The 144,179-nt window shown below is 43.8% G+C and overlaps 4 protein-coding genes and 2 pseudogenes across 7 annotated transcripts in view; 1 reads left to right on the forward strand and 5 right to left on the reverse strand.

Annotated features, from left to right (window-relative positions):
* Positions 1–1,208: 1,208 nt before the first annotated feature.
* On the reverse strand, positions 1,209–43,550 carry Cbfb (core-binding factor subunit beta). Of its 2 annotated transcripts, none has more exons than XM_021170664.2 (6): positions 43,246–43,550; positions 42,911–42,997; positions 36,224–36,340; positions 19,827–19,943; positions 15,716–15,811; positions 1,209–3,290 (listed from the first exon to the last, which is right to left on the reverse strand). In XM_021170664.2, the coding sequence occupies exons 1-6, from the start codon at positions 43,321–43,323 to the stop codon at positions 3,222–3,224; spliced, it is 564 nt and encodes a 187-aa protein (XP_021026323.1). In that variant the 5' UTR covers positions 43,324–43,550; the 3' UTR covers positions 1,209–3,221. The 2 variants fall into 2 exon arrangements, with proteins under 2 accessions (XP_021026323.1, XP_021026324.1); XM_021170665.2 differs by having other exon boundaries at positions 15,685–15,811.
* On the reverse strand, positions 16,946–19,815 carry LOC110300480 (small ribosomal subunit protein uS8 pseudogene; annotated as a pseudogene).
* Positions 43,551–54,310: 10,760 nt separating the features above from the next.
* LOC115031819 (small nucleolar RNA SNORA17) lies at positions 54,311–54,449 on the forward strand (annotated as a pseudogene).
* Positions 54,450–67,568: 13,119 nt separating this feature from the next.
* Positions 67,569–85,420, reverse strand: Ces4a (carboxylesterase 4A). Its single transcript, XM_021170645.2, has 14 exons — positions 85,342–85,420; positions 79,023–79,224; positions 75,138–75,279; positions 74,707–74,840; positions 74,289–74,442; positions 72,198–72,302; positions 72,011–72,115; positions 71,829–71,867; positions 71,023–71,163; positions 70,523–70,603; positions 69,991–70,147; positions 69,042–69,170; positions 68,795–68,867; positions 67,569–67,874 (listed from the first exon to the last, which is right to left on the reverse strand). The coding sequence occupies exons 1-14, from the start codon at positions 85,418–85,420 to the stop codon at positions 67,724–67,726; spliced, it is 1,692 nt and encodes a 563-aa protein (XP_021026304.1). The 3' UTR covers positions 67,569–67,723.
* Positions 85,421–104,153: 18,733 nt separating this feature from the next.
* On the reverse strand, positions 104,154–114,371 carry LOC110306229 (carboxylesterase 3B-like). The gene is given in 14 exon segments (XM_085843646.1): positions 104,154–104,660; positions 104,754–104,832; positions 104,964–105,113; positions 106,053–106,200; positions 106,937–107,017; positions 108,751–108,779; positions 108,782–108,887; positions 108,983–109,075; positions 110,580–110,684; positions 110,795–110,948; positions 112,024–112,157; positions 112,318–112,456; positions 112,564–112,768; positions 114,275–114,371. Coding segments are annotated over 14 exon segments (1,710 nt in total). The 5' UTR covers positions 114,366–114,371; the 3' UTR covers positions 104,154–104,464.
* A 24,835-nt stretch (positions 114,372–139,206) lies between these two features.
* Positions 139,207–144,179, reverse strand: part of LOC147002348 (carboxylesterase 3B-like) — a 10,519-nt gene continuing 5,546 nt past the window's right edge. For all 3 annotated transcript variants that reach the window (XM_085843648.1, XM_085843647.1, XM_085843649.1), the window contains 6 exons: positions 144,103–144,179; positions 141,955–142,035; positions 141,080–141,227; positions 140,008–140,157; positions 139,804–139,882; positions 139,207–139,710 (listed from right to left, as the gene is read on the reverse strand). The exon at positions 144,103–144,179 is cut by the window's right edge and continues 64 nt beyond it. In XM_085843648.1, coding sequence (XP_085699774.1) covers positions 139,515–139,710; positions 139,804–139,882; positions 140,008–140,157; positions 141,080–141,227; positions 141,955–142,035; positions 144,103–144,179 — 731 coding nt within the window. In that variant the 3' untranslated portion in view covers positions 139,207–139,514. The remainder of the gene's footprint in view (positions 139,711–139,803; positions 139,883–140,007; positions 140,158–141,079; positions 141,228–141,954; positions 142,036–144,102) is intronic.

A 144,179-nucleotide genomic window follows, 5' to 3' on the forward strand; every position in this document is an offset into this window, starting at 1 on the left:
TCATTATGTAGTTTAGGATGGTCTTAAATTCATAATCATCCTGCTTTGGTCTTCCTGATACTGGTTCTAAATCCTAATGGTGTCAATTTAGTATATAAGGTGTTTTTGTTATTTGTATAAAATCTGTTAGTGAGCAAGCAGATTTGTAAATCTGTTTATTATAAACCAAACTTATGGAGTGCTTCTAAAGTAATTTTCTGATGTAGATCCCTGTTCTAGGAATGTTGGGTTTAATACCCACATAATAATTATATTATTTCTAAAAATAGCCTGGAAGGATATGTTAGAAATTTTCCCCGAGGTCACTGTTTTAAGGTCATACCTTAGAAAATGGATAAACCCGAGACTGTTGTTGCCTGGGGGTGGATGGGGGAGGGGCTTTCTCTAGATCTGGTCTCTATGGTATAAATCCATGGTGATCCTCCTGTCTCAGCCGCCTAAGAACTGGGTTACAGATGTGACTCTAAGTTTTTGTCTTAAAATTTTATTTCTTGTATGTATGGGTGTTGTGTGCATGCATGTCTGGGTGCCACATTTGTACCTGAGCCCAAGGAGGCTATATGTGGGCTTTAGATTCCTTGGAACTGGAGTTATATATAGAGTCGCCATGTAGGTGCTGGGAATTAAACCAGGACCTCTGGAAGAGTAGTCAGTACCCTTAACCACTGAGCCATCTCTCCAGTCTCCCTGTCCCCACTTTCACAGTCTATACTTACAAAACCTTTATAAGTTTTTGTTTTTTAACAATAATTTGTGCATGTGTACTATGTTCACAGAGGCCAGAAAGAGGCGCTGGATTCCTGGGTCCTGAGGTGAGTGTGAGCCGACTATTTTGGGTGCTGGGAATCATACTCCTGTTCCTACTATAACCTTCAGCAATAACTAAAGCTCTGAACTTCAGAGTCATCTCTCTAGCCTATTTTGGTTATTGAGAACAGCCCAGGATGGGCTTGAACTCACCAAGAATGACCTTGAACTCTCAATCCTCCTGCCCCTACTTCCCACGTCCACACTCAACTTCAATCAGACTTTTTGAAAACCACATCATATAATGGGAAGTTATTGATTTAAAGGAGTTAGAAGATATGACCACTAGATGGCACTGTTGTTGCTGTCCTTAAAAAAAAAAAAACTGTTATAAAGGATCAAAGACTTGAGGCTAGTAAGACAGAAATAATCACATATCAATAAAGAGTCATGACTTTGTTTTCAGTACACAGAATTTTAATGTGAAAGTAAATAAAACATACAAATATACAGTAAAGCTAATGGCAAAGCAATCTGGAAGCTTAAGGCAAGTTTTAATGGAGATGAATTTTTAAAAAAATGATGCAATGATGTCATTTTAAATACAGATTATGAAAAATATGAAATTGCATCAATAACTTAATTTTCAAAGCCTGCACTACCGAAGAAAAGGAGTTTATGATCTTAACGCCAGCATTAAGACAGACAGAAGCAGTGCAGAACTAGTAAGAAACATTCACTATTTACAGAGGGATGGCCACATTAACACCATGTGATCTGATTGACTGCTGGACTGGAAGCTCTTGGCGAGAAGCAACAGAGAAAATGTACCACCGAGATGTTATTTTAAAAAAGGAAAGGATCCCTTTAAAAAGGTAACTCCCGAGAGGCATCAGGGCACTGAGAGTGTAAACATGTGAGCTGTACAACACCAAATACCAACCAAATTCATTCATAGTGCTCAGTAATACAAGGTCAGCATCATCTTCTGTAATACATTATTGTTTATAGTAATTCAAACACAATCCTTATCATGCACGACTTCAAATATATAACAAATATTTTTATTTTGAGATACAGGGTACTTGTTTATGAATTATAAGACCTATATACAATGAAAGACACACTTCCACAATCAAGTATCTTTATATGTTTTTTAAATGCAATGACCTTATTCAGACTTTTCTGAATTGACCATGTCAGTTTTTAAAATTTTCTAAAATAATGCCATTTTATGATAAAATACATTTTTGCAAAAATTCAGAAATGTAGTAACATTTAATGAATACGACCACGACAAGTATTGTAAGCATGTGCCAATGACTTAGCACTTTTTTCCAGTTTTATATTTAAAAAATTGCAATTTGACACTAAGCCTGTTTTAAAAATATTGTTACATTGATTCATCTCAAAAGACACTATTAATAGTCCTTTTGTAAAATACCATCATATACCTGTGAATGTTTTGCCCAGAATCAATGGGAGAAACGCATCTTCTGTGCAGATGCACACTTTCTAAGACTCATCTTCATCACCCAACTTTGTTTCTACAAAAGCATGCAATACAAAATACAAAAGACACATGAAAGCAGCTATCTTAAACATTATTTTAACACAATTTACCTGTGTAGCTGATTTATCACTGCCTCCAGTTTAATATGCTGTTACATACAACAAGTTCCAGTATCCTTTTTCTGACTGACTAAAAAAAAAATCCCTGAATAAAACAGAAGCCAGTCTGTGGCTTCTTTGGGCATTTCTGTAGAGCATTCTCACCTGTGAAGAGCATCTCTACCCAAACTCATGATTACAAGATATAACTTGAAACAAGGTCTAAGACAAAATTTAATACTACTGTGAATTTTTGTCTAAAGGGGATAGGGTGATTATCAGCATTTGAAAGGATACCGTGGCTTTAACAACTGTAAACGTCTGTTTTAGGAGGCTGTGGCAGACAGCTCTATTCTAGGCTTATAGCTGGAAAAAAATAACTGCAAACACATCTTCATTTGTAAAATGGTGCAGAATACAAAAACACGAAATGATGTAGAGAAAACAAACAAAAACCAAGAACCCTTATCTAAGGAGGAAAGCTGTATAACCAACTCGTCTGAAAGTATAAAAGAATGTTAAGCAACCCTGATACAAATTTTAATTTCTTATCTTGTTTCTAAATGACATGAGCTTTTAAGTTAAAATGAAGAAAGTAGATACTTTCGATCCAACTAAAATAATGCCAACAAGATAAGCTTGCATAGAAAAAAATCTCAAATTATTACTGGCTACATATTTTAAAAATCAGAAATGCAGGCATTATAGTGCAAAACCGTGGCAGTGGGTGACGTCTTCACTGCCTCAGGCCATGAAACCGACTGCAGTCCCTCCAGTTGTCACAGTTTCTGGTCGCCCAATGAGTTATTTATACCAACTAGAAGCAGTGTGTGTAGAGATGGGGCACATAAGCTGTGCTCCACTTAACGAAGTTTGAGATCATCACCGCCACCTAAGTTAGAACCAGGACTAGGGTCTTGCTGTCTTCTTGCCTGCAATGACAAAAATCGAAAAAGTCATGAATGAGGTTTGAAAACTTAAATGACAGATATACAAGATATTAAGACACAGTGTCATACAAAAAATGTTCATAACCAAAAACTTTTCAACCAATATTTTAACAGGCAAGACATACAACTATATATGATATTTTGTAATACTCAATAGTAATCATTTCATATTCAAAAGGATATTATGCACACATACTACAGATAAAAGAAAACTCTATCGCTTTATTTTTAGAACTAGAACTGTTTTCTTTCTTTCTTTTTTTTTTGGTTTTTCGAGACAGGGTTTCTCTGTGTAGTCTTGGCTGTCCTGGAACTCACTCTGTAGACCAGGCTGGCCTCGAACTCAGAAATCTGCCTGCCTCTGCCTCCCAAGTGCTGGGATTAAAGGCGTGTGCCACCACGCCCAGAACTGTTTTCTTGTTTTGTTTTAGATTTACTTATTTGATGTATATGAGTACACTGTATTGTCTTCAGACACACCAGAAGAGGGCATCACATCCCATTACAGACGGTTGTGAGCCACCATGTGGTTGCTGGGAACAGAACTCAGGACCTCTGGAATAGCAGTCAGTGCTCTTAACCACTAAGCCATCTTTTCAGCCTAGAATTAGAGGTTTCACTTTACTACATCAATGATCAATCATCTTAGAAGCAAACTTTTTCTTTTCGTAGTAGCTCACATTTACTTAAGCAACAATTATATGCTAGGCATTGTCTTCATGTACTCTCCATGAATGAACATAGCATAGGTTCCAACATCTTAAAAAGGTACTATTTTTTATTTTCCATTTTATAAAGAAATTGAATGGCTGGGCTGATGGTACATGCCTTTAATCTTAGCAGTCAGAAAAGGCAAGGGCATCTTTGTAGGTTCAAGGCCAGCCTGGTCTACAGAGTGTTTTTGAGAACAGCCATGGCTGTTACACAGAGAAACCCTTTCTTAAAAAACAAAACAAAAAGGAATTGAGTCACAGAAATATTAATATGTATTATCTACTAATTAGCTGAAAAATATGACAATAAATTTAATCTTTGCTCAATGAATTTTAACTAGAAAGCTCAAGAAATGAAATCCAAAGTTGGGCAGTTGTAGCATACACCTTTAATTACAGCATTTGGGAGGCAGAAGTAGGCAGATCTCTAAGTTGAAGGCTAGCCTGGCCTAAAGAGCATGTTCCTGGACAGCCAAAGATTAAAGAGAAACACTGTCTTGAAAAACCAAAAAAAAAAAAAAAAAAAAGAAAGGAATTAAATCCAGAATATTAGTTTTATAATTTAAAATAGTACACACCTTTAAGTATCTTTTTAAACAGTACTTAACAATTAAGTAAAAGTAATTACAAACACTGAGCATTTCAAGGTTGACTGAAGAATGCATACCCTATTTAAATTACCACTTAATAGCTAACATCTATCAAGTAAAATATCATGTATGGCAATGTAAAAAATATATAATATTTTGGTCCATGCACAACTTTAAAAGTTGTGCATGACTTATTTTTTATTATATTTAATAGTGTGTGTATTGTACATGCAGGAGCCTATGGAAGCCAGAAGCGGGAGTCAGATCCCCTGAAGACAGAGATAAGGATGGTTGTGAGCTGCCTGACTGGGTGTTAGGTTCTGAACACAATCATCTGGAAGAGCAGTGAGCACTGCAGTTGGGTAATCAGGCTTGGCGGAAAGTTCCTTTAGTCACTGAGGTCTTGTATTAGCCCCCACATGCAACACTTTCTTTTGATCTCTTGTACAAATATTAATGTATTTTACAGTTTCTTCAGTCCTTCCAAATGTTGGCTAAGTACAAACATCTATTTGTATCTAGAACCTGGTTCCTGCAACACACGTTTTTCATTTTTAGAAAACGGCAACTTCATTTTGCCAGCTGTTTAGGAAGAAAACCTTGGGTCACCGTTAACTGTTCTTTCCCCATACCAATAACAAATTCTGATGGCTCATCTTGAAAGATATCCTTAATTTGACCATCTCCACTCCCGCTATCATTTTCTCTCCAGATCAAGCCACAACCATGTTCAGCTTCCGCGTTCTTCTTAGCTGACATGTTACACGCCAGCAGTTAAGTGACTTCAATTTCCTCTATGATTTGTTTAGCTAAATTTCTGGAATCATGCTACTAAAGCATCAATTAATTTTTCTATTGTCTATGTAAATTTTTGAAGCACATTTAACAAAGAGATCTTACTAATTACTTAGCTGACCATAATGACACACAGAATGAGATTCTAGCACCAGCAGGGCTGAAGCATGGAGATCAAGAGAATTAAGGCCAATAACCTGAGCAAAATCTTGTTTCAAAAACAGATCTTAGAACATTCCCGACCTTCCTGCCTTAGGGTCAAATTTTATCTTTTATCTTTTTAGTACTAGGCATCACAGCCAGGGCCCTGTGCACACTAAGAATGCGTTCTACAAACAAGGCACAACCAGTAGTACCAAGGCTAGGTTTACAGCCAGCCCTAAGACTGGCTTTGGTTAGACCATGCAGAGCTGTGTTATCAATTAAGAACATTATGTCATTTGTACAACTGCCTGATGTAATGGCACTCTAGAAGCAGAGACAGGCAGATCTTAAGAGTCTGAGGGCCAGTCTGACTACACAGAAGGTCTGGGTCAGCTAGGAGACCCTGTGCCCAAATAACCAAAAATTAAAAAACAACTCAAAAGCCAAATAAACACAACAACAGGATAGCTTGCCTTAGTTAATTCTGAACAAAATAAAATTCATCTAGCAGATGGATTTTGTCAGGAGACCTCTTAGCACTCCGTTTAACATAACCTTTTCAGTTAGAATACTCATAGTAACGTTATGGTATAGAGCCAGCTGAGATAAAAAGGTATGGGTGCCCATGCACCAGAAAATCTATTTACGTTCCACACAGTCACTGCCAAGTGTGCTGTAAAGACCAGTCAGTTCTGCAGAAGCAGAGACTGTGATACAGGCATCCGGTTTCAGTCAGTGAAGGTCAGAAAGGGGCTGAGCAATCAAGAAACACTAAAGAAAATCAATCCCAATTATATATTTATAAATCACTAACCTACCAATACAATACTTTGTGACTAGTATTGCCTTTGTCTTTGATAAGTTATTTTCAAATTTTATTCATGATAATGAAACAATTTCCAATAGGTGAGTCACCAAGAGCTGGAGTTCTCTGTACTAGTCCTGGTTGTGTTGAAGCAGCCAAGGGACACTTGTCTACAGCATTGTATATTTTGATAGAAAGAATGGAAAACAAAGAAAAGGAACCTTGCTGTTTACTTGTGTTGTGAATTTCAGCCACTCCCTGTCAGCAATGAAAGGTAGGACCAAAAGAAAGAAGTCAGACCACAGAAGAGTGGGAGCTCTGAGAGATGGAAGGAAGACGGACAGGCTGTCTGAAGGAGACACACAAACAGCCTGTGACAGCTTCTACAAATACAACTTTCTTTGACAAGCTATGCTATCTATTTTAGCTCTTTTTTTTTTAAACATAGGGCCTGACTGTATAGATCTGGTAGCCTCAAACTCACAGAGATCCACATCTCTGTAAAATTTGGCGATTTCTGACGTAGGTTGGATGGTTTAGAGGAAGTTTCCTGGATAGTAAGCCACACGCATGCATAACGGCAAAGAAATTCTTTCTGAACTCACTCTAAACATCAAGGTCATAATTTGTTTTTAAAAATTAATCTAGACAACTCATTACAGACCATGTATTATCTGTTCTGCTTCTCCTATGTTTATTACAATGTCATTCAGAAATAGAGCAAACCCAGTTTCCAGGACGTCATCACAAGATGAATATAAGAGTGACAAAGCAGTTACTAGCCAGGACTTGGAAAAATAGCCAAGAGCAGGGCTAGCTGAATAGACCAAAGGTGTTGGTTGATTGCTGTTCTTTTATTAAACAAAAGAAAACAGATGTGGATAACTCCATGGAGAAATGCTTTAGTCATGAAAAGAGCTGAGTATGTACACGTAGACAGATATGGTCTCCTCATACTTTATATTTGGTACTCGGCTACAAGTTAATATTGAAGAGGTCTGGCTTCACTCTCACTATATAGCAGGTAAGACTGCAACATGGAGGGGTTAGTGATGCCTACACACACAGGGCAGTAAGTCTAGAAAAACCTAAGTGACAACATCCCTAGCCAATGCTATTTCTTCCTATTGCTAAGGCTCAGAGATATAAAACCTAAGTTTTAAGTTCTGAGTTGATGCATTTCCCCTGTAGCTCATTAAAAAAGGTTAAAGCTGGGTCAGAGATGGCTCAGTGGGGAAAGGCACTTGTTGACAAGCCTGAATTCAGCCCTTAGGACTTACACGGTGCAAACAGGGAACCAATTGCTGCAAGTCATCCTCTGACCACCATATCACACACTTACACTCATACATACACTCACACATGCACACTCACACTCTCCCTCCCTCTCTCTCTCTCTCTCTCTCTCTCTCTCTCTCTCTCTCTCTCTCTCTCTCTCTCTCTCTCACACACACACACACACACACACACACACACACACACACGCACACACGCACACTCTCACACGCATGCGCACACTCACACTCTCACACACACACTCACACATGCACACTCACACTCTCTCTCACACACAGACACAGATGATGGTTTGTTTTCTTACAAAAAATACAAAGTTAAATGTGCTGAAAATAAAAATACTGAGGAGTTTAAGATAAACAGAGGCCAAGTTATCTATCCATCTATCTATTTATTTATTTAGGTCTTTCGAGACAGGGTTTCTCTGTGTATCCCTGACCATCCTGGAACTCACTCTGTAGACCAGGATGACCTTGAACTCAGAAATCAGCCTGCCTCTGCCTCCGGAGTGCTGGGATTAAAGGCGTGCGCCACCACTGCCCGGCCCGAATTATTACTTTTGCTTGGACCATACAGTCTCTAAAAATATGCATATCAAGTCTAAAACTCACATAATGCTTGTTTGTTTTATTTCCAAGTGGTTTCTAATCTAAATCTTCTGAATATTCTGAATATTCAGTAATTACTAATTACTGAATAATTACTGAATTAATTATTCATTCTGTGCTATCAAAAGTAACTACTTACTAAAACTTCATAATCCAGCCAGAGAGAAGCATTTTGTAGACAGTGCTAGGGAACATTTGTTGTAGTGCCTTGTGGTCAATTAATTTGCCAACAGTACTTTATTAGCTTAGGTCAAGAGGACAATTCAACTAAAGGCAGTCTCTAGCAACACAGTACATGAACTGCTACTAGACAGACAAGAGAGGCACTTTCCACCAAAACACTTTCCAGGCACTCAGCAAGCCTAGGAAACTGCTGCCTTTGTAGTCAGCAGAACCAGGCAAAATTCAACTTTTTTGGTTGCTTGGAAACTGTCTTATCACTACCACCAAAAAGCCAAAATCTAAAATGTTCTGGCAACATATCTTTGTGTTTCAGTCTAAAATTAGAATAAGCCCACTTACCTAGCATAACAGATACATTGTAAGTCTCACACTTCATCCCATTTAGCCTCCATGAAAAAGCACAAGTTAGTGAGACTCCAGGAGAACAAACAACGTTTGAATTGCCAGAGAAACAGCAGTAAGAGAAAGAGCTAGCATTAAAACAAGGGGTCAGTTATATACTGTGGCAGTCTGAATGACAACTGTCCCCACAGGGTACTGTCTGTATATTCAAGGGAATACTTGGTCTCCAGCTGATAACAGGGAGGATTAGGAGGCGTGACCTTGCTGGAGAAAGTATGTCAGGAGGAGCAGGCTTTAAAAGACTCCCGCCATTCTGAATTGGCTCTCTCTGCTTCCTACTTCTTAACCAACATGAGAACCCTGAGATCCTGCAGCTATGCCTTTGTTCTATCTGACTCTCCTAAAACTTCTAAAACCCTAAGGCCAAGGAAACATTTTCTCTTGTAAGTTGCTTAACGTTATATCACACTATAGCAGAATATGTTAATCCTACCTATCAAAGGTCCCCAAGTAATCTACTTAATGTTATATCACACTATAGCAGAATATGTTAATCCTACCTATCAAAGGTCCCCAAGTAATCTACTGCCGAGTCATCCGCTGAGTCCCTGAAAACCCTGCGGGAACACCAGAGGGAGATCAATAATTTCTATTGCTTTGACTTTTCTCTACTTTATATATTGGGGCACAATACAAAATTTAAAGGGTTTTGCTGCCTTAAAAAGTAGCCTATTTACCACAGGATGTAGTGGCATATGCCTGTAAGACCAGCATTTGGGAGGCTAAAGTGGGAGGATCAGATGTTTGAGACCAGCTTAGGCAACATAGTGTTACTCCCTCAGCAAAACAAATCAAAACAAAGACAGCTAATCTGCCATTACATACAGAGCACAAATGAAAGAATCCTCTGTTCATTGTTCTGTGGTACACCAAGGACAAGTTTTCTATTTCTTAAAACAAAACCCAAAACATTTATTTTTTGTTTTGTCTGCGTGTCTACACACATACATGCATGCTGGTTCCTGGGAAGGCTAGGTGGTACCAGATATCCTGCAGCTGGAGTTACCTATGGTTGTGAGTGCTCGGACACACAAAGTAGCTACAGAAAATCAAACAAACTCTAGTCCTCTCTAAGAGCAATGAGCCCCTTATATAGAATTTTCTTTCATTCCTAAATAAAGAACAGATGCGTGTTGATACCAAACCCATAAAGTACTAAGGATATACAGTCAAAGATAAGCCCTCCATTTAGAAATTTTTTAAAATTTAAAATTACATGTATCTCTGTATGAGTTTGTGCACATTAGTGCCGGTGTCCAGGAAGGTCAGAGGCACCAGACCACAATGGCTCTGGAGGTAGAAGGTAGTTGACATGAGCAGCTTACATGGGTACTGACAATCAACTCTGTAAAAACAGCATTCTTAATTGCTGAGCCATCTCTTTTCAGCCCCCTATGGCTTATTTACATGTATGTGTGAGTTTGTGAATGTATGTGCAGGTTCCCATGAAAGCCAGAAAAACATGTCAGATACCCTGGATCTGAAGGTTGCTGGGAACCCAGTTTGGGTGCTTTCCAAGAGCAGTCTGTACTCTTAATTGCTGAACCATCCCCTACAGCCCCAATAGCTCTTCATTTTGCCACCCATCCCTCATATCTGATTTCTACTAGTTTCCAGTTTCAGTTAACTAGTAAGAGAACTATCCATATTCAAACAAACATATTCATCTTAAAAATACTTATAAGATATTACACATAAGTTTATATCTCATTTTTGAGGGGGGCGTTTCGGGACAGGGTTTCTCTGTATAGCCCTGGCTGTCCTGGAACTCACTCTGTAGACCAGGCTGTCCTGGAACTCAGAAATCTGCCTGCCTCTGCCTCCCAAGTGTTGGGATTAAAGGCATGTGCCACCATGCCCGTCTATATCTCATTTTTATTTTAAGATTATTTAACAATATCTCATTAAGGTTACTAAAATGTGTATTATTTTTTTAGAATAGGAAGTACTTTAAAATATTTTTAGAAAAAAGTTTATCATTTGCCATATCAATTAAAAGGTAGAAAAAATACTGTACTACTGAAAGCCTCTTCCTGAAAAGACAGAAAAAAGAAATGTTAAATCTTACTGTGAGTGATGGGAAAACAATCTCAACATTTTAGAGATGGCAAGATGGAAGCATGCGCATAGAGCCTTATACAAGGAACTTCATATTAAGACAACAGAGACAAACTGAAAAGCCTTAGGACACCAAGCACTTGAAGTTCTGCTTCCCTCAAATACAGCACTAACTTTAGATACATATTAAATGCTCATGAGTAGTGTCGATGCAACTTTAGTATAGCAAGGCTAGAGAGTTCAGGTTATTCAAGCAGTGGTGGACATCCCTATGCTTCAGTGCTGCCAAAAATCTTAAGCTTCCAAAAATCATTACCCAGTGCCACCCACGAACGAGTTACCACTGTTCCCTGGCTCTCATTTCCAGTCAGGCATCAGGACCACCCACTAGAACCAATATTATTCTTTTCTGCCTCAGCCCTTTCTATTCCAGGGAAAATGATTTCTAACGTCCCCTGACAGATTTTATTTTTCAGCTTAATCCTCTCTACTTCCTACTGCTAAACTATATTTGTGCAGACGCCCTGTTTCAAAAACTCTGGCATAATTTCTTGCTCTTTCGTCTGCCAGCAGACTGTTAGAAAGGGAGCATGTCAGTTATCCTGGGGGTTTTGTTTTACGGGAATTAGAGGAAGCTTAAATCCCAACGATATTTGATTGTGTGTCTGTCCTTGTGTATTTCGAGACAGGGCTTCACTACATAGCCCTGGATGGCCTGGAACTTGCTATGCAGATTAAGCTGGCCTCTCCTCCTCTGCTCCAGAATGGGTAACCATACCCAGACCCAAAAAAGTTTAAATTATAGGGAGGAAATGTTTTCTTCCACTGCTGCTTTTTAAAAAGAGGTAAAGAGCAAGAAAGCAAACTTTTAGGAAGTACTCATAGGTAAGACAGGAATATAATGGAGAAGGGCAAAAAAAATATATATATACACAAAACATAAGACACACAGACCACAAAGCCCTCTTCAGTTGCCAGTGTGAACTCTGGAGACAGATTCCAGCCCAGAGCTTTTAGATGACAGCTCTTTAAAAGAACTAATATTTCAAATTATTGATATAAATGACTAGAGCAGTCATTCTTAAAGTTCCTAAATGCTGTAACCTTTTAATACAGTTCCTCATGCTGTGCTGACCCCCAGCCATGGAATTTTTCTTGTTGCTACTTCATAACTATAATTTTCTACTGTTATGAATTATAATGTAAATCTATGATATGCAGGATATCTGTTATGAGACCTTCTGTGAAAGGGTTGTTCAACCCTCAAAGGGGTTGTGACCCACAGGTTGAGAACTGCTGGACTAGAGGCTCTTAAATCATTGATGAAAATTCAACTGTTTTTTCTATCTTCTAGGTCTTAATGCTTTAGTGCCCAATACACTTTAGAGAACTAAAAGGATGCTCTACTAGCCAGACAATTCAATTAGCTGGAGCCAGCAGCAGGCAGAGCTTTTAGCACTAAGGAAGCACTTTTGAGCTATTAGTTCTGCTGGCACTCATGGGCTGAGCACTGTATTAAGTGCTTTCTAAGTGTTTCTCATTCAATTCTCACAATTTCTTTCTGTGATAAAACTGGGGTCTCAGAGACTGGGAAGTGACTGAACAGGAATGTGGACTGAGCCTGACTACAAAGCCCAGGCTCTCAACTGCAGATCTGCTAATGGAATACCTATCTGAATGACACATTACTTGGCACTTCTGTCAACAGGTTTTATTTTTGCTTACAACCATCAAAAAAAAAAAAAAAATCAAAATATGTTCAAGCGACAACACTGTAAACTAAAAAGAGTACCTAAGTATTTATTAAAATAGACAATCTGTGCTGGGCACAGTGACACACATTTAATCCCAGCACTAGGAGATTCTCTGGCAAGAGTCTGGGCCAGCCAGGGCTACACAGTCAGACCTGTCACAAACACTTTCTCTCGAACCCAAGATATATATGAACATTTCCTAAGTTCTATTAGTTCTCGGTTATGTCTTCAAGTATATTGCATGTACTGCACAAAGACTGACCACACGCTCGGGCTTACCAAGCTCCATCCATTCGTCGTTCATTCCTTTGCACAGAAACGCCTTCCCCCATCTGTCCACCCGACAAGCACACTTTTCTTTTGAATCTCTCCAAGTGTACTCTGTGGCGTGCCTAAGGAGAGCTGGCTTATCACATGCTCCGCCGAAGTGCCTTTACATAAGGTAAGCGACACTGCAGTTGCCTGTTTTTACATCCACTTTCTGTCAAGTCTGAAAGGTGTGCACACCTTTAGTCAATTAATACAAATCAACAAAGTTAGGTATTTTTATTAAAATCTTTGCAGAAGCCAGGAGTGGTGGTGTACTTTTTAAATTCTAGCACTCGGGAGGCAGAGGCAGGTGAATTTCTTTGGAATTTGAGGCTAGCTTGGTTTACAAAGTGATTTCTAGGATAGCCAGGGCTACAGAGAGAAACCCAGTCTCAAAGCAAAGCACAGCACAGCACAGCACAGCACAGCACAGCACAGCACAGCACAGCACAGCACAGCACAACACCTCTAGCTCTCAGACAGGACTGTTTTTTGGGAGATGTTCATTTACCAAGTAAACACAATGCAGAAACACTATGGTAGATAACTCAGGGGACACAGAGAATAAGGTCTTCTTCATTTTATGGGATCTCAAGGAAGGGATGGGCAGATATATTTACAGCCCTTTCAACATACAGCTCCATAAATGCTTACACAGAACTAAGAGGTAGCTGGGAGCACGTACAGGCTGGAGTCAGAGGAGCAATAGCCCAGCTCTGGTTCTGCTATACAGAGTTCCCGAGGAGCTTGTGCTAGATGACACCTTGTCTCAAAAACAAACAAAGCCCCAAAGCAAACAAACCACAGACAGAAAAAGCAAGGGTGAGAGGGGCAGGAGGAAGGAAAGTGGTCCAAGTCAGGAGGAGAGGCAGAGGGAAAATCAGAGAGGAAGAAATTAAGTGCTGTGGAAATTCCAAAGCAGAAGATGGTCAAGACTTGAGAAGGGCTTGATGTAAGCTAAGGTGCAGCCTGCCTGATGAATGGGGACAAAAGTACACTGCACAGAGTACAACAGGTAAAATGATAAGAAATATAAGACATAAGATCTGGAAAAGCTTCCCACACAAACTGCACTGTGGGTTCTGGGAACTGAATTCAGGTCCTCTGCCAGAACAGCCAGTGTTCTTAAAGGCTAAGCTGTCTCTTTCATTCCTTCCCACCCTGCAAAGCCAGTCAAATTTGGTAATGGGAGCGGTGTACAACATTAGGGACATGAATATCAGCACTGACAACCCATTACCATTGGATCGGCGTTACTGGCTTTTTTAAAGTTGGTGTTTCCTGAGCTGTGGGTACAGAAGAATGAAGGAACAGGCCTGAGCTTAAGTTCTCGCCAGGAAGAGTCAGTGGGGAGAAAAGGTAGGCAGAGGGAGACAGAATTCGTATTCCCAAGAATATATTTAATTTAAAAATAGTTAAATATTAACTTTTCAACTAAGTCCATTTAAATTAAGAAACAATTTTATACATAAAGACTAAACACAGGTACTGCAACCATACAGGAAGAGAAGGAAGTAGTTATTATACAAACTGAGATAATGATTTTTTTTTTAAATTTTATTTATTATTATATGTAAGTACACGATAGCTGTCTTCAGACACACCAGAAGAGGGCATCATATCTCATTATGGATGGTTGTGAGCCACCATGTGGTTGCTGGGATTCGAACTCAGGACCTTCAGAAGAGCAGTCAGTGCTCTTAACCGCTGAGCCATCTCACCAGCCCAATGATTACTTTTGAGTAGAATAAGGTTATAATCATACATGCATACAAAGGGGATTGGTGTGATATCAAGGTTTTATTTTGTTATCTTGAAAGTAGTTAAATAATCCTGTTAAACTCCATTCTTGGGGTATTTGAAAATAATAAGCTGTCCTCTCAACTCAAGAGTTACACAAATGATGAAGACTATTCTGTTTCATTCCCAGTGATATTCATGTGATAAAGTAGCTATGTACCCTTCCTCAGGCCAGGGTTAAATGCCTAGCACTGTGAGAAAAGTGCTAAGCAAAGAAACCTACCTTTGTAACTTTCAACATCAAACTTTCATAAAAAAGTAGAAAATAGTACTTGCCTTTAAGGATTTTTTTTTTTTTTTTTTTTTTTTTTTGGTTTTTCGAGACAGGGTTTCTCTGTATAGCCCTGGCTGTCCTGGAACTCACTTTGTAGACCAGGCTGGCCTCGAACTCAGAAATCCGCCTGCCTCTGCCTCCCGAGTGCTGGGATTAAAGGCGTGCGCCACCACGCCCGGCGTAGGATTTTTTTTTTTTTGTAATGTTTTATATTACTGGTTGTAAGCCTTGCCTTTAATGCTGAGCCATCTTTCAGCATTTTAGCAATGTTTTACATGTTTTGATCATGCTCTATATTAACAAGAGACACATTTTATATGTAGGCGTGTGATGGCTCACACCTGTATCCTAGTACTTAGAAATCGGAGGTAGCAAGAGGCGGAACAAAGATATTTCAATCAATGAATTAGAAGAAAAATATACCTTGTTTTATATATATAGTATGACTTTCTTTGTGAAGACCAATAAATGAGAAATCCATATGCAACCTTTAAATTAGAATAATTACATTTTATAGACAATTGCATAAAATTAATTCAAGCAAGAATATACAATATTAAAAAATAAAAGACAAAGTTAAAACAATTAAAAACATTATGCACAAACATCAAAAACACAGCCTGAGAGTTTGGGGAAAGTACTAACCAGTTACTGCCAGCAGCTGTGAAACTCTCACCTCCATTTCCTCCCGGTGAGACCTGTCTCTATCCTCAAATTCTCGAGTTCTTCTTCGAGCCTCTTCAAAGGCCTGTTGTGCTAATGCATCTTCCTGCTGTCAGGGTACATGAAATAATTATTTTGATTTATGTAAAAAAAAAATTAAATTTGGGGATTTTTTGGAAAGAATCCAACCGAAGAGTAATTCTTAAAATATCAGTATTAATCAATCCCCTCCATCCTGCACTAATTTCAGAGGGACTTTTATTTTGGAGTGAGGGTCTCATTATAGCCTTGGCTGGTCTGAAACATAATCCTCCTGCCTTAGCTTCTCCAGCACTGGAATTACCGACGACATGTGCCTCCACATTCTAACAGGAATCTGAACCATCTTTGTAACCCTCCTTACCTCTGTAAACTAAATCAGCACACTACCTATTTGCTGCTTATATTTTTGGAATCTTCATTTCTATAAACACTTCTCTAATTTGGAACCCAAAGAGCTGTAAACTAGATTATTGTAATTCTCCCAAACACTGCTCCTGTTCCATTCTGTTCTGGCACCTCAGTGCTCCCCCTGCGATCCGTGTGTGTATATCTAAAGCACAATGTGATCATAATGACTCCTAACCTTAAATGCTCCTGCACTGTTACTCTCTTCAGCATAAAATGTTCAAGCTTTGCCAATCATGTATAACTTAGTATGCACTTATATTTTTGATGATTTGCAGAAACTAAAAGATCCAGAATACCCTCCCCCTAAAAAGAAAAAAAAAAAAAAAAAAGCAGTCATCAATATTCACTTCCCTACAACAGTACAAAAGTTGGCAGTGTAACTCACTTCTGCCAATGAGGTAACAGCAGAAGACACTTAATGGAGGCTGGTGAGATGGCTCAGTGGGTAAAAGCATCATTGAGTGCTCTTCTGAAGGTCTGGAAATCCAATCCCAGCAACCACATGGTGGCTCACAACCACCCGAAATGAGACCTGACACCATCTTCTGGTGTGTCTGAAGACAGCTACAGCGTACTTATGTATAATAATAAATAAATCTTTGGGCCTGAGCGAGCAGGGACTGGGCGAGCGGGACCGACTGGAGCAAGCAGAGGTCCTAAAATTCAATTCCCAACAACCACATGAAGGCTCACAACCACCTGTACAGCTACAGTGTACTCACACACATAAAAATAAATGAATAAATCTTAAAAAAAAAAAAAAGACACCTAATGAGGTTTTCAAGAAGGCTATGTAAGAAGAGATTTCACTATTCTTTCTTGGGAACTGATACAGAGAGTTAGCAGCCATCTAGCAAATAGGACAGAGCCGCAGGCTAGAGGCAGCAGGAAGATGAAAAAACCCAGGCCTCTGATACTGTAATAAATGTTATACCAGGTCTGACTATGCTAGCTATCTTACTATGTGCAGTCAATTAAGTTAACAAGACTAACGCTTATGTTTTCACACTCTGTAGAGGCTTTTTATTTACCCCCAGAGTTTTCACATCTCTAGAAAAAGAACAACAACATTTCCCCTTCTGTGTGTCTTCCTCTAGCTTCTTCATGGTCCATGACTCCAGCTGAAGTCGTCAGTACACTGGAGCCAGTGACAGGTGGGAGCAGATTGTTCTGCTGTTTTCTGGGTCTTTGAGTTGCACATTAAATCTAGGGCGGATCACTTTACACTTGTTCAACCAGCCTGTGAAGTTCACCATGATTTCCCCAGCTTGGTTGTCATCAATGACATCATATTCTGCAATGTAACCTCACTTCATCATCACAGTTAGGAACTGAATCTTGACTTAAGAGCATGGTCTGAAGACCTGGTGCCTGCCTCTTTTCTCAGCATTGTTGATGCTTTTGAGAGCACCTTCCAGGACTTTCATGTGTCCCATGGTGAGGGCAGGGAAAGATGGTAGAAAAACATTTTCAGTGCCTGTAACCCTAAAGGTATGACCAAATTCCTATTCTTGGGACTGGAGATGGAGCTTAGTGGTAAAGCATTTCCCTAGCACACACAAGGCCCCGGGTCCAATCTCCAGCACCTAGGAATAGAAAAGCACATTCTTTTTCCTTTCCTAATTTTTTTGGGGGTGGGGCGATATTTTGCCTACATGTGTGTCTGTGTGCTACTTGTGTGTCTGCAGCTTGTAGAGGCAAAAGACATGGTTGGAGTTCCCTGGTATAGGAATTCTCAGTTGTGAGTTGCTACATGGGTGCTGAGAATTGAACCTCAGCTCTCTAGAAAAGCAGCCAGTCCTCTTAACTGCCGAGCCATCTCTCCAGCCTCCAAAACACATTCTTATGATATACTTACTAGTGATAGGACCAAGGCAAGATAATTTTTATAAGCCTCAGTAAATGTATTTAAAATACAGGTATAATAATATTTCATACCTCTGTTAAAACTATACAAGACAATACACAAAAATGCTTAAGGCAGTATTTATTAAGTACTATTATAAGCACTTACAGACATATAAAAGTCATACACATAACTAAACCTAACTACTCCATCTACAATACTTTCAGAATATCCTACACAGGCCTGAGCTACCTAGAAACAAATGCTGTCTGTTCCTAAGGTCACTCTAGTTCTAGTTAATTATCAACTGGGGCTAGGATAACAAGGCATCTATCTGTTCTGCACATTTATTTCTTTTTTCTCAAAAATTATTACATTTAGTGTGTGTGCATACATTTGTGCACATATTGTGTGCACACACTGCAGCTGAGATGTAGAGGTTAGAGAACAACCTAAGACAGGTCATCAGGCCTGGTGACAAGTGTTTTTATACCATGCCATCTTACTGGCTTTTATCACTTTTTCATTTATTTCACAAATATTTACTCAGCTTTATTATGGGCAAGCCATTGTGCTTGGTGCCATTAATACAGCATGAGACAATATTGTTTTTTACCATATAGCTGCTGGGGTCAGTGGCAAATAAACCTAATTAAATCCACATCAATTTATCAACTGTGACTGTGTACAACAAGAATTATGAGGATACAATGAGAGTCCACAGGAGCTGTGACCTGATTCCCTAAGAAAGCTATTGAGACACGGTGTACTCTCGAAATGAGCATAAACTCTCCCCATGAAATGACTGAAAAGTATTACTAGTTGATGCAGGAAAAATGAGGTAGGAAGACTTGGTAATTCTCGATTTCCTAGTTCCAATTTCTGGTGACGTGTGTATGGTAAACAGAATTCTTACTCTCCGAAAACAATTGTTTCTCTCCTTCTTCCCATATTGTACTGATAAATCAATAAAATTACTGAAAAGATATTGGAAATTACTGAAAAGATATCCCCACCAGACAGACACAGGCAATCCAATGATTAACCAGTGTTATTTCCATTGAAGCCAAGACTCCCAACACCAGGACTGGAATGTAGCTCTCAACACTGTCAAGATCATTCATTGTACAGCATACACCTTATGTCAGCTGGCTCTGTGTCAACTTGACACAACAAGCTAAAATTATCACAGAGAAATTAAGAAATGCCTCCATGGGATGAGGTTGTAGGCAAGCTTTTAGGGCATTTTCCTACTTGATGATGGTAGTGGAGATGGGTCCTTTCCTTCCCAAGTTTTGGTCATGGTGCTTCATCAGAGCAAAACTAATCCTGCTACTACTCTTTACTCTTTCAAAATATTTTAAAGGGCTGGAGAGATGGCTCAGCAGTTAAGAGCACTGGTTGCCTTCCAGAGGACCTGGGTTCAATTCCTAGCACCCACATGGAAACTCACACCTGTCTGTAACCCAAGTTCCAGGATTTCTGACACCCTCAGACTTACATGCAGGCACAACACCAATAGACTTAAAATAAAAATAAATTTTGAAAGGTGGTAGTGAGGAGGGTGTTCACTACATTTTGTTTATTATTTTATTGGTGTATACATGTGTATGGGTGCGCACCAGTTACACAGCATGTGTATGGAGATCAGAGGAGTTGGCTCTCTCTACCTTGTGGATCCTGGGAATCAATCTCAGGCCCTCAGGGGACTTTTACCTGTTAAATCATCTCACGAGCCCTATACATACTACTCTAAAGATGAGTTAAAGTCGTTCCCCAAAGCCAAGTTTAGGGACTATATTCCCAGCAAAGACTGAAATCACCCTACCTGGGCTCGCTCCTCATCAAACTCCAGGCAACCCATACCATCCAATCTGTGGAGATCAATCCAGCCCTTCCATATAACACACACTCCATTCAGAATCATGGGAGCCTTCAAGTATACCTAAAAAACAGGAAAAAGACTGGTGAGAACCAGTAAAAAACAGACACGAAGTTTTCCTTAGGATATATATAAACATATGTGTGTGTGTGTGTGTGTGTGTAACTTTTATTCTCCTGTTACAATTGCTGTCTCGAGGCTTACTGCCTGCCTGTTAACTAGGCTAGTCCTAGAAGCTTCTAGCCTGAGTACAGTCTTACCTAAAGCTAGAATGTTTCCAGCCTGAGATTTGCTGCTGAGTAATCTCACCTATTCGCAGATATTTCTGATCTCTGGCTGGCTAGTTCAACTTAGCTCTTCCTGCTCAAACTCCTCTTCAAGCTGACTGATTCAAACTGGTTTCTCTCAGCTTCTCCTGAATTGCTCTCCTTGACTTCATACTAACTTTTCGCAGTATGTTCTGACCTTCTGGCTCCTGTCTTCATCTGTGTCTAGCTTGTTTTCTCTCTATAACATGTCTCTCTGTAATTGTCCTGGCAAAACTGTCCTCTTTTTTTTCTCTCTGCATTACTCAAGTAGCTTCCCTTTCCTCTCTTCTCATGAGAGTTGGGCAAATCCTATTCTGTCAAATCTTTCTCTTTTGTTACTCTGCCACTCAACTAGACATCACTTTCAAACATGGGTGTTTCCTTCTACAAACTAACTTTACCTTCATAGTTTGGGGTTAAAAGTAAGGAATGTGCTAAGAAATGAGCAACACCACAACTAAAAACATGCCCCCCCCCCCCCCCGTAAATAACACAATCTGGGGTTACCGCATGATCAAATATCTTGCAACATCATATGGATTTTTTCTCCTAAATGTACATTTGCTCACCAAAAGAGGGCACTGTATTCTATAGGACTACAGTTATAGACAGTTGTATGTTGGAGAAATATCCAAAAGGAACACTATGGGATACTGTAACATCTTACGTCACTGAAAAATGTAAATGATGTAATACACGTTTTGCTGTAAGTTTAAAAAGGTTATCAATAAACTTTATTTCAAATTTACTGAGTTAAAAAATATCTATCCTATAGACCTTTAGCACTATCAGAAAATATCAACATCTTCACACACGGAGGTGACCTGAACTATTACAGCTTTATAGTGTCTTCTCCAAAGATAACCAATACAGTCACCAAGTTTTCAATAAATAAATGACAGCAGAGCAAGTACTTTAGTAGAATTTCCAAACCGAGGCTTCCAATCACAGTAATTCTCAATTAGCTGATTTTGCTCAATAAGGATTTAAATGTAAAGAATGGTTGTCAAGACAGATACTGTATGACATAGAGATGAATCAAGAGAGGAATTTATCATAGTTCCTACAATCTTCTCTGCCCTAATGTCAAATTGTTACAGATTTCAGGATGGCTCTGAACTCAGAATCATTCTACTTCCACTTTAAATGCTGAGATTACATTTTAGAGTCACCATACCCACCAGGCTTGGTGGCACAAGTCTTTAGTCACAGCACTTGGGAGGCAAAAGCAGGTGGATCTACTTGAGTTTCAGGCCTGGGGCTACAAAGAGATGCCCTGTCTTGAAAAACAACAATAACAACCAAAACAAAAGCCAAACAAGACAAAGTAGTTAAGGAGGAAGAAGGGAATGGGAAAATGATGTGATTATAATTTCGAAGTTTAAATAATTGTTATAAAAACAGTAATTAATTAAAGTCTGTTTGTCTCTCTGTCTCTGTCTTTCTTTTTTTTTTTTTTTTTTTGGTTTTTCGGGACAGGGTTTCTCTGTTTAGCCCTGGCTGTCCTGGCACTCACTTTGTAGACCAGGCTGGCCTCGAACTCAGAAATCCGCCTGCCTCTGCCTCCCAAGTGCTGGGATTAAAGGCGTGCGCCACCAAGCCCGGCCTGTCTCTGTCTTTCTTTATCAGAACATCATGTAGCCCAGGCTGGTCTTGACCTGATCATCTTCCTGTAACTAACATCTCAAGTACTGGGATTGTAGGCTTGTGTCCACCATACCTGGCTACTTAATCTTTTTTTCTTTATATCTTCTCTACCTCACTTATTACAAAATAAAAATCAGCATAAATTTAAATCATTCACTACCTTAAGTAAGATTTAAAAGATAGAGTGGAACTCCAATGAATTTTCAAAGCTCCAAGTAGTCAAACACATGTTCATAAGTGGGATTTTCCTCTGTGCACACAGCACATGTTGTCCCCCAGCGAATCTAGTGCGTCACGAGCTAAAGCTGGCACTGTTGTTACTTATATGACAGAAAAATAGCAGGAAAGTTTCTCATCTTAAGAGAAAAGTTGGAAGCATACTGTTTTCCTTTACTCAAATTTAGCAGTTTCTTGAGCAAGGTTTTGGATTTTTGTTTTCAGAGATACTTAATAAAAACTGTCAGTTTATAAACAATAGAAAAGTGACTCCCCAAGTACTGGTGAAATAATCTACACGTTTTGTTTTTATGTTGCACATGTACAGTTTTCTCCTTATGCTAAAAACAACTTCTTTTAAAAATAAAAGTTCAATAAACTATGTTGCACCAATTTCTACTCTAAAAACGTAAGGTTTTATTTCTCTTCCTATTGGAACAGGGGAAACTGTCTACAGTTATAGTTACAACAGTCTGACCACATTTCCTTTTGTTCTGATAAGTGCTCATTTCTTTCCACATTATAAATTCACTATTATTTATTTATTCTTTTTTGAGACACAGGTTGGCCACTAACTCGCTATATAGCGGAGTGTCCTTGAATTCCTTCTGCTTTCATCTTCTGGGTGCTGGCAACCACATCTACACACCACCAAGTCCAGCCACATTTACTCCATCAGTATGCACTTTCAGTCAAGTGACAATGCTCCCTCCTGTGCAACATCCCAGAGGAACGTAAGATCAACGTCCCTCTATGCTTTATATCAAAGGCCTTGACTTACGGTATCTTCAGTGAAGACTTCGATCCTTACAGTGCATGATAGAGAGTGCAACATTTTACTACCAAAGCCTCCCTTATGCTAAATCCTGATACAAATCATGGCTAACTCTTCTCATAGAATAGCTGAGAAAAAGTCAACTTCATGCTTCTTTTAAGCCACATTTGTGTTCTTCGCAAATGGTTTATGTTTTTTAAAATTACAGATTCTATAATTTTTTTAGCTTATTCATATTAACATCCAGTCAAAAATATTTTTTAAAGTTCATCTTTTACTTCTTTATATTTCTTTCATGAAAAGGAGACCACTACTAATATGTTTTGGGAAATTTCTAAATGGCTTTAGAAAATGGATACATTCATTATGAAGAATAATGTCTGAACTTCTAATTTAAAATAACATTTAATGATCCTGTGGCGATTTATTTAATGTTCACACTGAAATAAACAGTTTTATGTATAATCTTCAAAGTAAATGTTTGGTGCTTTTATATACTCATGAATAGCAGCAGGCCTCAAAGTCTAAAGAAAATATACTGCTGTCTCTTAACAGCTGGTATTTTGTAATGTTAATTCAATAATGTCATTTAAACACAAAGAAATTATTTCACTGAAAATGATGCCTTATTTCAGTCTTTGAAAAGAAACGTTATTTATTGTATTTCCCAAAATGAAGCTCAATTGTCCAGGAAAAAATGTTATAGAAAACGGACTCCACAAAGCCTTAAAAACTGGTATAAAGATGCAGGCAATCACAGGATGCAACAAAACAGCTTCTCTTTCTAAGAGTTAAATACTACAGAATGAGACCTCACAGGTTCAAAACTGATTATAGCCTCATTTTTAAAAAAGTAAAATGTGGTTTAACAAAAAAATTTTCTTTTCGAGACAGGGTTTCTCTGTGTAGCCCGGGCTGTCCTGGAACTCACTTTGTAGACCAGGCTGACCTTGAACTCAGAAATCTGCCTGCCTCTGCCTCCCAAGTGCTAGGATTAAGGGCATGCACCACCACTGCCTGACTGTGGTTTAGCAAATTTAACTCAAGAGCTAAACAACAATATTTTTGATGTCATGTTTAACTCAAATTACATAAATTACTTTATTTTCAATGTATAGCTTCAAATTCCCCATCATTCAAACCAGGAAAGATGTTAAATAAAAACATGCTTGTATCATCCAACTATATTACTAATATGAGGGTGTATTATCTGGTCATAGAAAGGAATGAATGCTGGACTATGATGGCACATGCCTCTAGCTCCAGCACTTACTTAGAAGGCCAGAGTGGAAGGACCAGTACAAACAAACCCTATCATCACAGACACCAGCAAAACAGAAACTCAGACAATAAAATCAAGTACCATGTCCATAACACAGATGAACCCAATATTACACTAAGTGAAATAAGCCATAAAAGGTCAAAATTATTAAACTACTCATAACAGACAAATCTAGAGGGAAAAAATATGAGATTTCAATTTTTTAAGAGATCTAGACTAATATAATAAATACGGTGACCACTAACACTATGGGCTCAAATCTGGAAGAAGGAAGAAAGATTCCTTGAGGAATAAATAGGAAATGGGGGCCAATGAAGAACTCTTGATAAAGTTCAGCTTTTCACTCTGGACAGAAGAAAACAACACAGAGCAGACAATGAATAGCAAGCTAAGCAGATGAAAACACATTGTTATCATAGGTTCAAGTTCCCCTTTGCTGGGTATATTATGCAGCTCAATGTTACAGGACTTTAGGTCCCTCAAGGTTTTAGTACTACTTTTATTTATATTAACAAAGTTTTTGTCATAAATACACTGCCTTTAATCTTTTTCAGACAAGGTCTAACTATACAGGCCTAACAGGCCTGGTACTACTTGCTAGTGGCCAGGCTAACCTCAAAATCAAGTTTCCTGTCTCAGCCTCTGGAGTGCAGGGACTCCAGGTCTACTACCATACCTAGATAAGAGATTCATTTTATTTTACTGAGACAGGGTCTCACATGTAGCTCTGGCTGGCCTGGGACTTGTAAATAGATCAGCTGGCTTCAAACTCCGAGATCTACCTGCCTCTGTCTTCTAAATTTAGGGATTAGCTTTCAGAAAACCCAGAAGAAGGTTTGAATTTATATAGATACATTTCAGTAAGGAGTGATTCAATAAGTGAGTATTTACTTGTGAATCCACAGAAGACTGTTCCCTAAAGAACATTATTGCTGTCATTAGATTCTCAAAGGGGCATGCAAAGCAAAACAGCATTCAATATGGTGGTAAAAACTGCTAATCCTCCCTTCATAGGCAAGAGTCCCAGATCTTTGTAGTGCAGAACATAAGATGGTGTAAGTACTGTTTCGTTCAGTAAATGGGCAGAGAGGAGAGAACAGGGAAGGGGGGAGGGGCGGAGAGAGAATTGATTTTGTTACTGGGGATCAAACCTAAAGCTTTGTGTGCACTAGTATGACCACAGAGTAAGATCTTAACCTCAAACTTCTTTTAACTGCACCCCCCTTTTCAACAGCTAGTAAACTTGGATCCTGAAATTTAGGTGTCAGAAGAAAAGTATGAGGAGACCTGATCAACTTCTCATTTATTAGCTTGTACAATATTTCCTTCTTTGAGGGTCTTGAGGCTGCTTGTTCTAAGAATAAGCAATTTGGACACAGCAGTGACACCTTCAGGTCAGCTGTCTGTCACCTACTATGCCAATCCCATTTTAGGAAAGAGCAGTTTCTAGCTACAATCCCAAAAGGCAGGTTGGATGGGTTTTGTTTGATGGGTTTGTCACCGTTAAAAGGGAAGTATGTTGCAAACTGCTAAATGGTCTTGGTTAGGGAGGAAATAAGGTATAGGAGGTTAGCGTCAGGGATTTCTTATGTAGGGAGAGAAGGAATAAAAGGGGAGAGAAAGGATGAAAAGAAAAAAAAGGGGATATAGGAATGATAAGAAAAAAAGGTAGATTATTGAATCTAATTCTAGACCAAAGAATATTAACAAATCAAGTATTTTACTTTCAGTACAGACTGTATATTGATACAGTTTATTATAGTTTTATAAAAGTAACAGAATAAAAGGATAGATTACTTAATCTACATCTAAGCTGAAGAACATTAACAAGCCAAATAATCCACATTTGGTATGGACTTTGTATATATTGATACAGATTAATGTTATATTGCTATAACATACTTTGTATATATGTTTCAATTCTTATTTAAGGCATTGTACCTATGTGTTTTTAAAAATGCAATGTTAAGGGCTGGTGAGATGGCTCAGTGGGTAAGAGCACCTGACTGCTCTTCCAAAGGTCCAGAGTTCAAATCCCAGCAACCACATGGTGGCTTGCAACCACCCGAAATGAGATCTGACGCCCTCTTCTGGTGTGTCTGAAGACAGCTACAGTGTACTTACATATAATAAATAAATCTTTTAAAAAAATGCAATGTTAAATTCTAGTCCTTTTGAAGGCTGCTATCATAAAACTGTTTAGGATAATTAAGTAGTTCAAGTTAGTAGCCAGTCAGTCAAACTCATGGTCATTTTAGATACTAGTTTAGTTACAGAAACGTTTCCTAGGTTAAACAGACAGTAAATAGCTATAAATAAAGAATGTTTGCCTATTCAGATATACTATAGTCTTCAAAAACCTCAGATTGACAAAATATGGATTTAAAATGTTTTATTAATAAAAGGATTTTTTTGATAGTGAGACATGTCTAGTTCTTAGGTAGCTGAGGTGAAGCAAACTCAAAGTAGAGAAGCTGTGACTGAAAGAATTCCCACACTGAGTTATTCCAAAGGTAATTTTGTGATAAGGCAAGCAGAATAATTGTAGATTTAAACATACCCAACGCACATCAGTATTGAGTCACAAATCAATACGTACAGAAATCAACCTCAAAGCTATTGACAAAAGCAAGCAGACTTCATTCTTTAAAAAGAAAAAAAAAAGATAATCTTTTAATTGGAAAGAGTATCTCATTTCTCTATAATAAACTGATAAACTGGGAGGGATTGGTGGCACACATCTTTAATCCTAACACTCGGGAAGGAGAGCCAGCCTGGTCTACAGTGAGTTCCAAGAGTCAGGACTACCAAGAAACATTTTTAAAAAAAAAAAACCAAACCAAACCAACAAACAGTTAGCATTCAGAATGTTTCCGAGTCTCATCTATAAACTGAAATAGCAGGGAAACATTGAGAGAGTGATTATTATCACTATTACCCCTTACGTCTCTGAATATTTAAAAAATTTAAAAATTAAGTATATGGGTGTTTTGCCTACATGTATGTCTGTGTACCACATGTCTTTCCCGGTATCCTAAGGCCAGCAAAGCACAGAGCACATCCACTGGATCTGCTGGAACTGGAGTTATGGATGGTTCTGAATTGCCCTGGGTGCTGGGGACTGAACCAGAGTCCTTTGGAATAGTTGCTGGTACTCTTAACCACTAAGTCATTTCTCCAGGGCCCCAGAATAAATATTTAAATCCTTATTAATAAAACAAGAGAAAAAGCTCTTAGTTTCCTTGTACTAATCACTCCTACACTAAGTACTTTTCAGTTGTTATTGAGACAGGGTCTTGCTATGTAGCTAAGTCCAGCTTAAACGCCCCTGTCATAGTTTCCTAAATGCTGGGATTATAAGTGTGTGCCGGGCTGGTGAGATGGCTCAGTGGGTAAGAGCACCCGACTGCTCTTCCGAAGGTCCAGAGTTCAAATCCCAGCAACCACATGGTGGCTCACAACCATCCGCAACGAGATCTGGTGCCCTCTTCTGGAATGTCTGAAGACAGCTACAGTGTACTTACATATAATAAATAAATAAATCTTTAAAAAAAAAAAAAAAAATAAGTGTGTGCCACCTATAATGCCTGGCCTTCAAATTTTTTTCACTTAGCACCAGAGTCCTCACATTTTATTTATTTATTTATTTATTTATTTATTTATTTATTTATTTTTTTGGTTTTTTTCGAGACAGGGTTTCTCTGTATAGCCCTGGCTGTCCTGGCACTCACTTTGTAGACCAGGCTGGCCTCGAACTCAGAAATCCGCCTGCCTCTGCCTCCCGAGTGCTGGGATTAAAGGCGTGCGCCACCACGCCCGGCTGAGTCCTCACATTTTAAAATCAATGAAAATATCTTCTTTAGTAAAAAATTGAGAGATCAAAGTAAGTAAAATGTGTGAAACAGAGACCATCACAGAAACTCTGCTTACACACACATTTCCACCAATGCTCTACATGGCAGGTTTTTTCTAAGGCAAAGAGCTAGCTCCCCACCCCACCCCCACCCAGACAATGAACAGTTGTTCTATCCACAAACTAATGAATCATCAGACAAGCTAGCTGTAATGCTAGACTGGCCAAAAGCACCCAGGAAAACAAGATTCCACTGATGAAATATGTACCATGCTGCCCAGCTGCAATCATTTCTGTAGACTGTTAACAGATTCCTTTACAAGACTTTTCTGATTCATGTTCCTTTAGCCACATGGTCCTTTCTGTTCCTAAGTGCACAGTCAGCCACTGTCAGATAATCACTACAGTCATTCATCCACATTCTCAAACAACTGGGTTGCACACGTAGGAGAAAGCATGTTTCTTATAGTGGTCTAATGCAAGATATAAACCTACTTCATATAGTGCAAGTGACAAACCATACAATAGAAAACATTTCTGAAATTTGTATGTCCATACATTTAAACACATATTCAGTAATATTAGTAAGCTGCTAGGAACAGTGGCAAAAAAATGTAATCCTAACACCTGAACTAAAGTAGGGAGGTGGAGTTTGAGATCAGCCTGACGTATATAGTAAGAACCTATCTCAACAAAGAAAAAGAATTGTATGTTAACTGACCTCTGATTTCTGTTAGAAATCATAAGAGCTGGGCACAGCGGCTCACACCTGAAATCCCAGCACTTGGGAGAAGCTCAGGAAGGTCACCCCGTCCTTCTTGGCTCGTTCAATGCCAGCCTGGGCTACTACATAAGACTGAGTTTTCAAACAAACCAACCAACCAACCAACCAACCACCCCCACACACCTACCTCTGCCACCAGCAACATGAGATCTGTACATTTTTCCACATAATAAAAATTGTACTAACATGTCACTAATATGCTTTCTATACACTTTTTACCTGATTTCACTGTATTTTCTCTAAGCCTGTCATGCTTCTGAGTTAGAACTCGGAAAAGTGGCAGCATGACAGTGCTGCTGCCTGAGAGCCCATGAATATCTGCAACAGAGCCCGAGATTCATCCAGCTTATCCTCTAAGAACGCCATCTGAAAATGACAGGCCTTTTCCTCACTCATCTAAAAACACTCCTGGCTGGTTCCTTCTGTGAGCCATTAGTACATATTTATGCTCTAGTCATACCCATATTGTGAGATATACATAGTTTTTAAGTTAAAAATATCAGTGTAAGTTGAAATCTGGTAAGATGGCTCACTGGTGAGAGCAACTGCTGCCAAACCAGGCAAAATCTGAGTGCAATCCCTAGAACCCTCATGGTGGAAGAAAGAGAACCTATGCCCACAAGCTGCCTACACAAAGATACAGACAGACACACACACACTGTTATAAATTAAGAAGGAAAGAAGGAAAATAAGAGGCAATATATCTTTGGACAGAGGAGCCTACTCAAAAATTAATTCTTTATCCATTAGATAAAATTATTTTGTTATTTTATCTTCTTATAAGTTATGGCTAAGCATGGTCAAGCCGACAATCCCAGCACGTGAAAGGCTAAGGTAAAAGATCAGAAATACCTTATGACAAGCATGGTGCCTTTAGTCCTAGCATTTGGGAGGCAGAGACATGCAGATTTCTCTAAGCTGGAAGCCAGCTTGCTCTACACAGTGAGACCCAGTCTCAAAAAAGGTAGGTAGCTGGGTGTGGTGGCACATGCCTTTAATGCCAGCACTTGGGAGGCAGAGGCAGGCGGATCTCTGAGTTCGAGGCCAGCCTGGTCTACAAAGTGAGTTTCAGGACAGCCAAGGCTACACTGAGAAACCCTGTCTCAAAAAAAAAAAAAAAAAAAAAGGAAAAAGGTAGGTAAACCATACTAAGCCATAAGATTACTGTTTTAGAGAAGAGTCTCTCTCTTCCTGAGTCCACAGTACAGAACAGAATAGTCAACATCCACGGGGTGGGGTGGGGTAGAGGGAAGGATGGTTTAATGAACAGCAAAACAATAAAGTGCAATTTTTGAAATCGGTTTTCATACTTGTTAGACTAACTGGACCATACAATTACCATATATAGTCATTAAATCAAAATCCCAATGAAGCTTTATAAAACACAGATTATATAGGGGAGGAGGGGGGCGTTGTGACCACTCAAGACTACTAATTATGGTCAACTAAAATCATCTGTATTCATCTGAAATAAAATATAAATGGAAATAAGACCTAAGAGGGAAGAGCAAAGAAATTAAGCTAAGTTTATAAAATTTCGATTTAGGAATGGTTTAAGTTCTGATAAGCTGCCTTTTCCTAGCTGTCATGTGACAGCTAAGTTACAAGGAAGCAGTTTAAAGGATGAAAAAACATCGTGGTTACAAAGGTTCATAACACATAGGATGGACTACTTGGGAAAGATGACCTGTTCCAGTAGCACTGTATGCCTACCTGAAATGAACTTACCCAAGTCATCCAAATCACTAACTATGATTCAGTTACAATTTACCCTACAAAACCATCTAAGAGCCTAATTTTGGAGAGGAGTTTGCAATTGAAGATGCATTTTCAGGGCTGAGCATACTGGCACACGCCTATACTCCATATACTGGAGGTAGAAGCAAAACAAACCACAGTAGCCTGTGCTACAAGAAGACTAGTCTCAAAACAATTCAAATTTCAAAATATATTTTTCATATATTCTGATACTTCATGTAATCTTTACATGAGGAACATTCTGCTTACCGCAAACGGGTAAGCTGTGATCAGCTTTGACTCTGCCTTTCCACTATGCTGTATTTTAAACCTTTCCTGAAAGACTCTTAAGAGCCAAGGTAAGGGCTGGGAACATATTCAGTGGCTGAGTTCTGAGTTCTGAGTGACCATGCAAGGCCCTGGGTTCCATGTCCAGTTCTATCTAAAGCACACAAAACAACAACGTGCCGAATACAATCAGTTCAACTAGACAACTGGTTCAACTGTTCATGGGGCTGGAGAGATGGCTCAGAGGTTAAGAGAACTGGCTGTTCTTCTTCCAGAGGACCAGGTTCTATCTCCAGCACCCATGTGACAGACAGTTCGTAATCCTCTATACTCTAGTTCTTGGGAATCCAATGTCCTCTTCTGGCCTCTTCTGTGGGCACCAGGTACGTATACTTACAAACAGGCAAAACACCAATATACTTAATTTTTCTTTAAGTTTCAAAGCCAGTCTGACTCATAGATCCTGTCCTCCCAAAAGTTTCAAGTACTTCAAAACAAAAATATATAATACTATGCTCTAACTTGATCTCACACAAGTACCTATTTATAGGTAACAGTCACTAACAGCCCTTCCTTATTAAAGACACTTGGTGTGAAAATTTTTTTATAAAATGAAAACAAAAGCTCCTAAGTTTGAGGGGAAAACCTGGAGTGGTGGGGTGTGTTTGAACCTAGGGCTTACAGTGCTAGACAAGAGCTCTATAACAGATCTACATTTCCAGGCCTCTTTGTGCCTTTTATTTTGAGACAGTCTCCAGGCTATCCTTGAACGCATTCTACAGGTCAGGAAGGTCTTGAACTTTTAATCCTATTTGGCTTCCTGAGAAACTGGGATTATAGACCTGTGTCAATTGGCCTAGGTAAAAATACTCCTGTTATCACAAAAGCCAAGAATGAATAAAGGGGGCTATTTTCTGAAGCATTTCCTTAAATCACAAAACTACCCTTTTAAATAAAAGAATTATTTGTTTTTTCTTTACTAACATTGTAAGCTGTTCTTAATTCACTAAATTTAAGAATTAGTATTGTGGGCTGGTGAGATGGCTCAGTGGGTAAGAGCACCCAACTGCTCTTCCGAAGGTCTGGAGTTCAAATCCCAGCAACCACATGGTGGCTCACAACCATCCTTAATGAGATCTGACTCCCTATTCTGGAGTGTCTGAGGATAGCTACAATGTACTTACATATAATAAATAAATAAATAAATCTAAAAAAAAAAAAAAAAGAATTAGTATTGTGGCTGGGCTCCAACGTGGCCAATGATCCCATCATCCTGGTATTCATCCCCAAGTGTAACAATCCCCTTCTCTGTTGAATGTGGCCTGGACTTAGTGACCAGCTGCTTAACCGAATGAGACACAAATGACTAGAGAAGTGGTCATAAAAAGCATGGTGACTTCATTCATTTTCTCTGCATAGAGAGGCACACATGTCTAGAAACAGAAGTCCTACGAGCTTAGTTCCAAGTCTATCCTTTGGTTCTAGACAAGTCTTCAGATTGTCCAGCCTTATCTGACAGTTTGACTGTAACCTCAAGAGAGACCTTGACCCAGAACCACACAGCTACAACAACCCCAGACTTGCGTAAAGGAGCATGAGAAAATTTCTTGGCATGGCTGAAACATTATTTTAACCATAAAGGCATTCATATGCACACAAATGTTTGTTAAAGTGAAAATTAGGCCATTAATCTAGGAGCATTTTATTATATTTAAACAACATTTCAATAATACTGACCTTTTTCCAAGGTCACTGAACTCTTGAGATAAACAGATGAAGGGGCACTTTAAAAAGGAGTCTGCTAAGCTCTGGGTAGGCAGTAAGGAAACAGAAGCTATAAAAACAAGCAACCATCACAAATCCACATGTCCTGAATTGAGCAAACCTGCTTCTTACTCCATCCACAAAGCCTTTCCTATCTCATGATGGCACCCATATTTCCAGTTGTTCTAGCCAAAGAGGTGGAGTCGTTCTTAGCACTCTCTTTCCCACCCACTGCATCCAATCCATAAACAAATCCAGATGGTTTTATTTCAGAACACATTCACCTCTCACTACACCTCTACTGCCTTGCCAAGATTACTTCAATAGCCAAACTGGTTCCCCTACTTCACTCTGGCCCTCACAGTCTTATTATCAACCTAGAATGCTGAGTGAACCTGTCAAAACCTAACACAGACCATATCATTCACCTGCGAAGAACCCTAAAACCACTCTCCATTTCATTCAGAATATAGGTCCACGCCAAGCCTGGTGTAAGGGCTCACATACTTTACCCAGGACACTAGAGGCCGATGGAAGACTATCAGACGTTCCAGACCAGACTCAACTCTACAGCAAAGTCAAGGTCAGTCTGACCTATGTGAGACCCTGACTTTAAAAATTAAAATTAAAAAATAACAGTAAACAAACAAAACAAAAACAAAAAAACAGCACCTTTGGGCAGATGAGACAGCTCAGTGGGCAAAAACACTTGCTGCCAAGCCTGATAACCCAATTCAATTCCCAGGACTGACACACAGAACAGATTCCTAAAAGGTGTCCTCTGGCCACATGTATATACTCACATGAATATACACAAATAAAAATTAATTAAAAAAATCTGTCATCCAGTCTGTAGTGATGTACACCTTTAATCCCAGCACTTGGAAGGCAGAGGAAGGAGGATTTCTGAGCTCAAGGTCAGCCTGGTCTACAGAGTGAGTTCCAGGACAGCCTGGTCTACAGAGAAATTGTCTCAAAAAACAAACCAGCTCCTTGTTTTATTTCCCTTCCCTTACTACTCCCATCCTAGGCTAATCTAGCCATACAGACTATCTGCTGTTTATATACTATATAGTGCACGTTCTCACTCTGGGTCCTTTACAGTGGTAAAGGACCTTTCTCCTTATCTAGAACATTCCCCCCTAGATGTCTACATGGCACATCATTTCTTAATCTTTTCTAGGGTTTGTCCAAATAACAGCTTCTCTCCCAACACCACCTATTTAAAATCGCAAATATTCCTAGTCACTTTTCCATCAAGAGAAACAGAAGTTTGGGAGGTAACTCGGTTAAAGCAATGGGATTTACACCATCACAAATCCAGCACTTGGATTTCAGCACTTGGGTGGTATAGGCAGGAGGATCAGGAGTTCAAACAAGGTGAAAAAATATGAGATGATACTCATTTCACATCTGATAAAAAGACTTAACATTGGCAAATAGCATTTTGGAAAAGTTCTAATTATTTTTTGGTAGTTAATCCTAAGCCTGTGGAGACAGAAAGTCTAATGATAATAAAAACAAAGCATAAAAAGGGAGAAAGGAAATACTTGATCCCATAGTCTGAATGCCATGGATGAGAAAACCTAGTCTTAGTAAACCAGAGTACTTTATTTCAGCAGCACACAGCAATATGTTAGGATGGTGTTTGTTTGTTTTCTGTATTTTTTGTTGGCAAAACTATATATGAAAGATCTGTCATCTATATGTAAAAACAATTTATCATATAAAAGACCCTGATTTTGGCTAGCATTACCACATTCTTGGATACAGCCCCACTTGTTTATGTGCAGTATTTAGCTCTCTAGACACTACAACTACAGAGGTGAATAGCTGCAACAAGAGAGCAAGCCTGCAAAACTGAAAATACTTACCATCTGTCTCTCTCTTAGAAAAACAAACTTCTAAATCCAGTATTAATAAGACATAAATTTCCTGATATCGTACATCAGTTTTATCATTTGCTACTAAAATTTAAACAGATTATGAATATTAATTTTCATTTTCCAATTAAACAAGTTTATACAAGAAAGTAAATTATGTAACTATTACTCATTTTTTAAACAAATCCTGCAGTCTTTCCCCTTTCAATCTAAAGATTAGCTGGTTACCCATAAAAGATAACATCACAGAACTAAACAAAATCCTTCACTGTACTTTAAACAGATAAAAATCTTTTAATTAGTATATATATGTTGCTTTTTTGTTTTTGTTTTTTTTTTTAAGAATTATTTTATTATTTGTATGTGATAAGGGTACAGATGTCTTAACTCCAAAGAACAACTTTTTTGGGTCCCAGATGTCTATTTTTGTTTTTAGGCAGGGTCTCCCTCCTGTTGTTTCTGAGACTGAGATATTTACTCTACTGTCTTCTGGTAGATCCTCTGGGCTCCAACTCCCACCTTGTGGTAGGAATGCTGAAGCTGTGGTAACAGCTACAGTTCTGAACTTTTTGTAAGAATTCTGGGGATCAACTCAGGTCAAGGCTGCCAGGCACACACTCTTACCTGCTGAGTCACCTCACCAACATTGTTTTGTTTTGAGGTAGGGTCTCACTGTAGCCCAGGCTGACTTGGAACTCACTAAGTCCAGGAGCTGACCCCAAACTAAACAGGCAAAATCTGTCATTCCACAGGCAAATAACTCAAAAGTTTATGCTACTCATAATGACACTTCGAAAAATCATTTAGCATGTTTCTAGAAACAGGAATGGTAACATACTACAAGCCCAGTGGGAAGACACACACCTGTAACCCTATTAGTTCAAGGTGGAGTCAGGAGGAATAAGAGTTCTAGGTTGGCTACAGCTACAAGAGATCATGTCTCAAGCCAAAAACACCCCAGAAAACAAACAAACAAAACCTCCCAAAACACCAACCAAAAAACAAACAAAACTATTCTACAAAGGAAACAGAAATACTGAGTATAAATTGGATACAAAAGTTCTTCAAATTTTTTCCATTAAATCAACTCCTGAACTTTAAAAAAAAAGTTTTATTCTTTAAAGTTTTATAGATTTAGATCATATATACTCTCCCTGACTCCTTGATCAAAGATCAACCAATCTAAAATACTATTAAATTTTTATCAATACACAGATTTTTAATAGCTATCAGTATAAATATTCCCATCTATATTTTCATAATTCCAACTTCTAACATAAAAATTATAAGGCATATTTACTTTAATTTCCAGAAACTTTTCTAAAATAGAAAATATTTTAAAGAGATTTCTTATTTTTCTAAAAATCAAATCTGCTACATTAACAAAATAGTTATCTATACTTTGTTTCTAAATACAGAAATGTAAAAAACAAAACAAAACAAAAAAACAAACATAGTCATGTCAGGTCCCATCATCCCCCCCCCACCCCCCACCAAATTTCACAGGCCTATAGTAACATTTTAGTAGACACAAAAATTTTTTGTTAACTTTTAAGGAAATTAATATTTAATAGTAAACGTAGAATATTACCTTTCTATAAGAACTTCCCATAGTAACTATTATATCTATGAAATTAGGAATCAAATGTTATAAGTTATTAAAATCATTTTACATTCTTTTATCGTGAAGACAAATCTGACCGTATGTCTGGGTGGTCAGACTAATAATCTCCTTATTAAACGCAAGTACTCAGACAATAATAAAACAATCAACAATACTTGAAATTGCAAACAGATGTTTCCTACCTTGCCTGCTTCTCTCTCTAAGTCGACATATTCCCGGCTAGGTGTTTGTCGCTGTTCTCCCTGCCAGCTGGCCGGAAAAAACTGGAGAGACAGATTGGTTCCTGTAGCCACAAAAGCCTTTTAGAAAAATCAATACAAACAGGATCAGAAGCAGGACATTACATAAATTATGCAGGCAGTCATTTATTTTTACATCAGTTTATGTCTTAAGCCAGGCAGCACCAAGAATACTTAAAAGTAAAAAACATGCACTCATCATTTTTCTTAAGTATTAAGTTACAAACATCTGATTCCACTTTAAGGACATTTGCCATTGGCTGCTTAAATATAAAATCAGACATGGAATCAATACTTTATTTCAGGTCATTTTTTTGCTGACGTTAGAAACTCAAATTGCTTGTGTCTAACCAGAACCTCTATCCTTGCATTTAAACTTTATTTTCAAATGTGAAAATCACTCATGGTTTTGAATTTAAAGCATAATATAAAGTTGTATATATGAGATTATTTTTTTCTTGAGCTTTTGACTCAAGAAAATGTAACCATGTGTGGTATGTTTAAAAAAAAGTGCAGTATTTAAATATAATTTTTTAAGCATGAGCTCCAAAGCCCATAAAAATGTACTAGGAGGCCAGGTGTAATATCTTCGACTCTAGCAGTACTCTGGAGAGAGGCAGGTGGACTGCTATAAATTCGAGGCCAGCCTGGTTTATATAGTGAGTTCCAAGACAGCTAGAACAAAAAATGAGAGCCTGTCTGAAAAAAAAAAAAAAAAAAATTAGATGGCATAGCTCAAATCACAGAACAATCTAAAACGGCCTAAAAGTGCCACAGTGTCATATTATAGTCTCTGAGCAACTTAACTCTTACTTCCTTACATACAAACAAACAAAAAACAGAAACACCATTATTCCTCGTTCCAAGAGAGCTTTACAAAGAAGTAAGTAAAAGCTGTATTTCTTTTTTTTTTTTTTTAAGATTTATTTATTTATATATGTTGAGTACACTGTCACTGTCGCTGTCTTCAGACACACCAGAAGAGGGCATTAGATTCCATTACAGATGGTTGTGAGCCACCATGTGGTTGTTGGGAATTGAACTCAGGATCTCTGGAAAAGCAGACAGTGCTCTTGGGCTGAGCCATCTCTTCAGCCCAGAAGCTATATTTCAAAACAAAACAAAACAAAACAAACCCAAAACAAAACCCCCAAAACAAAAACCATAGTGGCACATGCCTTTAATCTCAGCACTTGGGAGGCAGAAGCAGGCAGATTTCTCTGAGTTTGAGGCCAACCTGGTCTACACGATGAGTTCCAGGATAGCCAGAGATACACTGTGAGACCTTCTTGAAACTGAAACAAAAACAAAACAAAACAAAACAAAACAAAACAAAACAAAACAAAAAAAACCCCACAATACACTTCAGGGGCTGGAGAGATGGCTCAGCTCTCTAGCACATTGTCTACTCTCCCAGAGGATCTAAGTTCAATTCTAAACTTTCTTGTGGAGGTTCACAATCATTTGTAACTTCAGTTCTGGAGGGTCCAACGCCCTCTTCTGGCCTCTGTGGCCATTATATATAATGTTTTAAAGTCATCTAGGTGTGAATTCCTCTTTGCTGGAACCAGTTTTATCTTGCTAATTAAACTTTGAAGCATCAGTTCTTTAGAAACATAATATTCATTGGAAAGCAATGAATCAGGGGATTTGCTCAATGTCAGTAGATGATACATTTATCCTTAGTTCCCTCCACCCCCCAGGATTAACAACTTCAAAGACGGTGGCCTCACTATACAGCCCAAACTGGCCTTGAGTTAATCCTTTTTTCTCTACAGCTCCTACTTCTATTACTGGTACTGTACGTATATTTCATCAGCCCAACTGCTCAATCTCTTAACTGGGTAAGTTTTACCCATTAAAAGCCCCACCAGTACAAGTTCAAACGAAAAGCATTCACAAGTTCAAGTTCATCCTTGGCTACATCTTAAGTTTAAAACCAGCCTGGGATACATGAAATCCCGCCTAACCCCATCCTTCCCGCTAAATGAAAACCATTATTGTAGAAGGAAATCTGCCTATGTTGTATGACTTAAGGTATACCTCAGCTTCCTTATTTTACCACTCATAACTGTGTGCTGAATAATATAAGGGAAACAATCCTCCCCCTACAGAATGCCCTTAACTTGGTATGAAGCCATGTTCAAATTCAAGGCAGTCCTCCTGTCTTGAGTACCCACGTCCTGTGATTACAAGCATGAGCTGTCTAGCATGCTAACTAAGGTTTGTCTTTGGAGACCATATCTGGCTATTTTGCCCAGGCTTTCTTCAAATTCCAGGGCCTAAGTAATCTTTTTCACTCAGCTTCTCCAGGACTGAGACTACGGGCTACAGGCACAAAGCCTATCCACACAACCCAAGAGAAACTCCTGAGAGCTAGCCTTCCATAATGGCACAGAGTTTAGCAGGTTAAATCCAGTCCGGGGAAGAAAAGTGACAAAAACTGATAAGCAAGTAAGTACTGCAATCCCATCTTTTTCTTTTCTTCTTTCCTCCTCCCCTCCACCCCCCACAGAGTCTTACTATTGAAGGCCTGGATAGCCTGAAACTCACCAGAGACCAGACTAGCCTGAAATTCATATTGATCTGCCTGTCTCCTGAGATCTAGGATCAAAGAGGTTCGCCACCTGATGTTTTATTCCATTAAAAGATAGGATCTTTTAAAAGGAATAACACATATAAAAGAGTTGGGAAAACTCTGAGAACAGTAAAATGGTATACTTTGTTTCAGAACCCCCATACTTCTTACCATTCAAATTTCATGATTAAAAGTATATATTAGCGGGCTGGAGAGATGGCTCAGTGGTTAAGAGCACTGACTGCTCTTTCGAAGGTCCTGAGTTCAAATCCCAGCAACCACATGGTGGCTCACAACCACCATGAGATTTGATGCCCTTTTCTGGTGTGTCGGAAGTCTTTGGGCCTGAGTAAGCAGGGCCTGGAGTGAGCAGAGGTCCTGAGTTCAACTCCCAACAACCACATGATGACTCGAAACCATCTGTACAGTTTCAGTGACTCATATACATAAAATAAATAAATCTTTTTTTAAAAAATGTATATATTAGTGAGAAAATGAAAAAGTTTAAAAAAAAAAAGGGCTGGAGATATAGAGAGATGGCTCAGTGGTTAAGAGCACTGACTGCTCTTCCAGAGATCCTCTCTGTAAGTTTTCTTTGGAGAAAAGGGTAGGCATGACCTCAACTACTGGCTGTAGCAGCCCTAGCCCAGATGATCCTATATTTAAATGTGAAGAAAAAGAATCAGTTCAAGGCCACCCTCAGCATACATGCTGAATTAATTTAAGACCAACCTGGGCTACTTGAGAACTTGCCTACTGCCCCTGTTCCTAAATCCACCAAAAATAAATGAAATAAATAGAGATAACAAAATCCTGGCTAGTCAGAGGCATGAAGAGCTACATGGTAGTGATCCACTAAAAAGCAAAGACAGGAAGATCTCTGTTTCATTTGAGGACAGCCTGGTCTACAGAGCTAGTTCCAGGACTACCAGAGAAACCCTGTCTCGGGGGGGAAAAACAAAAACAAACAAAAAAAATCCGTAGGGTTCACTTCAGTACTGGGGTGCTCGGGAGAACAGGTAAAAATTAATTAAAAGGTGAAAATCAAAGAGAAGGAAATGTGAAATTCCTTCCCAAGTACAAATAGTTAAAACTACACAGCAAAGGGCCAATGATTAAGGTAAAGGTTCTTATAGCCAAGCCTGATAACATAAATCCAAACCCTGGGACCCACATGGTGAAAGAAAGAAAGAAAGAAAGAAAGAAAGAAAGAAAGAAAGAAAGAAAGAAAGAAAGAAAGAAAGAAAGAAAGAAAGAAAGAAAAAAGAACAAAAGGTGACCAACCCCACACCTATTCACCATGGCATACACTCTGCCCCCTCCACTAAATCAAAAAAATGTTTAAAAAGGAAAAAAAACTTAAAAAAGACAACACCTGTTGTGGAGCTAGTCCCAGTGGATACATCTATTAGCCATTCCTGCACCTAAGACTTGGGGAGCACTGAGGAAGAGAATGATGCTGAGGGCCAGAGCATCAGGGAATTCTGCTATGAGACTGTGTTTCCTAGTAATGTCAGAAGCCATACTCACAAAGCCTCATGACTGTCTAACGGGAACTAAAGGAGGATGACACTGGACACTCTGGCATCAAAGTGGCTGGGGACAAGCCCACGAGGACTCAACCCTACACAAAAAACCAAGGCAACCAAGGGAAGCTGGGAGTGGGAGAGGTGGTCTAGCTAGGGAAGAGCACACCGATGGGCTGTCCTGTGCCAGATGGCAAGTCTTGAAAACATACATAAAAGCAACAGTATATGGACGGAACACGTCACATTTAGAAACATATATGCATATACATATCAGAACACAATGAAAGAAGAGACTGAATTTGAAGGCGAGTGAAGGGCATGTGGGAAAGCCTTCAGGGGAGAAAGGAAAGGGAGAAATGTAATATTATAATCTCACAAAAGACTCCGAGTATGGAATGAAAACATGTTCTTTTTAAGTTAAAAAATAAATTATTCAACAAAATAAGAGCTGTAACCAGGCATGGAGGCTCACACCTGTAACCTCAGCACACAGGAGACTGAGACAGGAGGACGGCTGTGCAGACAAGGCTAGCCTGAGCTATAATGTCATGTTTTCAAGAAATAAAAAAATGAGACGTATTTCCAAGCCAGCTTCGGAAAAGAAAAATAAGGAAAAGGGAGACAAGGCTTGGAGAGATGGCTCAATGGGTGAGGATGCTTGCTGACAGACTGACAGCTTCAATCCCTGGAATCTACATGGTAAGAGGGAACTGCTGTCTGACCACCATGTGCGCCCTGGCACACGTGCACACCCAAATACTAGACAGATTACCTAGAACCTTTTCTCAAAGAAAAACGGAAAAATACAATTTGTAGGATGGAATATTTAGATGAGAGCCTCGGATGTCTAATTCATTCTCAAAGGAAATTTATGACAAATACAGCAAGCTGTAACACTGTTGTGTCACAACAACATTAAAATACAGCTGTTGAGACACACTGTGTCCTATGCCCAGTCTGTAATGCATGCACCAAACTCTGACAGGACACATAAACAAATGTGCCACTGCATTTAAGAAAGAAAGTCAACTCAGCCTGAGCATACAGCAAGTTATTTTACTTTATCTTATCTTCTATACTTAACATTAGTGACATCCAGGAAACCCTTTACCGAGCATCCCACCCACCCACCTTTTGCTACATAACGCAGGCCAAGGACGCCATCATCACTGAAGGGTGCTCTGCTACTGCTTAGGGCCAAAACTAAAAAGCATTTCTTACGTTTTTTTGTTTTTTGTTTTGAATCTCGTAACTAGAAACCAGGTATGGGTTGAAAGTGGTAGGCTCTATTTTATGAAACACCTGAATGATTAAATATTCAATAGCTCTTGCTATATTTAATTATAGTGTTACCTCACTAGCAATTCAACTCCAACAGCCTTCATTTTAAATATTAAATCATCTTTAAAAATAAATCTGGTTTCAGTGACAAAAAAGTTGAGTTCATTGTTATACGAACTACATCTCAATTTAAAAAAAAAAGCGACATTCACCAACAGCCTTATACTGTTAACCTGTATTCAAATCGTACCTTTATTTAAAGTTTGGGCTAAGGCAATGGGCCTGTCACTTGAGCAAATATTAGGATTTTATTACACAGTGCTTCAGTTTAAAACAAAACAAAATAAAAACCACCCAACCAAAAAAATCTCTTTCCTACAGTTTCTTCTTTTCGTTGCTTCCTAACCAACACCTCTGAGGAGAATAACGAAGAGGCAAGAGAGGAGGAACTAGATCACTTCGATATTTTTCAACCCAGGACTTGCCAAGTCCATAGCAGTCTTCAAATATAAAACAGGAACCTCTAGATGAACTATGGGATTTGTCTGTGTAGCACCAGGCAATTCTTTAGCAACTCCAATACTCAGACAGGCACATCGAGGTTAGAAAAAGGAAAATATAGATTTCTTTCGGATTCTTAACATTTTAAGAAAAGAAAATTGTTCATCGACTGGGGCCCTTTCTCTCTCTCTCCTATTAGGACGACAGATAAGTGGAATAGATTTACTCTCGGCTGTACTGGGAGATAGCTTCTCATATAGATTTACCAATCTCGCTTCTCAGAAACAAGCCTATCGCTGATCCCCCTCCAATGATTCTTTACACGTAGGGCTGTATCCTTCCTACAAGCACCCCGAAGTCTGGCGGAGGTCACAGCCTAGGCGACAACCTCCGCCAGGCTCCGGTTGGAGCTCCGCTCGGATTGCCGAGCCGGCACTAGGACACGCAAACCATCCCACGAACCGAACCATCGTGGCGGGCCAAGAAGGCGGGTCCGCCGGAGGGCCGAGCAGAGCCGCCCCGCCAGCATCTGCCTCTTTCTTGCTTTTCGAATCCGGACTAAGGAAGTGAGCCTGCGCCCCCGGCTCAGTTCCGGGAGCCGCAGCGTCCGCGGCGCCGTCCGGAACACGCCCGGGGCCGCGCGCAACAAGTGACTGGCGCGCGCCTGGGTCCCCGCGGCCTCCCCGCGCGCACCGGGGGTGGGGTGGGGTGGGGGTGGGGGGTCCCTCCCCGGCGACTTACGATCTCCGAGCGACCGTCGCGGCAGGCGTTCTGGAAGCGTGTCTGGCGCTCCTCGTGGGGCCGGTCCCTGAAGCCCGTGTACTTAATCTGCAAGGCAGAGAGACGGCCCCGAAATCAGGAGTCAAATCCGCGGCGGCACCCGCCGGCCCGCCCGCTCCCCGCGGCTCTGATAAGGGCAAGCAGAGCCTGTGGGCGGACTGCTTGCCGGGGCGAGATTCCCCCTCGGCCGGCGCGCCGTCCCGGGGGCTTCCCGGCAACCGAGCCGCTCAAACTTTTCTCCTCCCCGGGCCCACTCGGGGCGCGCCGAGGCCTCCGCGCCTCCCCAACCGCCTCACCTCGCACTCGCGGCTCAGCTTCCTGAAGAACTCCTCGTTCTCGAACTTGCTCCTCTGGTCCGGGACGACGCGCGGCATCTTCCCGCCCTCAGGCCGCGCCGGCCGGCCGCGCTCCCCAGGCTCGCGCGGGCACCCGCTGGCGGGCTCCGGTGCTGACCGCCTTGACCGCCCACCCGCAGCACCCGGACTCCCGCTTCTCTTTGTTTCAGGAGCCCGCCCGCGTGGCCTCCCGCTCCAGGGAGGCTGAGGTGCGGCCGTGCGCTTGGAGCCCAACCCACGCTACCGCCGCCCGCCTCAGCCGTTGCCGGCCGCCCTCCCTCCCGCCCGCCCGCGCAGACACAGCTTCCAGCCTCCCCCGGCTGCGGCCGCCACTTCCTCTCGCCGCCCTCCTCGCTCTCCCGCCCCGCGCCGGCCCCACCCCTCCTCCTCCTCCTCCTCCTTCTCCTCGCGCGCCCGCCCGCCTCAAACTCTAGCAAACAAGACGCACCATTCACAACTCCACGACCCACACCGCGCATGCGCCACCCACCCGCTTGCGGGGCCGCTGGGTTGCAGTGAAACCCTGCTCCTTCCGCAGCACTGTCTCCTTCCCCTCGCCTGTCCGCGGGCTTCTCTGCGAACAACCCGCCCAGAAGGGATCCGCCCCTCTCTTAGCAACTAGAAGCGGCCCCGCAGACCTTTTTTTTGGCCCTTTGTGAGCGATCTGGAACTTCTTGGCTCCCCAGCCAGCCACGCAGAGTAACCCCCAAAAGGGCTACTTGAATTCAAGGAAACCTAAGTCTTAGAGGACTTTGCATACTCCACACCGATAGGGAGGGATGTGGACTGTGCACTGAAAGGTGGAAGTAGGCATCTAACCAAATCATGGTGGAAGAAAGGTGGTGGCTGTTGAAACGGGGTTGGCCTTAGGATTCCGTGTAGCTCTGCCTGCAGACAAGGTTTAGACAAGTACCAGACCAGTAAGTCTCAGATTAGTAATTTCCAAAATGCACACTCATAAGTTCATGGCGTTAGTAGGAGAGTGTTTATGTAGATCTAGCACATCATTTAAAGGAAAACTATCTTAATTATATGTAACCCGTTGCCAGTCCATATTTTTACCCAAATGTGCAATCAAATAAGAAAAAAAAAAAAAATTCAAGATCTGCAAGTTCTAGAGAACTTGCCAGAGCAGAAGAAAGTCTGACTCGGGGTTTGCAGCAGAGCTTGAGCTAAAGCTGACCCTCAATAAACTCTGATCCTTAAAAATCGCAGTTTGTTAAAAGTTCAGTTCAAGGATGGCAGGTAAGTGCCAACTCTTGGCAGCAGCTGGCCAGATGCTAAGGATTGTGACAAGATACTTATAAGTCACTGGAATCAGTTCTGAGGTCAGTTGTTAATGCCTGCTTGAATACAGATTTTGGCAGAATTTCACCGCCAGTCCAGCCCAATCTCATTTATTAGATAGGGACCTAAACGTGGGTAAGGAACTGTCCTAGTTTGCCATAGACAGCTCTCATTTTTAGCAATGACCTCCCCTGCCCCCCGCCCCCCCCCAGCCCTCGGAAGCTGCTCAGTCCCTAACAAACTAGGAGGGTTAATCATCTTAACTGAAGTCTGGAGAGTTGATTACCCAAAATTAAAGGTTTGTTGGTGAGAGTGGTGTGTGTGTCTGTGTGTGTGTGTAAGCTTACCACTCCAGAGGGTTAGAATCCCTGACGGTGGGGCATGGTGACACAGGCAGGAAACTGAGGGCTCACATCTTTAATCAGAAAGCAGAATAAGATTTAGGAATGCCAGTGGCTTTGAAACCTCAAAGATGGCCCTGGGGACACATTTCCTTCAGCAAGGCCACACCTCAACAGTGCCATCACTGGGGATTAAGTATTCTAACATCTGAGCCTATGGGAAGGCCAGTTCTCACTCAAACCACCACAGTCTAGGCCATGTAGTTCAAACCCAGGGATTCACCTCATCAAGCGCTATACCACTGAGCTGCAGTCCCAGCCTTCATGGTCAAGGGGTTTTAGCAGTGAAATTTGTAAGCAGCACGTACTTACAGTGCCAGCGACTTTGACCACCGAGGTGGGAAGATTTCTTGAGCAGAGGACCTGTGCCAAAAAAGAGAAACAGAAAAGGAGGAAGGAGGTCATTAGGTTGATGGTTTTAAAAGACATACTCCTTCCATTAGCAAATATGGAATTATCTCCTTCTTGGGGCAGGCACCCTCCATCCCACCCCAAGCCTCTAGAGCAGATAAAGGTGCATGAGTAGATATCAACAACTTCTACTGATGGATCTTCAGCTATTTTACAATCTTTTCACTTATTATTCATTCATTTATTTATCTATTATTTTTGGTTTTTTGAGACAGGGCTTCTCTGTGTAATGCTAGCTGTCCTGGAATTTACTCTGTCCACCAGGCTGGCCTGGAACTCAGGGACCCACCTGCCTCTGCCTCCCAAGTGCTGGGACTAAAGGTGTGTACCACCACTGCATGGCTTCATTTATTTATTTATTTTTAATGTTTGTGTATATGTGTGCCTGTGCACACACACACACACAGGTATAGTGTTTGTATGCAGGCACACATGCAGTGGCTTGTATGTAGAGTCCAGAGGACAACTTTGTGGAGTCAGTTGTCTCTTGCCACCTTTACTCGGGTCCCAGGAATTGAACTCAGGTCATCAGGCTCTCACACAGCAAGCTCTCTTTAGCTTGCTCAGCTCTCTTGCCAGCCCTGCTCAGACCTGTTTCAATTTCAAGGGACAGAAACCCTATTTCAACAAACTTAAAACTGAAAGAGGTCACCTATTTCAAATAAACAAACCAAAGACAGGCACAAATGAACATCACCCAGACTGTAAGAACTCACTTCTGTTTTCTCCTTTCCCTTCACTCTTAATTCTCAAAGGCTCTCTTAGCCACCTAATCTGTTTCCTGGCAAACGCTAGCATCAGCCATTCTTCAGCTTCTTGAAAATTATTACGGGAAGGACTTTGATTGCTCGTCCTAGGTTCACATAGCTTCTCTTCTGTAAAATGTCCAGACAGACATACTGATATAATCTACCAGTTTACATTATCTCACCATCCATCAGGGGTTTAAGGCCTGTGATCCACAGCATCAGAGGCAGTTTGATGAACTGAGAGAGAAAAGCCTTTTTCCCCCAGAGAGGGAGTGAATGAAAATGTGGTGTGGGCCCACTGAGTGGTCTGTATCAACTCTCTCTGGCAAAAGATACAATTTTTTGTTTATATATTTATTGTTTTCTGTGTGCTAATTGTTTCTCATGTTGGAAATAAAAATTGAAGCTGGGAAGGATGACCCAGTCCTGTAATGCTAGACTGGTACTCGGAGACTGAGGCAAGAGAATGTCACATCTCAGACCAGCTTGGGCTGCTACACAGGGAGACCGTCCAACAACAACAACAACAACAACAACAACAACAACTCAATCAAATGAACAACAACAAAAAAAAAGAAAGAAAGAAAAATCAATCATTATTGTCCCCTAAGAGGAAAAATAGTCTCAAGAACAAGGGATCTAGAGGTAGATGGGGTTAGTTCAGGGGAACACAGAGCAGAGTATCCTGTCAGCTGAACGGGGGTGGGGAGCAGCATCCTCAGGGAAATAAATGGCAAAATCTGCCCAGCAAACAGAGAATGAGTGCAGCCTTTGGCAACTCCAGGGCACAGGGTAACCCACACTCACCATGGTCTGGCATCTGAGCAGCCTGGCCAGGAAAAGAAACAAGCTGTTGGCTGTAGGGGCTCTCCTCAGTTGACCTCAGCTGACCTCGGTATGCCTTTTTGATTTTGATTTTGGTTTGTTTATTTGTCTTTTTTGCTTATTTTCAAAAATGGGATTTAAAAAAATTATAAAGGAAATTTTCATCCAGATGAGGTACTTTTGGGCCTGCACTCCTGGCAGTCTGGTTGAGTATGGATTGATTCAGACTCTGCCCTGTGAAGTTTACTCAGATTCAGATCTAGAAGGTCTGAAGATAGGTCTTTGTGCTGCTCAGATATACCCTTCCCATCGCTTGTCCCAGACACTCATAATTCCTTTGGAGCCTTGTTACCTGGAACCTTTGTGTCCTAAGCATCCAACTAGCTTAGGGACTCCCCTCGTCTCCCCACCTTTCTGTCTGAGTAGTCACCTGGGACCCTGAGTCCGATCTCCAGTAGATGAACAGAAAGTATTCACTGGAGATCCTGGGGAGATGGCTCAGTCAGCAGAGTGCTTGACACTAAAGCATGAAGACCTGTGCTAGATCCCTAGATCCTACCGTTTGTTTGTTTGTTTGTTTGTTTGTTTGTTTGTTTGTTTTTCGAGACAGGGTTTCTCTGTATAGCCCTGGCTGTCTGGCTGTCCTGGAACTCACTTTGTAGACCAGGCTGGCCTCAGAAATCCACCTGCCTCTGCCTCCCGAGTGCTGGGACTGAAGGCGTGCGCCACCATGCCCAGCTGTTTTTTTGTTTTTAAAGTAAGGCCTGGTGGCTCATGCTTAACACTGGGGAGGCAGAGACAGGAGAATCCCTGGGACTTGCTGGCCAGCCAGAATGCTTAAATTGAGAAGTTCTAGCTTCAATGAAAGATCCAAAGAGTAAGGTAGAGAACAACTAAAGAAGACACTGATTACAACCTCCGGCCCACCAACACACACACACACACACACACACACACACACACACACACACACACACACACAACGCTCACGCATACCCTCACACACAATGCACACACAAAGAACAGGACTCAATAATCCTGGCAGGAGTTGATAAGCTTTCATTGTCTAGCCCAATTATGAAACTCTGGCCTGAGTGTTTTAACGCCCTCCCCTCAATTCATTCAGGCAGGCGTTTTTTCTAAGCCAAGTCTTCTGTGCCTGTCAGGCAGATAAGGAAATCAGAAAGTGAAAAGGCAAATAAGGTGAATTACAAGACCCTGGCTCACTGGGTTATGAGCACCAACTATATCATTTCCATTTATTTCACAGGCCCGGCAAGTCCGATGTTATTGGATCTGTCTTACAGATGAGGAAGCTGAGGCTCAGTGGGGCGGAGTGATCCCACGATTGTGTGAGTTTGTGTTTTGAGACAGTTTCTCTCTGTTGTCCAGACTGTCCCTAAGTTTTCGACCCTTTTGCTTCAGCCTCCCAAGTGCTTAGAATTGCAGGTATGAGTCACCATACTTAGAAGGAGTATTGCATGTGTCACACACACCACACACACACACACACACACACACACACACACACACACACCACACACACACCACTGGTGTTGGGTCCACACTTAGGGTCTTGTACTTGCTAGGCAAGCACTCTACCACTAAGCTAAACCTCCCATTTCAAGATTATTGTAACCATCCTTTCCTGCTGGTGGAGATGCCAAAAAGTCCTGCCTGTATCTCTTACTGAGTTGTAAACTCACACAGAGCCGTAGTTGGATCTCTCCTATGGAGTACCCACCATGTCCTGAGGGCTCATTACTGTTGAATAAGGAGTCCTATTGTAGGTCTTCGTAGGAGGGTACAACATTTGCCTTTGAGAGTTACTCATCCCTGACCCTGAACCCAGCTGCTTGTCCTTCTCTGTCATAGAAAGTCAAGGTCTAGCAGGCTTGCCTCCCCAAGGCCAGCAGGAAGGATGGCTTTATCTAGGTCTGGTATCAGAGCTACCCACATCTGACTTTCCAGGTCTCTCTGAACCTTTAGTCTTCTTCTTTCCTGAGGAAACCGTTTCCCTTCAGATACTGGGGAAATACTGGACCATCTTGAAGCAGAAATGGGATCTGAGCCACAAATGAATCTTGAGGGGAAGGAAGAAAAATTGGTAGCTGGCACCATGCCTCAAGCCCTGGCTCCACTCAGCTTCTGGGTTTTAGAAGGAGATGGGCCAATATCCAGGACAAATGTGTCCTCTGCCTGAGCAAGGCAGTTTCCTGGGCCTCTAACTTTTTTTCCTCCTTCTTCTTCTTTCTGATGTAGAACTCACAACCCATAAAGTTCACCTCTGGGCCCTACAGAATCTCTCTTTTGTCCCAGAGGTGTCCTCCCCCTTTCTGCTTTTCTGTTATCCTCCCCCACCGGCGCAGCCCAGCCATAGGGAAAGGAAAGAGGAGCAGACTTACCCAGAATAGCATTTCTTCAGTGTTGGGATCAATAAACCCTTTTGCTTAAAAGGAACCAGATGATTTCATCCTTGTAATTACAAGGTTGACGTTTGCAAATCTTGCCCAGGCTCCAAATGAGCCTCTTTGTCATAGGCGGTGGAGGGGTTTGTCTGGGTGCCTGAGGATGGAGCAGGAGCCTGATGTGGTGGGAAGAGGTCCTGGCTGGGGTCAAGAGACCTGGCTGACCTTATGGAGCCTCACTAATGTTCGCCTCCCCCTCCCTCACACTAACTTCTGGCAAGTGATGGGAAACAGACCAGACAGGAGGCGAGGGAATATCAGCCGTGAACTTGAACCGCACCATTCTCCTGCTTAAGACCCCTCCCCCAAGTCTCCTGGCTTTGCTTTTTTTTTTTTTTTTCTTTTTCCTGGCAGAAAGACAAAGGCCTTTAGCATAGCATTCCAAACCCTAGACAATCTTTCCTTTCCTTTCCTTTCCAACTCCCATCTCTCATTTCTCCCCATGGCACCCTGCAATCCATACTAGGCTGCTCATGTTTCCCACATGCCTCTGGCATGACTTTCTCCCCCTTCTCTGCAGGGAAAGCTCACCCTTCTTTAAATATAAGTTTCGGGGCCTCTGTTGCCCACAGGGTGACTGAGCATCTCCTCCCAACCCTTCTCCTCTTCCTCTTCTTCTTCTCTTTCTCCTTCTGCTCTTCTTCCTCCTCCTCTACCACTAGCTCCTCTTCCTCCTCCTCTTCTCCCTCCTCCTCCTCCTCCTCCTCGTTTGTTTTTGGTTGCACTTTATTTTGGGCACGTGAGGAGCATGCTTGCTGTGGTATGAAGATGTGTGGAGGTCAGATGACAACTTGTGGATCTCAGGGATGAAACTCCGGTTGCTAGACTCAGAGGCAAGTGCCTTTTACCCAGTGAGCCGTCTCTCTGGCCCCATGCTTATTGTTTTTGTTTTTATGTTTTGCAGTGCTGGAGACGGAACACAGGGCCTTGTGCATGCCAGGCAGTCACTCTCATAAGGCACATCCCTAGCCATACCATCCCTTCACAGCAGCACTCCTGACCCCGTAAGAATCTGGCTACCTGCTAATTTATATTTATTCTACTACTGGACAGAAATAGGTCTTTTAAAGAAATTATTTTAAAATGCACATTAAAAAGAAAGGAATTAGGAATTACAGGAAAATAAGAGTGTACTGTCAACTGAAAAGCAATCATGGTTACAGACCCAGATACTCCAAAGACTGCAGTGGGGAGGTTGCTTGAACTTAACCCCACAAGTTCAAGGCCAGTCTGGGCAACCACTCTGAGACCCCCGTCTCAAAACCACCACCACCAAAAATAGCCCAAGAAACCAGCACCACACTAACAACAGACACTGCTAATATTCCATTAGTGTATTTCCCTTGGCCCTCCATTCACAAGCTTTTCTACAGAGCTCTGACACTTGGCCTGTCCCATCCACATACATAGATCTGACGTTCTAGATGTGCAATTTTGAGGGGTATCACTGTAAACCTATGGTACAAGCATTTTCCGATGATATCACTTAATATTCTTTTTTCTTCTTTTTTTCAAGACAGAGCTTCTCTGTGTAGCCCTGGCTGTCCTGGAACTCATTTTGTAGACCAGTCTGGCCTCGAACTCAGAAATCTGCCTGCCTCTGCCTCCTGAGTGCTGGGATTAACGACATCTTCTTGATCCACTGTTCCAAGCTCTAATAAGCTTGTTGGACATTTAGGTCGTTTCCTGTTATTCATTGTTACAGATAAGGATGCTAAGAAGCTTGTGATGCATAGACATTTTCTTAAAAGTTCTGGGTAGTGTTCTTAGTGCCAGTCTTCAGAAGTAGAATTACGAGGACTGGGGGCTGGAGAGATGGCTCAGTGGTTAAGAGCACTGACTGCTCTTCCAGAGGTCCTGAGTTCAAATTCCAGCAACCACATGGTGGCTCACAACCATCCGTAATGAGAGCTGATGCCCTCTTCTGGGGTGTCTGAAGACAGCTACAGTGTACATACATATAATAAATAAATAAATAAATCTTTTTAAAAAAAAGCTATGAGGACCAAAGATATAGACACTGCAAATTTCCTGATACATATTTCGTTGCTAAATTTCTCTGTGACATTGCCCCTTCCTCTTCTTTGTCCCGCCCCCTTCAGATGAGAACCCACTATGGCTGGACAGGCATGGTGGCAAAGCCTTTAATTCCAACACTTGGGAGGGAGAGGGAGAGAGAGGAAGGTAGGAAGCAGAAGCAGAGGCAGTAGGATCTCTGTGAGTTGGAGGCTAGCCTGGTCTTCCAGGCCAGCCAGTGCTAAATAGTGAGACCCTGTCTCAAGAACAAACAAACTAGCAATCTTTTTGTTGTTGTTGTTGTTATTTGTTTGTTTTTCGAAACAGGGTTTCTCTATGCAGCCCTGGCTATCCTGGAACCCACTCTGTAGACCAGGCTGGCTTCAAACTCAGAAATCCACCTGCCTCTGCTTCCCGAGTGCTGGGATTAAAGGCATGTGCCACCACACCTGGCACAAACTAGCAATCTTACAAACAACAAAGTAGCTCAGGCTATCCTCAAACTCATGGTCCCCATGCTTTGTCATCCTGAGTACTAGGTGACAGGTGTGTGCCACCATGTCCTTTACCTCCTGTCTCTTTCTGAGTCTCAAAATCTATTCCCTTCCCTGTGTCCTCAGACACAGGAAATGCCAACCAAGAATAAACCAAGGCCTGCAACTAGAGATCAATGGATCAATAAAGGAGGTTGAATAATTTAACACTCACTCCTGGCTCGTTATTGACTCTGAGATCCAAACCCACCCTTTTCTGCCTCCTCTTCTTTTATGTGTCTGATGATGGCATCCTGACACTTTGTCCTCTTCTTGGATTCTTTCCCAAGTTTCCCAACCACACCAATCAGGCAGGCATGGTTCCCATCATACTGTAATATTGTCTTATAAATAGAAAGGAATACCAAGCCACAGCCTCCCCCCACCCACCCCCAGCAGCCTGACATCCTCCTTGGAACACAAAGAAGAATAATTACCAAAGCAGACACCAGTTGTCTTCCTCAACTGTGTAGCCAAGGAGTTGAGCTCTGGTCTGTTCTAACTTGGCTCGTGTCTTGTCTAGTTAGCCTCTCTTCCCTTTACTAGCCAGACACATCCATCCTCTTCCTCAGTAGATGCTCTAGGTCCACCTTATGTACCCTTCTGTCCCAGGAGATCTCCCAGTATGCCCTATACACATTGAGTCTGTCATGCAAGCAGCTCCCTCCACAGCAAACAAGGACTTATTCTCAAGAAAGCTTCATGGAGTGCAGCTGTTCTCAATCTGTGGGTGGTAACCCCTTGGGCAAAACTCGATCTCTAAAAATAGTCACATTACGATTCCTAACAGTAACAAAAGTACAGTTAGGAAGTAGCAACAAAAACAATGTTATGGTCAGGGGTCATCACAACATGAGGAACTGTATTAAAGGGTCACAGCATTAGGAAGGTTGAGAAACACCCATGTAGTGCCAACTCTCAGACTTCACCCAAGGGTTGTCTACATTAGACTCTTTCCAAGAGACTGAGGGGAAGCCACCTTACAAATACACCTCAAGACCCTTATAATGGGGTTAAGGTTGTAGTCTGCAGCAGAACATTTTCTGAACATGGAGGCCCTGGGTTTGATTTCTGGTACTGTAAAAAAAATTCTTGTTTTTAAAATTATTATTATTAATTTATTTGATTTTTTTTTTTGAGACAGGGTTTCTTGAGGTAGCCCTGGTTGTATTGGAACTAACTCTATAGACCAGACTGGCTTTGAACTCAGAGATTCTCCTGCCTCTGCCTCCCAAGTGCTGGGATGAAAGGCGTGCACCTCTACTCCTGTCTCTTGTTTTCTTTTTTAAAAAATTTAAGGACTGTCTTGGAGGTTGGGTCTGGCAACATATTCCTGTAATCCCAGTGCTCAGGAGGTGGAGGGTTTGAACCCAGCCTGAGATCCAGGAGACTGTCTCAAAATTTAAGTTCGATTTAAAAAATGCTTTGGAAGAGACAGCCATTTGGGAATAACAAAGGTTGTCTGGTCTGAGCTGAGATGCTACCTAGTGAAGTATAGGCGTTCTCAAACGCCTTCCAGGTAAAGAGGGAAGGGCTTAATTACTAGCTTGCTTTGCAGCTCATGAGATTAAGAACATAAAAACCGAGTCATGCAAAAGGCACCATAGCCAGGTAGACCCCAGAGAGATCAAGAGGATGAAAGAGTCTAGAAGCTGAAGAAATTCAGTTTCTTAATTCTCTTCTCTTCTCTTCTCTTCTCTTCTCTTCTCTTCTCTTCTCTTCTCTTCTCTTCTCTTCTCTTCTCTTCTCTTCTCTTCTCTTCTCTTCTCTCCTCTCCTCTCCTCTCCTCTCCTCTCCTCTCCTCTCCTCTCCTCTCCTCTCCTCTCCTTCTCCTTCTCCTTCTCTCTCTCTCTCCCTTTTTTTGCTGGTGAGGGGGATGGGGTCTTATGTACCCAGGGATCCTAGGCTGACCTTGAAATCAATAAGTAGCCAAGATGACCTTGAAATCCTGATCCTTCTGTCTCTACCTCCCAAGAGCTGGGATTAAAGATGTGTGTCACCCTGCCTAGTTTACTCAGAGCTGAGATCTGAACCTGGGCTTTCTGGAATGCTAGGCAACCTCTCTACCAATTAAACTACATCCTTTTAATTTGTTGAGGAGTAACCCTATTCAGAGCGTTTTATTTATCACAGGACTTACTAGTCAGTTTCTTCACTTATACATTGACAACAGACGCATCTACTTCTATCTACAAGGTCTGTTTTGTTTGCAGACTTAAAGTAGTGCTGATACAGCTTAGTGGTAGAACATTTTCCTAGTATACGTGAGGTGATACATTTAATCTCCAGCACTGAAAGAAGAAATCACAAAACTGGCTTATACGGAAAGAAGTGGTCCTGCCCCTAGAGGTGTTGCGGATGTGGTTGTCTGTCACGTATGCATCAGTAGGTGGCAGAGAGGAGGGAGGGTATGTCTTTGCTAACGGTTCTGACCTGAATCATTCTGAACATCTGAATGACTAATAGCCTAACATTCTTTGAAAAAAAAAATGTGATTCCAAGACAACCACCAAACCAGCTCCATGGGGCCTGGGTGGGAAGCTAGACCAAGATGACCAGCATGCAGGCCTAGTGGGGTAGACCATGCCAGAGATGACCCCTGCCGGACACCATAATAGACAAGCAGGGCGTAGCACTCCTGAGACCACTCCTGAGATGATCCTAGCCACTCAGAGGCCCAGGTTTCACCAAGAGGAACAAAGAAGTGGTGGAGAGATGGAAGAATTAAAAAAAAAAAAAAACAGAATGATGTAGGCACAGTGAAGAGAGAAAGAACTGGAGACTCAAGGGTAGTGAAGAACAGCCTTATGTGAGTACGTGAGTAGCTGGTGATGTCTCCTAGGACCATGGTGGGATCCTGGCCTGTGCTGCCACCAAGGGCCACATCTGGGTCCATGGCTGGCCTGGGCTGCTGCCCGAGGACATGTTGTGTTGATGTCTGAGGCCTCACCCCTCACCTGCAGACTGTGGGAGATCTGGTCCTGGGGTTGGGGGTGTATGAGAACAAGAGAGCCGACCCTGCTTCTACCAGCCGCAGTATTTGGGAAAGTAGGCCCCACAAACTGCTGGAGTTGCAGGTAAGCCAGATTCAAGGATATGAATGTGGGAGAGCTGGCCCCACTACTTGTTTGCCTTGTGATGACATGGGTGAGAGAGAGAGATACTTCCACTTGCCCCTAGAGCAGGCAGGAGAGCTGGTGCTGAGTGAATGAGCGTCCCTGCCCCTCACCTGTTGCAGCACTTGGGAGAGCAGGGCCTGCACAGTGCCTGGGCAGCAGGGTAGAGCAGGGGAGCCAGAGAGCTGACCAGCTCAGACACCTCTCAGGCCCAGAGTTGGCCCATCCCAACTACCCAATGGATGAACTGCTGGTGTTCACAAAGGGGCCCGGTCCTACAGATCCAAAACTATAGGATTTCCATGACACAGGACAACAACAGGATATCTGAGAAGAGTTCCAGTGAGGACCAATATTGATAGAGTAGCAGAAACCAGAGGCCTGGTACCATACCAACGAGTCATTGCAACGAACATTTGCAAACAAAGAAGTGTGGACAAAGGGTGCACTGTGGGACACGGTGGGACACACTACAGTTTCTACAACAAGATTTTTTCCTGGGGGGGTGGTGGAGGTTGCAAGGATAGAGGATGGGTACGAGGAGAGGGAGAGATGAGTGGGATTGGGGTTCATGATGTGAAATTCACAAAAGAACTAATAAAACCTTTAAAAAGGGGGTAGTGGTGGTGGTAGCAGGGTATGTGGTGCATGCCTTTCATCCCAGCACTTGGGAGGCAGAGGAGGCAGGAGGATCTCTGTGAGTTTGAGTCCAGTGTAGTTTACATAATTTTACGTGTATGGGTATTTTGCCTGCCTGCATGTCTGTGCAGTACTTGTGGGGGCCAGAAGAGTGCCAGGTTCTCAGGAACTGGAGGGCTGAGAACTGAACCTGGCCCTCTGCAAAAGCAACACGTGTTCCTTCCTGAGCCATCTCTGGAGCCCCGGGAACTTTTAGAAGTTCCCTCCGACTCTGAAAAATAACAGAAGGTCTAGCGAAAATCTTATAAAGCGACATCAGTAGGGACAAGCAGAGCAAACCTGGGGAGTTCATTTTTGCCTGTAACACAGGGATGAGCCAGTGACCTCCCTCCTGTGTAGGCAAGCTAAGAAGAGTGGAAGTGTTAAAACCAGACCGAGGTTCTGGAAGGTGCTGCTCGAGGCCCCTGCTGCTTTCACTGTCCCCTTCAAAAGGTCCTCCCGAGTTAAGTGACCTAGCTGACCAGAGATTAACTAGTGTGGGTGCTCCGGGCGAGGTGGTTACCAATGATTGTCTAATCAGAACTTTCTCTGCAGGCTGTAATTGATATGCGTTTGTGTTGGAAGGCCTGCTGAACAAGAGATGAGGGGCAGTATACATGCAAGGCCGCGGGATGTACACAATGAGAACAGCGCCTCCTTGAGGCGTGTACTGGAGTAGCACCTCTGTCACACATACTTGAGGTTGGTGAGGAGGAATCAGAACCACCGATTCTCCATGGAGACGGCCTCCTGGCTTCTCACATTAGACCCGCTAACTACACGTTTGGTCGTGGTTCAGCTGCATCATCACTCCTCCTGATGTGCTTGGGATGTATTGGTCATATAAAACGCAAGCGGGTCAGGGTTTTTCCTGACCGAGAGGATTGGAGAAGATCACAGGCTGTGGCTGGAGATCTGCCTCATCTGCTAAGAGTGCATCCTGCTCTATTGGAGGACCCAAGTTTGGTTCCCAGAATTCACATCACGCAACTCATGATCACCTGTGACTCTAGGATCCCAACATCCTCCTCTTTTATCCTACTCAGATTCCCATGCGTGTGCTTGTACACACACACACACACACACACACACACACACACACACACACACACACTTTTAAAGAATCAGAGTAGAGGCAACAGCTATGTTAAAACCCAGGATCCCCACCCCCACCCCTTTCTGAGCACCGTGGTTTGCTATGACTCGGGAGGGGCAAATTCGTGGTTTTGAAAGATCCAGCAACTGAGTTTTGGAGTCCTGGGCCTGATTGATGTCTTTGGGAGGCTCTGGAGGCAGCACTAGCCTTTTCCCCCCAAGCTGGCAGAGCTGCTCCTTGGGCAGGCGCCATGAATCAACCACAGGCACCTCTGCCATGTTGATAGATTTTCCTGCCACTAGTGTTAATTTCCTAAAAGCCCTTCTTTCCCACCTTCAGCCTCCCCATCAAAAAGAACAAGATCTGTAATACTCAGTAGCTACTTGGCGAGGTCACCACCATGGTTATCTACCAGGTCTTAGGATCTGAAGAACTGCAAGTGATAAGGCTTTGTAGCTGGAGGGAGCTTAGGCCAGAGTCTTCTTTCTTCTTCTTCAAGATTTATTTATTTATTTTATGTATGTGAGTACACTGTAGCTGTACAGATGCTTGGGAGCCTTCATGTGGTTGTTGGGAATTGAATTTTTAGGACCTCTGCTTGCTCCAGTCAACCCTGCTCGCGCCGGTCAGCCCTGCTCACTCCGGCCCAAAGATTTATTTATTATTATACATAAGTGTGCTGTATCTGTCTTCTGACACACCAGAACACGGCTTCAGATCTCATTATGGGTGGTTGTGAGCCACCATATGGTTGCTGGGATTTGAACTCAGGACCTTCAGAAGTGCTCTTACTCACTGAGCCGTCTCGCCAGCCCCTTAGGGCATAGTCTTGTTTCACCACTGGGGCTGTTTCTAGTGTACAGATGAGGAGAAGCAGGCTATGGGAGGCAAGAGATCTACCTGAAGATGGAACCAAGGTCACATCCAGACAAGAACACATGTTCCTAGATTCTGCTTAGGAGCCATGGGGATTCCTGCTCTACATAGTCATCTAGACTTAACTTTAGGGGTTTCTTTTTCAGGGCTCAAATAGACGCCCACATACCCCCCTCCCAATGGCTCTCCAAACAAACCCCAAGTTCAAGCCCCCTTGACCACAAAGCTGGTGGTAAGAGATTCCAGCCCAGTCTTGGTTAGCTTTCCCTGGGATAGCATGTGGTTCTGCCTGAACTCCCTCTTGGGGCTTTTTATGGGCCTAGTGGATATTGGATGAGGTCTCCAACCCAGGGGAAGATCATAAGAGTTTCTAGGCTAGACTGGCTAAGAGAACTCTGGGCAGAGTGGCTCAGGGTTACTCTGCTTGTATGGAGGACTGGGGTTGGTCAGAGCTGACCCCTTGCCCTTACCTATAACTCTTTAGGAAAATAGTGTATCTGAGAGCCTTCTTCAACTTCTGTTTCCCTTGAACGTTCCCAAGTTCTAGTCATCTACTTTGTGAATGTGCTAGCTGTAAGCGATCAGTTTTGGCTCAAGACCCCCAAGACTAAGTTCTCAGCACAAAGGAGAATTATTTGCCCCAGAGGAACAGAGGGCAGAGAATAAGAGACAAAGACAGGAGATACAGGAAGAGGGAGAAGGGGATGAGAACAAGAGAGAGGGGGCAGGGCTATTTGTCCTAGAGGACAAAGAACTGCCTCTGGATAGAGAGGAGACAGACTTGGCACACAGGAAAGTGATGGTTTACAAAGGTAAAAGAGGAAACCCTGTGTTAGAATGAGGTGTTTAATTTTAATTGGGCATGTTAATTAGATGAGCCAAAAGGGACTTTTGATTGCTGGATTTCAATACTTTGATAGCTGGACCTTGGTAGTTGACCTCAAAAGAAAGAAGTAACTAACTAAGGGGACAGACCTTGGGGGCTGGCTTTAGGAATGTAATCTAACAGTATTTAGCAAGGCAGAGGGAATAAGGGAGAAGGGCAAGGTCTGCCAGAGCCATGTTTGCCAGGCTGGGCTAGCCAGACAGAGTCCCTTTGCCAGTTCCAGTCTATAAAGAATCAACTCACTGTCCAATCCTGTACCACAACCTCCTTGGGTCAGCACTCTCCTATTCCAATTCTTCTACATACTTATGCAACCTCCAAGATCTTTCTGGAAAGTAACTATGCCTAGGACATGTTCCTGTTGTGGTCGGTCCCCAGTGCTTCAGAGCAGGGTCTATGCTTCCTGCAAACTTACGGACCTAGTATGCCAGCTGAGCCACACTGCTGGAAATGAACAAGCCTGACTCAAGACCTCTGATCCTGCTGCCCCCATCTGATCGACAGAGCTCCCCTCTTCTCTCGTGTCTGGTCTTTCTACCTTTTCTTACTAGTCCTTTTAAATGCTCCTTCTGAAAACCCTTCTAGGCTCCCCAGCCCCATCCAAGTTTGGTATTCTCCTCTGTGGTCCCATAACCTTCCAGCCTATCCATTCTAGCATCCTCCACACCCAGACTCTGTCAGTGGCCATCCAGGACAAGAGTCTGCTCACCTGCTGCTACCTTCTTAGCGCCTAGGCACTATTCTCTGCCAGGTTGGGTTGTTCTCATTCTCTGTCAGTCTACCTATGTGCCTGTGTGTTTACCAACCTCAGCCTCTTTTCTTTTGATGAAAGGAAACTCAATGACTTTCTTGGCCAATCGTTCCGTTGTCCTTTTATCTGCCTCTGTTTCTTTCCTCATTTCCCACCCTTTAATTTGCTCTTGCTCTATTAAGTACCCTAGGCAGTCTCATTGCCACCGTATGTCTTCACTGATCCATCTCCATTGCCAGTCAGTTTCCCAGAGGCATGGATTCCTTTTGACACAGTTAATGGTACTGGCACACAGAAAGAGGTGCCCCAATTCTTTAAGTGATCCTCTCCTCCCCAACAGTCTGGACCCGCCAGGCTTGAGAGAGATCACTTGCGGAAAGAGCAAGGCAGGTACTCACTCCTTCCCTGACTGAGGCCAATCTGAGAGAGTGTGGGCATAGAAAAGGCCACTGCGGCCAGGCCTCAGCCCCTCCTGCCCGGGCCCTTGTAGAACCCATAGGGAAAGAGAAGTGCTGCGCAGCATTCTCTCCTGCTAGCCCACCTTTCCTCCTGAATCCGTTCCCATCTTTCTTTGAGGACTTTCAGCTCCTACCATTGTATGTCCTAGGCATTGGCTCCATCATTCAGGGCTCCAGTGTGTCCAACAGCAGTTGCAAAGGTCGTGTTAGAAGGACCCTGATGCGTTTGGCGCTCCATATCAGCCACCACTGCTCCTTTTCCCAGCTCCTCTTTACCTGGTGCTTCCTTGCATCTCAGGGCTTTTTTACTAGGTTAGGGTCTAAGCTAAAACTCCTGGAACCTCTCCTTTTGCAACCAGCAGACCCCTGGAGGCAAAGTCTGATCCCAAATTCCATTTTATATATTTATATATATAATATTTAATATATGTTTTAATATATATGAATATATTTAAATATATATTTATATAATATACAATATACACATGTATAAAAATATATTTATAAATAATATATTAATGCATTACACATATGTTCTATATATAGAATGTATATAAATAAATACATACAAATATATTTAATTTTAATTTTAATTTTTTAAAGATTTAATTTATTTATTATATGTAAGTGCACTGTAGCTGTCTTCAGACACACCAGAAGAGGGCATCAGATCTCATTACAGATGGTTGTGAGCTACCATGTGGTTGCTGGGATTTGAACTCAGGACCTCCGGGAGAGCAGTCAGTGCTCTTAACTGCTAAGCCATCTCTCCAGCCCTATATAATATATATGTGTGTGTATATATATATGTCTACATACGTGTATATATACACATATTTATACACACACATATACACATATACAAATGTATATATACGTATACGTATATATATATATATTCAGGGCAAAGGACCTAGGGAAGGAAGTCTATACATTCATTTAGGAGTGTTGAGGACCTTCTTTACTGCAGCAAGAGCAAGAATAAGAACGCACTGTGGGTTTCCAAAGCCTGGTTCTGCTACGGTCACCACCAGGGAACTGATGTGCACACTGCTAACCCAGACCCAGAGAAATGATGAGGGTCCTGAAAAAGCTAGAATACACCAGGTGTCTCAGTGGCAGTTCTAGGACTGTGGTTGTATGGTTTCAGCGTTCCAGATGCTGCAGGATGAATTGATGACTGGCTCCAAGGCACAAGAGGTGGGAGGCTAAGGAGTCCTCCCAGTGGCGTCCAACCCACTTGCCCTGCCACCAGTCAGCCGCTGTTAAGTTCCAGGCCCAGGCGCCCTGGAGTCCGCTCTGGCTCTGGACAGGAGCCAGCGACCGGATCCATCACTGCAGTTGGCATGAGGCCAGATGGCTGGTCCCTCCGAGCTCCCAGGCAAGCTGGCACTGTCGGTATGCAGTGAAGGCTAAGATCCGCTCCTGATTGCCGGAGCCTGATGCGAGAGGTGGAGTCAGTTGCGGTGCTGCGGGGCCAGCGGTCAGCGGGACTGGTGGAACACTAATTGGTCCTTTCCCAGCCTGCTTGGCTGTTAATTGCTCCTTTGAGTGTAGAAGTGTCGGAGAAAAAGGGGGCGTTGCCTCCAGAGCCAGAAGCCAGGCTCCAGCCCCGAGCAGGGCTTTGGGGATGCCTGCTAGCAGAGGCGGTGGCTTGTATCTGTGAAGAGTTCACCATCCCTCTGGGGTTGGCCAGCAAAGGTAAAGAGACAAGAGAACGTAGGCAGAGTGTGCGGTCTGGGAAAGGGCTGGTGGAAGACTGCACCTTCTTGGAGGGATGAGGAGAGTAAGGAGCCAGCTGTCCACCTGGATCCCTTCCAAGTTGCCCATTGGTATTCTATGCTGGAACCCCAGGGGAGGTCGAAGGTCCTAGAATTTCCCGGAGCCTTTATTATTCTGTCAACCACAGTCACGCTGGAGTCTGAGCTCTTATTTACTACGCGCTCAGCGATACTTCCTCTAATTTGGAGGACAAACACCCTTCCTTAGGCCTGGGTGAACAGGCCTACAGAGGAATATTGAAAGAGAAAATAAAGTTGCGAGTGGAGACTCAGGTGTACAATCCCGCACTTCGGAGGCAGGAGGATTGTTAAGAGTTCAAGGCCAGACCCAGCACTCTCATACTGGATTACAATATGAGACCCTGTATTAGTTAGGGTTTTACTGCTGTGAACAGACACTATGACCAAGGCAAGTCTTATAAAAAAACATTTAATTGGGGCTGGCTTACAGGTTCAGAGGTTCAGTCCATTATCATCAAGGTGGGAGCATGGCAGTATCCAGGCAGGCATGGCGCAGGAGGAGCTGAGAGTTCTATGTCTTCATCCAAAGGCTGCTAGTGGAAGACTGACTTCCAGGCAACTAGGGTGAGGATCTTATACCCACACCCACAGTGACACACCCATTCCAACCAGGTCACACCTATTCCATCAAGGCCACACCTTCAGATGGTGCCACTCCCTGGTCCAAGGATATACAAACCATTACATTCCACTCCCTGGTCCCCATAGACTTGTTCAAAAACATGAGTCTATGGGGGCCATACTTAAACATAGCATAATGCAAAATGCATTTAGTGCAACTTTCAAAGTCCTCATAGTCTATAGCAGTTGCAACAATGTTAAAAGTCCAAAGTTCAAGGTCTCTTCTGAGATTCATTCAACTTAATTAACTGTAATCCCCAAAGCAAGGCAGGAAACCAGCTGGGCAAACTCCAAACTCTGCATCTCCATGGCTGATGTCAAAGTGGTCTTCAGATCTCCACTCCTTTTTCATCTTTTTTGACTGCAACAAACTGCTTCCTCCTGGGCTGGTTCCACTCCCTGTTAGCAGCTTTCCTCAGCATGTATCCCATGGCTCTGGCATCTTTAACATCTTTGAGTCTCCAAGGCAATTTCAATGTTACAGCTTCTTCTTTCAGTGTCTGGGATTCCACTTGATCTTTTGGACTCCTCCTAAGGGCTGGCATCACTTCTCCATCTCTGTCCTCTGTAGCACTCTATGCGCAGGTTGATCCACTTCATTATGGCTGCTGTTCTTGGTGATCATCCCATGGTACTGACATCTCCAATACACTGGGGTGTTCCACTCCAACTAGGCTTCACCAATAGCCTCTCATAGGCTCTCTTCAGGGTGCCAAGCCTCAAATTCTTTGCATGACCCCTTCAGTCCTAGGCCATCAACTACAGCTGAGGCTTCACCTTCTCCAATGGCCTTCCCTGGCCTCTCACAGTGCTAAGCCTCAGCTTCTCTCCATGATCCCTTCATTCCTTCACAAGCAGTACCACCTGAGTGACTCTTACACATTACCAAGTCCAGCCGCAGCATGAGGTACAACCTCGGGTATCTCTGGAACACAGCTTCTTTGTGCTCCCAGAAAACAATTTCCAGAAGATTTCACCTCAATGATCCCGGTTTCTTCTTAATCACTACTAATTCCTTAGCTCCAGCTAACCAGCATCAATTTTCCAGTAGTTCCTTCCATTCTTAACATTAGAGCCAGAGCCACATGGCTGAAGCTGCGGAGTTCTGCTGCTAACAGGAACTAGAACATGATCCCCTTGTACTATTACATTATCACTAGCTTTATGTTTTCTAAATCCTTCACTGCCTAAGCTTGGCTATCCTGGTTCTTGCTCTATAGATTGACCTTGAACACAGAGATCAGCATGCCTGTCTCATGGGATTAAAGGTGTGTACCACCATGCCTGGTTCTAAATTCAGCTGGGTAGGGTCTTGCCCCAAGGTCCCACTCCCTTAATCTGTTATTTCCTAGAACACAGGATTTTGCTCCGTTTCACTTCCTGGTATGCCTTTAATACTCGAACCATATATTTTATATTTTGCCTTTCTAAGCTTGCTATGCTTGTTCAAACTTCTCTTTGTGAGACTTAACCAGAGAACAAAGTCTCTGCTGGGCTTTTTTGTAACATCCTTTGTCAATGCAATTAATGCAATTAATCCAAGTCTCTTCACCTTAGCCTCAGGCAGACTTTTCAGACAAGGGTAAAAAGTAATGACATTCTTCACCAAAATACCACAAAAACAGTCTTTATGCCACATACTGAAATTCTTCTCCTTTGAAATCTCTTGGGCCAAGTCAACACAGTTCAAATTACTCCTAGCAACAAAGTCTTCCATATTCCTACTAGGATGAGCCATTATGCCCCATTTAAAGCATTCCACTGAGTTCCAAATCCAAAGTCCAAAAATCCACATTCTTTCAAATAAAAGCATGGTCAGGCCTATCACAGCAATACCCCACTCCTGGTACCAACTTCTGTCTTAGTTAGGGTTTTACTGCTGTGAACAGACACTATGACCAAGGCAAGTCTTATAAAAAAAACATTTAATTGGGGCTGGCTTACAGGTTCAGAGGTTCAGTCCATTATCATCAAGGTGGGAGCATGGCAGTATCCAGGCAGGCATGGCGCAGGAGGAGCTGAGAGTTCTATGTCTTCATCCAAAGGCTGCTAGTGGAAGACTGACTTCCAGGCAACTAGGGTGAGGATCTTATACCCACACCCACAGTGACACACCCATTCCAACCAGGTCACACCTATTCCATCAAGGCCACACCTTCAGATGGTGCCACTCCCTGGTCCAAGGATATACAAACCATTACAGACCCTATGTGAAGAACAGGATAAATAATAGGTGCTGGAGAGGTGGTTCAATGCTTAAGGGCACGTTTTTCTCTTGCAGAGGACCCAGGTTTAATCCCCAGCACCCACATGGTGGCTCCAAACATGTAATTGCAGTTTCAGTGATCCGATGCCCTCTTCTGAAGTCACACATGGTGCATACACATGCAGACAAACACTCATATACATAAAAAATTAAATACATAAACCTGTTGCGGCCTGCCCGCAGTCCACAACAAGAACGGTTCAACTGAGAATGGCAGTTCGCTGAAAAGAGAGGAATCTAGACGGGGCGGAAGAAACAATGGAGCCAAGACAACAAGTTCTGATCAAGGCTCAATTTTACTATTTCCAGACACTCAGTTATAAAGGAAGGGGGAGGGAACCCAATATCCCGCCAAGTAACTCAGGGTCCAGTAGCAGGACGAACACGTGTGTGCCTCCAGGCAGCAAAGGCAGGTTCCAGCAGTGGGCGTGGCAGGACGAATGAGCCGGTAGCTCCACCCTTGAGCAAGCAGGTTCCAGGCTGGGGGAAGGGAGGCCACATAAACCTTTAAAAAATAGAATAAATAAAAAAATTTAAAGCTCAGAGAAGGCTGGCAGGCTTCATTCAAGGTCACAGAAATAAATATAGGACCTTTGCAATGGGATTTTACAGCGGGAGAAGGAAGAAATTAGGCTCAAATTCCAATATAACACAGGTTAAGTGGAAATTTATAGTTAACAGCAGTGTGGTCAGCGGGTGAAAAATATTAACAAGAAGTATTAGAGGTTCTGGCTAAAGGTATCTAACAATTCTTCAAAACAATGTAAATTTATTTTGTGTGTGTGTGAGTGTCTTGCCTGCATGTGTCTGTGCGCTCCTTGGTTCTTGCAGAGGCCAGAAGAGGGCATGCTGAAGGAACTGGAAGCAGAGATGGGTGTGCTGGAAGCCAGCCTTAGGGTCTTCTGGCTTGGCAGCCAGTGCTTTTAAATGCTGAATCATCTCTTCAGCCCGATTATCTAAAAAGTTTGGCTGAGGACAGGTCCAGGTGCTCAGACATCTCCTGGAGGATTCGTAGGATGAGGGCCTCCATTAGTTATGAGCTATTGAGTCGGGGGTGGGGGTGGAGGTGGGGGTGGGGTGGGCATCTCTGGTTAAATTGACTTGGCAGGGCTCTTGCTAAAATTGGACCTAGTTGAAACAAATGCAGAACCTTCAAAAGTCTGGCCTCCCTGAGAAAGCGCAGGGGAGTCTGAACTGAGTCAATGAAATTACTTTCTTAGAGGATGTATCAGTCTACTTTCTGTTACAGTGGAGTGTTACACAAGTGTGGCTGCGTTTGTCACAGTAACCAAGAGGTGGAAAGAACTCAACTCTTTTTTCCCTCTTTCTAACAACTCAAATATCTAATGGAATCTAAATATCTATTGATTGATCGCTAGATATAAATATAGATATAGTTATAGATATATCACACAAGGTTTTCAGCTTTGAAACAGAACAAAATTGCTACATTCAACAATATGGGTGGACCTTATAGGTATTATGCTAGGCACAAAAGGACAAGAATATGAGTCTCATCTGGAACTATAAGGTGCCTAAAGGAATCAAATTCACAAAGACAGAAAGCAGAAGTCTGGGGAGCGGAGACATGACTCAGCAGACCATTTGAGCACTTGCTGCTCTTCCAGAGGACTCGAGTTCAGTTCCCAGCACCCCAGTCAGGTAGCTCACAACCACTTGTAACTCTAGCTCCGGGAGATCTGACGTCTTCCTCTGGCTTCCGTGGGCAGCCACACATACGCGGCATAGACATAGATATGTATACATAGATTTAAAAAAATTAAACCCAAATTTTAAAAAAGAAAGCGGGTGACTGCAGAGATAGCTCAGTTGGATAAAGGGGCTTGTTTCCAGATCTTATGACTTTTGTTTGATTCCTGGAACCCACGTGGTGGAGGGAGAGAGCAGTTGAAAGTTGTATTCTGACATTCACACGGGAACAGGAACACACATCTGTGTACATGCACACAGACACACAGACAGAGAGGGAGAGGGAGAAGAAGGGGGAGGGGGAGAGGGAGAGAAAAAAACAAGTGTACATTTTGTGGAACAGGTTGGGATATGTATGTACTGGACAGTGAGGAGGATGGAAGGGTAAGACCTAACGGCTGTGAGCATGGGGTGGCTGTGGTGTTCTAATATCCATGGGGAGAAGGATGATAGACTTGAGATAAGAGAAGAAATGAGCCATGCTTCCTCCTCCTCCTCCTCCTCCTCCTCTTTCTCCTCCTCCTCCTTCTCCTCCTTCTTCTCTCTCTCTCTCTCTCTCTCTCTCTCTCTCTCTCTCTCTCTCTCTCTCTCTCTCTCTCTCTCTCTCCTCTGTCTTGTTCTTTTTGAGATGGGGGTCTTATGTCATCTGGGCTGGACTCAAACTCTGTGTGGCTGGAGATGACCATGAACACCTGGACCCTCCTTTCTCACGTTCCAAATGCCGAGATTACAGGTGTTCATTCCCACATCTGGCACCAGCAAAATCCTTTGCAGTCCAAATGCCTTGGCTTCAGTCCCTCTAGCAAGCACAGCCCAGGAAGCAGCCAGCAGCAATGTTCTGTTACTCGAAGGGCTCAAACTGCGATCACATCCACTTCACCTATTTTACAGAGATCAAGTCTGCAAGGATCAAGTCAACATAGTTTTTATTGAGGACAATCTCTAGGTACAGGCTTTGGAAGCACCCCGGGGGAGGTGAGTGTGAGAAGAGGATACAGATCCCAAGCCATCAAAGCTTTTCACCATATCATGAATGGATTGTCTGGGGGCCTCGAGGCCATCATCAGTAAGTAAGTTGAACAGAGTAGATGATCAATCACGGCAGGGTACAATGACAGGAAGTGGCAGTGTGTGAACTTTCCATAAGAGAGGGCTGCAGATACATCATGAAGGATACGAGGTCTTATGAAATGGAGACAAGAGATGGTTCTGAGATGGGACTAAGGTGGGGCGGGGGATGAAAGGCCCTGGCTTGGTTTAGATAATGAGCTATAAGGTGTTATGGGACATCAGGCTAGACTGGTAGTACTAAGCCCCATACGATGGACTAGGGTTCCAGCTACAGCCTGAAGGCAGTCAGAAATATTTACATGTCCTAGATTGAGTGGAGAGGACTCCTGTCCTCAGATGTATCCAGGGCCAGTCTCCTTGAGGCAGAATGGTAGGATAGCTCCCTCTTGCTTGGTCACTCTCAGTACAGCTGGTGCTTCTAAGGTTTCTGAGACTGGCGCAGCTGACTCCAGAAAGCCATCTTTTTCTCCTTGAGCTTCACACCCACTCTTGTATCGAAGTCCAACTGCAGGTACTTCTCATCCTTATCAAAGCGTGGCCAGTAGGGCAGCTTTTCGCCATTGGGGTTCCTGACCCCCCAAAAGACATAGATTCTTGTCATTCATTTGGCTTGCCCCTCTTGCATCCCTCTCTCATTTACCTTCACTCGGGGAGCTGAGACCCAAGAAGGCTTTGTGGCAATGATACTTAGATCTTTATGAAAGAGTAGAAGAGCTAATTGGGTGTGATGGTGAACATGCAAGAGTCCCAGTACTCCAGAGGTGAAGGCAGGAGAATTGTTGAGTTTGAGGCCAGCACAGGCTCCACAGCAAGGCCCAGGGAAGGAGGTGGGGGAAGTGAGCTTCCAGGCAGTACAAGGCTAGGGAAGATCTGGGTGAGCATAAAGAGGAAGGTGTGCAGAAAGAACAATGCCACAGGAAACATTTTTAAGGGCTTTCCCCGCCAGGCTAAGGGGATGGAACTTTACTCTGGGGGCATGATCAAGGGTCTTGAGCAAGTGAGGAACTCAGTTAGATATTTCAGAACTGCTCCTCCAGCATCACAGGAGGACAGAGGAGAGAAGGTGGACCTAGGAAAACACACACAGGGGACCCAAAGCTCAGATCAAGTGCCTGCCGCCTCTGCTTCAGGCTACCGCTGCCACTCAAATAGGACCAGACCCCTCTTTGAGGGTCCCCAAGGGACAGCTCTCACTGTGCCTGTTTGGGATCTTGTTTTCATGGGGTGGGGTAGGAGGATGTAGCACATGCTTATGACAGGCATCCTTGAACCCCAGTTTCCAGTGCTAGGGTGGGATACAAAGGAGGATATTGGTGAGATGCTGTTGGAGGCTTGGGCGAATGAAGAGTGCGCATCACGAGACAGAAGGGAAACATTTCAGGGGCCTTTAGCATCCCACGACAGCCAAGGAAAAAGAGAAGGGCCCAGGCTTGACTGTGTAGTTCCTACAGGCCTAATGTTGTCTATATGTGTAAGGGGTTAGACTCACCCAGTGTGAGCAAAGTTGGCCCAGTATTTCATCATCTGGAGGCTGAATTCCTTTTCCTCACCTGCAGATGAGCCTGGGGGTAGAAGAGGATGTGGTATTTTGCAAAGAACTTGGCATGGGGTGCCAACCTCCCAACTCTGCATCTGGGAGTACACGGCACACTAGGGACTGAATAGTCCCTAGTGCCTGTGGTCAGCCAGTAGAGGTGAGGGTCTTTCTACACAGTGGGGAGATTAGGTGTCAGGACCTTTGGAGAAAGGTCTTCCAAAGAGATAGGAAAGCTCGTCTCCATGGTCTGCTCCATCGTAAGGTTTGATGATGATGCCCGAAGAAGCATGGTGCTTGAACTCGTACAGATAGACGGGGGAGCCAGCATCTGTGAGTAAATGAAATGGATGAGAACTACAGGAAGTCTCTGCCTGAGCTCGCCATCTACCTCAAGCACTGCATCCGCCGAAGTCAGGCAGGGATTCAGACTTAGAATCACTGAGCAAATTAGAACCCTGCCTGCATTAGACATCACTAAATGACAGTGGGCAAGCCACTCAAACTCGCTACAGTTCCTCATCTGCAGATGCTGGGAACACTAAAACCTAATTGGCAAGATTATGGCAAGGGCCATGGAAGCTGTCATCTTCCCTTTTCTGAGCTTTCTGTTCGGGACACGGTATTTAAGGGCCTTCAGTGGCTGTCCTCTCCAGCTTCACCTTTGACCTCTCAGACTCATTTTCCCAAGCCCAGTCAGCCTGACTTTTTTTTTTTTTTTTTTTTAGATTTATTTATTTTATGTATGTGAGTACACTGTCACTGTCTTCAGAAGAGGGCATCAGATCCCATTACAGATGGTTGTGAGCCACCATGTAGTTGCTGGGAATTGAACTCAGGACCTCTGGAAGAGTATTCAGTGCTCTTAACCACTGAGCCATCTCTCCAGCCCTCAGCCTGGCTTTTAAGTTGCTCTTAACCTAGGCACTATTTCTGCGACTCCAGCTTTCTCCTCTAGGGAGGCTGAGGTTTAGCCCTTATTCCTAAGGGACAGCTCTTCCTCTGTTTTTTACTGCTTTTTCTGTGGCCTCTTGGAGTCCTAGTCTAGCTCAAAGTGTGGAGAAAGTGGGGAAGAGGGGGTTACCCTAGTTGGAAGGAGCCCAGCTGAAGAGTACAGGGGAGCAGTGTGGTTACTCTTAGGGACCCCATACCTCGGTGGTACCTCGCAGCTTGGAGTGTGGTGTAGACAAAGGTGGCATCTCCAATTAGGTCTATCAAGCGATTTCGGAACATCTTCCAGTCATGGTTACTGATAGCGTCATTCAAATACTCTCTTGCCACCACTGGGATCTGCTCCTTAGTGATATTCTGAGCCAGGATGCAAGACTTACCCTGAGGCCTGCTGCACCAGCTGGGCCAGGGAGGGTACACCATTGGCTTGCACCCAGCCTCAGCCCCCCAGGACTTTTGGGAATGGGATTTCTAGGAAGGTCTCTATCATGATTTATTCTTATTCCCATTTTTGCCTCCTATGACCCCAAAGATGCTTCAGGGACCTTGCCCATGAGCACATCTCATCCCATGTCAAACTCCTTTAGGATTCTCCAAGAATGATCTCATCTGACTCAGGACCCCCTGCTCAGAGAGCAGGTCCTACATTTTAAAAGAAATGTATGTAGGTGTTGCGGGGTGGGGGATATAGTCCTGTTCACACTGAATAACCCTGCCCATGGGACCCCTCACCAGCAGAACGTTGAAACTCCAGAGTATTTTGTTGATGTTGGTTTGGTTCATCATATGCTGATTTAGCCGAACCTTCATGAGCTGCTCAGAAGAGAAGGACCCAGAGGTCCTGGGTCAGGTCTGAGGTCTTGCCTATTTACACGTAGAATTCTCAGAGAAGACACTTCCCAAGAAAGGCCCACAACCTATCTTTCTTCACTGTCTGACGTTGCCACCTGGTTCTGAACGGGAGCAGAGCAGGGAGGGCCCATTCTGAGCTAGAACATTTGCCCTGACCCAAGGAGTAAAGGAAGCCACTAGGATGTATAGTTGTTTGGAGGCTCAGGGGTTGACAACTCCTCTCCTATCTCCCCTCAACCATTCCTGGCCAGGGAATACAGGTGACTTTTGCATCCTCAGTGGGGCCATTAAGATCTGACTTGGTATCCAAACAGTGTCCCAGGGGCATCTTCTGCAAACCCATAGTGGTGAGCAGGCTAGAGCCTTTCCTATCCACTCACAAAAGGCAAGTTCCACTCGAACTCTGCGTTGTTGACACCCAGGAGGTAGGGCACAGGTTTAACCTGCCGCCGGGTCAGGAGCAGCACAGGATCTTCTGGGAACACCACACCATCTACCACCGGGCTCAGGAACCACACGATCTGCAAGGCCAGGGGTAATTTCCAGCTGGTCATCCCATATATCCTCTGAGGGCCTTTGCGACCTGGACGCTCAGCTCAGCCTGTATCAAGAGCTGTTCTAACTTCAGCCTTTTTGGTAAAAAGTGAGATCACCGGTAATGATACTCAGGAAGGTGCACATGAGGAGGGACAAGGACAGATAGAACCAGGCTGCTTAGACTTCAGATGCTTGCTCCAGCCATCCTCATAGTCCATTCTTTTTTTTTTTTTTCTTTGAGACAGGGTTTCTCTGTGTAGCCCTAGCTGTCCTGGAACTCACTTTGTAGACCAGGCTGGCCTCAAACTCAGAAATCTGCCTGCCTCTGCCTCCCGAGTGCTGGGATTAAAGGCGTGCACCACCACGCCCGGCTCCATAGTCCATTCTTTATCTCTTGAAAATCTGTACGATATATCACTTCAATGAGGCATGTATAATTCATTACATTTAAAATTATACTCCCTTTACCATGCCTTCCCCTGTTGCTGTACCTCCTAGGAAGATGAGTAGTTAATTTATTTATAGGGCTTATTATCTCTTTCTGGTGGGGCAACAATTTCACCAGGGAAGGGAATTTGGCCTGAAAAGTTCCTTAAGTATCCCAAGAACCTGGCACACAGTAGGTATTTAATAAACACTGCTGACTCACCTCCTTTGGATCTTTATGGGAGTTAGCCTGAAAGAATGACTGTAAAGGAGAGAGAGAAAAAAAAGATAGGAATCAAGAGAAATTCCCCCAGTGTGTGCCAGAGACAGGTTCCCTAGGGAAGCATCGATGGGTAGCTACAGCATGCAGGCTGACAGGGAAGGCAACTGACATGTTCTACGTACCATCCTCTTGGAAACAAGCATCACCTCCTTCGCTGAGAGAGACCTCAGGCATTCCACCATGACCTTCGTGCTATTGTGGTCGCAGCCAGCCAGGTGAGCAATCTTCTGCAGATGAGAAGGGGGGTATACAGGGATGCTTCTATCCTTCTCCCCACCTGCTGAGCTCTGGGAGAGGAGTGATGCTCACCTTGGCTGACGTCAGTGGATCGGGAGTGATGAAGGCTTTCAGGACCGCAGTACCACTCTGGGAGATGGCTTGATGGAACAGGCCCTGGGCTAGGGGTGATATCATCTGTAGGGGTTAGAAACAGAGTACCCATGAGATCCGTATCTAGGGTCATTTGAGTTGTTTTGGGGTGCCTGCCTGACCATTTCTGAGCAGCCTGAGAGATGAGCACCTTGGAGGGTTATAGGCTAGAGCCTAGATTTAAAGCCAACACCTTTCAGACTCTGGCCTATGCAGAGGTCTCTAGAGGTCCCAGAGTTGATCCAAGGATATCAGAGGTATGAATAAGAGGGTCTTTCTCTGCTACAGGTTACAAATGCAGGTAGGTGGGACCCCCATCACCACAGCTCCAATGACCTGTGCTAACAGCTCTCTTGGAGGAGTTAGATCTTTGGCTATCTTAGAATTTATGTGTCTCAAACCTGCTCTAGTCAACCTCAAACTGGGCAGAGCCTCTCTTTTGACATTATTCACCCAGCTTGGGGGCTGTCCTTCCTCTGCTTTCTGCTATGTGCAGCTGTTCTAGTCCTGAACATTTGGCCATGTGAACCACTCAATGAGCACCCTCTGCTTTCCATTCTTCCTGCCCTCATTGTCTCTTCTGGGATAAACCCTGCTCTTTCACCTCCCAGATGGCCTCCAAGTCCGAGTTCCTACTTCTTTGTAGTTCCGCTCCTTGCAGAAGACCGAGAGCCCCCATCTAATCCACATCCAATCTTATTTTCCTGCTTAAAAGCTGTCCCTGTTCTCAGAGGGATGGTTGTAAGCCATACACCCGAGGTCAACCTTGTCTTCATAACAAATTCTGGGGCAGCTTGGTCTACATACCACGCCTGAGGCTGGCAAGAGCAACAGATTAAGACACAGTGTTTGCAAATAACAAAAATATCCAAGCCAAACCAAGCCACAGAGCAAAACCTATCCTGGCTTGATAGCTCACTTAAAATAGTTAACTTCATTTTCTGTGCATCATTGTCTTTGTCTGCAAGATTATTTATTTATTTGGTCAATTAATTTGTTAGTTTTGGACAGGGAGGGCCTTGCTGTGTAGCTCAGGCTGGACAGGTACTTTTGGTCTCTCTGGAACATTGGGAATTACATATCTACCTGTCTCTTTGGATTTTTTAAAAAATTAAAATTTTTTTATTTTTATTTTTAGACAGAATCTTCTTGTGTTGTCCATACTGGGTTCAGATTTACTATGTAGCTGAGGCTGCCCTTGAATCTCTCATCTCCCTCAAGGTTTTTTTTGTTTTTGTTTTTGTTTTTTTGTTTTTTGATAAATTCTATTTATTTATTTAATTTTATTTAATTTTGCTTTTTCGAGACAGGGTTTCTCTGTATAGCCCTGGATGTCCTGGAACTCACCTTGTAGACCAGGCTGGCCTTGAACTCAGAAATCTGCCTGCCTCTGCCTCCCAAGTGCTGGGATTAAAGGTGTGTGCCACCATGCCTGCCCCCCCCCCTTTTTAAAATGTGTATTGGTGTAAGGATGTCACATCCTCTGGAACTGGCATTATAGACAGTTGTGAGCTGCTTTGTGGGTGCTGGGAATTGAACCAGGGTTCTCTGGAAGAGCAGCCAGTGCTCTTAACCTCTGACCCATCTCTCCAGCCTCCCCACCTCCAAGTTTTAAGACCACCACACCTAATTCTTTTTTTTTTTTCTTTTGGATTGGGAGAAATAAATAAAGTAATACACATAAGGGTTATAGAAGAATACCTGTCACATAGAAAGCTCTCAAGTTTCAGCCTAATTACAGCTGTGGCTTTTGAGACCATGCTAGATATGATAACTTAGGTCATCAGCCTTGCTGGCAAGCACATTCACTTATGGAGCCACCTCAATGACCTCTATGGGTGCTATTCTTGAAGAGACAGCATCCTTGACTGTGAGCAGCTGTCCCCTTGGCAGGAATGCTGTCCTGGGCAAGGGGTGAGAATATGTCTGTGGACCCCCATGTCTGTGGACATACAGGTCTGCACATGTGACTGTGCAATGTGGGAACATGCTGGCCTATTTCTCTGCTGGTCCATTGGAAATCTCACTCACCAGTCCTGAGACGCTCATAGCTCCCGCCGACTGACCAAATAGTGTTACACTGTCCGGGTCTCCACCAAAGGCTTCGATGTTCTCCTGCACCCACCGCAAAGCAGCTATCTGGTCCAGCAGCCCCCAGTTCCCGCGGGCATGGCTGTTGCCGGTGCTAGGCACATGAGATTCATGGTCAGGGTTCCATGGTGAGGATTCAGAGAGCTGCCAATTTGCCCAACCAAGTCTTTCTTAGACTCGCTCCGTTGACATGGTACCCAGCACCCGCTGGTTCCTTCCACAGTGTCAGGCCCGGCATATGCCACCCTCTTCACTCAGTCCGGCCCACGGACCACGCCCCCTTCCGTCAATGACTGCCTTCTGCACCTGGGACGGGTAGGTAGGAAGGTGACCGCCCTGCTCCTGGCCCAAGGCCCACCTGAAGAAGCCCAGGATGCCCAGCCTGTACTGCAGAAACACTAGCACCACTTTCCCACGGGCCGCCAACTCTGAGCCTTCGTAGGTGGAAGCCGAACCGACGAGGAAGGCACCTCCAGGAAACCAAACCATCACCTAGGCAAGAGAGGTCGCCTAAGCCTGAGCTGGTCTGTACATTGATAGAGGGGGTACAACAGGTAATAGAAAACAGAGTACTTGGGGACTGGAGAGATGGCTCAGTGGTTAAGAGCACTGACTGCTTTCCTGAAAAGCAGGAAAGGTCCTGAGTTCAATTCCCAGCAACCACATGGTGGCTCACAACCGTCTGTCATGGGATCCGATGCCCTCTTCTAGTGTGTGTCTGAAGACAGCTACAGTGTACTCAGATTAAACAACAACAACAACAGCAACAACAGAAAACAGAGAACTCACTGGCAGCAGAGGGGCCCCAGGGGCGAGCACTGGCGCGTACACATTCAGGTAGAGGCAGTCCTCACTGAAATGCAGCCATTTATACTGTTTCCGCGTGTTAAGGTACATGGATAATATCTGTCCCCAGGATTCCTGAAGGCACCTGTGGGCATGCAATGAGTTTGGATTGGTAATGAAGAAGATGATTTCAACCCCCAGGTTAGCAGTGATGGGCGAGAACCTAAGACAAAAGCAAGCCTGGCAGGCTCCGTGCACGTGCGCATGCCTCCTGGGGGGGGGGTGTTTCTGCTGATGCTTTCTTTTTCTTTTTCCTTTTTTAAAAAAAGATTTATTTATGTGTTTTATGTATATGACTACACTGCAGCTGTACAGATGGTTGTGAGCCTTCATGTGGTTACTGGGAATTGAATTATTAGAACCCCTTCTCGCTCAGGTCGTCCCCGCTCGCTCAGTCCCTGATTGCTCTGGCTCAAAGTTATTTATTATTAAGCATAAGTACATTGTAGCTGACTTCAGACACACCAGAAGAGGGTGTCAGATCTCATTATGGGTGGTTGTGAGCCACGTGGTTGCTGGGATTTGAACTCAGGACCTTTGGAAGAACAGTCAGTGTTCTTACCCACTGAGCCATCTCTCCAGCCCTCTTTTTCCTTTTCTTCTTCCTTCTTTTCTTGTTTTCTCTTTTCTTCCTTCCTTCCTTCCTTCCTTCCTTCCTTCCTTCCTTCCTTCCTTCCTTCCTTCCTTCCTTCCTTCTTTTTTATTTCTTTTTTAACCAGTGGTCAGGTCCAGGACCCCAAGGCAGGCAGGGCTCCCCAGGGTCTATCTTTCCTTCTACCATGGGTCTCATTGTTGACCCCTTAGCTTGGGTAGTCTTTGTTGGAGACTCCTGATGAAGTAAAGGCCAAAACTTGGAGCCCTCTCTGTCTTCATGCCTCACCCTCCCAGACTGTTATCTCCTAAGCAGACCAAGGAGCTCTAGATCCTATTTTCCCACTCCAAAAATAGGGCCGTTGTCCTGCCAAGACTAACAAATCTATGGTCTGGACACACACAGCCTCAAGCTCTTCTCAGTTCTACAACATGCTCACCTTACTCTGGAGGACACCGATAAAAGCGATTAAAAACAAAGCAAAACACAACCCAGAGGAGACTACTGCACCGCCCTTCTTAAAACCCTCTCCGTGGGACACAGTGGCCGACACCCGTAATCAAGGGTATTCTGGACTGTGTAGTGGATTCCGGAACAGTCTGAACTATAGCGAAGACCTGCTCCCCACTGCCCTCAGAGAAAAAAATCCAGACACCCTCAGTATGACTTAGCTCTTCCTTCCCATCTGGTCTTACCAGTCACCTTTGTTTCTGATAGGCATGGCTGTTTTCCTGCGATTTCCAAACCCTTGTGCCTCTGTGCCTTCTGCCAAACGCTTTCTTCCTTGCCCAGCACGCACACTTCCACGTCTGTTTCAGGCCAGCTCAAATGGTATCCCCTCTTATGGGCACTCTCCTCTGTGTCCTACAAACCTTTCTCCACTCTTGACTACAGTGCTGGTTGAAATTATTTCAATTATCTGTTTTTTCTCCTGCACAATTCAACCACTCCTGGCAAGCAGGATGGCAGTGTGTTCTAGCACTCAGTAAGGGTGATACGTGGACTTTAAGGTGTTTGAAGAGTGTGGGCTATATGGCCACCTCTCCACTCCCCATTGCTGGCCTAGCCTCTGGAATGATTATACTTATCAGTCTGGGGCTGGCCTTCCTTGATTGAATGCAGGAATACGTGTCTGCCTGTTATCCCTGTTAGTTCTCTTGTGTCCTTCCCTCTTTCCTGTGTTCTTCCCACAACACTTCAACCTACCTCGTCCCAACCTAGTGTCTCCCACTCACCTATGTCAGCAGCACTCCTAGTTCTCTTCCAAGGAGCTTGTGTGTGCAGGTGCATGTGTGTAGATTAGTGCATACATGCAGAGGTCAGAAAAAAAAAGTCCTTGGCATCATTCTTCATGGGGGCCTATCCATCTTGTTTTTTGTTTTTGTTTTTTAAGGCAGGGTCTCTCAATTACTTGGATATTGCTGAGTAGATGACTGGCTGGTGAGCCCCAGGGACCCTCTTGTGTCTGTCTCTCCAAATTCTTGCCATTGCTCTTGGTTTTTTATGTGCGTTCTGGGCCTTGAACTTAGGATCTCATACTTGTAACCCAAGTGCTGCACTTACTAAGCCTATCTCCCCAGCTCTCAGGATAAACTTCAATCAATTGTCCTCCTTCTACCTTACCTGGCCTCTTCAAAGGTCACCAGCAAGCAGCATATCTATCTATCTATCTATCTATCTATCTATCTGTCTGTCTGTCTGTCTGTCTATCTATCTATCTATCTATCTATCTATCTATCTATCTATCTATCTATCTATCTATCATCTATCTATCTATCTATCTATCTATCTATCTATCTATCTGTCATCTTCCTTCCTTCCTTCCTTCCTTCCTTCCTTCCTTCCTTCCTTCCTTCCTTTCTTCCTCCCTCCCTTCCTCCCTCCCTCCCTCCATTTCTAGACAGGGTCTTCTGTAATCCAGGATGGCCTGAACTTACCATGTAGCTGAGGTTGGCCTTGAACTCTTAACCCTTCTGCCTCCACCTCTCAAGTGCTAGTATAACAGGCATGTGCCATTGTGCCTGGCTCCATAGCTCTGTCTTTGATCTCCAAGATACAAACATCCCTTGTTCTGACAGTTTGTAGTGAGTTTCAATGACTGACACCCAAATGTGTATACAATGGGCACCTGGGCACCCTCACTTCCAAACCCCAATCTTCAAGTTCCAAACAATGGTAACTCCATGTTCTGATGACAGGGATTCCAAATAATAGCTAGAGGAGGATCAGAATGCCTGGGGCTTGAGTTTATGTGTATAACATGTATTACATGCATATAATAATATATATTATTATATATATATATGTAATACATAATATATAATACAATACACAACATAAAATATATAACATACAACACATAACATATAGCACACAACATATACTATATAGTATATGCTATATGCTATATACTATATATTCAAGCCCCAGTATATATTGCTTGAAATTGAGCCTGTGCCTCACCCATGGTTGGCATAAAGCAAAATCACCCTTGGTCTCTAGTTGATCATGTCCTAAAAGTGGAACTCTTCCTAAAAATAGGCATTGAAGTGGAAGTCATAGGACTTTTTCCTTTTTAAATACCACCTGACACTCAGATTCTAAGCCCTGTGCTTTAACCCACTGATGCTGAACATTGCTAATGATTGCCACACAATGTTCTGGACAGCTGATTATTCAGTAGCCTGAATAAACAGTAAATATATTTGTTTTGGCTGAACTGCCAAGCCTACGGAAAGGGCAATCCTTGTTCAAGTCTTGCTATGTGAAGGCTGGAGGCAGTAGCAAGACAATGGAATGTCAAAGCTGAAATAGCCCTTGAAGTGCTCACCTTGGAGCGCCCTCTGCAGGGAGTATCTGGTAGTACCATGTGGGTTTGTTACGAAGCTGGAGCCCATCCATCATCCATCATCCATAGATGCGGGGTGTGGATGAGAACTGGTGGTGGGATACATTTGGGAAATTCAGCTTCTCAGAAGGTCCTGTGGCATAGCCAGTTATCACATCCCGCTTGTCTAGATTTCCCTCACTTGAACTTGAACACTACGATCATTCCATTAATCATAGATTAAATGCCATTTGGTCTAATCTCAGCGCAGAGGTTTGGAAACTGAAGCCAAGAATAGGTTCCAGGTTTGCTATAGTCACAGGGTGTTTCTAGTGAGATACTCTAGGCACTGGTCCGCTCTACCTCTCAGGCCTGCTCAGCTACCAGCCCACAGTCCTCTGGCACTTACGAAGGTGGGTAGGTGGTGGCATCTCTGATGCCGTTCCAGGGTAGCGGGGGCTCTGGAGGAGCAAACCTGCGGGTGCCCACCGGAGGTTTAGAGAAGGGGATTCCCAGGAAGACTTGGATGGGTGTGTCTCCCACATGCACTTGCTTTCCTTGGAGGATCCCGTATTTGGTGATCAGGAGAGGTTCCTTGGTGTGCAAAGCACCTGGGAAGAGAAGAGGGACTGTCACTCTGTCTTCTCATGCTTCTCAACCATGGGTGGGATTCTGGTACATCTGCCATGGAATCCATTCTCCCCTCCGTTCTCCTCTCTTTCTGCTCTTCCCCTGTCTCTCTCCAGAGTCTCACTTCATAACTCAGGCTGGTTTTGAACTCATCATTCTTCTAACCCAGTCTCCCAAATGCTGGAATTGCAAAAGAGTGCCACCAGACTCGGGTAGCTGCTGCTGCTTGCTTTATATTGGTACATATACACATACACATGCACATACACATACACATACACATGCACATACAATGCACATGCACCCACCTCCACTCACATATCCACATACAATACACATAAAATAAACATATACATACATCATATACATATACAAATACACACATATATCAACAAATTAATTATTATGATTATTATTTTTTCTGAGACAGGGTTTCTCTGTGTAGCCCTGGCTGTCCTGGAACTCACTCTGTAGACCAGGCTGGCCTCGAACTCCGCCTGCCTCTGCTTCCCGAGTGCTGGGATTAAAGGCGTGCGCCACCACTCTTGGCTCAATTATTATTTTTTAACTATTGCAAAATCCTATGTTTATGAGTGTTTTGCATGTATGTACATCAGTGTACCATATTCAGAATAGGGTGTTGGGTCCTCTAGAACTGGAATTACAGACAACTGTAGGCTGCCATGTTGGTGCTGGGAATAGAATCTGGCTTTTTTTTTTTTTTTTTTTTTTTTTTGCAAGAGCAGCCAGTGCTCTTAATTGCTGAGCCAGCTCTCTGGCCCCCAGTCAACTACGTTTTAATGTGTGTGTGTGTGTGTGATGTGTGTAAGTGCATGTATGTGTGTGCGCAGGTGCACATGTGTGCTTGTGCATATAGAGACTTGAGGTTGACATCAGGTGTCTTAGTTGATTGTTTTCTCCCTTATGTACTGAGACAGGATCTGTCGTCTAGCCCAGAGCTTGCCATCATTTTATTTAGTCTGCTTAGACATCTTGGTCCAGAGATTCCCTGTTTCTGCCTCCAATCCATGGGATGGGGTTGCAGGCAGGCAGGGGAAACAACCCTGTTGTTGTTTTTTTTTTTTTTTACATTGTTTCTGGAGGTCTGAAATATTGGTTCTTATGCAGCAAGTGCACTTATTTTACACACACACACACACACACACACACACACACACACACACACACACACTGCAAGCATACTCAAACCTTAGACAGCTTTTGGAATAGATACGAGATAGACTAATTGAAATGCACCCTTTGTCTATGAGTGCTCTTCTTCTAGGGTCTTCTCCTGCCCCACTTGGACTGCCAAGTGTCGCTGAGGTCTCACACTCATTGTCCCTTTCTAAGTGCCCTTGTCGGTTTCTACCTCTCCCTGATTATCAAGACAGAATCGCTCTTTGTTCCTGTTCCTTGGAACTCATTCAGTAAATGGACAGAATGCAAATATGACCCAAGTTATTACTCACCTTAGCCATGGCTCAGAATCATTTAGGAATTGATGTCAAATATAAATTCCCAAGCCAGACAAGGCAGCACACACACACCTGAAAGCATAGCTCTTGGGAGGCCGAGGCAGGAAGATCATGAGTTCAAAATCATCCTTGGCTACATGAGTTCAAGGCCATTTGGACTTCAAGGGATCATGTCTTAAAAACATCCATCTAAACCGAATTCCTAAGTCCTCTGCCTCACAAGGGTTAGGATTAAAGGGATGTATCACCATGCCTGGACTTTTGCTTTTATTTTTGATTCTGAGACAAAGTCTTGCTGTTTATTGTAGCCCAAACAGAACTCCAACTCATAATCCTTGCTGGGGCTCGCTGGCTAGCTGGCCTTGCCAAAAGATGGCAAGCTTTAGGTTTCTCGAGAGATCTTGTCTTAAAGGAAGAAGGCAGAAAATGATAGAACAGGACACCTAACACAGTCTGCTGGCTTCCGCTTGCACGGGTGGACCTGTATTCACGTGCTTCTGCTTGCATGGGTGTACCTGTATTCACGTGCTCACCACACACACACATTGCATCTAACACTGTCTGCTGGCTTCCGCTTGCATGGGTGTACCTGTATTCATGTGCTCACCACACACACACATTGCATCTAACACTGTCTGCTGGCTTCCGCTTGCATGGGTGGACCTGTATTCACATGCTCACCACACACACACATTGCATCTAACACTGTCTGCTGGCTTCCGCTTGCATGGGTGGACCTGTATTCATGTGCTCACCACACACACACATTGCATCTAACACTGTCTGCTGGCTTCTGCTTGCACGGGTGGACCTGTATTCACGTGCTCACCACACACACACATTGCATCTAACACTGTCTGCTGGCTTCCGCTTGCATGGGTGTACCTGTATTCATGTGCTCACCACACACACACATTGCATCTAACACTGTCTACTGGCTTCTGCTTGCACGGGTGGACCTGTATTCATGTGCTCACCACACACACACATTGCATCTAACACTGTCTGCTGGCTTCCGCTTGCATGGGTGGACCTGTATTCACGTGCTCACCACACACACACATTGCATCTAACACTGTCTGCTGGCTTCCGCTTGCATGGGTGGACCTGTATTCACGTGCTCACCACACACACACATTGCATCTAACACTGTCTGCTGGCTTCCGCTTGCATGGGTGGACCTGTATTCACGTGCTCACCACACACACACATTGCATCTAACACTGTCTGCTGGCTTCCGCTTGCATGGGTGGACCTGTATTCATGTGCTCACCACACACACACATTGCATGCACACATGAAACAACCCTTGTGATCCTCCTGTCTCAGGCTCATAAGCGCTGGGCTTATAGGTGTGTACCATCTCCTACAAATTCTTCTACAGACAGAAATAAGCTCAGAGGCTTACATCACACATAGAATGTCTCGTGACTGGTGTAAATCATGGAGTTAGTTGACTCCAGGGAGTCAGTCACAACCATGTGAAAGAGTTCTAAACCGTTGCTGAGGAGTGGCATGGCGAGTCCAATGTCGGCTCTGTTACCCAGAGGGAGCTCAGAAGCACGTATGAAAACAATATTCTAAACCAGCTGTGGTGGCACACCTGTAATCCAGCACTTGGCGTGCAGAGGAAGGGGGATCACTAGTTCAAGGCTGGGAGTTCAAGGCTGGGGAGATGGTTCAGTGGATAGAAACATTTTCTGTGCGAGAGTGAGGACCTGGGTTTTATTCTTTAGAGCCCACATAGAAGCTGAATGCATGGCGTAAGTGTCTAATCACTCTGCTCTTACAGGGATTCGGGCAGTGGAAAGAGGAGAGTCGTTGCAATCTCTTGGGCCAGCTAGACTGGCATACCCAGCCAGGGATGGGAAGCAACAAAGAGACCCTGTGTCAAACAAGGGGTATGGTGAGAACTCAAGATTGTTCTCTGAGCCTGCATTTACATATACGAGTATGCTCCCCCCTCATTTTCTCTCTCTTACTCTGTCTGTCTGTCTGTCTGTCTGTCTGTCTGTCTCTGTCTCTGTCTCTGTCTCTCTCTCTCTCTCTTTCTCTCTCTCACACACACACAGACACAAACACACAAACTTTACACTAGGCTAGATAGTAAGCCCTTGTCTGGGGAAAAAATAAAAATAAAAAACTCACAGCCATACAAAATAAAAATCAATATTACTGGGGCTGGAGAGATGGCTCAGTGATTAAGAACACTCATCATTCTTGCAGAGGGACCTGAGTTCTGTTCCCAGCATCTATTCAACGTGGCTGATAATCACCTTTAAGCATAACTCCAAGAGATGAGGTGCCTCTGGCCTCTGTGGAAACACCCATACTCTTGAACACACACACACACACACACACACACGATTAAATTTTTTAACTAAAAATTCTTTTTATTATAAAGATTTTATTTATTATTATATCTAAGTACACTGTAGCAGTCTTCAGACACACCAAAAGAGGGCATCAGATCTCATTACAGATGGTTGTGAGCCACTGTGTAGTTGTGGGGATTTGAACTCAAGACCTTTGGAAGGACAGTCAGTGCTCTTAACCACTGATCCATCTCTTCGGCCCCCTAAAAATTCTTTAAAATCACCAATACTAGTATCCATACCTTACTAGGGTCCATAAAGTACTATCAAGGCCTAGAATTACAGATGGCACCTGAAAGGTTAATGAATGACAGCACCCAGTTCTGGAGATGACACAGTGAAAAGGACATTCACATATAGCATGGGTGGAGGACAAATTAACGCAATGCCTTGGAAAAACAACTTGGCAAAACATATAGGGAGTTATAAAATATTCACGTGCTTTGATTTAGTGACTTCACTTTGAAACAGAATGCATTTCTTTAGGAAAAAAAATCAGTATTCTTTGAACTGTGAAAACATAGCACATTAGCTATAGTTTATTGAGGTATAAGCCATGCACACAGCAAGATACTCATATATTATTACCTGTACAATTCTGTGTGATGCTAGTTACACACATCCCATTGTGATCAGGATCTGGAACATACCCAGCAACTGATGCACTCCTTGATTAAAGCAAAAGTTGATCTGAACTCCAGTGGATGCTGGAGCCTCATTCAGATCTAGGAACTAAGTAAAGTAAATAAAAACTTAAGCTATAAACTACTTTCCATAAGAATTTAAGTGGAAAAAATAAGCAGAGTATAAAACTGTAGGGCAGGGAGCTAGAGAGATGGCTCAGCCATTAAGAGCATTGACGGCTCTTCCAGAGGTCCTGAGTTCAATTGCCAGGATCCACATGGCAGCTCACAACTGTCTGGAACTCCAGTTCCAGGAGATCTGACATCCTTTAGATACACATACAGGCAAAATACCAACACATATTAAAAAAAAAAAACAGCAACAACAACAACAAAACTGTAGGGCCAGCTACAGTTTGTCCAGGATGGTTCAGAGGACAAGGGTGTGTGGTGCTAAGCCTGATGATTTGAGTTTGACTTCTGGGATCCACTCAGTAGAGGGCAAAAATGGACTTTTGTAATTTGTCTTCCAACCTCCACAAATGTGCTGTGGCATGCACAAGTAAGAACACACACACATGCACACACACAAGCACACACGTACACAAGTGTACACGAACTCATGCACATACACACTCAAGAAGTATAATTTTTTTGTTGTTGTTTTTGTTTTTTTTTGAGATAGGGTTTCTCTGTGCAGTCCTGGCTGTCCTGGAACTCACTCTGTAGACCAGGCTGGCCTCGAACTCAGAAATCTGCCTGCCTCTGCCTCCCAAGTGCTAGGATTACAGGCATGTGCCACCACTGCCCGGCAAGAAGTATAAAGAAGAATAAAAACGTCTTAAAACTAAAATTGTGCACATGCTAATACCACAGTTATGTGTAAATATACAAGAAGGTAATATCACAAAATGCTAAAAAGCAGTTTTTATCAAAGCTCTAAAACAAGAAGAAGAAGAAGAAGAAGAAGAAGAAGAAGAAGAAGAAGAAGAAGAAGAAGAAGAACTAAAACAGAAGAAAAAAACTGATGTAATTTTTTAGGCAAAATAAATTTGCAATAGAGGTCAGAACAGTGAGTGGTCACTTTGGAGGTGTTGACTGGGAAATGGCACATAGAATCCTGGCAATATTCTAGATTTTTGTCAGAATGGTGGTCACATCATCTATATCTTCAGATATGTGCATCTTGTTGTATGTATAGTGAATACCTCAATAAACAGTTGTTAACGTGTTATGTTGTTTTCACAGTTCAGAGGATAACACTCATTTTAGAAAGAAGGATGCTGGGGAGAAAGGCACAGATAGAGCCCATATATGGCACAGGGAGGCGGAAGTGGGACATCTGCTTAGGAGAAAAAAGGCAGGAAGGAGTGGGGAAAGGCCAGAAGGAGGGACAGGGGCAAGTCATCTTCTCAGGTCCCTCGCTGATCCCAGGAGGTAGGAGACACAGTCCTCACTTTGCAGAGCAGTCTTGGGGCTCACAGAGGACAAGTGACTTGCTCAGATCTAGCACACAAGAGCTTTGAAATATTGCCCTCCATCTGCCTAGATCTTGTCTAAGCCCCACTGTGTAGAAGTGGCTGAGCCAGGACTGGGATCCCCAGTAGAGGTGACTATCTTACCTAAGGCTGTCTGGACTACCAGGCACAGGGTGAGGCTCAAGCCCAGAATCCACTTCATGTTCCAGCCAGCTTCTGCCATGGGCTGCAGTGATGCCCACACTTCTGGAGTCAGAAGGGAGCTCTGAGCACAGTGTGGAAGCACCAGACAGTTCTGCCTTTATCTTCTTGATTCCCATCATCAGAGGCTGGGGCTGGAGGAGTTACGACCAGCTTCTCGCCAGCTGTGGAGCCTTGTCCCTCCTCCTTGGGGTGACAGGTCACACTGTATGGTTTGGCTCTTCAACCAAACTGGCTTGCCTGCAATCCCTGCCCAGTTTGCTCATTTGGCAACAGCTTGAAGGTACGAGTCAAGCTTCACCCATTGAGTAGGAGCCAAGACTGGAGCCCTCAGACATGCTCTTCCTGGACTGAAGAGCCCTGGGTTCTCTGATTGCCTTTGCTTTGTGCAGATTCTTGTAGGTGCTCCTCTGCACAGGTTTCTCAGACAGGATCATCATAGAGGGTAAGACTGTGTCAGGAACAGGAAGTCAGTGTGGCGAGTATGGCCAGTCTCACATTCCTACTGGAGTCTAGAACTAAAGGCAACCATGAGAAGGTTCACTTAGTGAGACCAGGGTAGTGAGTGAGGAAAGGTTCCCCCTGGAATAAAGGTTGACCTTTGTGGAATCGGCCAGAAAAGGGGGATGGAGCCTGATGTTTATAGTAGCAAGTGTGGGGCTGGGTGGGAAGAGATGGGTCCATCTTTATTAACACATCAGGCGGGAGTCCTGGAGTCTTGGCATACCTTTAGGAAATGGGTATCTAGGGGTTTCTGTGCTGGGAGGGTGAAAGGTAAGGGCATGTCTTTCTTACTGACTTATAGTCTCCAGCTCTGTAGATCTGACACGTGATTGATATATACCATTTTCTCCAAGGCCCATTCACTGAGTTCTCAGAAATGTCCTTTATTGAAATCCTTACCCATTCTTGTGGCTTTTCCTCTCTCCTCAGGAATACGACGTTCACTGCCCAATCGTCATTGATTGGGCTCCATACTCCTCTAAGGCAGGCCTCAGACAGGCTCAAGGTGGGTTATTGCCTGCAAGGTCAACATGGGAACCATCTGGTATGTTGGGTATAACCAATCTCCTTATAGTCTGCCCGCCATTCACAGTGTTAGACTGCAGCACCCTGTTTGCTGGCATCAGGCTCTGGGCTGGACAAGCCCCTCCATAATGGGCAATATTGTTCTGTCCTATACTCCTTTAAGAATGATTCCTATGGGAAGCCCAGAGAGATGATTCAGTAGGTAAAGTACTTGCCACACAAGCTTGGGGATCTGAGTTTAAGTTCTTAGAATCCGTGTATTTCTGGGCGCGGTAGCACGGGTCTGCACTCCCAGTGCTTCTACAGTGAGATGGGAGGCAGAAACAGGAGAATCTGGGTAGCTTAGGAACCAGCTCAGAAAGTGTCTGCAGCAGCAGAAGCCAGCATGAAGAGCCCCTCTGAAACCAGGTTTTTTTTTTTTTTTTTTTTGGTTTTTCGAGGCAGGGTTTCTCTGTGTAGCCTTGGCTGTCCTGGAACTCACTCTGTAGACCAGGCTGGCCTCGAACTCAGAAATCCGCCTGCCTCTGCCTCCCGAGTGCTGGGATTAAAGGCGTGCGCCACCACGCCCGGCGAAACCAGGTTTAAGGTGAAGACTGACTGACACCTGAGCTTGTCCTCTGACCTCTAAGTATGCACCATGGCACATGCTCACACACACTTAAGTAAACATGCACATACATGTACACACAACACACACACACACACACACAGAGTGCTGGGGGAGGGGGAAGAAGAGGGATGCACAGCGAGGCACCATCTCCCACTTCCTCCCCAGTGCAATCTTCTCATGCCCTTTCCAGCCTTAGATGGCCAAGGGGCCTGGGAATTATGCCCACACTCCCAGACGATTTTCTAGCAAATGCCATGTGCTGACGTGGGTCACCTGCCATGACTTGGATCTCAGAGGCAGTGGAAGCATCTCCTCCCTACCGCACCCTCACGGTATCTCATCTGATAGCAAGTATGGTCATGACCCAGTGTCTCCTCAAATTGGACGGCATGAAGCAAGAACCTGAAATTTGCCTGTGTCCTTTGACTGAGAAACTTGATCCGAGAGACCATCCAAAATACACAAAGACTTGTTGGCAGGTTCAGTCTCACAAAGCCTTGTTGACAACAGCCTCACTCCCACACTACCGGAAAAGGAAGCGAGAAACAGGACAGCTACAGAAAACACCCGACCCAGGGCTGGCAATAGCGAGTTTCATAAGCTTCTGCAGTACAAGCCAACTTAGTGTGGTGGTTCTGAGCTAGGCTGCCTGGGTTTGAACCCGAGCTCCGTCACTGTGTGACTTTGGGCAAATCACATGAATTTCGGAACCACATATTCTCTATCTGAAAAACCCATACAAGAAGAGCACTGAGAATCTAAGACTGTAGTCAGGACTAAGTGGATTATTGTACTTTTGGGAGATGCGGTCTTTATCCTCTGGTCTCAGCTTCCTAAGTGCTAGGATTACCTCATTTGGCCCAAGTAAAGCATGCTTGCAATACTTTCAATACTGTCAGGCCCGTTGTCTCTGCTGTTGTCAAAAGTAAAACACTTCCGTGGAGTCTTTGGGGGATGGGATCCAGAAGTCCCTCCCCGTTGCCAGATACCAAAATCCTGAGATGCCCGTCTCTTACATAAAACAGGAAAGTGTTTGCACATGACCTCTATGCACCCTCCCAATACTTCTTTTGCAGTACTGGGGTTGACCCTATGGCTTGTATACCACATGTATGTTTTCTTTCTGTCACTGAGCTGTATCCACAGCACCTCACTTTGATTTTGAGATGGGGTCTCCCCAAACTGTTTAGTCTGACCTCAAACTCACTGTGCAGCTCGGGCGGATCTTCAACTTGAGAGATCCTCCTGCCATGTACTTGCTGAGATTGGAGTGTGGGCAATAATTTTCAGATTCAAACGTATCGTTCTTAGACTTCTTATGAGATTCAGCACCGTGTAAGTGCTGTTAAATGGCCAATGGACCACATTGCTTATGGAATAACGACCATGAAAACAGTGTAGGACAGACACTCGCTAATTTTTCCCCCCAATTTTGATTTGTTGCATTTGTGTTTTAGAATATATTCGATTTACAGTCAGTGGGGCCTAGGAACTCTGAACTTGTAAATACTCAAGGCAAACTGGTGCATGAGAAAAGGCCAGGGTGGCTCAATAACTCCAACAGGTAGATTTTGAAGATATATATTGCATAGGACCAGTATGGGCCATGCAAAGCACACATCAAAATAGGCTAGGCTGACCTGGGCCATTTAGTGAGACCCTGCTTCAAAATTAAAAAAAAAAAAAAAAAAAAAGGAGAAGGGAGGGTGAGAAGGTTCAAGGTGACTGCTGCCAACTTTGTGTACTTGGATTCGATCCCTGGGATCCACACAGTGTAATGAGAGAATGACACCTGTAGGTTGTTCTTTGACCTCCATTAGCATGCCCTGTCGCATACTCGGCACTGGTTCCTCCCAAATACATTTTAAAGGATGGATTTTTTTTTTTTTGAGAAAAGTTTTTTTCTGTGTATTCTTGGCTGTCCTGGAACTCACTCTGTAGACCAGTAGGCTGGCCTTGAACTCAGAGATCTGCTTGATTCTGCCTCCCGAGTGCTGAGATTAAAGGCCACCACTGTCTACCCCAAATACATTAAAAAATGTGATTATTATTATTATTATTATTATTATATTTAGGTAAAAGAAGGCTGAGTGCCTCGGTTATGGCAGTACTTGTCTGTAATCTTAAACTGAGGGAGGCAAAAAGAACTGCAGGTTCAAGGACGGCCTGGACAATTTAGCAAGATCTTGTCTCCAAATAAGAACTGAAGGAAGTGGAGGATATAGCTTAGGGGTAAAATGCTTTTCTGGCAAATGTGGGCCATCAGTTCAGCCTCTAACAGTGGGAGAGAAAACCAAAACAAAAGCAAGGTTGTAATGGACCCGCTTTCCCCTGACTGGCAACTCATTCTGCTGGGTCCCTTGGGGACAGAGCTCACTCACATCAATAGGATGCTGGAATTCAGGTTGCAAAACCCTGCCTAGCTACCACCAAACCTCTTGATAAAATTAGCTCACTAATATGCATCAAGTACCCTAGTATGTCACTCAAAACAGGCCAAGCTTGGGGTAGTTAGGAGCAGGGAGTGGTGAGAGAAGACAGGAAAGGAGGTGAGATCACCCACTAGGTCCCTAGTGGACCAGCCATGCATAAACTCCCTCACCCAGCTGTGCCAGAATCCTGGCCTGCTTTGTGTGGGCCTCTAGGACCCGACCTGCCAACAGCTGGCTCGACTCTTGCTGCCTTTCCCCAGGGAAGAAATTACCTTTTACCTGGCCCACATGGAAAGCAGTTGTGTCAGGGCCAGAAACACTGATGACACGTCTGGGAAACATATGGCCTCATCCAGTACACATAGTGCCCGGAGGATCAGGTAGCCAGACAGTAACTGGCTTTACTACATCATTGCGTCAGAGTAAATATCAGCTCTTCTTAAGCCTCTTGGTCTTTCTTTTTTTTACATATTTTGTGATAAGGTCTTGCTATGTAGCTTGGGCTAGCCTCCAGCTTGCCATCTTACTTCATCCAACTCTGGAGTCCTGGGATAATGGACATGCACCACCACGCTGGCTTAGAGGTTTGTCTTGCCTCCCTCCCCCCTCTCCCTCCCTCCCTCCCTCCCTCCCTCCCTCCCTCCCTCCCTCCCTCCCTCCCTCCCTCTCTCCCTGCCTGCCTCCCTCCCTCCCTTCCTTTCTTCAAAATAGGGTTTCATGTAGTCCAGGCTGTTCTTGAGCTCAATATGGAGCTGAGTATGGGCTTGAATTTCTGATTCTCCTATGTTTAATTCCTGAGTGCTGCAATCACAAGCATGCTCGGTTTTACACAGTGCTGGAGAGTGAACCCAAGGTTTTGTGCATGCTAGTCAAGGAGCCTACAAACTGAGCTACATTCCCAACTCCTGGCACAGAGTTTTCAGTGTCCTGGCTGGACAAATGTAAAGCAGGCAACAGCGTGGAATGAACTTCACCCTCTGAGTCTGACAGATGGGACTCCAAGCTCACGTAGCTGTTCACTGTCCACGTGTTTCAGAGAATCTTTCTGAGACTCAGAGGTCAAACGTGCAAAAATAAAGTCAGCAACGGCTAATTCTTATGACTTTTGTAAAAGATCCCACAAGTCACTGTGAAGTATAGTGGGTATGACTGCCTGGGGTACATGTGTTTTCTCCATAGTCGAGGCTGCTTGACTGTTTGGAGAGGAAAGTCTTAGGCATTCGTTTGGCTACTTCGTGGGTTATTTTTTTTTTTTTTGGTTTTTCGAGACAGGGTTTCTCTGTGTAGTCGTGGCTGTCCTGGAACTCACTCTGGAGCCCAGGCTGGCCTCGAACTCAGAAATCCGCCTGCCTCTGCCTCCCAAGTGCTGGGATTAAAGGCGTGCGCCACCACGCCCGGCCCGGTGGGTTATTTTTTATTCCACCCTTTCCCATCTATTTGTTTCTTCCCTTTCAACTACCTGACACTAGGCATGAGAGAAAGAAGGATAGGAGAGAGAAAGAGAGAAAGAGAGAAAGAGAGAGAGAGAGAGAGAGAGAGAGAGAGAGAGAGAGAGAGAGAGAAAGAAGAAGAAGAAGGAGGAGGAGGAGGAAGAAGAAGAAAAGGAAGAAGAAGGAGGAGGAGAAGGAGAAGGAGGAGAAGGAGGAGGAGGAGAAGACGAGAGATATCCTCAAATAAAGTCAGGGGTAGGAAAGGGAGTGATGACATCATTAGGCTACTTCCTGCTGATTAGGGGACAAAGAGTTCCTTGGGGCAAATTTGAGCTTTGCCATTAGGATATCGAATTTCTTATTTTTGTCTCTTCATACACTACAACTTGACAAACAGCAACCAACAACATTCAACCACCAACCAGCCAACCAGTCCCTTCTATCAGGGTCTAGCATTTACATATATACTCTGAAAATACCCAGAATTCCAAATGTCACACATTTGCAGAACCTATCTGCAGCTGGCAAAATCATGCTCCTGCTAGAGCATGAGGCAAATCAGAGTCAGCTGTTGTGGACAATCTGAGGCAGCCCCACATCCCACACCTGGAATTGAAATGAAAACACATTCTTATAATATTGCTGTGTCTTAAAAAGAATTTGTTTTTATTTTTCGTGCAATGGTGTCTGCATGTATGTCTGTGAAGGTGTCAGATCACATAGTTACAGATAGTTGGATGATGGGAATTGAACCTGAGTCCTCTGGAAGAATAGTCAGTGCTCTTACCCACTGAGCTATCTCTCTAGCACCCATATTACTGTGTTTGTAAAAGAAACCAAAATTCTCACCATAGAAAGTTGTCATTACAGAAGGTAGTACCACAGCCAGACATGATGTCTCCTTCAGTTCTTGAGAGGCTGAGTCAGGAAGATTAAGAGTTTCAGGCCGCCGGGCGTGGTGGCGCAAGCCTTTAATCCCAGCACTCGGGAGGCAGAGGCAGGCGGATTTCTGAGTTCGAGGCCAGTCTGGTCTACAAAGTGAGTTCCAGGACAGCCAGGGCTATACAGAGAAACCCTGTCTCGAAAAACCAAAAAAAAAGAGTTTCAGGTCAACCTGGGCTACATAACAATACACACATTTCAAAACACTAAAAGCTGAGGCTAGGTGTGGTGACTCAAGGCCTATAATCCCAGTTTCTAAGGAGGCTGAAGCAGGAAAATCACAGAATGAGGCTCATCTGAGCTACATGTTAAGCCAGGGCCAACATGTGAGACTTAGAGAGACAGTGTCTCAAAATAAAAAGGGGGTAGGGATATAGTCAGTAGTAGAGAACTTGCCTGAATTCAGTCTTCAGTAGTACTTGGCTGGGAAGCATAAAGGGGTTATAAAAGGTGTATTATTGGGCATATAATATATAGAAGTACAGAGTATATTTTAATGACAGCACAAAGAACAAAGCCAAGATTCATATTTGGAGTCTTTTTTTTTTCTGTCTCTGAGTTACAAGTGTGACCTCTTTCAGAATGTGCCCTTTGATTTAGAGCAGCCTTTTCAGGTGATAGGCCACTGGTGTCTAACTTAGTTGAGGTTCTAGGATTCTAAGAATCCAAGAGGCAGGGGATTTTCAAGGTGATGACTTCAGTGCACCACCTATAGAAAGATAGCAGGTCAACCCCACTCCTTTCAAACATATGTGGGATGTCCTTCTTCATATTGTTAACAGCTAAAACCCTAAATATCCCCCAAACCCAACTTATCTCCTTCCAGGGACCTTATCAGGATTTGCGTCTCTAGTGGACAAAGGTGAGCTCATCAGCCTTTTACAGGAGACCAACTTGCTGAGGTTCACTGAGCAGACAGGGAATCTTGCTTTTCCCTACCCTACTTCCAGAGAGCCCAGCCTAGAACCTGGCTTCCAGGGACTGCCCTGACTGTGCACAGGAAAGGCCAGAGTACAGAACCTGGAGTCTTAATGACTTGAGCCTGAATGTATGACTATCTGGTCCAATCAGGAGAGAAGTGAGGTGTTTCTACTACTCATCTCTAATTTTCAGGTGACCTCAACCTGGAACAGTTTAGATACAGACTTTAGAGATGCCAGACATGTATTTTTCCCCTTTCCTCCTCCTCCTCCTCCTCTTCCTCCTCCTCTTCCTCTTTCTCCTCTTCCACTACTATCACCTCTTCTTCATCCTCTTCCTCCTCCTCCTTCCCCTGACCCCCCTCATCTTTTTTCTCTTCTCTTCCTTCTTTTTGAGACGAGTCACTATAGGCTCACAGAGATCCCTTTGCCACTGCCTCCTAAGTTCTGGGAATAAAGGCATGTGCCACCACATCTGGCTTCCAGGACACATTCAAGGATCACCTGCTCTCCCTGCCAATATTTCTTCTTCCCACAATGTTGGCACCTCTGTCAATTCATGCTTAATCCAAGACCAGGTATGCCTGGCAAACCATGAATGGGTCAGGTATAGCCTAAGGAGGCAGGGACAGAATCTTTGAAGCTGGAAAAGAGTAGCCTGGCCATATTATGATCTGAGGGTTCGCAGAGGAACATGGATGCCCTGACTGGGCTGTGCCTATGCGTTCTATGGGTCACATTTCCAAGTTCCTGGGACAGGGGCAACTCCTTGGAATTTCTTCTATAGAAGGTGGTCTTGAGAAAGGTTGGACACTAACTCCTGTGCCCTAGACCGAGGATGGTATTGACTCTGGCCACCCATCACATGATCTCTGCTGCTTTGAGCCTACTCTGGGGGTTGTCTGGTTTCCCAGGAGGAGTCAGAAGCCAGATGATATTTGCACATCCAAGAGGAAGTAGGGTATGTTTTAGTGTTCTCTCTCTTGTGTCTCACATTGTTTGGGGGGCTGACTGGAGCCTAAGGATCAGGATGAAGGAAATCTGTATGCTAATTCTCCTTGGTTGTTCTCTGACCCTTCTGCATCAGAAAACCTAATTAATGGTGCTGAGGCTTTGGAAAAAACACTGCACACACTGCTCTATCCTGGGGCTACAGAGCAGGAGTCCAGGGAACACACCAGTGCTTGAGTGACAGAGGTAATGGTCCTTGTCATTTCCCATAAGGCCACTATCTGAGGTCATTGCCCCATAAAACACCTCTCTGGCCCTCCCCCGCTGGCCTGCTGCTTCCTACAGTCACAGATGCCTATTTAATTTAGATTCCGCAAACACCAACTCCAGTGGCAAGAGAGCTTCCCTTCGGAGGGCACATTATGGAGTCAGAGGCCAGTAAGCCTCCAAATAAAAATCCTGGCTCTGTTCACACACCATGGGGCTGTAAGAAAGTCACTTCTCCTCTCTGAGTCTCAGTTTTTAATTCCTATGTATAGAGGACAAATCAGAAGTCTGGGAGAAGAGACAGATGTTAGCAAGCCTGGGCTCTTAATAACTATGTTTTTGGGGTCCTGGGCATTGTCCTCAGGATCAAGGAATGTTGTTGATCTTCAGCCAACTCATGCGGATCTTGTCTGCTGGACCTGGGATCTAAGGACCTTGAAAAAATGGAGCAGACTACATACTGTCTGATACTGTTACTTTAGTTTCAGTGTGCTTTTATATGCAAATGTAACAAAAGATGCAACGATCCAAAGATGATTGTTTAAGTTCAGACAAACATGACCAGAAAAATATGTAAATAAATGCCAGTAAGCACACGTGAAATATTAACAGAGTAGCTCTTTCCAAGAGATCAGTTCTCAGAACAGACCATTGATATACAATTGCCTGGCACATACTAGAGATTACATGTGGGAAAGCATGAAATCAAGGCAGAAGGCCATATCCAGATTCAGAGTACATTGAGGAAATTGGGTTCTATAGCTATGTTCTGACATCCAGCAAGAATAAGTGTGTCTTAGGAGTTGAAAGTAAAGGTTTATCCAAGAACAATCCAGGGAACAAAATGTACCAGGTCGAAGGTCCTTTGCCTTATCTCCTGGAGCCTCTCTCAGTTCCCCAAGGCATTGTTCAACATGCCTCATTCTTTTGACCAAGTTCCAACAGTGGGCAGCTTAGAACCTTATGAGGGGGCAATACCACTTGAGTAGAGGATCCAAAGGGCAAGGGAAACCCAAGGCCTAAGAGATAGAGGATTGGTGGGAAGGGAGACCTGTGAGCCAGGGCAAGGAAGAGGAAGGAGATTGGTGTTATCTTCAAGAAGTAGGATTAATGTCCCGTTCAGAGCCTCGTCTTGTCCTTGTTGTGGTCCTAGGAACTAGATAAAGTGGTTCAGAAATGAGTGTAGAGATGGTAAGTAGCAGGTTAAAATGCCAAGGTGGGTGAACAAGGGGGCTACAATCCAATAGGGAAGGAGATTGTACAACAGTGACAGCTCCAGTCCCCCAAGAAGAGCAGAGACTCCTATAGATCAATCAGCCATTCAGAGCATCATTATGGGCATCTTTGGGCTGCTAAAAACTCCAAATTATTTCTTGGTAGAAGACACCCATTCTACTAGCATGCTAAAATTGTGATGACTCTAATTGACCCAGTTCAGTAATCATTAACTGGAAATGAGAGATCCCTGGAATTTGTGCCCGTACAGAGGACAGTGAATATTTGCCGAGCTTTTGCTGGGTGCTGATCTAAGTGCTTTATGGATGATCATCTTTCAAATGCTCATGGAAGACGGTATGGGAACTACATCACATTACAAGTGGAACAAATGAGAAACTATAAAGACCACAAAGAATTTGCCTAAGTATTAAGCAGAGGACTTGTTGACCTACACTGCAAAAAAACTCGAACAACAACAACAACAAAAACAAGCTAGTCATTTGTTGGGGTGAGGTTGCTGGGGGAAGAAGCAGGTGGAGTTTGAGGCCAGCCTAGTCTACAGAGTAAGTTCTAGGGCAACCATGGCCATACAGAGAGACCCTGTCTCAACTACATACAAACAAACAAACAAACAAACAAAACAAAAAACCCAAACAAACAACTGTTGTGTTTATAAAAAGATAGAGAGACAAGGCATATGTTTTGGTTTCAAGCTTCCCCCAGCCTTGAGCAAGCTAAACAGACCTTGAGTGCTTGCCACAATTGGTTTTAACATCTAGGCAGAGTCCTTAGACCACACAGCATCTGTAATTTCCTACAGGAGCTTTGAGGAACTGACTGCCCTCTGAACTTGCTTTGCAACATAATCCAGCTGAAACAAAGGATGGGTCTATGGGCTCTCCCTATATAAACACAGTGCTGAATATTAAACTTTGAGTCTTGATCAGAACCTTTGTCTTGGCTCTATCCTTTTCTCACACCTAGTCCTTTTCATTTCCAGCCCTCCTTTCAGGTAACCCTGTTCATCCATGGTTGCTGGATGGCTGCAGTTGGTGTCCGAAGGAGGGGACTGAAAATGGGGGTTGGGGGGACCCACTGAGAAATGCTGTCTTGGGTGGAGCTGCACAGAAGATGGAAGAAAAGTAACAGTATCCTGCATGGTAAGCAACAAACAGCATTGATGCTAGCACTAGTTATAAAGTTTATTTTTTGGAGGCTGTTATAGTATGTGCATTAAGAGGATACAGCAAGGCTGAACAGGTGTTGACCGGATGCTGACAGCCCAATGGGACAGGAGAATTCTATATAGGCATTTGTCCATAGCCAAGAGCTACATAAGGAGAGATCAGCAGGGTTTTAAAAAAACAATGCTAGAAAAGTTCTCAGCTGTTGTTTTTACAAAACAATAGAGAGAGAAGGAATATATTTTGGTGGAGGTGTAGTCAGGTATGGGGGAATGGGATTTATGCTGTCCATGGTTACCAGAAGTAGGAATGATAAATATACAAAGGAGATGAGAGAGAGAGAGAGAGAGAGAGAGAGAGAGAGAGAGAGAGAGAGAGAGAGAGAGAGAGAGAGAGAGAGCTGGGATGAATTAGCAAAAGAGAAGGAAAATGCATATAAGTTATTTCAGAGCTCTCCTAGAGACAGGAGGAAATTGAGAGACATCCTACTTCCTCTCTGGCTCCTACTGAAGATATCCTTCATTCAGGTTATGCAGCAGACCCTCTGGGTCCCTTGTCTGTGTTGAACGGGTCTCTGGGTGCAGATGGGCAAGGAGTTGGCAGGTGACAGACCAACACGCGAGATTGTGTAGAATCTGAATGTGTTGTCACAAAGTGAACACCAGTCTTATATAGTACAGAAAATAAAAGGGGTCAGAAGTCACAGCAGGCAAAGTACATTGAAGTTACCTGACACAAAACAAAGGAATGACTTCAAAAGGATTTACAGGAACCAGGTAAATGTTTACAGTAAAGAAAATGCAGTCCTGCCTAGGGTCAGCTTAGTGACAGGTAAGGATTTCACATTCTAGTGCTATTCCTTTGAGCCTTGTGAAGGCTAGCACCAGGGGGTTCTGCTGATGCAATACCACCACCACCCCTATTTCCTAGGCCTTAGTAAATTCTTATATGAGTGTAACTTTTAAGTATCTGGAGAATCTCCATTTGTCAGAAGAATTCACCAACTTGCTTCTAATATGCAATGTAGCCTGTACTGAAGATTTCTATCTCAGTGGGATTCCCTGGCTCTATTATGGTATTCCCTTGTTTGGGTAAGATTTGCTACTGTCCTTAGTAAATACTTTGCAGACCAGCTCTGAGCTGCTGGCTCTGTCTTTTGTAATGCTTAATTAGTTACTGAATAGGTAACTTCCTTACTGCATTCTTACAGGATTCCAAGCTTCTGGAACCTTGGAACACTGGAGGGAGACTTAACTCTATCAGAATTTAATCTTAAAAAGCACTTATAATAAAATAATACTAAAAGAGAGCACGTGGATCCACACACCAGACTAACATGGGAATAGGGTATGAGTATATGGGTTAATGAGAACGCCAAAACTCCAGGAGGTGAGTTTCCTTGAAACTCTTTGCCTCATGAGAGGCTTCTAGGCTTCTCAGCCTATCAAGCAGACTTCACTGGAGGGTGTGGCAAGGTTATATCTAGGTCCCTTTGGGACAGCAAGTTCTCTTCCCTCTCTGTCTATTGTCTGTCATTGGTGAACGAATCTGTCCATGTGCATCAATTTATGTCTGTTTTTGTTTCATTGTTTGAGTGATTGTTGTTCTGTGTTTCATGTTGAAAAGAAAAATGGGTAAAATTTTATCTGCTGGTTGTCTACCCCTTGATTTTGTTTAACTTTTTTTTTTTTTTTTTTTTTTGGTTCTTTGGTTTTTTTTGAGACAGGGTTTCTCTGTATAGCCCTGGCTGTCCTGGAACTCACTTTGTAGACCAGGCCGGCCTCGAACTCAGAAATCCACCTTCCTCTGCCTCCCGAGTGCTGGGATTAAAGGCATGCGCCACCACGCCCGGTGTTTAACTTGTTTAAAAGGAGTTCTGAATGGCATGAAGCAAGTAAGAGAACTGCCCACGATGAATGCTCAGGCTGGTAAATCAAATTGGGATATTAACATACTTCTAGGAGAGGGTCAATATAAAGGCAATGCTAATCATATTGGGCTACCTGCAGGAGTGTACTCACGAATTGCAATGGCTGCCCGCCATTGGAATAGATTACCCACTAAAGGGGATCTCAGTGGGAATTTACCTGGAATCAAACAAGCTCCTGATGAACCTTTCCAGGAATTTGTGGGTAGAGTGCTAAAAGCAGCTGGAAGAATTTTTGGAGTCCCTCAAGCAGGAGTTTCTTTTGTTATACAATTGGATTATGAGAAGGCAATGCAGCTTGTGGTGCAGCCATGAAGCCATACAAAGCACAGACAGACTTATCTGGATACATTTTTCTTTGTGCAGACATCTGACCCTCATACAATCAGTGTCTGGCTATGGCTGCTGCCTTACAAAGGGACTACTGTGCAAGTAATGCTTTCACAGAAATGAGGGAATAAAGGATGCTTTAAATGTGGAGGTTTGGGTCGTTTTAAAAATGATTGTCCCGGGAACAGAGGAATGAGCGGACAATCAGGTCGCACCCCAGGAACTTGTCCTCGGTGCAGTTGATGCTGTCAAGTCAGGGAAATCCATTCCTGAGTTTATCAGAGCAACCCCAGGAAGTGCAGGATTGGACCTCTGTTCCACCACTCATGCAGTACTGACCCCAGACTTGCTTTGTGGCCTAAAATACAATCTTCTATTCTTTTATTCTTATTCTTATTCTTATTCTTATTCTTATTCTTATTCTTATTCTTATTCTTATTCTTATTCTTATTCTTATTCTTATTCTTACTCTTATTCTTTTATTTTAAAAGATTTATTTATTATTACATCTAAGTATATATTGGCTATTAGCCCTCTATCAAATGCAGGTTTGGTAAAGCTATTTTCCAAATCTGTTGGTTGCCGTTTTGTCCTATTGACAGTGCCTTACAGAAGCTTTGCAATTTTATGAGGTCCCATTTGTCAATTCTTGATCTTAGAGCATAAGCCATTGGTGTTCTGTTCAGGAATTTTTACCCTGTGTCCATATGTTTGAGACTACCCCCCCCCCCTTTTTCTTCTATTAGAGTCAGTGTATCTGGTTTTATGTGGAGGTCCTTGATGCACTTGGATTTGAGCTTTGTACAGGGAGATAAGAATGGATGGATTTGCATTCTTCTACACGTTGACTGCCAGTTGAACCAACACCATGTGTTGAAAATGCTTCTTTTATCCACTGGGTGGTTTTAGCTCCTTTGTCAAAAATCAAGTGACCACAGGTGTGTGTGCGTGTTTATTTCTGGGTCTTCAATACTATTCTATTGATCTTCCTGTCTGTTACTGTACCCATACCATGCAGTCTTTATCACTATTGCTCTGTAGTACAACTTGAAGTCAGAGTTGCTTATTCCCCAAGAAGTTCTTTAATTGTTGAGAGAATAGTCTTCGCTATACTGTGCTTTTTGTTATTCCAAATGAATTGAGAATTGCTCTTTCTAAGTCTATGAAGAATTGAGTTGGAATTTTGATGGGGATTGCACTGAATCTGTAGATTACTTTTGGCAAGATGGCCATTTTTACTATATTAATCCTGCCAGTCCTGCATGGAAGATCTTTCCATCTTCTGAGGTATTCTTTGATTTCTTTCTTCAGAGACTTGAAGTTCTTGTCATACAGATCTTTCACTTGTTTGGTTAGAGTCACACCAAGATACTTTGTATTGTTTGTGACTATTGTGAAGGGTGTCATTTCCCTAATTTCTTTCTCAGCCTGTTTATCCTTTGAGTATAGGAAGGCTACTGATTTGTTTGAGTTAATTTTATATCCGGCCACTTTGCTGAAGTTGTTTATCAGCTGTAAGAGTTCTCTGATGGAGTTTTTGGGGTGATTTAAGTATAGTATCACATCATCTACAAATATTGATATTTTGACTTCTTCCTTTCCAATTTGTATCCCATTCACCTTCTTTTGTTGTTTAATTGTTCTAGCTAGAACTTCAAGTACTATATTGAATATAGGAATTGAGAGGGCAGCCTTGTCTCTTCCCTGATTTTAGTTTGTTTCAAGTTTCTCTTCATTCAGTTTGATGTTGGCTACTGTTTTGCTGTATATTGCTTTTACTATGTTTAGGTATGGACCTTGAATTCCTGATCTTTCCAAGACTTTTAACATGAAGGGAGCCAGGCGTGGTGGCGCACGCCTTTAATCCCAGCACTCGGGAGGCAGAGGCAGACGGATTTCTGAGTTCGAGGCCAGCCTGGTCTACAAAGTGAGTGCCAGGACAGCCAGGGCTACACAGAGAAACCCTGTCTCGAAAAACCAAAAAAAAAAAAAAAAAAAAAAAAAAAAAAAAAAAACCCAAAAAAACATGAAGGGATGTTGAATTTTTTCAAATGTTTTTTGAGCATCTAATAAAATGATCATGTAGTTTTTTTCTTTGAGTTTGTTTATGTAATGGATTACACTGATGGATTTCCATATATTAAACCATCCCTGCATCCCTGGGATGAAGCCTATTTGATCATGATAAATGATCATTTTGATGTGTTCTTGGATTTAGTTTTCGAGAATTTTATTGAATATTTTTGCATCGATATTCATAAAGGAAATTGGTCTGAAGTTCTCTTTGTTTATTGGGTCTTTGTGAGGTTTTGGTAACAGTGTAACTGTGACTTCATAGAATTAGTTGGGTAGTGTTCCTTCTGTTTCTATTTTGTGGAATAGTTTGAAGAGTATTGCTGTTAGGTCTTCTTGGGAGGTCTGATAGAATTCTGAACTAAACCCACCTGGTCCTAGACTTTTTTTGGTTTGGAGACTTTTAATGATTGCTTCTATTTCTTGAGGGATTTTGGGACTGTCTAGATAGTTTATCTGATCCTGATTTAACTTTGGTATTTGGTATCTGTCTAGAAATTTTTGTCCATTTCATCCAGATTTTCCAGTTGTGTTGAGTATAGGCTCTTGTAGTAAGATCTGATTAGGTTTTTGGAATTTCCTCAGTTTCTGTTGTTATAGCTCCTTTTTCATTTCTGTTTTTTTTTTTTTTTCTTTTTGTTTTTTTTGAGACAGGGTTTCTCTGTGTAGCCCCGGCTGTCCTGGAACTCACTCCGTAGACCAGGCTGGCCTCAAACTCAGAAATCCACCTGCCTCTGTGTGTGCCACCATGCCCAGTGTTTCCTTTTTCATTTCTGATTTTACTAATTTGTATACTGTCTATGTGCCCTCTGGGTAGTCTGGCTAAGGATTTATCTATCCTGTCCATTTTCTCAAATAACCAGCTCCTGGTTTGGTTGATTCTTTGTATAGTTCTTTTTGTTTCCACTTGGTTGATTTCAGCCTTGAGTTTGATTATTTCCTGCTGTCTACTCCTCTTGGGTGTATTTGCTTCTTTTTGATCTAGATCTTTCAGTTGTGCTGTTAAGCTGCTACTGCTTAGAATCTCTCTGGAGTCTTCTTGCTCTTAAGTTCAAGATCTGATCACAATCAAGTCCCCTTCCCCTGCCCCCACCCCATAATCTAATCTCAGTCTGTTTATATGGAAGTACATTTCCTCAGAATCTGTGCCATCTGCCAAGAACCCCCTCTTTCTCTTGCTTCTTACTTCTTTTATACTCTGTCCTGCCCATTTGAGTAACCTCTGCTTATCTTTTAGGTCTTGGCTTAGATGGCCCTATTTCCTTGCCTTGAAGTCAGGCATGGCCTATTTCTCACAGTTCCTTGTAGTGCCAGAAACACATACTGGGCCCCATTTCGTAGATGTCAGGCTGTCTATCAGGTTATGGGTCAACCTTCTTTGGTAGAAGGAGGGGTTGGAGAACAAGAAGCCTTGGAAGTTTGTTCTAAAAGGAACAGATAGTCATAGGAAAGTTTTGAATGTGCGCGCGTGTGTGTGTGTGTGTGTGTGTGTGTGTGTGTGTGTGTGTGTGTGTAAGGGCTCAGAGCCTGTCTTTGTGTCTCCCCTTGCTCAAAGTGACTCCCTGGGGCATACCTGCACAGTTACAAATACTTTTCATGAAGGCATCAGCAGCCAGGATACAGTCTGACAGAAAAGCTATGTATAGGACTGGAGTTCACAGATTGAGATATTGGAGACAAGATAAGATATTAAGAAGTTGATCAAAATTCAGATTTATTTTGAATGTGTGCTGGGTCTTGAGTAGTCCCTCTTGCATGCTAAACAGATGTCCTATCAATGGGGGTACCCCTTCCTCAGCCTCAAAATTCAAATGTTTTAAGGGAATGATACACTGCTTCTTAAAAAGGATACAGGTCTACTCTGCTGTGGGTCAATGGGCTATACACAGATGTCCTAGTCTCCAGTCCAGCAGAGGTCTGAACCCTGGTAGAATCTGGTGGTGATAGCTCACCTACATGGGACAGTAGGTGTTTCCTCATGTCTCCTGGACTCAAGGCTCCTATTTAAGTTGCCACTCCCCACAGCCCCCCACAGGAGAAGCTGTGTCTAGTAGTCACATAGACAGTGTCCCAATCTTCTGACCTTCAGGCTAGACTTTTCCCAGTTACCTAGCAACGGTAAGATAACAGACCACCATAAGAGGGGCTGTTTGGCCCCACCTCACTCTCTCCTCATCCTCTCCTCACTCTCTCTCTCTCTTACTCTTTAGCTTTTCTTCTCTCTCTCCTTTTCCTCCTTTTCTCCTCTTGGCCATGGCCTCTCTCTCTTTCTCTCTCTCTCTCTCTCTCTCTCTCTCTCTCTCTCTCTCTCTCTCTCTCTCTCACCTTCTCTCTTTCTCCTTGCCTTTCTACAATAAAGTTCTAAAACCATAGACTGTCTCTGTTCATCAAGGCCCACTCTGCTTGGACGATGAGATAGGCTTTCCTCTAATGAGCCGTTTCTAATCTCCCAATGGAAGGCCTTCCTTGCTCCAGCCACAGACCGGACTAAGGACTCTTGCTTGCGTGGGAACCTTTCTCCCTCTGCCCTCTCTCCTGTAACTCCAGGGTGAGGGTGTCGCCCCGGGGCCCCTGGTATGGGGGGGGCTGCCCCTTGTCCACCCCCACCCCACCCCTGCTGACTGTCCCCCCCCCCCCGGCCCCCGCTGAGTGGGGTCAGTGGCTTAGATGCCTACCTGGGGCTGAGTGGAAAGCATTTGGCAGCCCTCCCATGTCCGCCAGCCTAGAGCATAGGAGGAACTCTGGCTAGATGTGGGCTCTCACCCTCCCCTCCTCACCCAACCCCCTTGCCCCACACTGCAAACTTGTGGCCTGAGTGGATGCTGTAGAGTCTGTGCTAACTGCTGAACCAGTCACCAAACACTAATCATGACACCTACACTACAGTGTCCTGGTGGGTCCCATGGGGGCCATGCAAGGCTTTGCTGTGGTTGCTCTCTGCTACTGAGAGGTGAGGGAGGGGCTCCTGTCCTTTGTCTATAAGCCTGGAGGCCAGGCCCTGAAGGTAAAGACTGTTATCTGGTGAGGGTGATCTTGCTGGATTCTGTTCTGCTTTGTGTGAAAGCAAAGACCAATCAGCAGAGTGAAGGTCCTGGCTAGCAATAAGGTTTATTATAATCTAGAGATCCCTGTGTCATAATATTTCCACGTCACCAGAACTCTGCATTTGGAGGTCAACTTCCTGGCCATGGTGGACATCCATGGGGGATGGATCATTATTTTGTTGCCTGAAGGGTTTAGGTTCAAATCTAGATTCCACGGATCCACCAGTCATAGATTCTGTCTGTCACTCCTTGCCTCTAGGTCCTGCCTTATCTTTCTTCTATAGTCTGCTTTTATTTTCAAAGACCTTCTGTAAGAAAGACAAAGACTCAGACATGGACAGTGTGAGCTCGTGGTAGACCAGGTTCTAATGGATGCATGCAGCTTAGAGAAGGCAGAGGAGGTTTCTCAAGAGAACAGACCTCTGAAAAGCTTTATTAATGTGCTGGACCTTGCCATACAGCAAGAGTTCAAGTCACTTTAGGAAGAAACAGGAGTATGTTCAATGATCAAGAAGTAGAAACCAGATTGGTAAAATTCTGTAGTCGACCATACTGGTCTTGCGGGGGCCGATGATTTAAGAAACTTGGGCTCACAGCAGTGTGGTCCAGGCTAAAGTCTGAACAGAAACAGAAGGAAGTTGTAGTTGCCCTGCTTGGATGCCACTATTCTTGGGTTGTCCCAGTCAGGAAGGTCCAGGTAGGTCTGGTCTCAGAGCTCCTCTGGAACTTTCCTGCTTCTCTGCTCTCGGTGCCATTCTTGAATTTTTCTGGGCAGTGTCTCTGTCCAGAACTGTAGCCGACCCTTCTTTAGCTTCACCCCAGTCCATGGTTCTAGACCAATCTCCAAGTATTGTTCTAACTGGTTTAATTGGGGCCAAGGAGGCAGCCCCTTGCCATTGGGGTTCCTGAGTGGGAGGAATGAAGGAAAACCAAAGGTTGGTTCTATGCCCTGGGTAGATGCAGATAGGCCCAAAGCCTGCCCTGTGTAACCTACTTACCCTGTGTGTGCAAACTGACTCCATTGGGCCATCATGGTCAGGCTCAGCTGCTTCTCTTCCTCTGTGGCCTCTGGAAAGGCTGATAGGAGGAACAAATCTGGTTCAGAGCCAGGTGAGGCTTGGACCATGCCCAAAGGTATCGGGTGCTGACTGGAGACATCTGTTCCCCAAAGATCATCTTGGAACATGGCAACCTAGGGATGTTCTTACCCAGGAGGGAACTCTCATCAGTGAGGAAAGGACCTCCAAAAACAAAGGAATTCTCACACGCATGGTCAGCCTTCACCCAGGCTGGCTTGAACTTTGCAAAAGAACTGGGTGTATGCTGGAACTCGTACAAGAAAACAGGGCACCCAGCATCTACAGAGAAGGCAGGATTCATGTCAGGCGCCCACAATTCAATCAGGCCATCTGGCACACAAGCTTGTAGTGGCATACATCTTCATCTGAAGAGTGGTACAGACTGGAGATGGATGGCAAGCATTCCTGGAATTGCTTGGTGGATGTTGTTGCTTTTTAACGACAAAATCTCATACATCCCAGGCAGTCCTTGAACTTCCTATATAGCCAAAGATGACTTTAAACTCCTGATTCTACTGTCTCCACTTCCTAAGTGCTGGCATGAACATTACCACAGCTGGCCTGACTGTGGTTATCATTTGTTTTTGTACTCAGGATGATCTTTAGAGCAGCAGTTTCCCAACCTCTGTGCCAAGTCCCCTTTGGGGTCACATATCAGATATCATGCACATCCATTATTTATATTACAATTTATAATAGTAGCAAAATACAGTTTAGAAGTAGCAACCAAATAATTTTATGGTTGGGGGGAAAGATAGTCACTACCCCATGATGAGCTGTATTTAAGGGTCACAGCATTAACAGTGGTCACACCACTGCTTTTGATTAACATTCCCTATGTTCCCACTTTACAAATGATGATAGTGAGGCCCAGAGAGGACCTCTGCATCTTGCCTGAAGTTACAAGTTTAGGAATTTGGACATATTATAGAGCAGTGTCAGGTTCATTGGAAGCACTGAATTGCCTGCCAGCTGAATAAATCTCAGAGACAAAGTTAGTAATAAGCCTGCTGATTGACCTTTGATAAGTCACTTTAACTCTGTCAATTTCTGTTTCATCTGCATGGTATCCTGTGCGAAGTACCACAGGCTTCTGTGGGCTTGAAGGTTGCTCTAGAGTGTAGGATGTAAAGCATCAGAGGGACTCTGTACCTATTGATAGCTATATCACCTGTGATGCTACAGGGAAGGCAGGGAAGGTGGCAAGGGCTGGCTTACCTTGAAGGTATTTTGAGAAGTTCAAGGTAGGAATGATAAACGAGATATCACCCAGCAATTCCTGGAAGGCATACCTTGTAGCTGATTCATCTGAGCCATTGTCTAGGTATTCATCTATGACAGTGGGCATGATCTCAGGGGGCACTTCCTGTAGCGAGAGGTCAGATCACACAGCTTTTGCAGACCTGGCACAGATTCCCATACCCTTCACCATAGATTCTTTCACATCCTGGGGCTCATGCCCCAGGGGGTAGGTATCCATCTCCCTGCCTCCCTGGGTGTTTTATTAATAGATTGTGTCAAGGTAGGAGAAGCGCAGTGTAGCCCTGTGGCCACTGTTTGGCTATAGAACCTTAAGCAGGTGTTTGAATTGCAGTGAAAGTCAGTTTCTACCTTGTAAGTTTTTGGGAAGCATATGTGAAGTCTACAGCACAAAGAGTCGTAATTAACCAGGAAGAAGCAGTGAATGGGGGGACCACACAATTCCAGAGAGCAGCAATGAGGTTGGATGACAGAGAGGGCTCTGGGGTTTCCAAATAAGAGGACACACACAGATGCTCTCTGGGTATCTGGGCAGCATTTTGCATGCAGTGTCCACTCTCTCTAGGAGATGTCAGGTGAGCAGGAAGCATCATCTCCATTTGCTGTGGGCTCAGAGGGATTTGGAGAGCTGGACAAATGCTCAGGGCTGAGATCTATACTTTTCCTGCCTCAGCTTCCTGAACGCTGGGATGATGTCCAACACTCACCACTCCTGGTCTCTTTATTTTTAATGGAATTAAGACTTTGGTGAGGAGATTTAATGGCCAGTGAGCAGAATTGAGAGTGGATCAGAAACTGCTATACTAGGTGCCCAGCAACCCCCATACTTCCTCTTCCCTTACCATAATGGCCAAGAAGGGCCGTGAAATCTTCAACAGGTCTTCCCGGCTCAGATGTTCCAACTTATCCAGGATATTCAAGGACTTTGGAGATTGGATAGCTCAATCACTCTCCTTCACCTTCAGGCTTGAGGAAGAGGACGTTCCTAGGCCAGTGTGCACAAACTCATGATAGAGCCATAGGTTGTTAAATCCACAATGGAGAGACAACTGATTGCTGACAATGGAGGTGCCTAGGATAGTGGCATTGCATACAGGTGTCAGAGGCTAACCCCAGTGCCACCAGGGAGGATAATATTTATTCAATCCCTCTCTTCTTCTTTTGTATTTGTGTGTATGTGTTTGTGTGCACATATGTGTGTGCTTATGTGCACATATATGTGTGTTTCTTGCAATTGTGTGTGTTTGTGTGTGTATGTATCTAGCACCGTGCCTGAGGTTTTCATAGTATGCTAGGGATGGAGCTCAAGTCCTCCATGGTTCACCTCAGAACCTCACAGGCTCTGGTTAAAAGCAGCAGATATTGCCTGGTATGTTGGCTTGTATAATCCTAGCACTTGAGAAGCAGAGTTGGGAGGATGGCCTCAAGTTTGAAGCCAGCCTGTGCTACACAGTGAGTTTTAAGGTAGCTTGACCACTGAACAAGACCCTGCTTTAAAATAAGAAACAAAAAAAGATCTCAGGCAACTAAATAAATGTTGACTTGAGACCCTCCTACCTCTGCTATCTGAGTGAACAACAGGAGTGTATGGTGCCTGGCTTAGATGACATAACTTAGCACCTGACTTCTGAGTCCTTGAGTTCAAATGCCAGTTCTACCACTTACTGGGTTCATGACAGCTTCTTGAACTTCTTGAGTCTCAGTTTTCTAATGTGTGAATGATACATGGCAATGACCTGCCTCCTAGAATCATCATGGGACTGAGTTCATGTATGTCCACATCCTGGCTCAGAGAAGCTGATTTCTATAATGGACTGATGTTCAACGGGGAAGTGTCAACAAAAGGAATTCTGTCTGTCTGTCTGTCTGTCTGTCTGTCTGTCTGTCTGTCTGCCTGTCTGATTCTTTCTGTCCCTCTCTGTCTCTGTATCTCTGTCTCTTTCTCTCTCTTTTTCTTTCCTTCTTTCTTTATTGAAACGTTTTTTGACAGATGCAGTCACTAGAACAGAACACTGTGAGCTCCAGCGGCCCATACTAGCGGCTGCTCAGACTACCAAGTGAAGAAACACTATGAGCCCCATCTTCTGTGAAAGGCTTCAGCCCCTGAAAACAATTGACAGGCTCAGGGGCAGACTTGCTGGCAGAGTCCTTGGTTGGCAAGCCAGAGGACCTGTGTTTGGTCTTCAGCATTATGGGAGGGTGAGAAAAGTTTCTCTGAAGAAGGGTTGACAAGCAAAAATATCAGATGAAGTAAGGTGACCAGGAATACAGCACAGAAGAGTCACTCTTACAGGCTCTGTGTACCCAGACTGGATTAGAAGACCCAGGGGCTTAATGCTGCCTGAAACCTGGGAATCTTAGCCTCTCAGGCACAGGGTCACACACCTCAGTTGAGTAGAGCAGGGTCTATTAACCATTCACCACCACGAATGCACTGTGGGTTAGCACTTTCTAGAAGATCAACTTGGCAAAAGCTGGATCTTCAACACAGGAACATTTGCTTGGTGAAAAGGAAGTTTAGTAGCTTTGACCTTCAGCTTTCTCACCTACCAAAATGGGAATGACCTGAGTGTTCAGGCCATGGATGTTGTGGTGTGATGCAGGGAAGGCCATTCAGGCAGGGTCTTGAAGAGCACATGTGCGAAAGGTCACTCACTTTGAGTAGAAGCCAGCCAAACTCATGGTGACTCCCAAAAGATAGGGCACAGTGGGGAATTGCTGGTCTGCTAGGAGCTTCTCCGGCCTTTGTGGGAAGAAGGAGTCATTGACTGTGTAGGAAATGTTCACGTTTTTCTGCAGGAAAGAGCAAGACAGATGTCTACTGATTCCATAGGAACTAAACAGGGTAGTTCTGAGCCACTGCCACCATCCCCCAACAGAAGGCATACCTGCTTGATAAGGTCCTTTCCTTCCTTCTGCAGCAAACACTGGACCAGCTCAGCTGGGGATGCAGAGCCACAGGCCACAGAGTTGGCAAAGTTCTGGGGACAGTCAGAAGAACATTGCCTCTCAGACACACATCGTTCACTTCCCACTCTACTGCTCCCTGTACTGAGCTGTGATGCCACTGTCTGGGTCCAAGGCTACCTGGAGAGACCTGCTACCAACCCAAGAGGCTGATCCCTTTCCAGTGTTCCCTTCTATGACCTTTTACAGTTCAGTAATAGCTTGAGGCACTCAGAAGACCATGCAGGGTCACGTCTGGCCGGGAATGGAAGGGGTGCTGAGTCTGGAGCAGGGCTAAGAGGCAGGAGGAATGGCTTCCAGAGAGACAGATGAGGTTTGGAACTTGTGGTAAGGAAGCTCTCTCCTCCATGGTGAGGTGAGGAGTAGGCTGTTGCTTTTGGGTAGATGTGAAGCAATGTGTACCACTGAGGTTTCTGAGTTATCCCTCAAACCCAGTGTTAAGATACCCAGCTCACTCCTCCATCACAGCTGGGGCCTGGGACCAGCAGCTGGTAAATGATAGGTTTATCCTGTCTTCACTTACTCCAAAGCACCCCAAGGTAACACTATCCCATCAGTGTCTCCAGAGCTTACTGTTTGGTTTCAGACCCAGACAGGGAGACTGAGGTGCATATTTTACATATCAAAGACATGACCTCCAAAATCTCCCAGAGTCCCTCAGTCCATACCAGGAATGACTCGGTCCCAACCCTAAAATTTCCAACCCAGGGGCTAGGCTGACCTTCTCCCATAGGCTCCTCCCTATAAACTTCAACCATTTTGGTCTCTCCTCCTTGTCTTCTTTCTCTTCAAGCACACCCAATCTTTCTGTCTCTTACTTCCCCCTACCTCAGCCCCGCCCTCAATCCTTGAACCCAAGAGGAGCGTCCCAATCTGCCTTTAATGTAAGGGAGTCTGGCTTGGATTATCTCATTTACCAGTGAAGAAATAACCTATCACTTACCTTCACCATCTCCTTGGCCTTTGACCTCCAGGTTTGCCCCCTCCATTGCATCTTCCACTCATTGTGGCTTAGTTTTGTTTCCCTGCTTCTTCTAGCCCTTTGGATCCCACCCTAACTCCCTCCCAGGCATGGTCTGTCAGCTCCCTACACTACCTTCCAGTCCTTTAGTTCATTCACTTCCTGCTTGTTCCCTATCTGATGGCTTTACTGCTTCTGTGCCCCATCCCTGTCCTATTATGCGTGAAGCTTTTGACTCACAGTTCCTATTGGGGATTGCTTGGTGACTTCTGGCTACCCCTCAAAAGGGGACCGAACTCTTAGGTAACAGAGTAGCTGGGAATATAGGAATCCCTTGGGGAATGGGGGGATCTCCAAAAATACCCCCAGAGAAGAACCAGAGATAACCTGTTCAGGGGTGGCCTCCTCTAGAAAGCCTTGTCTGACTGCCTACCTCCTGGACTGCACTAGTCAATTGTCTCTGAGACTATCCATGACTCCCTGTGTTACTCCTTCCTCTCCACACCTGACCCAAAGGTTAGCACAGGGTGGGCCGTGGAGTGAAAGGAAAGACAGACCTGAGCTTCAGGCCATGGTTTCATGTCTTCCATCATAATGGTGGTGACAATCCCACTCTGGGATATGGCTCTGTGGAAGAGCCCAGCAGACATTGGAGACAGGAACTGGGAACAACAGAGGGGCAGATGTTAGGAGGCAGAGGAGCACGGAGGTCTGAGGCCATAGAAGCCCTCCCAGATATAACCTCGACTGCTAGTTCTCTGTGGTCACTCACCAGGGATGAGACAATAATGCCTCCAGCAGAGTTACCGAAGATAGTGACACAGTTGGGATCTCCCCCAAAGGGGGCTATGTTCCCCTGGATCCAGCGAAGAGCAGCCACCACATCCAGGAAGCCCCTGTTGCCTGGCATGTGCTTGTCTCCAGTGCTAGGGACAGGGAGTGGCACTGTTTGGCTTAAGATAGCTTCCCAGACATATTTTTTCTTACACTCTGCGCATTTGCTTTGAGTCAGTCATCAGGGCACTGGGCACTTCTCCTCTTCCCAGTCCTTGCTTGCCCGTGAGTCACCTGTTTTCCTAGTATGTGTTGTAGGTAGATGTAGCAGGATAGCCAGTCAGAGCTGGCTCTTAGATGGTGAAGATGGCTTTTTTGTCCTCATTCTTTGCTAGGACTCTAGCCCCAGTTAGAGACAACACCCTTTGTTCAAATTCAACATTCATGTTTGGTTTTTTAATTTTTTTTTAAAGATTTATTTATTTATTTATATGTAAGTACACTGTAGCTGTCTTCAGATGCACCAGAAGAGGGCATCAGATTATCATTACGGATGATAATGTGGTTGCTGGGATTTTGGTTGTGAGCCACCATGTGGTTGCTGGGATTTGAACTCAGGACCTTTGGAAGAGCAGTCAGTTCCCTTACCCACTGAGCCATCTCGCCAGCTCCTCATGTTTGGTTTTAATTTGGCCCCATTCTATCATGGAGAGCTGGCATATTCTCTCTCTCTGTCTCTCTGTCTCTTCCCTTCCCCCCTCTCTTTCTCTCTCCCTCTCCCTCCCTCCCTCCCTTCCTTCCTCCCTCCCTCCCTCCCTCCCCCTCTTTTCTTCCCTCACTTTCTCCCCCTCCCTTCCTCTTGTGTTTTTGTTTCCATCTGTGTGTGTTTGTGTGTATGCACATGCTGTGTGCTGTGTGTTATGTGTGTGGAGTGCATGTACATATGAATATCTGTCGAGTGTGGAGATCAGGAATCAACTAAGCATCTTGCTTAAGTGTTTTGCCTCTTGGTTTTTGGAACTGGGCCTACTTAGTGCTGAGATGCACAGACATGTACAGCCACACCCAGCTTTTACATAAATGTTGGGGACCCAATTCAGGTCCTCATGTTTGTATGGCAAGCAAACATTATTGTCTGAGCCACTTCCCCAAGCCCTCTACCCTCACATTCTCATGAGAAAGCCTTCCTCAGGGCTGCAACGTCCTTTTCCAGGATGGTCATCTCACCTAAGGAAGCCAAAGATCCCAAGGCGATACTGGACAGTGACAACTACCACATTCCCGTAGGCAGCCAGGGCTGATCCATCCTGAGATGTGGAGGAGCCAACCAGCAGAGAGCCCCCATGGATCCATACCATGACCTAGAGAAATGGCTTAGAATCAGTGGCCCCAGCTTGTTGGACTCCAGCCACCCCCCTTGTAGCCCAGGGTATTATAAGGACTTCTGAAGTGTTTAAGAAACAGGGGTGTAGAAGGTCATTTGTCATGGTCGAGTTGGATGGGGTCCTCTGGACTATATACCGGCCTTTTGTCCCCTGCAGTGATCTCAGTGGGGCTGTAGATGTTGAGGGTCAGGCAGTCCTCAGAAATGGGGAAGATTTTAATCTTTTCATTGAGGCCAAATCTGCTGTTGATCATTTTCTCTACATCTTGAAGGCACCTGCAGCCAAGGGGAAATTTCAGGGCCAGCCCTGAGCTCCACATACCCTGGCATCCAGAGACTGCCACTACCCTGCACACTTGCCCACTTACTGCAGCGGTACTCACATTGGGGGATTGATGCTAGCATCTCTCACACCTTCCCAGGGCTGTGGTGGGAGTGGAGCTGAGAACCGAAGAGGTCCCAGTGGTGCTTGAACAAAGGGGATGCCCAGGAAGACATTTACCATGAGGTCTGTATCCTTCACACCCACCTGCCGGCCCCGAACACGACCCAGGGGCGTATCCACTTCAGGCTGAATGACTTTGGTTCCTGAGACAGGGAGAGAAGGGCCATTGGGTGGTGAGTCTACTGCCTACATGAAGGGATGGGGGAAATAATGGACTTTTAAAATGAAGGAAGACTTGCTCCTCCAGTGTCTATTTGTTGGGTTCTACTCTGAATACTCTCCACCCAGCATTATGGCTAGGCTCTCCAGCAAGTGGCTACCTTCATGATTATTATCCCGAGCTTTTGTCCCCACCAGCAAGAACATGCTCAGGACAACTGGAATCTTCTGTGGCAAAAGCTTTATTGCTTACTTCTTCAGGAGGCAGAGGAGAAGAGAGAGAGAATGGCGAAACCCCGTCCCTTTTATGGAGGATTGTCCTCCACCTCGGACGTGTCGCTCCCTGATTGGCTGCAGCCCATCGACCGGAGTTGTCGTCATGGGGAAGGCAGAGCACATGGAGTGGAAAACTACCCCGGCACATGCGCAGCTTGCTTGTTTACTACTTAGAACACAGGGTGTAAGCGCCATCTTGTAATGGCGAATGTGAGGGCGGCTCCCCACAGATTATTATTTTTTTGTTTTTGAGACAAGTTCAGCCTGGCCTTTAAAGTGTTGGATAGAGGAGACTGGCCTTTAACCCCTGATTCTCCTGCCTCTACCTGCTCAGTGTGAGGATTATAAGTGTGTGGCTAGCATGCATGGCTCCTCTCTCCATGATTGTCCCTGACTTCCTCTTCCTTATTTTGTGTCCCAATCTCTAGTCTGAATCAAACTTATTCCCAGCTTGAACCTCAGTTACTCACATGTTAACTAAGGGGTGATAGTCACTCAGTTTGCTTAGCCTGCATTGCTTATTTTTGCCCACTTGTGAAAGCAAGAAGATGAAGATGAAGTAGAGGAGGAGGAGAAAAGAAGAAGAAGGGGAAGGGGATGGGAAGGGGAAGGGGAAGGGGAAGGGAAAGGGGAAGGGGAAGGGGAGAAGGAAGAGGAGGGGGAGGAGGAGGAGGAGGAGGAGAAGGAGGAGGAGGAATAAGAAGAGGAAGAGGAAGAGGAAGAGGAAGAGGAAGAAGAAGAAGAAGAAGAAGAAGAAGAAGAAGAAGAAGAAGAAGAAGAAGAAGAAGGAGTCTCACCCAGTTTTCCACTACTTGTTCTGTCATCTGGTGGCTCCCCTGTATGGCCTCATGGGGCTATTTGTATCCCAAATTTTTCAGGGATCTATAAGTAGGCTTCCTTTGTGACACTCTTGTTTGATTTACCATAACTGATTAAAACAGTAAAACATAAAAGTAAGAGTGAGGATACAGCTTAGTGTTGGAGCTTGTTTCATATGTTAAGTCCTCGAGTTCAGTCTCTAATAAATAAATAAAAAGATCATACAGATAATAATAACCCTGCCCAGTCGGGATATACCACGCCTGCACTCTTCTATTTTGGGCAGCTTCCCAGAGAAGGCTGTTCACTCTTACTGCCTCACTCCAGTCCCCCCTTCCTCAGGTTTCCCACGGAGCTGGAAGACCCACTTCACTGGTTCAGGGAGTATGTCTTACCAGTGACTGTGGTAACAAATGCCTGGAGCAGACAGACCATCCAGACTTGGACACTGGACCCAGCTGGTATCATTGTCCTCATATTTGTCATAATGGACTGTGGACGAAGCTGTGGAAAGCTGGAGAGGACTTGCCTTTTATAGTACCTCTTATCTTGTGAAAATTAACTTGGTCTGCCCTGATTGGTTGGAGGCCAGCTCTGGAATTGTGTATTCTACGCTCTGCCTGCTCTCAGAGCAGGACCAGCAGAGTCTCCTGGAGAGGTCTGACGATTTAACACCCTCACCCCACCCACTACCCCCACTCCCACCGCCACCACCCCTCCTCTGTGGATGATTCTACTCTTGCCTGGCATGGTTTGTCACTCTTACAACTGCAGTGGCTGAATTGCATGTCAGTCAGACTCTGAGCTTAGTGAATGGAGCGAGGGAACTGGGTTGGACAGAGTTGAGGAGGGGAATAGGGATAGGGATCAGGTTTGGGAATTCGGGTGGGAAAGGGCTGGGAGTGAGAATGGAAATGGGGGCGGGCAAATCTGGGACTTGCTGGAGAACTGGGAATGGGTGAGGAGGCTCCTGGGAGTCTATGGGGATGACCTTAGCTGAGACTCTGAGCACCTGGGGATATGGAGACTGAAGTGGCCACCTCCTGTAGCCAGGCAGGACTTCCAGTGAAGGGAGGGGGATATCAACCCACCCATGAAATCTTTGAGCCACAATTTGTCTTGACTATGAGATGTGCTGGGATAAAAATGGAGCAGAAATGGCCCAATGACTGGCCCAAGTCAAGATAAGGTCCTATTCTATGAAGGAGGACTGGGCAAACAGAAAAGAGTAATCATTCCAAGAAAGATTGAAACCCAGAAGCACGGAGACATCTCTAAGTCTCTAAGCCCAGCATCCACATACTCTGGGATGAGGGATAGTCCCAAGGCCTACTGCATTGCTGCTACATGTTAACATTTTTCATAGACTTATATATAGGGCTCTGCAACTTTTCAAGCCTAGAAAGCATCTTGCTATTTTCCCTACCTTTATAAGGTCCTCAAGTAACCATTCTGGTTCCATTTAGGCATTACCCCATTGGGAGACCCCCAGAAGCAACTCTGAACCTGCAGCAAACTTCTGTCAAAATCTAACAAGCCTCAAGACTCCTTATTTGCATTCTGAATGCACATAGTCCTGGTACCTTATGCCCACAATGAAGGTATGCTGGGGGTGTAAGTGTGGCCTAAGCCTGCTGGATCACAACCACAGAAGCTGCTCAGTGTGTCACGAGGAGGTTGGGATCTGGAGGTGAACTTGTAGAAGGAATCCCAGCCTGTTCTTTAAAACAGAGAATAGTCTTTTTACTATTATTATAGGAGGGGCATCCTTCAGGGGTTATGAGATGTCTACAAAACATCTTTCCAATTGTCTTAAACAGAATATGTATGCATATGTTTTTACTTTTCAAAAATATAGTCATAAATGGGAGAAGTCCTTGGTCCTAGGAAGGCTCAATAGGGTCCTAGGATGCCCCAGTGTAGGGGAATCGAGGGCGGGGAGGTGGGAGTGGGAGAGTGGATGGAGGAAAACCCTCATAAATGCAGGGGGAGGGAGGATGGGACAGGGGGTTTCTGACAGGGGAGATAGGGGAAAATATTTGAAATGTAAATAAAGAAATTACCCAATAAAATAAAATAAATATTTGTTTTTATTTTGTGTATATGTTTTTCAGGGTGTTTTGCCTGCATGTATGTTTGTGTATCATGTGTGTACAGTATCTTGAGTGTCCAGAAAAAGACATTGGATCCCCTGCCACTGGTGTAAAAGAGGGTTGTGAGTTACCATATAGGTGCTGACAATCAAGTATAGGTCCTTTGGAAGAGTAGCTAGTGCTCTTAACCACCATGATTTCTCTCCAGTGCCCACATATATTTTTCGATACAAGGTCTCACAATTGGCCCAGGCTTGCCTCAAACCCATGTTCATATTTCCTTCACATCTTGAATGCTCTACAGGCAGGCTCCTCCATGTATGAATAGAAAATTTAGAGGCACCCTTGCACAAGGTCAAATAATCAGAGTTAGTGCCAGTAAACAAGTGTCTTGTTTCTCACTGAATTCTTACAGAAGTTCTTACACTATCTTTCTTGTTTGCCTCATTGTAGCCTACATCTGCAATCCATTCATGGACACCAGCCCCCCAAGTCCTCTCCTATCTTCCCTGGACTATCTGTTCTGCACCTCCAACTTCTACTGTACTTTCCCACTTGCTGCAAATCCACCCTCATCTAAGAAGCATCCTGTTGAGATCTGGGGATGTAGCTCAGTGGTATATGCTTGTCTCTCGTGGGTGGGGCCTCAGGGTCAATCCCTAGCACCACAAACACACTCATACCACACTCTCCAAGGTGTTCTTTGCTCCATTTTCTCTCTTCTCTTCCGCAAAGCCAAGATCATTTGTTACCATGTCTCATTCCTCTCCTTATACTTTCTTCTAGAAGTTTCCCTCCACCATCTAATCAGGATTAGATGAGATCAAGAAAGGCAGCTCCTGTGGGAGTTTGGAGCAGAGCAAACCTGCCTCTGAAGCTTCCTTCATGATGCCAGGAGCCCTGTACACTCCCACAGGAGTCACTACTATCATGGAGCTTGCAGTCACAGTCCAATAGAGGTGTTGGGGGAGAAGATGAGGGAGTAGGAGGCTGTGACTGGAGGAACCAGACAGGAAGGTGGAAGCAGAAGCTGAAAGCCTAGGGTGCGAACAGTTAGAATGTAGATGAAGAAATGGAATGACCTTTGGTTGGGGTGAAGAGAATTTGAGCAAGGGTGTGTATATTTATCTGCAGTGTGCTCTTTCATTTGGCAATTGTCAGTGACCAATGGTCAGGGTAATCTCACAGCTCTGATTTCCTAGCTACTAGGAATTCTGTGGTTCTGAATGTCTAGCAGCCAGGCACTGCTGTATACACGTTTTACAGAACAGATTAATGATTTTCCAAGGAGTTTGGTTTATGTGTTTCACTTTTTATTATATGCCCAGAGTTACAAGTTCAGTCACAATTAGAAAATGCAAACAGAACAGTATTTATTCCTACTATTAACCCTGTAATTCTAATTTAAAGAGTATAAAGAATGTCTAGTGCTAAGCAAACATTTTTGATATATGATAGCCTACTTTTAGGCTGACAATGTTTGCTTTTTGAAAGCGCTCCAGGCAAACAAAACATCTGAACTGTTTGTTTGTTTATTTATTTATTTCTATCAATTCATTTGTTTACATCTGAAATGATTTCCCATTTCCTGTTCACCCCCTCGACCAACCCCCATCCCAAACCCCACCTCCCAATTTGGAACCGTGAAAGGCAGCCTGGTTTCTGGTTAAGTTGGAAACTCTGGAGACCCTGCAAGGAACTGTAGGCATGTTGCCACCCTCCTGGACACCAGGCTCCTGACACGAGGACACAGCTCTTCATAGGTTTGTGGCCATCAGTCACGTAAGGACAATGCCCTAATCCCCTCCACAGGTAGAAAATGTGACCACAGGTCATGTAGCCTCAAGACAGATCTCCATTTTGATGAGGTACTTAAAGGCCTGGAGGTTTAGCCAATAAACTCCCCTTACAAGACACTCCTTCCTGCAATAGGTCTTTAACCCCAGGCCTGCCCTGAGAAAGTGGGGTACAGTTTTACTCATTGCCAGTCTGCCATGACACTAAATGCCTTAAAACCATGGACCATGGATCTTTTCATCAGGATCCACCATGAGGAGCAATGGAGCAGGTCTTAGCTTAAAGAGTCTCCCAGCCCTCCCAGCCATGGCCTCCATGAAGCCCAGCCACTCGCCAAGCAAGCCAAGGACTCTCTTCCCTGCAGGAACCAGTCAGGGCACTATTCTCTTTTCCCCTTCAGCCCTGGGCTAGATCCAGCCCACCAGCCTCTGTTCTGTTCTCAGCTCTTCTTTGGCTCCCAGTGGTGCCTAGATGCTCAACAGCCTGTGAACCTGATGTCCCCAGACTCCTTACAGGTCCCGGACCCCTGAGTCAACTCCAGCAGTCGCTGGCATCTCAGACTGCCCTCCCCCACACCTGGAGTGGGGTCCTGTGGCTTCTCATAGCCTAATGCCCACCCTGCTCTGTCGAGGGGTAAGTGCAGTCAAAACTCCCACATATCACCTCCACCAGTGGCCTGATCCCTGACCAGACTTGGGACATCCCATAGCCCCAGGTCCCCCCTCTCATTTCCCTGTATGAGAGTGCTCCCCTACCCACCCACACACTCCTGTCCTGAAGTTCCAGCATAACCCTACATTGGGCATCAAACCTCCCCAGGACTATGGGCCTCCCCTCCCATTGTGGTCAGGCAAAGCCATCCTCTGCTACATAGGTATCTAAAGCCATGGATCCCTTCAGGTACACTCTTTGGTTGATGGTCTAGACTCTGGGAGAACTGAGTGGTCAGACCAGCCTATGTTGTTCTTCCAGTGGGGATACAAACCCCCTGAACTGGTTTTTTAATAAATAGCAAATACTAATACCTCACTCCTAAATCTTTTATCATCTATGCTATAAAGTAGCAAAGGTTTATTTTAGTCAATCTGTCTTATTTACTGAGTTTTATTCATCCAAGACTGTATCCTGTACCACCCGCATCTTTAAATTACATTTTCAGAGAGCTCTAAGCCTATAATATAAAAGCAACCTTGAATCCATCACCTTTTCTCCTGGCTATTCAAAGATTGTCAGTTGTCTGTGTTTACCCGGCACTAATTATGCTGTTTTGAGTTTGTTCAGGAGCAGATACCCCAAAAAGGAATGGCCACATCTAAGTATGTACTTACCTGGGCTTAATGATTCTCAGGGCATAACAAAGACTTCCAAATAGGGACCAGATGAAGTTAATTGTAGGATTGAAGAGTCTCTTTAGATTAAAGAGACTCAAACATAATATTCTCAGGAAAAGACATAAAATGAGTAAAAATGAAGAAAGTCCTCAAGAATGCAACATGCAGAGACCAAACCCCAAAACTGAGAGACAGAAGGACAGCGATTGCAGCATTCTGCTCAGCTTTGCTGGAACTGTGTCAATCAGCTGTGCTGGCTCCATGTAGCCCCGTTTCTAGTGGATATGGCTGTGCCAGGCAAGGAAAACACCTCTTAGCTCCCAGGACCCATCGTCGACTAGGTTGTCACTAAAGGTCCTGTACATTACAGTTTCTTGTCTGTGGCTCTGCACAGCACAATCCTACTTAGTCAGGGCTGTTTTCCTTTGAAATGCTTTGGACACTAGCATTTTCTGAGGCCCCTCAACTTGTAGTTGAAATCTAATCCAAGGTCACTTATCTCCTTACTTGAGAAATCTTTAAAATTTCACTTCTAGTTTCTGAAGGCTGTGAGTATATAAATAATTCATGTTGCACCCAGGAGCCTGAATCCCTTGGGAAAACAATGTGGGGCTCAATCTCAAACAGCCTGCAGTACACACTGATAGAGAAAACCAGCCATGGCCTCTGCATCCTAGGTTTGCACTTGGAGAGCCCAGTGCTGTCTGGGTCCCTTTTCAGTGACTTCTCAGGTCTTTTTAAAATTTACTGTGATCCATGTAATCAGCACACAGTGATTACTGCTCCTACTTGACTTTACCAATCAGCAAGGCCTGTTGTCAAGTTACTGTCTCTTCTTTTACCAAGGTTCCATCCCTGCCTGGCCAAATCACTCTCTGCTCTTCAGTTCCTGACTTAATGAATATCTGGGCTGTGGTAATTGAGAGGTCATAGCCCTATCAGCTCAGAGCCATAGAACTAGTTTCTTTATACTAACTAAACAGTCTAGTCTTTCTTCCTAATCCTGAGCTACCATGTGCCAAAGCTGTGAGAAGATCCCCATACCCTGCCGCATACTATGCCACCATTCAGAGGCCCTGTGTCACCAATGGCCAAGACCAGAGAAAACATGTGGAATAAAGCAGACTGTCAGGGCATTTCTGTAGTGTAGGTGGTGTGTGTGTGTTTGTAGTATGTGTTGTGTGTGTTTGTGTGTGTGTATACATCTACAGAAGTGTGGTATTGAGAAGGAGATTTAGGGATACATTTGCAATGAGACACCACATGTCCATCCATCATAATTAGATTTAAAGCTATAAGACCATGAAGCCTGGCGGTACACACTTGTAATCTTAGCACTTAGGAGGCTGAGACAGGACATGCAGCAGTTGTCAGAGAATGAAGAGTCATCTTGGAAGGCAGTTGGGCAGTGTTTTTAAAAATGTTGTATGATGATACACATGCTTGATTTATGACTCAGCAGGTCTATTCTTAGTTCACCTCAAAGAAAAGGGAACAGTACATTCTACCTATACAAAGTAATTAATAATACCTGCCCCCACTTCTCAGATGTGTATCAGTTGGTGAGAGGAAACGTTTTTGTGTGAACACACATGGAAGCAAGAAGTGAGCTGCTCCTTAATCTGAAAAGCATCAGGTGAAGATGAAGCGGTCAGTTCTGAACCCTTGGAAAATTGCACCAGATCCTTCTCCTCCTGGAAGAGAGAAGTCATGGAGCTCAGAGGCACCTCTCCTCTCTGGAAGGGAGAAGCTAATTATATTCCTCAGAAAGACCACAGTGGGGACTGACCATTGGCCACCCGCTGATGATGGAAGCCCAGAGCACAGTAGACACATTCCTCATGACTGACCAACCATTGGCCACCTGCAGATGAAGGAACCCCATGCATGCTACCTCATTCCTTAGCGATCAATCAGTTTAAAAGTCACACTGTTCTGCTAATCACAGTGTGCTTAGTGGCTGTTGCTCTATTCTACCCCTGAAAACTGTATAAAAACTGGCTGAATGGGCTGCCTAGGATTGTTGCTCCAACTTTGGATGCAGGACGACCCCAGTGTACTAAAACAATAAATTCCTCTTGCTTTTGCATCAATCTCCCGGCTCTGCGTTGTTCACTTGGGAGGGTCCCTGATAGGTAAGTCTCATCAGAGTCTTACAAAGACAGATCTAGTCCCAAATGATTCTTCTTGAGTTATGGCAGACAAGACCAGCAGCATTGGAAAAGAGTGAGGTTGTTGCCAGGCGGCAGGGTCCAAGGAAATAATTAACATAAAGCAACTAGGCTACTTCCATGGCTCTGACTTTCTAACTACTAGGTGCTTATTTATACATGTTTCTCTGAACAAAAACAGGCTAACAGTTATCCAAGTGGTATCAAGTATGTATTTGATTTTTCCTTACATGTCCAGAGTTACAAATTCATCACGATTGAAAATACACACAGAAAACAAACGTTCGGAAAAGAAAGAAAAATGATACTTTTGTGGGGACAGTTACCCTCCTTAGTAATTCAAATTCAAAATTTAATGGATGAATTCAAATGTTTGTAAATATTACACAACACAGCTCTTACAAAATGAAGCTACTAAAAGTCTAAAAAGTGCCCTGTGAGTAGAGCCTCTCATTAGGTGAAATGTCATAGGCACCAGCAGAAAGGAAGTCCACACAGGCCCAGTCACAGCAACATTGAACAAAGCTCTTGGCCTCTGAGCCCAGGCTGAAAGCTATCCTTGTCTACCCCCTTGTCAGGGTGGGGCAATGAAAGTACTTCATTTTCAACTGAAAGGTGGTGGTGGCCAAGGTCCACCTCCATTGCAGAATATAAGAGAAGGGGAAACTTTACCAACCTAAGAAAACTGATGCCCAAGGAGGCAAGCTGGATAGGTAGGTGGATGGGAAAATCTTAGAGGGTTACAGCCTCTAACAAACAGAAAAGAACACAGAGGCATTGTGAGCAAGATGTTAGTCTTACATAATGAGAAGAAATACAAGACAAGGTCAGTGACTGATACTTTCCTCTTCTCTACGGGGAGAGGAAGAAGTTTAAGGGTAAGGGAGAGTAAAGTCACTCAAGAGAATGCTAGTGGAGAGTAGGGGATGCTTAATGTCTGGAGGTTGTAGGGACTGTGAAAGGCAGGAAGCCATCTTTCTGCTCCTTGAGGCTCCTATGGTGCCAAGGCTACACCTTTGTTCCTTGATTCCAACCTTGCAATTCTATCTCCAAGATAACTTCCTTGTCAATGCACCATGATAGTGCAAGTGTGCCACTTACATTTTCTACATACCAAGAGGGGCATGAGCAGTGTCTGAGCATTTGGACACTTCAGGCTGACCCTGCTTGCCTTCAGGTCTACATTCCAAAACTGGACACTAGAACTATGTCAGAGGGATTTACAGAGATGAGGACCATAAAGTGCCTCACAGCAGGGACCCAAGAAAGATTTGGGTATTATATCACAGATCTCACTTGCACCTGTAGCTCTGAGATTTTCCCAGGGCACCAGGACTCCATTCCAGATATACTCATGCTGAAAGTGTGCTACTGGGAGTTTTGCGATCCAATGATGAAGTCCCCATCATTTGCTGTAACTAAACTTGGATAATCTGTGGTCTTCCGTGTTCTCCCATGTACTCCAGCATCAATCGGTTACCAACCTCAGGAAGCAACATCTAACTAATGGGATCAAAGAAAGGGTGGTTAGACAGTGTGGGAAAGGCTTGGGGTAGGGCCTGGGAAGGTAAAAGTAAGAGAAAATAAGCCAAGCTCTGGTATGACCTCACATATAGAAAGAAGCATAGTTCAGGCTGTGTTCATGAAGTTGTATTGGTAGGACATCTGGTGGTGATTTCTTTATTATTCACAGATCCCAGGATTGTCAGCATCCTTTCTGATGTGTTGTATAGAATAGCCCTGAGGGTCTCTCTGTCTCTTTACTTCTTCCTGTCATTGGTGTTAATGCTATAGGTGGCAAGGAAAGAGTTTCAAATTGGGATGGATAGTGAATGAACCTGGGCTCACAAAGCCTTACCATCCTATTAAGGCTTCCAAGACACCAGAGGAAGAGATTGACTTCATTTTTTGGACTTATTTTTATTTTTAATTATGTGTGTGCTGGTTTTATAGGTTTGGCCCTCATAGACTCATGTGTTTGAATGCTTGAGCCACAGGGAATGACACTACTAGGAGGTGTGGCACGTTTGGAGTAGGTGTGGCCTTGTTGGAAAGGGTGTATCACTGTGGGGTTGGGCTTTGAAGTCTCCTAGGCTTAAGTTTTGTGTTATGTAGAATTCCAGTCTCCTCCTGGCTGTGATTCAGATATAGATCTCTTGACTCCTCCAGCACCATATCTGCCTGTATGATGCCATGTTTCCCGCCATGATGATAATGGACTGAACCTCTGAAACACTAAGCAAGCCCCAATTAAATGTTCACTTTTATATGAGTTGCTTTGGCCATGGCATCTTTTCACAGCAATAAAACCCTACCTAAGACAATGTATTTGTGGTTGTCTATGGGTGGATATGTTTAGGCTAGCACAGATGCTCTTCAGGGGTGTTGGATCCTCTCAGAGCTGGAACCACAAGCAGTTGTGAGCTGCCTGATGTGAGTACTGAGAACTGAACTCCGTGTGTGTGTACTGTGAAAAGCAGTACACACTCTTTACTGCACAGCTGTCTCTCTTGCCTCTAGACTTCACTGTGAACACCAATGATGATATTGACTGAAGTGAAACACAGGAGAGGCTGCCAGTTTTTGTGAGTGTCTGGGCAAGAAGACTTTATATCCAATACCAGGTATGATCTTGAAGGCCTGGGACATCAATGACATATCCTGGAACATCTTTGATATCCTCTGGATACCTTATACTCATTCCTGACTTATCCTTCAATTCCACCCTGAATGCTCCCATGTCTGGTCTCATATGCCCGGGCCATCAGTTTATACCCAATACCACCAGACAGCATAGTCTGAGGATGAAGTATTTGTGCCTGAGAAGTTGAAGGTCATGTGAGCCTCCTGATCCTTATGCTATTGCCATTCCCCTTCCTAACTCATGACCTGGGCCTGACCTTGTTGATGGTTAGTGTTTCCTCTTCACTCTTGACCTACAAGCGATTTACCAGAGTCTTTGAATCTACCTGCTCACATGCATTCAAGTTGGCTACATCTGTAAAGGAACTAGACAGTTTGACTAGGCTATTTGACTGTGTGAAGAGGAAAGCCAACAGGGATTCTTTTAGCTATTTTCTGGGTTCTTAATCCCATTCTTTCCCATCTCTCTGTTTCTTCCCTTTAAACTCCCTAACACTAGGCAGGAGAGAAAGAAGGATAGGAGAGAGAGAGAGAGAGAAAGAGAGAGAGAGAGAGAGAGAGAGAGAGAGAGAGAGAGAGAGAGAGAAGAGAGAAAACAAGAGAGAGAACAAGAGAGAGAGAGAACAAGAGAGAGAGAGAATAAGAGAGAGAAAGAGAGAGAGAGAGCTAGAGGGCGCACTTCAAATAAAGTCAGGGAGTAGAAAAGGGAGTGATGGCATCATTAGACTAATTTCTGCTGATTAGGGGATGCTTAGTTCCTTGGACACATTTGAGCTTCGTCATCAGGATATCGAATTTCTTATTTTTGTCTCTGTATACACTATGACTTGACAAACAGCAATCAGGAGCATTCAACCACCAACCAGCCAACCAGTCCCTTCTATTAGGTATCTAGCATTTATATACATACTCTAAAAAGTCCCCAGAATTCCAAATGTCACACATCCACAGCACCTCTCTGCAGCTTGCAAAATCATGCTCCTACTAGAGCATGAGGCAAGTCATAGTCAACTGCTGTGGACAATCAGAGGCAGCCCCATATTCCATACTTGAGAGTATAATGAAAACATATTTTTACAATATTTCAGTGTTTTAAAAAATTATTGGTGTTTTGCCTGCATATATGTCTTTGAAGGTGTCAGATCATGTAGTTTCAGACAGTTGTAAGCTGACATGTGGATGCAGGGAATTGAACCTGAGTCCTCTGGAAGAACAGTCAGTGCTCTTACCTGTTGAGTTATCTCTTCAGCACCCATACTGCTATGTTTTTAACAAAAACAAAAAATCTCACTATAGAAAGTTATTACAGAATGTAGTACCACAGCCAGACATGATGTCTCCTTCAAGCCTCGAGAGGTTGAATCAGGAAGATTAAGAGTTTGAGGCCAACCTGGGCTACTTAACAAGGCACACATTTTAAAGAACTAAAAGTTGGGTCTAGGCATGGTGACTAAGGGTCTATAATCCCAGCTTCCAAGGAGGCTGAAGCAGGAAAATCACAGAATGAGGCTCACCTGAGCTACATGTTAAGTTCAGGTCCAACTTGTGAGACTAAGAGAGACAGTGTCTCAAAATAAAAAGAAGGTTATAGGGATATAGTCAGCAGTACAGAACTTACCTGAATTCAAATCTTTAGCAGTACTTGGCTGGGAAGAGTAAAGTGGTTAGGAAAGGTGAATTATTGGGCATATAATATGTAGAAGTACAAAACATTTTTCAATGACATCGCAAAGATCAAAGCTAAGATTCATATATCGAGTCTTTTTTTTTGGACTCTGAGACACAAGTATGACCTCTTTCAGAATGTGTCCTTTGGTTTAGGGCAGCCTTTTCAGGTTCTGGAGTTGGGGTACTGGTGTCCAACTTAGTTGGGTTTTTAGGATTCTAAGAATCAAGAGGCAGGGGATTTTCAAGGTGAGGACTTCAGACTATGAGTGCGCCACCTACAGAGAGGTCAACCTTCTTTCAAACATATGTGGGATACCTTTCTTCATATTGTTAACAGCTAAAACCCTAAATATCCCCCCCCCCAAGCCCAACTTATCTCCTTCCAGGGACCTTCTCAGGATTTGCGTCTCTAGTGGACAAAGGTGAGCTCATCAGCCTTTTACAGGAGACCAACTTGCTGAGGTTCACTGAGCAGACAGGGAATCTTGCTTTTCCCTACCCTACTTACAGAGAGCCCAGCCTAGAACCTGGCTTCCAGGGACTGCCCTGACTATGCACAGGAAAGGCCAGAGTACAGAACCTGGAGTCTTATGAACCTAAGATTGAACGTATGACTATCTGATCCAATCAGGAGACAACTGAAGTGGTTTCACTATTCATTTTTAACTTTCAAGTGACCTCAACCTGGGACAGTCTAGATACATTCTTCAGAGATTCCAGACACATTTCCCCCCCTTCTTCTTCTTTTTGTGCACCCCCCCAACAGCACCTCCTATTCCTCATCCTCTTTCTTCTCCTCCTTCCCCTCCTCGCCCTGCTCCTTTTCCTCTTCTCCTCCTCCTTCTTCTTTTTGAGACAACGAGTCCCTATGTAATCTTGGCAGGCCTAGAACTAACTGTGCTGCCTGGGCTGACCTTGAACTCACAGAGATCCATTTGCCTCTGCCTCCTAAGTGGTGGTAATAAAGACATGTGCTACCACATCTGGCTTCCAGGACACTTTCAAGGATCACCTGCTGTCCCTTCCAATATTTCTTTTTCCTACGATGTTGGCATCTCTGTCAATTCATGCTTCATCCAAGTGCAGGTGTGCCTGACAAACCATGAATGGGTCAGGTATAACCGAAGGGTTGAGGCAGGGAGAGAGTCTTTGAGGCTGGAGAAGAGTAGCCTGGCCAAAATATGATATGTGGGTTTACAGAGAAACCTGGAGAACAAGATTGGGCTGTGCCTGGATATGCTATAAGTCACATTTCCCAGTTTTTGGGTCAGGGGCAATTACATGGAGTTCCTTCTATGGAAGGTGGTCCTCAAGAAGGCTGGACACTAACTTTTGTGGCCTGGACCAAGGATGGTATTGACTCTGACCACCCATCAATGACCTCTGCTGCTTTCAGCCTATCTTGGGGTTGTCTGGGTTCCCAGGAGGAGTCAGAAGCCAGATGATGTTTGCACATCTAAGAGGAAGTAGGGTGTGCCTCAGTGTTCTCTCCCCTGGTTCTCACATTGTTTGGGGGATGACTGGGGCCTAAGGATCAGGATGAAGGAAATCTGCATGCTAATTCTCCTTGGTTTTTCACTCTGTAGACCCCTCTGTATCAGAAAACTTAATTGATAATGCTGAGGTCCTGGAAAGAACATTGCATGCATTGCTCTACCCTGAAACTACAGAGCAGGTCTGGAGGCCAGGGAACACACCAGTGACTGGGTGACTGCAGTAATGGTCCTTGTCATTTCTCTATTGCCCATAATGCCACTATCTGAGGTCATTGCCTTGTCAAACACTTCTCTCTGCCTCTCCCCTGCTGGCCTGCTGCTTCCTACAGACACAGACACCCATTTAATTTAGATTCCGCAAACACCAACTCCAGTAGCAAGAGAGCTTCCCTTAGGAGGGCACATTATGGAGTCAGAGGCCAGCAAGCCTCCAAATAAAAATCTGTCCTCACACCATGGGGCTGCAAGAAAGTCACTTCTGCTCTCTGAGTCTCAGTTTTTAACTCCTCTGTATAGAGGACAAATCAGAGGCTTGGGATAAGAGACAGATGTCAGCCAGCCTGGGCTCTTATTAACTATCCCAGTCTCTGATGAAATATGTTTCTTGGGGCCCTGGACATTGTCCTCAGGATCAAGAAAGGGTGTTGATTTTCAACCAACTTATGCAGATCTTGTCTGCTGGACCTAAAATCTGAGGACCTGGAAAGAATGGAGCAGACTACATTTGATGCTGTTGACCATCTTTCATTAGTTTCAGTGTGCTTTTATATGCCAATGTAACAAAAGAAGCAATGATGCAAAGAAGAATGTTTGAGTTCAGACAAACATGACCAGAAAAACATGTAAATAATTGCCAGTAAGCACATACGCAATTTCAACAGAGGAACATTTTCTCAGAACAGACTAATTGAAATACAGTTGCCTGGCTCGTATTATAGATTACATGTGGGAAAGAATGAAATCAAGGCAGAAGGCCATATCCAGATTCAGAGTACATTGAGGAGATTGGGTTCTGTAGCTATTTTCTGATATTTAACAAGAATAATCGTGTTTTATTGGTTGAAAGTAAAGGTACTTCCAAGAACAATCCAGGGAACAAAATGCACCAGGTTCTCTGGCATTTTTCTTAGAACCTCTCTCAGTTCCCCAAGCCATTGGTCACCACGCCTCATTCTTTGACCACGTTCTAACAGAGGGCAGCTTAGAACCTTATGAAGGGGCAATAACACTTAAGTAGAATATCCAAAGGGCAAGGGAAACCCAAGGCCTAAGAGATAGAGAGGATCAGTAGGAAGGGAGACCCGTGGCAAGGAAGAGGGAGAAGATTGGTGCTATCTCCAAGTAGCAGGATTAATGTCACTTTCAGAGCCTCTTCTTGTCCTTGTTTTGGTCTTAGGAACTAGATAAATTGGTCCAGGAATGAGTGTAGAGATGGTAAGTAGCAGGGTAAAATGCCAAGGTGGGTTAACATGGCCACTACAATCAGATTAGGGAAGGCACTTATACAACAGTGATCCCCTCAGACCCCAGAGAAGAGCAGCAACTCCCACAAAATTATCAATCAGTCATTCAGAGAATGGGCATCTTCTGGATTGACATAAACTCCAAATTATTTCTTGGTAGAAGATGCCCATTCTACTAAGCATGCTAAAATTGTGACGACTCTAACTGACCCAGTTTAGTAATCGTTAACTGGAAATGAGAGATCCCTGGAATTTTTGCCTGTACAGAGGATAGTGAACATTTGCCGAGCTTTTGCTGGGTGCTGATCTAGCTGCTTTATGGATGATCATCTTTCAAATGCTCATGGAATAGAGGATAGGAACTACATTATATTACAAATGGAAAAACTGAGCAACTATATATGCTACAAAGAATTTACCTAAATATTAAGCAGAGGACTTTATGTACACTGTAAAAAATTCTAACAAAACAAAAAAGCTAATCACTTGTTGGAATGGGGGTTCTGCAGGAAGAGGCAGGTAGATCTCTGCATTTTAGACCAGCCTAGTCTACAGAGTGAGTTTCAGGGCAACCAGGGCTACACAGAGAAACCCTGTTTGTATAACAAACAAACAAAACAAAAAATCCCAAACAACAACTGTTATGTTTATAAAAATATAAAGAGAGAGAAGGAATATGTTTGGTGGACGTGTAGTCAGGCAGGGGGGAAGGGGTTGCCTCAGTGTGCCTATTCTGAGGCATCCCTTCCCTCTGAGGGACCGGCTACAGGATAGTATAATATAGTATAGAATAGAGTTTATTCAGGGGATGGGGAGGGAAATTAAGAGGGTAGCCTAGACAATGAGAGAGTGAGATTGAGAGAGAGAGAGAGAGAGAGAGAGAGAGAGAGAGAGAGAGAGAGAGAGATATGGGCCGGCCATGAGCATGTGGAGGGGGTGGGGAGGAAATGGGGAGAGACAGGTGAAGGGAGGAGAGGAGAGAGAAGGAGCAAAAAGGTAAGAGCAAGAGAGAGAGGAGTGTGCAAACAGCCCCTTTTATAGTATGTGTTGCCAGGTAACTGTGAGGTAGAATTTAGAGAAAATGCTAAAAGCAACAACAAGAAAACAAGCAAAACAAACAAACAAACAAACAAACAAACAAAAACAAAGACAAAACCCAACCAACCAACCAAACCTCAACTCATGGCAAAAAATAAAACTTGCCCAGAAATAAACACCAGTAAATGGTGACTCATACTTAAAAGCCTGTTGGTGAGTGTGTGTGTGTGTCTGAGACTGAGTCCTTGTGGGCTAAAGCTATTAGGTTGTGTGTCTGCAGTGCAACCATATGCCTGCCCCTTTTCTGGAGAAGCAGTCTTGTCCTGCAGCGCCTCCTGGTGTCCACACCACATACATAACCCATTCTGCCATCTTGCCACAGGAGGCTCCATAACCCAACAGTTTCCTCATGTGAAGCTAATCCTTCTGTCTCCTTATTACAGGCCAGCTGGGGACTTGGAACAAGGACATGGGTCTGCTGTGACACCCTGGTCAGCAAGGTGACTCTCAGGGGTAGTGGCCCAGGAAAAGAAAATGTAAAGGCAAGAGGCATAGAAACCCAGGGAACCTTGCAGCCATAATTATTCTCCCTCAGGTGTCACTAGACAGGGCCTGAGACCTCACCATCCAATTTGCTCAGCTCTCCAGGGTGTAGCCATCCAGTGGCCATGGATGAACTGGGTTTACCTGAAAGGTGGGCTGGAAATGAAAAGCGTGTGTGTGTGTGTGTGTGTGTGTGTGTGTGTGTGTGACAGAAGAATGAAGCCAAGACATAGGTCCTGATCAAGACTTCAATTTTAGTATTCGGCACTTTGTTTATATAAGGTGAGCCCACAGACTCATTCTTTGTTTCAGCTGGATTATTTTGCAAAGTAAGCTCGGAGGGCAGTCTATTCTTCTAAGTTCCTGTAGGAAGTTGCACATGTAAACAAGGTGGATGGATGACTCCACCTATGTCATTAGGTCTATCTCAACTAATGCTCAAGGTCTATTCAGCCTGCTCAAGGCTGGGAAGGGCAGAAGTCTCCCTTTTTTGTTTTTTTAAAAGATGAGCAGTACTAGTTGCTGGACAGGGGCACAAGATTTACTTGTTTTCCATAATAACTTCTAGGGTATAGAAAGGCCAGGCAACTGTGCCTGTCTTAGGTTGGTGTCAATATTGCTCCTTCTAACCCATCAGGGAGAACAAACATAACATTGATGTATGTCTCTGTCTTAGTTTGATAGGAGCTCAATAACACTCTTATCTGTCCCTGACTACCAGCCTTCTATAGCCCACACTTTCCCATTCAGACCAAGCTACAAAGGATATATGAATATGCACTTAATGCACTTCTTCATAGCGATGGATAACTGCCATGGTGAATAACTGAACTTGCTGAGAGTGATCCTGTATGAAGGCAACCAATCTGTTTAAGATACAAGGTCCAAAAGTTAAAAGGAACAAAATTATAATTAATGGTTCTAATTAATGTTGAAATTAATGTAGAAATTAAAGTTGTAAGCTATGGGAAGTGGAGAACCAGATTTCAAACCATCCCTGATTCTGTCCTTTTTCTCTGTTCCTTGGGCCTAGTTCTCGACTTTAGCCATAGAATCCTTTACTATTCCTGAATGATCAATGTAAAAGTAACATTCTTCATGGAGGGCTGTACATAGTCCTTCCTGCTGAATGAATAAAAGATCAAGTCCTCTCCTGTTTTGAAGGACTATCTCAGACAAGGAGATTAAGATCCTAGCAAATGGGAAATAGAGTTTCTATCTTTTCTATATCTGCATCAATTGCCGTTCTAAGGAACTCATAATTTTTTTCCTTGCAAAACCAGGGCAGAAGCACCAGTAGCTGCTCCTCGCACACTCAGAGAGTTCTTTGGCATCCAAATTTTAAAATAAAAAGAATGATTTAAATAATTTTGTAGTGTATGGGGATATAATTCACACTTTCTTGTTTTTTTTTTAAATGAAGATATTGTTTTAAAGTTCCATGGGCCTATTCCACAATACCTTGTCCTTTATGATAATAAGGAAATATGGTAACATCTGTTTGCCATAATTGATTAGGTATGAGTCCTCAAGGATTAACACCATTATGTGCTAGATGAAGAAATTGAGGACAATGAGAACAAGTTTTTACAATTTGATGTGCATATTTTCTAGATATACCAAATTGTTGTCTCCAACTATTTTTATTTTGATGATGTAAAGAATAAGATTGTTTGGCTAATTGTTCCTGTAAGGTCTGCCTGGTATACAAATTTGCTGTGGCATTGGCTAGGGGTCAAGGCAATCCAGTATGAGCACTTAAATGTCCTATAAAGTAAGGAATAGTACATATTTCTTAAATTAAGCTGTATTTGTATATATAACTGTAAAATTTGAGAATTAGAAGCATCTAAAAAAAGGAAAAATTTCAAGCAATTGCAAACCATGAGCTACCTATTGGCTATCAGTATTCAAATTAAAAGCTTGATTTTTCAATATTTCAAAACAGTGGCTACAACACATAATTCAATTATTTGTGTTGAAGTGGAGGGAAACTCAAGAGAATGAACAAGTAATCCAATCACATATGTTTCTCTCCCATTAAATGAGCTGTTTATAAATACAGTATATGAATTCTTTTTTGGTTGCATGTATAAATGTACAGGAAATAAAAAGTATGTATCCAAATATCAATATTCTGCAATAATCCATTTAATTGCTGATTAAAATAAGGAATAAATGTTTCATCAAGTCCTTTCCTAAAATACTTTTGTGTCGCCGGGCGTGGAGGCACACGCCTTTAATTCCAGCACTTGGGAGGCAGAGGCAGGCAGATTTCTGAGTTCCAGGCCAGCCTGGCCTACAGAGTGAGTTCCAGGACAGCCAGGGCTACACGAGAAACCCTGTCTTGAAACACACACACACACAAACCAAAATACTTTTGTGACTCTATCCTACAATCCTGCATTAACACAGCAACAACTTCATAATAGGGTGTTCATCCTTTTTTGGCGATGAAGAAAGATGAATCCACATTAAAGTCCCTTTTGCCAAAGGAGTTCTGTGAAACAGCCAACAAATGATCATAGTCTAATTAATGTGTCTGTTGTTGGCTAATAGCTTCCTCTACTTTCTGCAAAGCTATTTATCCCTCATCAGTTAATTGTCGACAGTAATTAGGATTTGCATTCATCTTGAGAAATATCAAACAGAGGTTTAAGTTCTCTTGTGGCAAGCTTAAGGTAAGGCCTTAGCCAATTAATACCTCCTAACAACTTTTGAGAATAATTTGAAGTAAGTAAATTATCTTTTCTTTCTTGAATTTTCTGTGCCACAATTTGTTTAGGATATAGCTGATGTCCCAAATATTGAAAAAAATATTGCCTTTGAATCTTTTCTGGAGCAACAACTACTCCAAAATTTTAAAGCTGGTTGGATAAAAGCAAAGGCTTGCAGTAAAATGTAATTAGGTGGATCAGCTAAAAATATACCATCCATATAATGAATAATATACACTAAAAGATTCAAAGTCCTAACCTCTTGTATTGAATCATTGACAGAATTTTTGATGTAATGTAGGGATATTAGCTATTCCTTGAGGCAAAACTTTCCAATGGAATCTCTTCAAGGGCTCTTCAAAATTACAAGTAAGCTCACTAAATGCAAACCTCCTATTCACCAGGACACAACAGAACAGTATAAAAACAGTCCTCCAAATAACATAATAGTTTTATACACATTTCCTGGAATGGCAGGTAGAGTAGGCAAGCCAGGCTGTGAGCCTCCTCAAGTTCCATAGCCTCATCAACCCTTCGCAAACCCTGCAACAATCTCCACCTGCTTGATTTTTTCTTAGTTACCTACCTATATGTGTGAGTTAGAATCCTGAGCCTGTGATCAAACTTCAAAATACAGCCAACGGAACACTGGCAGTCTAAGTATAATTTTAAAGTTCCTTTTGCAATATTAGAGCATACCCATAATTTTGGAAAACAAATCCCAGTTTTAAACAATCCATTCTTTTAAAAATCAATACCAAAAACATTACTTTCACATTACAAAGTTTGACTGCCAGCTCATATATGAATGCATAACAGTACAGTTTTTAATACTTCATTAAAGAGACATTGTTTTATATCTTATCCTTTGTAAGTCTGTTTTCTAGGACTATTTCCTTTGATTTGGATTTGGAGAACTGTTTTTATACTGTTCCATTGCATCCTGGTGACTGGGAGGTTTGCATTTAGTGAGCTTTTATGTAAGAATTACATAAAATATTATCCCAATTTAGAAGTATCTTTAGAGACCGATTTTCTTGGTTTGGCTCATGCCATGTGTTGTTGTTTAGAATGACCCTGAGTTACCAGTTTCAAGCTAAGTTTTTTGTTACCAATGCTACAAATTTATAATCATACCCAGTAACTTATAAGCCAATACTCTATAACCATGACATGCAGAACATATTTATACTTTAAAAACCAGTCAGAAGCAAAAATGAAGTGGCTACACATATATCATGTATTTAGATTGGACAAAATTCTTACTTTTTCTAGCTATAACTTTAAGAGAAGAGCACTTTGTTACCTTCTGAGCCCAATAATCACAATCAGAGATGTTTCTAGGAAAAAACAGCCAATTGCTCCCTTACCAAAATGCCAAACATCTGTTGGCCCCTTTAAAAGTGGCTTGGCAAGTAATCAGCCCCTAGCAGGGCTTCTCCAGCTGTGCTTGACTCCCAGCCACAGTGCACGGTAACTTACCAGTTTTTGCTGTGCAAATTGAGACTCTCTTTTAAACAAGTTAAACGAAATCAAGGGGTGGACATCCAGCAGATAAAGTTTTAAGTATTTTTTTCTTTTCAACATGAAACACAGAACAACAGTCGTCCTAACAATAAGCATAAATCTATTTGAGCTAAGAATTTTTCTAACATCTGTTTTTTTTTTAAACCCTGATCCTCTTATCTAATGTATCTCTTGGTTGTGGACAAATGCCTATATACAATTCCTCTGTCCCATTGTGCTGTCACCCCTAGAAGAAGTCAGTGTTGGGTCAACACCTCTTCTGCCAGCTGTATCCCCTTAATACACCTCCTGTAATAACAGCCTCCAAAAATAAACTTTATAACTAGTGCTAATGTTAATGCAGTTCATTGCTAACTGAGCAGGATACTGTTAATTCTTCCATTTTCTGTGGAGCTCCATGCAAGACAGCATTTCTCAGTGGATCTCTCCATTTTCAGTCCCCTCATTTGGGTGCCTCATTTGTAGCTATCCAGTGGCCATGGATCAATTGGGTTTACCTGAAAGGGGAGCTGAAAACTAAAAGCATGGTATGGATTGAGATGTGCCCTTCCCCCAGCCTTGAGTTGGCTAAACAAGTCTCCTGTGCCTGGCCTCCCTATATTTACAGCTTTCTGCCTGAGACTTGAGCAGATTGCCTACTGAGCTTACTTTACAACTCAATCCAACAAAAACAAAGCAACAGAATCCAAGTGAAATAAAGGGATTGGTTTTTGGGTTTTACCTATATAAACACAGAACTGAAAATTAAAATTTGAGCCATGATGATGAAAGACCTCCGTGGGGATACCCCCTCCTAAGTCACGAGATACTGAGCACCCTAAGAATCACGAGAGACCGTCTTTATGCAAACACACGAGGTAGTTTAATGATGGAGCTTTGAAAGACAAGTATCTCATACAGGAGACAGAGGTGTTGACACCGAGGCTCAAAAGTTAGGGGTTTATATAGGAAGAGAGTAGGGGTAGCAGAAGAATTGGCATGGCTTCACACAATTAGACAGTTTAAACATCAGCAAATTATACGTGCAGAGAGAGGTAACAGCAGTTCTGAGGGGCAGGGACTTATGATTACGCTGAGATAGTCCGGACATCCCTGCTGAGATAGTCTGGCTGTCTTTACAGGTCTTCTCCTATCTTTACGGCTAGCCAGTTCCTGGAAGGACTTAACAGCAACAGCCTTTGTTCTTTGCCCTTGGCCCAAAAAGCCCTCCTAACTAGCAAGTCGCATGAGTCATGGACCTTGAATTTAATTTTCTTTCAATTAGAAATCTTTGTCTTGGGTCTTTATTTCTCTCATTCACCTATCCTATTTCATCCCCAGCTCTCCTTACAGGTGTACCGGGTTCTCCATGCCACTGGATGGCTCCAGCAAGAGAAGATTGAAGCCAAAGCAAAGGATGTGATCAAGGCTTCAAGTTTAATATTCAGCACTGCATGTATATATAGGGACAGCCTGTGGGAAGCCACATGTGCCGTTGCAGGGTGGTGCTGCCTACCACTGGCCACCACACATACATAGGCAGTAAAGTTTTTTGCCAAGATGAGGTTTTGAGAATTAACCAATCAGATAAGAGACATATTAACCAATCAGATGAGAGACATATTAACCAATCAGATGAGAGACAAGTTAACCAATCAGATGAGAGAGAAGTTAACCAATCAGATGTGAGACATGCAAATGAGGTGGTAAGCATAACCCATGCATAACCAATCCGGGTGTGAGACATGCCTCTCCTAGGCCTATATAAGCAGCACCAGTTCTGGGCTTAGGGTCTCTTCGCCTCTGCAATCAAGCTCTCCCAATAAACGTGTGCAGAAGGATCCTGTTGCAGCATAGTTCTTGCTGGCAAGTCGGGCGCGCTCAAGAACAGCCCAGAGACCCATCTTTTGTTTTAGCTGGATTATTTTGCAAAGCAAGGTCAGAGGGCAGTCTATTCTTCTAAGTTCCTGTAGGAATTTGAACATGCCAAAAAGGCAGATTACTCCAGCATCTCTGCAAACACTTAAGGTCTATTCAGCCTGCTCAATTCTGGGAAGGACACACCAGAGACATCAGGAGCTGGCAGCCTCAGAGCAGGTGTGGTATGCCCTCAGCTAAGGGGCAAGAAACCATCCCATGCTAGACTTATGTTCCTGGAGCAGCTCCTTTGTGAACACTTCTCCCAGTCTTTCTTTCTCCTTACCTCTGTGTCTCAAGAGTCACCATGTCTGATGACTGTCAGTCAAGATCCCACCAGTAAGCCAGTATTGTGGTGTGCATGTATCATGCATGCACATGAGAAGTTGAGGCAGGAGGTTTAACATAAGTTTGTTTCTACCTTGGGCTATACAGTGAGATTCAGGCCAACCTGCATTAAGAAGTGAGACCTTCTCTCACCAAAACAGAAGTATTCATTTTGGAAAATGCACTGGCTCCTCCTTGCTTTCTCCTCCCAACCCTCCTTTCTTACCCCCTTTTCCAAATAGTGTTCCTGTTCAAGTCCCCTCTGCTTAGAATCTCTCTGGAGTCTTCTTGCTCTTAAGTTCAAGATCTGATCACAATCAAGTCCCCTTCTGCTACATCCGCTCCAGTAGTGACTGGAGTGTCAGGTCTGCAAACCTGGAAGCAGTCCTGAGGCAGAGTTTCACGGAAACTTAGCCTCCTGGAATCTTGGCATTCCCATAGCATGTATACTCGAAACCTGTCCCCACATTAGTCTGGTGTATCGATCTGTGTGCTCTCCCTCAATATTGTCTTATTATAAGTGCCTTTAAGGATTGATTTTGACATATAGCTAAGTTAGATTAAGACTCTACCAGAGTTCCAATGTCCTAGAAAGTCCTTGAGCCCACCCTGAGCTTGGAATTCAGTAAGAATGTTACCTATTCAGTAACATTCAAATTTACTTCTAGTAGAGACAGTGAAAATAACCAGGCATTACAATTTACTTGAATAAGAGCTAGAAAGCTCAGGGCTAGTCAGAACAATAGCTGAGTCACACCCATACACAGGAATACACAATGGCCTAGGAAATAGGTGGGTTGTGGTTTTAGGAAGAAATGTAATATTATTCATGAAAGGATTAAGAGTGCAGAATTACCCTGGTGCATGTTTTTCAGTAGGCCCAGAAGAATAGCTTTATCAGGTATTTACTAAAGGACCTCTGATTGTGGATTTAACAATAGACTAGCATTGTATCAGAGCATTCACCTGGCTTCTGTATTTAGCTGATCTTAATTAAGGGTTGTTCTTATCTCAGTTGAATACACTGCCTGGTACTTGTATGCATTTTCTTTGTTTGTGTAAAGAACCAATGTACCTTGGAGGACGTATTCCCCTAGCTTTCTTGTTTTTCTGGTGCTTGCTTTGAGAAAACATATTCAGATGTACACTCTCTGTGTCCGTATTTGTTTGTCATCTTTGATAACTCCTTGCTCGCTTGTAATGGGAACCCAAATTTTCCTGCAAATCAAGGACCTAACCTAGGTCTGCAGCACCCTTCCCCTGCCCCCACCCCATAATCTAATCTCTGTTCATATGGAAGAGCATTTCCTCAGAATCTGTGCCATCTGCAAACCTGCTCTTTTCTCTTGCTTCTCACTTCTTTTATACTCTGTCCTGCCATTTGAATAACCTCTGCTTATCTTTTAGGTCTTGGCTTAGATGGAAGTATTTCCATGCCCTGAAATCAGACATGGCTTATTTCTCACAGTTCCTTGTAGTGCCAGAAACACACACTGGGTCCCATTTTGTAGCTGTCAGGCTGTCTATTAGGTTATGGTGTCAACCTTGTTTTTTGGAAGGAGGGGTTGGAGAACAAGAAGCCTTGGAAGCTTGTTCTAAGAGGAACAGATAGTCATAGGAAACTTTTCTATGTGTGTGTGTGTGTCTGTGTGAAGAAGTTCAGAGCCAGCTTTGTGTCTCCCCTTGCTCAAAGTGACTCCCTGGGGCATACCTGAATAGTTACAAATACTTTTCATGGAGGCATCAGCCAGGAAACAGTCTGACAGAAAAGCTATGTGTAGGACTCAAGTTCATGAGCTGGGATAGTGTAGACAAGGTATTATGAAGTCAATCAAAATGCAGATTTATTTGTTAATGTATGCTGGGTCTTGAATAGTCTATCTTGTATGCTGAGCAGATGTCCTATCAATGGGGTACCTCTTCCTCAGCCTCAAAAATCCAGATGTTTTAAGGGAATGATACACTGCTTCTTAAAAAGGACACTAACCTACTCTGCAAACTTGTGGCCTGAGAGGGTGCTGAAGAGGCTGTGCTAACTGCTGAACCAGTCACCAAACACTTTGTCCTGACCTACACCAAAGTGTCCCGGTGGGTCCCATGGGGCCATGCAAGGCTTTGCTGTGGTTGCTCTCTGCTACTGAGAGGTGAGGTAGGGGCTCCTGTCCTTTGTCTATAAGCCTGGAGGCCAGGCCCTGAAGGTAAAGACTGTTATCTGATGAGGGTTTTCTTGCTGGATTCTGTTCTGCTTTGTGTGAAAGCAAAGACCAATCAGCAGAGAGAAGGTCCTGGCCCTGTGTCATAAAATTTCCACAACACCAGAACTATGCCTTTGGAGGTCTCCTTCCTGGCCATGATGGACATCCATGGGGGATGGATCATTATTTTGGTGCCTGAGGGGTCTGGGTTCAAATCTAGAAACCACAGAACCACAGATTCACGAGTCATAAATTCTGTCTGTCACTCCTTGCCTCTAGGTCTTGCCTAATCTTGCCATGGTTGTCTACTATCATTTTCAGAGACCTCCTGTGGGAGGGACAAAGACTCAGACATGGACAGTGTGAGTACATGGTAGACTGGGTTCTAATGGATGTATGCAGCTTAGAGAAGGCAGAGGAGGTTTCTCAAGAGAACAGATCTTCTGAAGAGCTTTATTAATGTGTTGGACTGTGCCATACAGCAAGGGTTCAAGTCACTTTAGGAAGAAACAGCAGTATGTTCAATGATCAAGAAGTAGAAACCAGAGTGGTAAAATTCCGTAGTCGACCATACTGGTCTGGCAGGGGCTGATGATTTAAGAAACTTGGGCTCACAGCAGCGTGGTCCAGGCTAAAGTCTGAGCAGAAACAGAAAGAAGTTGTATTTGCCCTGCTTGGATGCCACTATTCTTGGGTTGTCCCAGTCAGGAAGGTCCAGGTAGGTCTGGCCTCAGAGCTCCTCTGGAACTTTCCTGCTCCTCTGCTCTCGGTGCCATTCTTGAATTTTTCTGGGCAGTGTCTCTGTCCAGAACTGTAGCCGGCCCTTCTTTAGCTTCACCCCAGTCCGTGGTTCTAGACCAATCTCCAAGTATTGTTCTAACTGGTTTAATTGGGGCCAAGGAGGCAGCCCCTTGCCATTGGGGTTCCTGAGTGGGAGGAATGAAGGAAAACCAAAGGTTGATTCTATGCCCTGGGTAGATGCAGATAGGCCCAAAGCCTTCCCTGTGTAACCTACTCACCCTGTGTGTGCAAACTGGCTCCATTGGGCCATCATGGTCAGGCTCAGCTGCTTCTCTTCCTCTGTGGCCTCTGGGAAGGCTGGTAGGAGGGACAAATTTGGTTTAGAATCAGGTGAGGCTTAGACTGTCCCCACAGGTCCCTGGCACTGACTGGAGATATCTGGAACATGGTAGCCTAGGGATGGGATGTCTGTCTGTTCTTACCCAGGAGGGAACTCTCATCAGTGAGGAAAGGACCTCCAAAAACAAAGGAATTCTCAGACGCATGGTCAGCCTTCACCCAGGCTGGCTTGAATTTCGCAAAAGAACTGGGTGTATGCTGGAACTCGTACAAGAAAACAGGGCACCCAGCATCTACAGAGAAAGCAGGATTCATGTCAGGTGCCCACAATTCAATCAGGCCATCTGGCACACAAGCTTGTAGTGGCATACATCTTGATCTGAAGAGTGGTACAGACTAGAGATGGATGGCAAGCATTCCTGGGATTGCTTGGTGGATGTTGTTGCTTTTTAATGACAAAGTCTCATATATCCCAGGCAGTCCTTGAACTTCCTATATAGCCAAAGATGACTTTAAACTCCTGATCCTACTGTCTCCACTTCCTAAGTGCTGGCATGAACGTTATCATACCTGACCTGACTGTGGTGTATCATTTGTTTTTGTACTCAGGATGATCATCAGAGGAGCAGTACCCAACCTGTGGGCCAAGACTCATTTGGAGTCACCTATCAGACATCATGCACATCAGTTATTTACAATTTATAATAGTAGAAAAATTACAGTTATGAAGTAGCAACCAAACAATTTTACCGAAGAGCATCACTACCCCATGAGGATCTGTATTTATGGGTCACAGCATTAAGAGTGGTCACACCACTGCTTTTGATGAACATTCCTCATGTTCCCACCTTATAAATGATGATTGTGAGGCCCAGAGAGGACCTTGACATCTTGCCTGAAGTCACAAGGTTAAGAACATGTGCCTAATATAGGACAGTGTCAGGTTCACAGGGCAAGCATTGAATTGACTGCCATCTGAATAAATCTCAGGGACAGAGTTAATAAAGAGTATGCTGGTTGACCTTTGATAAGTCAATTTATCTCTCTCAAGTTCTGTTTCATATCCTGCCTGAGGTACTAGCCACTCCTGGGATGGTCTTGAAGGTGGCTGTAGAGTGTAGGATGTAAATCATAAGAGGGACTCTGTACCTATTGGTAGCTATGCCACTTGCAATACTACAGGGAAAGCAGGGAAGGTGGCAAAGGCTGGCTTACCTTGAAGGTATTTTGAGAAGTTCAAGGTAGGAATGACCAATGTGACATCACCCAGCAATTCCTGGAAGGCATACCTTGTAGCTGATTCATCTGAGCCATTGTCTATGTATTCATCTATGATGGTGAGCAGTATCTCAGGGGGCAGTTGCTGGGGTGAAATGTCACATCACACAGCTTAGGCAGACGTCCCACGGATCCCCATATCCTCCACTACAGATTCTTTCAAATCCTTGGACTCATGCTCCAGGGGGTGGCCATCCATCTCTCTGCCTCCCTGGGGTGTTTTCTTAAGAGATCTTATCAAGGTAGGATAAGCGCAGTGTAGCCCTGTGGCCATTGTTTGGCTGTAGCACCTTAAGAAGGTATTTGAATTGCAGTGAAAGTCAGTGTCTACCTTGTAACTTTTTGCGAAGTCTAGGTGAAGTGTGCAGCACAGAGTGTGGTAATTAATCAGGAAGATACACTGAATCGGGGTACCACACAATTCCAGAGAGCAGCAATGAAGTTGTATGATAGAGAGGGCTCTGGGGTTTCTAAAGACAATAACACACACAGATGCTCTCTGGATATCTGGGCAGCTCTTTGCATGCAGTGTCCAGATTCTCTAGGAGATCTTAGGTGAGAAGGAAGCATCATCTCCATTTGCTGTGGGCTCAGAAGGATTGGAGAGCTGGAGATGATCAGGGCTGGTGTCTTATTTTCTGCCTCAGCTTCCTGAATGCTGGGATGATAGTCACCCCCCCCCCCCTGGTCTCTTCATTTTTAGTGGAATTAAGACTTAGGCCAGGAGATTTATTGGCCAGTAAGCAGCATTAGGAGTGGATCAGACTTGTACTAGGTGCCCAGCAACCCCTACTTCCTTCCTCTTGCCTTACCATACGGGCCAAAAATGGCCTTGAAATCTCCAACAGGTCCTCCTGGCTCAAATGTTCCAAGTTATCCAGCATATTATAGAACTGTGGGGAATAGGATAGCTCAATCACTGTCCTTCATCTTTAGGCTTGAGGAAAAGAATATTTCTAGGCCAGTGTGCACAAACTCATGATAGAGCCATGGGTTGTTAAATCCATAACAGAGAGACTTCTGACTGCTGAGAATTGAGGTGCTTAGGATAGTGGCATTGTATACAGGTGTCAGAGGCTAACTGCAGTACCACCAGGGAGGATAACATTTGTTCAATATATCTCTTCTCCTTTTGTATCTCTATGTATATGTGATTGTGTGCACATATGTGCACATGTGTTTGTGTGCTCATGTATTTATGTGTTTTGTGCACATGTATGTGTTAATCTTCATATGAATGTGTGTAGGTAAGAAGTTGATGCTGGTTATTTTTCTCAATCTCTTTCCACCTTATTTTGTGAGCCAGGTCTCTTACAGAACCTGGAACTGGTCAGTTCGGCTTGACCAGCTGAGCAGTGAGCTCCAGGAATCCTCCTGCCTTTTCCTCCCCAGCACTGGGTTATAGACATCTAGCACCATGCCTGAGTTTTTTTGCAGTATGCTAGTGATGGATCTCAAGTCCCCCATGGTTCACCTCACAACCTCAAGTGCTCTAGTTAAAAGCATCACATGTTGCCTGATAGGTTGGCTCCTGTAACCCCAGCACTTGAGAGGCTGAGGTGGGAGTTTGAAACCAGCTTCAAGTTTGAAACCAGCCTGGGTTACATAGTGAGTTTTAAGGTAGCTGGACTATTGAACAAGACCCTGCTTCTAAACCAGAAACAAACAAAGACCTCAGGCAATTGAATCAAGTGTTGGCTTTTTCTGTTACAGGTATTTTTGTTTTTGAGATAAGAGGTCACATTGTAGCCCAGGCTGGTCTCAGACTTGAGGCCCTCCTACCCCTGCCATCTGAGTGGACAACAGGAGCATGCAGTGCCTGGCTTAGATGACATAGCTTAGCATTTGACATCTGAGTCCTTGAGTTCAAGGTCTACTATTTACTGGCTTCATGATAGCCAGTTGAACTTCTTGTTCCTCAGTTTTAAAATCTGTGAATGATACATGGCAGATACCTGCCTCCTAGGATCATTGTGGGACTGAGTTCGTGTATGTCCAAGTCCTGGCACTAGAAGCTGATTTTTGTGGTGGACTAACATTCAATGGGGCAATGTCAAGAGAAGAAGAAGTTCGTTTGTGTTCTCTCTCTCTCTCTCTCCCTCCCTCCCTCCTCCTTCCCTCCCTCCCTCCCTCCCTCCCTCCCTCCCTCCCTCCCTCCCTCCCTCCCTCCCTCTGTCTCTCTCTGTCTCTCTCTCTCTCTCTCTCTTTCTTTCTCTCCTCCTCTCCTTCTTTCTTCCTTCTGCCCTTTCTCTCTTTCTCTCTTTCTTTTCTGTTTCTTTTTGACAGCAGGGCATCATTAGAACAGAACACTGTGAGCTCCAGTGGCCCACACTAGCAGCTGCTCAAACCACAAAGTGAAGAAACACTATGGGCCCCATCTTTTGTGAGAAGCTTCAGCCACTGAAAACAATTGATAGGCTCAGGGGCATACTTGTGGGCAGAGTCCTTGGTTGGCAAGCCAGAGGACCTGTGTTTGGTCTTGAACATCATGGGAGGGTGAGAAAATTTTCTCTGAGGATGAAGAGACAAGAGAAAATAGTGGATGAAACAAGGCTCCCAGGAACACAGCACAGTAGAGACACTCTTATGGGCTCTGTGTACCTGGGCTGGATCAGAAGGCTGGATATATCTCCTGGGGCTTAATGCTGCCTGAAACCTTAGTCTTTCAGGCACAGGGTCACAAGCCCCAGTTGAGTAGAGTAGGGTCTATTAACCATTCACCACCATGAATGCACTGTGGGTTAGCACTTCCCAGAAGATCAGTTTGGCAATAGCTGTATCTTCAACACAGGAACATTCGGTTGGTGAAAAGGAAGCTTAGTGGCTTTGAGTCTCAGCTTTCTCACCTACCAAAATGGGAATGACCTGAGTGTTCAGGCCATGGCTGCTGTGGTGTGGTATAGGGAGGGCCACTCAGGCAGGGTCTTGAAGAGCACAGTTGCCAAAGGTCACTCACTCACTTTGAGTAGAAGCCAGCCAAACTCATGGTTGGTGACTCCCAAGAGGTAGGGCACAGTGGGGAATTGCTTGTCTGCTA

The sequence above is a fragment of the Mus caroli genome, unplaced genomic scaffold (assembly GCF_978045245.1).
Source record: "Mus caroli unplaced genomic scaffold, Mus_caroli_1 scaffold_10, whole genome shotgun sequence".
Classification (NCBI taxonomy): domain Eukaryota; kingdom Metazoa; phylum Chordata; class Mammalia; order Rodentia; family Muridae; genus Mus; species Mus caroli.

What these genes read in the sequence shown, in the direction of transcription:
- Cbfb (XM_021170664.2), bottom strand. Translation starts at nt 43,323, where the DNA reads ATGCCGCGCGTCGTCCCGGACCAGAGGAGCAAGTTCGAGAACGAGGAG. An exon ending in TTGATGAGGAGCGAGCCCAG is followed by an intron (nt 15,812 to 19,826) that starts GTAGGGTGATTT and finishes GTACCCTGACAG; the next exon opens with CAGGAAGATGCATTAGCACA. An exon ending in CTCACCGGGAGGAAATGGAG is followed by an intron (nt 3,291 to 15,715) that starts GTGAGAGTTTCA and finishes TTGTCATTGCAG; the next exon opens with GCAAGAAGACAGCAAGACCC.
- Ces4a (XM_021170645.2), bottom strand. Translation starts at nt 85,420, where the DNA reads ATGGCAGAAGCTGGCTGGAACATGAAGTGGATTCTGGGCTTGAGCCTC. An exon ending in GGTAGTCCAGACAGCCTTAG is followed by an intron (nt 79,225 to 85,341) that starts GTAAGATAGTCA and finishes TTCTCTTCCCAG; the next exon opens with GTGCTTTGCACACCAAGGAA. An exon ending in GCCACCACCTACCCACCTTC is followed by an intron (nt 75,280 to 79,022) that starts GTAAGTGCCAGA and finishes GCATGCCCACAG; the next exon opens with GTGCCTTCAGGAATCCTGGG.